Source organism: Populus trichocarpa, chromosome 1 (assembly GCF_000002775.5).
Source record: "Populus trichocarpa isolate Nisqually-1 chromosome 1, P.trichocarpa_v4.1, whole genome shotgun sequence".
NCBI classification, from domain to species: domain Eukaryota; kingdom Viridiplantae; phylum Streptophyta; class Magnoliopsida; order Malpighiales; family Salicaceae; genus Populus; species Populus trichocarpa.
The window spans coordinates 30,511,179-30,650,106 of NC_037285.2; the positions used below are offsets into that span (position 1 = coordinate 30,511,179).

The window sequence follows — 138,928 nt, forward strand, 5'->3', positions numbered from 1 at the left end:
ATGATAGCTATTTCATTCCGACCTTGTTATACTGAGCAAGTTCAATGGTTTCTTGGGCCACATGCAGAATCCTTGATAAATTATCCTTTCTTGATCTTCTGCGATGTCCCTTCGCTTCATCGAGTCGCCACATCTTCACCCATAAAAGATAATCGAAGTCGAATCCTAATGATTCACGACTTTGAGATTCCAGACATGAAAGAGAGATGGAAACGCGATTTCCTCTTCTTGGATGCTGCATCCTGAATGCTGTTTGCTTGAGAAAACTGGCATCGCCTACAAGTGTTGCTTTCGAGGAAACACTAAAATATATATCCTTGTAAAAAAAAATCAGAGTATGACCAAAATCATTCATCAAGGTGAATTATTAGTTGGGAAATTCCAATGATTTGGTGGCAAGTCAGCATCAACATTGTAATGGCAGCTTGTTTTGTTTATTTTCTGTTGTTTTTTAAAATGTTTTTTTTTATATATTAAAATAATATTTTTTATTTTTAACATCGTAACATTAAAATAATTTAAAAATATATGAAAATAATTTTAAACAAAAAAAATTATTTTTTTATGAAATGTTGATTAAAGCCGGTTATTTTAATGCATTTTAGAGCTTGATGTTATTCAGAATAGCGATATACTTTAAAAGATATTAAATTAACATGAAAGAGGAGAGAGAATAAGAAAATAATCTTAGAAATACACCAAAACTCTAATTATAACATCATCAATATTATCATAAAAATCTTGATAAAATAAATTTAATAACACCAAAAAATATCACTATAATAACCCGAGTAGATGACACCGCCATTAAAAAAAAAATATATGTACCACTATCTTGGGGCGGCAAATTGGAAACTGATTACTATTTTTTAAGGGTTCTGATTAGTCATCAGAAATAGACTACAAAGCTAATTAATAGCAACCATGACGATAGAATAATGGTTACGTGCTAGCCATGACCAGACACTCTTTTGTTTATATTATATGTTCCTTTTCTTCTTAATTAAAACAATAAGTTATGTCCGTTTGCTGGTGTAAAGCATGGTATGTGGCGATTGGTATCTGTTTAATGATGTCGGATGAGGATTTCACTACAGGTTTTCCACAAAAAGCTCTCATGGCCTCAATAATTAATATTCTTTTCTAGGGCTGACCATCCTCTTGTATTATAATATCTGTGTGTGTGTGTGTAGATCCTCCGCCAACGGTTTCTCTTCTCCGCCGTGGGCACATTGGAAGATACAAAACAGTCGCCTGGTTCCTGTCAGCACTCGGTGCTGTTTCAGATCTAACTCAGCATGGTAGTAAGCTTCTGTCTCGCTCCTAGAGAGAGAGAAACTGGACCTCTAACAGTGAAAGTGAGAGCAGCAGTTCTGTCATCAGATTTGGTGTTTTGTACTTGCTATTTAAAGAAATTAATTATGTCTAATAAAAATATTTTTGGTTGTGATTTAAAAAATAATAGGTTTACAAAAATATTAAAATTATTTTAAGATAGATTTTTACATGCAAAATAAATAAATAAATAAATTTTGAAATGCAATTATATATATTATTATACCCAATTCAAAAAATATATATAAATTATTTAACTACCGAAATAATTTTGTCGATCTAGTTGACCATGATTAAAAAGCTATCTCAGTACGAGAAAGGTCTCTTCATCCATTGGCGGATTGAGCTGATATATAGCATGACTATGTTCTGTCATCCATTGTAGCAATTGTACTCTGTTGTTTTCTTCTTATATACAGACAGCATGCCATCCAAAACTATCAAATGTGTGCTGTGCAGATTTCTCGCAACCAATGGATAAAAGGCTTTTTTATTAAATTATATATATAAAAAAGACTAATAACTGTCAGCATTTCACTGTAAAACGTAACAATAAAATGATATTTTTGCCTTTCTCAAAAAAGCTAACACAGCTTGCAAAAAGGGATAAAATTATTTTTTACAGGAATTTAATAAATATTACCACATTGATTAGGAATAAATTGGTATGAACATATTTTTTTTAGCAGTGTAAAATGACTTTACTATTCTAAGAAGTAAAAAAAAAACAAATATAGCTTTCATCCACAAGCTTTTTTATCTTTTTAATATTCTTTGCATAATGAAATTACATTGATACTCTTAAAAAAAAAACTATGAGAATTGAAAAATATAAAGCTTTTAAGTCTTTCTATTTTTTTTCACAGTGAAATGAAAAAATTGACCTTAAACTTAAAAAAATCTAACGCTGGTGTTTAGGAGTGTTTTCATCTTTTCCTTATAGTTTTTTTATTATATTCAAGTTCACTTAAAGGTTATTTGGTAATTTAACAAGTATAAAATTTATTTAAAAAAATTAGTTGATGCTTGTGATGCACGCGTCCAGGGGCGGAGCTAAGATTATTTGTTAGGGGAGGCCAAAACTAATATAATAAAATATAATATTTATTTTAATTTATTGTACATGAGTTGTAAAACAAAACCTGTATAATTTAATTTTATTCAAATAACTTACTACAAACATATAATGACCTTTGTATAAGGTAAAAGGTTTAGAGCAATATCAAATTGAGTCAAAGCAATGAAGTTAATTTTATCTTCATAATGTATCCATCACTTTAATGTTGTTGGTCTTTATACCTATCAAATATAAACATACAAAGTATATAAGAAATATTAGCTAAAGCGAAGCATTATTTATGTTTGATAAACTTTGAAATAAAGCAAAAAATAATAAAGAATCAATTCTTCTTAGTTTGTTCATCGTTCAACCTAAAATCAAAACATATATCGTAAGAAAAAATTGATAATTTTGGTGGCTCTGCTAAAAACAAAACATAAAATAAAGATCTAAGCATAATCAAAACAAACCAATAAAATATATCTAATTAATTAGAAAAAAATCACTATAACAAGAATTTAAAAAACAATTGATAGAACTAGCAGATTTGAGAAAAAAAAAGAGCAAAAATGGTAGAATTATAAAAGAACCTCATCAAATTATTAACAAACATCTCAAAATAAAACAAAAATAGATTTTAAATTTAAATTACCTTGTTTTTGTTTGATGAAAGATAAATTAATTGATAACTCTGCTTCAATTTTTTTGTAAAAAAATTTTACTCGCAATTTATGTTTTTATTTCTCTGTTTGATCGACTGCAGCCTACATAATTTATATTAAGATAAAACAAAAATAGATTTTATATTTAAATTACCTTGTTGTGTTTGATGAAAGATAAATTAATTGATAACTCTGCTTCAATTTTTTTTGTAAAAATGTTTTACTCGTAATTTATATTTTTATTTATCTATTTGATCGACTGCAGCCTATAAAATTTATATTAAGATAAATTAATGACTCTGTTTTTTATTTAACAAAGTAATGCCTTCATATTTTTTTTCTTCCCACGTAGTTCAAGAGTGAATTAGGAAATCAAAAGTAAAGTGATAATCAATTAAGACTCACTAATATAACACCCCTCCTCTTTAAAAATTAAAATGTCTTGAGGGGGGGCCCGGGCCCCTGCTTGCCCCCCCTCACTTCCGCCCATGCACGCGTCAACACGTAGGTGTCTCTCGAGCCCTTCGAGCGGCAAGTGTGGGGCCTTCTAATCACCAAACACTATTTTCTACGGCACCATTGGAATTGTCGTGGTGGCCCCTCCACTATCCGGCAGCAAGTGCGGCCAATGATGTCTCTGGTTGATGCAGGTGGCCTTTTTTATTTTATTTTCTTTTCTCTTTTCTCCTCAATTTTCATGTCTGGCTCTTCAAAATTTCAAGGCGGCCCTTCAATTGTTTTCTCCTTTAGATTTGATCCATATTCTTTTAATTATTATTTATTTTATATGAAGTAATTTATTAAACTAGAATTTAATTTTCAATTTCATCCTTTTTTTAATTTTATTTATTTATCAGATTTAGTTCTCATGCTTTTGATTACTATTTGTTTTATTTGAGATAATTATTAAAATTAAATTGTTTTTGCGATTTCATCCTCCCTCGGTTTTTTCTCCTATCAAATTTGATTCTTATTGTTATAATTGCTATTTTTTGTACTTTGGCAAAAAAAAATTCCAGTTTCATTCTTCAAAATTAAATTGAACCCAGGTCTAGGTACGTCTAAGTTTGCTTTTTTTTTCTTTTCTTTTTTTAAGCTCATGTCTTTTTAAGTTTCATCCTTCAATATTTATTTAATTAGAGACCAGACTTCATTATTATTATTTTTAATTTGTTTTCTATTTGTTTTTTCACTTATTTTTAAAATTACTTCAATTATTTCGTCCTTCAACATTAGGTTGTTTGATAGTTTGCTTGGTTTGATAATTTGTTTTCTATTTGATTTTTCATTGATTTTTTTAATGGGATTACTCATTATGACAATCAGGTCACAGGCTTTTCATGCTAATATGGGTGGACTCTGGTTGGGTTTTCTCGACCTTTATTGGATTATATTTTTGTTCTTTAATTTTTTTTTTCTTCAATATTTTGTTTGCTAGCAATTGAGCTTCGAATTTATTTTCATTTTACTTTCCATGAGGTTATCGTATTCTCATTTAGTTTTTTATTCGTTATCAGATAAAACCTCCATCATTTGATTAATTGAGAATTGGTCTCCATGCTTTTATTTTTAGGTTTTCTTTTTATGGGGCTTTTCCAATTTTATAGTCATGATCACGAGGTTAGTGGGTTGACTTAGTTTGACTCGGGGTTTTTTTTGTTGTTTTTTTTTTTAAAAAAATTCAGTTTCACCTTTAAACATTTGATTATTTGATAATTAAGTTTAATAATTTATTCAATTTGCTTTGATAAGGTTACTCTGGTATCGCAGTCAAGTCATATATTTGACGTGCTAACCTAAATGGGTTTGGGTCGGGGTTTTTAACCTTTTTCTTATTGTTAGTTTTTTTTCTTCATTTATTGTTATTGTATTTTTTATTGGTGTTTTTAGATTAGCCGAATTTATTAAAATCAATTGAGCCAATGATGAAAGTTCTATTTTTTTTAATTAAAAAAAACATGTACATCGCCGGACAGCATTGACAGGGTTGAAATGTCTTGTTGCAAAGCTTGATCCTTTTTCTTGCTAAAAACTAGCGAGCCTTCCAAACAACATTAGCGAGTTTAAATGTCTCATAGAGCTTGATCTTGGTCTTTGCAACAAGCTAGCAAGTCTTCCAAACAACATCCATGGTCTAGAATCTCTTGAAACACCTAATGTAAGGGGTTGTTGTAGGCTGAATGAATTGCCAGAGAAACCAAGGTCATTAGCATTATGCACAAATAAATTGGACTGTCTCCCATATTTGAATTTGGAGATAAGCTGTGGCTTGTTAGAAATTCCCAACTGCTTTGGCTCTTTGCTGTCATTGAGAAAATTGACATTAACGCGGAATAGTTTTGAGAAGATGCCAGCTGACATCAAGCAACTTCCTGAGCTAACTGAACTTATTCTGGAGCATTGTAAATCGCTTCGATGGTTACCAGAGCTTCCAATAACTCTACATCATTGAAATGTTAAGGGTTGCATCTCTCTTGAATCAATAGAAAGCATATTCGCACGAGCTGAGAAAGAGTATGAAGCTGCTACTGAGAATATCATCAGTTTTTCTGATAGCTATAAATTGGGTCAGAACGAACGCTTTAAAATTATGGATGACGCGTAGTTAACAATTCGTCGGATGGCGACATCAATATATATTAAGGTAAATTCCTCACTCCCGCTCTTTCTCTGTTTATAAATAAAAATCACGATGATGATTTTGTATATTTCTCTCTCTTTCTGGTGCAGGGATCTGGTGGGTTGGATAAATTTTGGTGAGCGAATTAGATTTAGATTATGTATCCATATTCCATGGGTTGGAAGTCCCGGAGTGGTTCAGCTATTAGAATATATACACAAGGGTCTTCATGAGAAAATATCAAATCACAACTAGTGCTAATCAGTTCTTGGGATTCGCTGTTTGCGCTGTCATTGTATAGAAAGAAAACTGGGAATCTTCTCCTTTTTTATATAGTAAATGTGTCTGCCATCTAATAACCGAAGGGGGATCCGGTGTGATCTCCGTTTCTACACCAAGTTCTTGTTGCTATTGGAATCAGAACATTTGTACATTTGCCATGACTCTCTTATTTTATGTACTTGAAACCCTAATATATCCTTTAAACCGGCTTGAATCTGCTTTCCATTCCTTCAGAGATGATCCTGAATTTGAGGTATCTCTGCCTGTCTAGACATACATTGGCCTCTGTATATATACTTCATTTCTGGGCTTATTTGATTTCGCTGAAAAGAATATTTATTTCATTTCCGGTGCCTAATTTATATACAAAGAGTAAAGAATAACAATTTTAAAGCTGTTGCTTAGGGTTTCAAAAAGCTGATAAGGTGAGATGCTCAAGAACTTGCGAACACAGCGTGGCTTGTGTAGGCCTCCTTTCTCACATCAACTCCAACAGCATTCAAATTACAAGCCCGCCCAGTTTGGCGCATTTTGAAAAAAGTTGTGCCTCGCTAATCATCGGTTAAGTAAATAAAATAACGAATCTTTGCAGCGGCCTCGCTCGTGGCTTGTTGATCCAGTACTGTTACCACCATGCACAGTACTCTTCAAGTCAAGGGTCCGAGGCTGGTGACAGAAATACACTCGAAGAGAAAATAGAAAAAACATTCTTTCAATAATCCAATTTGCTTTCCCACCTTTCTTTGTTTGGGAGAAATAATCAGTTTTTTTTTTGTGATATATAAAGGCATAAAGCTGTTATTGCTTTTCTTTATTTTATTTTTTAAAAAAAAAAACTATTAATCACCCAAACTCATGGCTTTCATCGTACAAAAGATGGTCCTATGAAACCTTAATCGTTAAAATAAAAAAGAATTAGTTACTGGCACATAAGAAATTCACTTGAAAGAAATTGTTAAATGTTCAGGAGAAAACACTTCCGCGACAACTGGGATTATTTTATCCGAGCCAAAGCCATGAGCTTAGAGTCTGAGACCATCTTCACAACACCATATAAATGCTAGCCCGTGACTGTTGCAGTCCATTTGACTAGACGTACTATTAGTATATATTTGTCTCAGACAACACGAGGCACAACCCAATGTAGCAGAGACCAAATGACTATTTAAGAAGATAAAATAAGAGGAAACTGAACTGGCCTCCCTTGTGGCATTGTTTTCAAGAACACATGCTTAAGTCAAGAGTTCGAGGCTGGTGAGAAAGAAAGCAGAAAGATACATAGAGAGAAAAGGAATATCAACAGAAAGTAATAAAGGGTTTAAAGAGAGACACTACCAGAAAGTTATGAGGAAATATTTTTGTTGGTAAATTGCTGACGGACATATTCCCTCGGTATTTACCGAGGGAATTACAGTAGGAAAAAAATAATTAAAACAAAGCAAAAAAAATAATGACGTGCCATTTTTACCGACGGAATAAATTCCGTCAGTAAAATCGTTGGTAAACTATCAACACTATTCATCATATTAATTACAAAGGGAATCACCGACGGAACATTCCGTCGGTATTTTATAGAGAGCTTTGGAATTCACTTCCCAATTGCACTGTTAATTATTGTTCTTTACAGACAAAATCACTGACGGATTGAAAAGTCGTCGGTGTTATTTGGCGGTTTTCTGAAAATTTTAATTTAAATTAAAAATTTAAATTAAATATTACAGACGAAATCACTAACGGATTGAAAAGTCGTCAGTGATATTTGGCGGTTTCTGAAAAATTTTTATTAAATTCAAAATTTAAATTAAATATTATAGACGAAATCACCGACGGAATGATTAAAAATATTAATATCTAATTATCCGTTCGTAAAACCGTCGGTAAACGCCCCAATAAAAAGCCTAGAATCCCTAATTTCACAACAGACCCATCTCCTTTTTTCTTCTTCTTCTTCTCTTCTCTCCTCAACTCCTTCTCTTCTTCTCCATGCTCAGGTATGTCTTTTTCTTCTTCTTTTTCTTCTCTTCTCTCCTCAACTCCTTCTCTTCTCCTCCATGCTCGGGTATATCTTCTTCTCCTTTCTTATTTTTTCTTCTCAGTTTTTTTTATTAGTATACTTTACGAATTTGTTTTTCTTTCTCTTCTTATCTTCACTTGCAACTACATTAAGGTAAAAAAAAAAAATTCTTCTTTTTTCGTGTTTTTTTCACTATATTTGTTTTTTATTTTATTTTTAATTGTTTTTGTACTTAATAATTGTATGAATGTTGTTGTAGGATTTTTTTTTCATATGAGATCAATTTTTAGTTGATTTATTTATAGGAATTTTAAATTTTTTTTCATATGAATTTTTTTAGTTGAATTTATTTTTTCATGTTATTTATTTGTTGCAAATTTTGTTGGGTAACAAGTCATAGGGCCAGATGCATAAATCAATGCGTTCTTTTGCTTTTCTTCTTGTTACTTGTGAAATGTTTAGCTAAGAAACCTCCTTACGCTGGCTAAGTAATAGGAATATCACCAGATACTCTCGGCCGGGTTCTTATTTCTTTTATATTCTATCTATTATTCATTAAATAAAAAATACATTAAAACTTAAAACAAATACCATAAAACTCTCTTCACATAATAAAATTTATTAACACCAATTTTAACTTATTTAATAATCAAAATCATCACTAACTAATAACTTTTGTTTTTATTAATTAATAATAATAAAAATCAAATACGAATTAATACACGTTCTTCTACTTTCTTTTTTTTAGATATAACTACATGGCAAACAAGCTTTTCGTAGGCATTCTACATATTTCCCAAACCAATTCCAGCTTTATTAATACATACAAATCAAAAGAAATGAAATTTTCGTCGGCCTTGCAGAGGCCAAGATGGTGGCGTTAGCTAATCGATAAATTAACTGACGAAACACCAAAAGCCTAATCAATATATTTGATATTTAGCAACTAGGGAAGTGAGCAGCTTCCACCGTTGCCATTGATACAACATTAACAAAGACGTCAGCGGCTCAGAGTCAAGACCGCCGCAGCAATAACTTTATGCCTGGAGATACCCTTTTTCCTCCAAGTAAGAAATCACCTTTCCAGCCATGTCGCATGGGGTAGAACAGTCTCCTGTGTTGCATTGCAATACTATCTGAAAAAAAGTAAACGAACATTTAAACACCAAATACATATATTGATGATATGCATGAATGTTGCGAGCAGGTAGAGGAATTAGTTAATGACAGTGAAACAAGTAACTCAGTAAGAGATGAACCGAACACATCGGTAAATATAAATACAAGCCAGCAACATAATTGTTAAGGTAACAGAATAGAGGCAATTATAGTAAAGGAAGAACCAAACCAGGAGTCCCACAATTTATAAGTAATAAACCCATATTAAATGGCACAAAATACCATCTATAAATTAAACCATCCTTTTCTTAAGCTCCGTAAAGAAAAGAATTAAACCTTTCCTGGGTTCAGTCAAGAAAAGGACCCACCTCCATTTATTGTGTAGAACATAGTATGTAAAAGTTTTGTAACAGCACACCAAATTTTCATCCATATTAATACATGTGGCAGAGACATTTCTCTTATTAATATATATGTCAGAGATATTTTTTTTTATTAATACATATGTCAGAGATATTTCTTATCAACATTAATATATATATTAGAGATGTTTTCTCTCTTTAATACTATTAAGATAATATTACACTTTATCTTCTCATCTTTATAAAAAGACTCATGGATTACAAATAAATTATGAATCATTAAAGAGTCCTCAAAAAAACTCTCGAGCCTTATGTTATCTCCATGGATGATCTTGAATCTTACACTCTCAGGTTGGGTCTCTCTCTCTCTAGAGGGGGCTCTTATGCCCCATGTTATCACTAGGAAGACCACATGCCTTCATCTCTTAAAAAAAATATAATAATTCTCTAAGAAAGGGATTGACTTGATCTCCTTAATGCAACATCATCATCCTCCTTGAGTTCCCCTCCACCTCTTAGAAAAAATTTTAAGTATGGGCGTCGACATAGGTATGTCCTCTTTGCCCCTTGAAAATTTTCTAAATATGAACGATGATAAGGATTTGCTCTCATCAACCTCTTAGAATATTTTCTAAATATAGGCTCACATTTATTGGATTTTTCTACCTATTATAAAAGTTTTCTAAATATAGATTCTTCCATGATTTCACCTCACTCTCTTCGAAAATGTTCTAAGTATTAGTTCCTCCATGGTTCACCTCTTCATACTTATAAAAAAAATTTTCAAACATGGAGCATACCTTTACACATAGGCTCCCTGGTATATTAACCGAGATTTTCACCCCACTTCTCATACAAAAAAAAATCGATAAACTCATTATACTAGATACTTTTACAAGTCTTTGCATATAAACATCACAAAGACTTAAGCGAGCTATTTATAAATCCAGATTTAAGGGCTCCAAAAAACCCCACCTCCCTTGAGATCAGCCAAAAGACAGACCCAACTTTTTTGGGCTTAGCCAAGAGAAAGACTTACCTCTTTTGAGTACAATTATATTTTGGATCTTACTCTCCCTACACTTATTAGGTGTATATATAAAAATCCTTTAAAAACCCACCATATTTCCATCAATATTAATATTAATGTGTGTAAGAGATATTGTGTAAAAGTTTTTTAAGGGCCACCATATTTCAATCAACATTAATACATATGTTAGAGATATTTTTCTTCTTTAATATGGATATCAATGATATTTTTCATAAATATTAATACATATATTAATGATATTTTTCCTATTTAATACTATCAATGTAATATATTGCACTTTAGCCTCTTCTCTTTATAAAAAGACTTATGAGTTATAAATAGACCATGAATTCTTTAAATAAAAGGTTTGAAATCTTTATTTTCTATTGCATATTTATTTTCAGAGTATCTTTATGTAATATTATTGTATTATCTCTAAAAAAAATTACTAACTTAATCATCGGAGAGTTCAAATTCATCAAATTAGATTTTTTGCAAGTATCAAGTACCCGCTTCCAGCTACCTTGGCTAGAAATAATAAATCAAATTGTCAGAACTAAAAAATTAACCAATTATCCAAGACATAAATCTTACTCCAACCTACTTGAACTTTTTGGGGGTATCAGTAATAAGGTTCCATTAAAATCGATCATCCAAATGAAAGAAAAACAAAAAGCAGATCCATAAGCATGTTTTTACTGTGCATCTGAGCATTTATGTTGACCAGAATATTCTTTTTTACTTTGCACAATTACCTCAGCATCCAATGGTGATTCATATGGGTCATCAATGCCAGTAAAACCTGCAGGATATAGATGAACATCAGAGCTCTTTACAGTTAATTCATGCAATACAACTCAGATGCATTGCAGTTCCCTAAGAATACCTTTGATCTTCCCAGCACGAGCAAGCTTATACAAGCCTTTTGGGTCTCTGTCCTCACAAACTCGGAGGGGAACATCCATAAACACCTGTTATGACAAGCCTCGTCAGAATATTTAGCAATATGAGCAACATTTCATCATCTGATCAGGCATAATTGGCAGCATGAGCAACATTTGAAGGTTGGATCCCAAACTAAGTAGCAAAGGAAAGATAACAAAGAACTGCAATAAAATCCGACTTGCTAAACTTTGCAGTTTAAATAAAGCAATCACAAACTGGAGAAGCACCAACCTCAATGAAATCTCCACTTGGTAACATTGCTCGACAGGCAGCCCGATCCCTTTTGTACGGAGAGATCAGGCAGGCGATGCAAATAAATCCAGCATCTGCAAATAGTTTCGCTACCTCCCCTAAACACAAAGGAGACATTACAAAATTCCATACTCAACCATCCAAAGGTCCATGAGTGCAGATCACTATTAATCAACCATTATTAACTGAGTAGACATCCCCACTGTCACGCGTGATGGTATAACAAGTAATACTTGTAAGGAAAAATCACAAGATGTAAGCAATTAATACAATGCTTACCAACTCTCCTTATGTTCTCAACACGGTCTTCTGCTTTAAAACTAAGGTCACGATTGAGGCCATGCCTGACATTGTCGCCATCAAGAATGTATGACAACTTTCCTCTCTGGTACAGCATTTGACTCAAGGCACATGCCACAGAGCTCTTCCCTATCAATTGAGTTTCAGAACATAAGAAGACGACGAAAGGTAGAGGACTAAATACAAAAAATATTTAGAAATCTAGAACTTTTTTCCCACAGTGGCACCAGAAACCCAAAGTCAGGCAATAAAAAACCGAAAAATAGAATCAATGCGATGCACGCTAAGCTTCATGGGTGTTTGTGCGAGAGCACTTAAAATCAGAAAAATTTAACCTGCCATCCTTGATTCAAAAAGTCAGAACAAAAACCACACTACAGGAATTTACTCAAAACTAAAAAGCTCGTCAAACAGTGTTGATTTACATCAGACAGACTTGGTCTACGATCAGTTGACAATCAACCCAATTTTTTATTTGAAAAAAAAAAACCACAAGAAGAATTCAATGGAGCCAAGTATGACAAACCTGAACCACTGAGACCGGTGATCCATATAACACAACCCTTTTGTTGGAGAAGCTTCTGCCTGTCAATTTTTTCAACTGGGCACTCATGCCACTTTATGTTTGTTGAATTCCCTATTGTAGACAAATGGCTGTGATTTTTCCCTGTATCCAAAACTCATGTGAAGAATCAAATCAAAATCCAAACTATACAAAGAAGAACAAGAATCCAATCGATAAATCCCAATCTCAATAAATACCTTAATCAAGACACTTTTCAAGAAAGAAAACGAGATCAAAAGTCAAAAACCTTGAATTCTGTACTTTTTTCACCAACTAAACTTTAATAAACTGGTCCAAATTCAATTACTAATACAAAACACAAATTAAACCCAATAAAAAAAGTTACCTGCATGCCCATTTGCCAACTTATCCACCTTGCCCTGAACATCCACTTTAAGCGTCTGTGTCTCTTCCATGGCAACCTTGATCAGGCAAACCCCTCTCGGTTTAAAATCAATGGGTTGATTGCCACCATTGAAGCTAAAAAGTCCGAGCTTTTTCGAGCCCGAAATTACAGGCAGTGCTGGCTTAAAACCGATAGTATTCATTGCTCAAAACAAAAAATAAACATACAAAAAATGGTACGAAATGTAACGAATGATTATATGTATAAATGTATGTATCAGAATATGAGTGTAATGAGGATAAAGACGGGGTTGTTGAGCATGACAAATTTACTACAACGTTTTGTAAAACGTGAATTAGGAAAGAAAGGCGACAAGAAGGAATGGAAGTGGTTGGGTATTTTAATTATTTCTTGAGGCTGATAAAATTACTGACAGTCTGACACGATTCCGTGATTTCGATGCAGAATGGTTGGTTAGTGGATTATAATCTGTCTTGCGATTGCCAAGTGATTTTGTGGAATTAATGAATGATTGAGATGTTTTTGGACTGCCCTCTTTGCAACACAGGTGTCTGTCTGACACTTGCATGTTTTCTTTCTTCTTCTTCCATCATGTCTGGACAGACTGTCGTTTTCTTCTGGGTTGTGTGGTCTGAGGTCTAGATGAAGGGAATTGAATTGCACTATGCATGCCTTTATGTATCTCTAGATTTATTTGTACTGTTTACTTAAACAATGCAACGACAATTTGGTCTATTAACCAAAAAAACACTTAACAAGAGATTGAGTTATTTTCAAATGGCATATTAATTATTATTAAGTTGATCGGGAATGAATGAAACTTTTTTTTTTTAATTATATAGTGCAATGACAAAATATTTTGTAATTATAAATTATAGATGATAATTTTGTTATTTTGATGCTCCAATGGCTCTTTAGTTATTAAAATGGATATAAAGGTAAACCTATAAATAATTAGATATTTTTTTGTTGATTTTTTTAGGATGTTAAGTGTTAGTGCGTGTATAAAGTTCAGGAGAAACCGTAATTTCTCAAACCTTAACTTGAAAACAAAAACCGGATCAAAGTATATAGAAGGTTTTTTGTAATTATTCCAAAATTTACTTTGTATTTTAATTTTAATCATCATTTTTTTAATTATTTTTTTTAATCCTTCTGTATAATTAATTTTTTTTTAATTTTATCATTCAATATTTGATTGATTGTCAAATGGATTTCATGATTTTTCCTTATAGGATGCTTCAAGTCTAATAATCTGAATCGCGAGTTTGAAAAATTAATATTGTTTTTTTAAAAGGAATTTATAATTTTCCTTATTTTTTTTATCAGGTTATTTTAGAGACCGTTTGTTTACGCGTTAAAAGTTGCGTTTAAAGTAAAACGCAGGAGCTAAGTGTTTGGTAACGGAAAAATCACTGATTACTGTTCATGGGCCCCATCAATTTTTGTGTTTGAAACGCGGGATTAAAAGAAGCAGCTGAAGGCTCTTTTCTTGCACTGTTCATGTAATTGCATTGTTCAGTGAACAATGCAATTAACATGAACAGTATGCATTAGTACACTGTTCATGTGAACAGTGCAAGAGAATTGCACTGTTCACATGCACTGCGGTTTTTTTTTTTTTTGTAAGTTTTTTAATATATATTTTTTAATTAGTTTAGAGTGAATTTTATACCTGATAATATTTTATCTAATTTTATTATACGCTAAAAAATTATGGAAACTGTAGTTCTTGTCGGATATATTTTGTACGTAATGGAATTGTAGAAGATTTTATGGAATAATAAAAAATATTTTTTATTAAATATGATTTATTTCATGATGTAATAGCAATAGTTAAATTCACAATATTTAAATTAAAAATCATCAATATTAATATATATATTTTAAAATTATTTTATCTAATTAAATTATGCTGTTATTTTCTATTTTTTTTTAATTAAAACAAAACCATCTATTCGATCCAGTCTATTCCATGACCTTATTCATATATTTTTATTTTTAAAAGAACAAACTTTCAATACTTCAACATCATTTTTCATGTAAAAAATTAGTCTAGACCCACGGCAAAGCATGGACACCAAGGCTACTTTGCAATATTATGCTATTGGCATTTGATTTTTACTATCTTTAAGATTTAATTTTTACAGTCTTTTGTATACACTCGCTCTTTAGTATGGTCTTCTCGCTAGTTTCCTGCCGACATTGCCTTTTTTTTTTTTTCTGTTTTAATAATCGTGGTATTCTTGGTCGAAATTTTGCCTATTTTGTTAGTTATTTAGAAACCGTTTGGGAACGAGTGCAAATCGTGTTCCTAAAAAATTTAATATTTTTTTTTTTACTAAAATTTAATATGATTTGTATGTTTTGGATCGTTTTGATGTGCTAATGTCAAAAATAATTTTTAAAAAATGAAAAAACATCATTAGCATGCATTTCGGCACAAAAAATTATTTGAAAAGCAAACGTTACCACCAAGTATAATCTTAGTTGCAAAGGGCAAAGATGAAACAAATTAAAAAATTATATCTACTTAAGTTTATTAGCATTTAAAAATGTAACCCATTACAAAGCACCCAACACTGGCAAACGTATAAAACATTGCATGTCACCTAACTTTTAAAAGTAGCTAAGGAAGTGCTTGGATTTTTTAGTGTATGTTTAGAAATATGGTTGAAATTGTATTTTTTAAAATTTAAATTTTTTTAATTATTTTTTTTATATTTTTAAATCATTTTGATGTGTTGATGTAAAAAAAAAATTTAAAAATATATTATTTTAATGTTTTATCGAGTACAAAATATTTTGTTTTAAAATAATCGCTACCATACTCTCAAACACTTTTTTAATCTTAATAGGGGCTTATATAAAAAAAAAAACTTGTAAATCACTTATTTACCCTGTTTAACCCATCATATTTTAGAGTATACTAGATAGCTAGATGTTAGAGTGACATAGACGTTCCTAAAAAAACAAAAACATATTTAAAAGTTGGGCTACGTAATTGATTGAGTTCAATTAGCTCATCTAATTTAAATAATACAAATAAAAAAAATATAATGATAATAAATAAATTAATAAAAAAACTTGACAATAAAAAAATATTTAAAAAAAATCTTAATTCAAACTTATTCAAATTATCATGTCAAATGTGCAACTTGATCATAATAACAGGCTAAACCCGTCGAAAACAAATACTAACTAAAACTATAAAACTTATTTTCCAATGAATAATTGAAGTTACATCTGATTTACTTTCAAAATAAAGTTCACCGAACACTGCTTTTAAATAAAAAAACAACTGATTTGATTTCTTAATTAAGTACACATAAATTTATTGAAGACGATTGGAAGTCAGTTGTTATTTTTAATTTTCAATAAAATATACACTCAAACTAATTAATGCTTTGTTTTATTGATTAAAAATCATGTACGTGCACTCTAATTAATTAATTTGTTAATCAAAACCATTCTAATCTAGTGGTTTATTGAAGATCCTATAAAGCCTAAACCATGGGTAGTAATAGGTGAGGAGGCTAGTACTGTCGAAGATACTATTTATCCCTTATCTAACAAATACAAGAAACCAAAACAATAAAAATAAAATAAAAATTAAGAATATACTAAACCCACCATAATTTAAATATTTTGGATTAAACCCACACTTAACTATCAACTTTTTATATCTTAGTTATCACATCTTATCCACGTCATCCCTCGATTAAAATATTAAAATGTCCAAAACCTATTTTAACAAGATTAAATTCCCAACCACGTAATGGTGACGATCATACAAGTTGGAATCTTTAGTTTAATTGTTAGTTGATTACGATTGCATAAGAGGTGATTAAACACCAAATTACCATATTCTCCACTGTTTATTGATTTTTTGAGAGGTAATTGACATTTTAGCTGTTCGGAAATCTTCTATTTTAAATTTTTTTTTTTTTGTAAAAAAGATATTAAGACGACATAAATATTTTTTTTTAATTTTTTTTTTGATATTCTAGTCTATTAGCAACATATATTCACCTTCCATTTATAGATTATTGTACAATTTTTAGCATATATATTTCGGCTTGATTTTTGGAATCATTAGCAGATATTCAGCAATTGTTAGCTGAGATATAGGATCGTGTTTTTCCTTTCTCATCTAATATATAGTACTGTAACTGCAGAATGAAATAAACAGTGCAAAACAATTTTCTTTTTCTTACATGGTATCAGAGCGTGGTTCTCTGCATATTTCTATAAGCATATTTCTTCAACGTTTTTTTTCTGCTAATAAGTGGGTGTTCAAAACAAAATTTTGGGCTGATGGTTCCATAGAGAGACACAAAGCTCGCTTAGTGGCCAAGGGATATGCTCAGGTAGAAGGTTTGGATTATCATGACACTTTTGCTCATGTTGCTAAACTCGTTACTGTTAGATGTGTTCTGCAGTGGCTGCAGCTTGTCATTGGCATCTTTTTCAGTTGGACGTCCACAATACATTCCTCCATGGCGACCTTGATGAAGATATTTTTATGACTCCTCCACCAGGCTATTCCAAACAGACGGATGCCCGTGTTTGTCATCTTCAGAAATCACTCTATGGCCTCAAGCAAGCTTCTCACAATTGGTTCTCTAAATTATCATCTGTTTTACTTACTGCAGGTTTCGCCCAGTCACAGGCGGATCACTCTCTCTTCACTTGCCATCGGGGACAGTCCTTCACTCTCATACTTATTTATGTTGATGACATTCTCTTGGCAGGAAATGATCTCTCTGACATTAATAACTTCAAAGCCATGCTTGCTCAACGCTTTAAGCTTAAGGACCTCGACCAACTCAAATATTTCCTTGGCCTTGAAATTGCTCGCTCTCCCACTGGCATCTTCCTCACTTAACGCAAATATGCCCTTGACATACTTGCTGATAGCGGTCACCTTGGTGCACGTCCCTCTTCTTTTCCAATGGAACAACATCTCAAGCTCAATAATACTGATGGTGATCTGCTCCATGATCCCAGTTCTTTCCGCCGCCTTGTTAGCCGTTTGATATATCTCACGATCTCTCGTCCTAACATTGTGTTCCCTGTCAACCTTTTAAGTCAGTTCATGCACCAACCCCGACAATCCCATTATAATGTTGTTGTCCGTGTTCTTCGTTACCTCAAAGCTTCTCCAGGCCAAGGCTTATATTTCCCTTCTATTAACACTCTTCAAGTGTCAGCTTATTCAGATTCGGACTGGGCTAGTTGCCCGCTCACTCGTCGTTCCACCACCAGTTTTTTTATTCAGCTTGGCACCAGTCCTATTTCCTAGCGCACTAAGAAGCAACATACGGTCTCTCGTTCATCTGCTGAAGCCGAATACCACGCTCTTGCTTCCACCACTTGTGAACTTACATGGCTCAAAACACTTTTACATGATCTTGGTGTCCACCACTCCCAGCCTATGTTTTTACATTGTGACAACCAAGCAGCTCTTCACATTGCTCAGAATCATGTCTTTCACGAACGTACCAAACACACAGAAATTGATTGTCGTGTTATTCGTGAAAAGCTCAAAGTCGGCCTTATCTCCACCCAGCACGTCCCTAGTCATAGTCAGCTGGCAGATATCTTCACAAAAGCTTTAGGCCGTGAAGCTTTCCAGGCATTATCAGCAAGTTGGGCATTACGGATCTCCATGCTCCAACTTGAGGGGGAGTATTAGCATCATATATTCACCTTCCATCTATAGATTATTCAGCAGATATTAGCAGATATTCAGCAATTGTTAGCTGAGATATAGGATCGTGTTTTCCCTTCCTCATGTAATATATACTACTGTAACTGCAGAATGAATAAACAGTGCAGAACAATTCTCTTTTTCTTACATAGTCATTGACTCGAGATAAAAAATAATAATTAAAAAACAATGAAAAAATTATCCGAGTCAAACTTGGTAAACCTGCTAAATCCATGACCTGAGATATGATATCGGGATAACTCTATAAAAAAATATTAAAAATAAAGAACACCAATTTTCAACCAACCTAGTGACGATGGATGAAAAATAAAAATAATTAACCAAAGCTAACCTAATCCATCTTTAAAAACTTCTGACACGGATCATGAGGATGGATCATAATATAAAAAGTAAAACAAAACAAATAACAATGTAAAATTCTTAACTAACCAAAATAATTAGGGATAAACTTGAAAAAAAACAAAATTTAAAAAAATAGATGAGAAATAAAAAAAAAATGTAGATTTGAAAGGAATAAGAACAAATGTTAACAAAAAAAAATCAAATTATAAGGATGAAATTGAAAAATAATTTCAATTAAGAAAATGATAAGAAAAAACTAAAATAAAAATAAAAAGAATGAGGACTAAATTTGATATAAAAATCAAATGTCAAGGGATGAAGTTGAGAAAAAAAACACTAATTCAATAAACGATTCAAGACCAAATACATTACAATTAAAAAACAAATTATAAATTTGATATAAAAATCAAATGTTAAAGGATTAAATTGAAAATAAAATTAACTTAATAAATAATTCAAGACCAGATACATTGCAATCAAAAGATTGAGGATATAATTTGACTCAACAAATAAATAACCATACTTCTTTGTTTTTTTAAAGGGCCAGCATGTTTTTCTACGAGGGGAGAGAGGAAAGAGGAAGGGAAAAAAATATGTGGGTGGAGCTCAACCGGTGATCTTACCGCACTTTCCTCACCACCGTTATGAGAGTTGTAAGGCGCAATCAACACTAACTTGGACAACGACATTGAGATATGTTCAGATCTGTTTCGCGATTCACTATGGAGTTCCACAATGAATTTTTATTGTAATATCCCATATCGGTGGGTGAGGATTTGGTAGCTGACCTTATTAGTAATGTTGGTTGCTAACTTGTCAGATGCATTTTGGGGCCGTGCGTGGTCAGCAAGAACAAATCCGTGAGAGAAGTAAGGCCCAAAGCGGACAATATCTGGCAGGTTGGGCCGGGCTGTTACATTTGGTATCAGAGCCGGCCTCACTGGCAGTCTGGTTGTGCCAACGGGGTCATCGAGCTCCTTAAGGAGGGTGAATTGTAATATCCCACATTAGCAGGTAAGGATTTGGGAGCTAGCCTTATTAGTAGTGCTAATTGCTAACTTGTCAGACGTGTTTTGGGGCCATGCGTGGTCACCAAGAACAAATCCGTATGGGTGGTAAGGTCAAAGCGGACAATATCTGGCAGGTTGGGCCGAGTTGTTACATTTTTCATCTAATTTTTTTTTTTAATTTTCCCCTTAAACCGGCAAATTGAAGGCCAATTTAGGTTATTTAGTTAATGAAAGGTGAGATTAAAAGACGTGAGATCAAAATGCAAAACATTTGGGAATTGGCGGCTTTGACAAAGTTTGGGGGAAAATGCCTATTTTAGTCCCCAAATTTTCCCACTTATAATTATGTGTTCCTTTCAATTTTGAAAATAATTATTTAGTTTAGTTGAGTTTATGATGAGGATCATGAGTTTTCAATTTGTAATTGAATTTTTTTATATTAAAAAAACATAAAAAATAATATTACATGAAAAATAATTACCCAGCCAGCATCGAAAAAACGAGTTAAATAGACAGTGTAATAAAATAACATGCTCAAAAGACAAAAAAAAGAGCTCAAGGCAATCAACGCGGCATGTTCCCTGCCGCGAACAAAGTAATCATTTTGTGGGACAGGCTTTCAAAACGACAATAATTTGTCCGAGCATCAAAATAAATAAGAGGGACCTGACAAATCATACTGGGCTTATTTTTTAAAGAATGTTAGGATTGAAAAAAGAAGAAGAAAGTACACTTCAGTAACCACCAAGCTAACTTTAAAAATATAATTAGGTCTGCTAAATTGATTTAAAAATTAATTATAACCAAGTTTAATATTAAATTAATCAATAAATTATCTCGTTAACTTACGAATTTTTTTTTTTTTTTATCTATCATTGAAAAAATATAGGTTAACCAATAATATAATAACTCAAATCCATTAAATCTAGACCACATGGTTTAAGAAAGTATTTGAAAGTGAATTTCATTTTTCTTTTGTTAAAAAATATATTTTTTTAAATTAAAATTTTTAACATTTTTATATCGTTGTTAATATTAAAAAAAAAATATTATCACATTTTTGGGGGGTGGGGGGTGGTTGTCCCGATATAACTCCGTCCAACACGTTTATCACGTACACGACATAATGACAACCTCCTAGAGAAAAAAGACAGCACGAAAATAAGTTTGATCTAGCTGTATGGAAAGAGCCAGGAGTCTCCCTGGTACTCCTCCAGAGAAATGTAATTTTGGACCCTGAACCATAATTCAACAGATATATATATATTACTTATACAAATAACTTTTGAAAATAATGAGTTAAATTAGAAGTATTTTTAACACAAAAAAAAAATGGATCAAAACAATTTTTTTAATCAAGTATATTTATATTTTTTTATTTAAATTAAAAAAAATCTAAAACTAACTTCAATCAAACAAGACATGCATACACGTGTGTTTATAAACACGATCCACTCAAATAAGTTACAAAAAGAAGTTGGATTAACCCTGACAGATATAATTTAATTGGTCAGGTTCTGGGTGTACTTTCTAGAGGTCATCAGTTTGAATTTCACAGATCTCAGGGCCGCTGAAGATTTATATGGTCGTTAACTACATGACCCGTGAGATTAGTTGAAATGCACATAAATTGATCTAGACACTCACGTTAATAAAAAAAAAAAAAAAAAAGAAGTTGGATTTGATTACGAAGAAATATAAAAGTTGGGCTCACTTACCGATATCTTTTTATGAAGGCCCGACGATGAAGAAGAGTTGAAGCTAGGCCCAAGTAATTGGGTTTCGAAACGAATGGAGGCCCACCTTCACCAATTCTTAAGCCTCGGGCCCTCAGCCTCGCCCACTCTGAATTTGGCGGCCTCTTCCTCTTCTGCTTCAGTGCTTTAAAACATAGAATAGAAGTATGAAAAGTACAGATAGAGTCAATGTAAAAGCTTTCTTCCTCTTTTTGTCGGGTCACAGGAAAAGAGGCTGCGCGCACTCACAGCACAAACACTACATAAAGTTAAAATTAATTTCACAACAATATAAATCAGGAATTTCTCCAATTTCCTTTCTCTCGTGTTCCAAAAAAATCAATTAGTTCTAACATTGAATTGAAACAAAATGTTTTTTTTTTTTTTTTTTATAAACCCTAAATTTAACGTTGTCTCTAATTGACAACAATAAATTTAACACAGTAGATCCGCAAAATAAATCAGCCAACATCAAACTAGTTTTATAAACCCAAATGTCATGAGCTTATGTAACATTTCTTGTGGGATGATGGTTTTAATTTCATCTGCATTTTTTAACAAAACATCTTGAAAATATATTCTTTTTATAAATTTTAAATTCAATCGGAATTTTAACCAAACATATATTTCAATCACATTAATTATAACAAAAATTAATTTTTTTAAACTTTTTTTTTATACCACAAAAATTATCTCAATATCAAATACATTGAAAAAAAATTAAGTATAAAAAAGACAAAGAAATGATTTTTTTCTATCACACCTCAATTGAGTTTGAGTTGGGAAATATTAAAAATAACTGTTTGTTTTTATATTTTAAAAATATTTTTAAAAAAAATTAATTTTTTTTTATTTTTTTAAATTTTTTTTAATATTTTTAAATTGTTTTGATATGTTAAAATTAAAAATTATTTTTTAAAAATAAAAATTATTATTTTAAAATTAAAAACATTTTAAAAAATAACTTCCCTACCAACTCCAAAGTAAAAAATATTTTCGAAGTAAAAATTTTCTCTAGAGTGGGCAAGATAGGGTTGTTAAGTTAGACAGGGGTGTTTTTGGAATAAAGATCTCGACAGCTTTTGTTTAATTCTGTACGAATTTGATAAATTAAATTCCATTTTTCTTAATTCAAATCAGTACAATAAAATAAAAAAATATTCCAAACACCCTGAATAATTCTCACTTTCCCTCCTCCTTCTCCAGCAAGCTTTTTCAATACCCAAAACACGAAAAGATCGCGCTCAAAAATAAGAAGAGAGAGACCGAGGGCACAGAAAGAGAGAGAGAGATGGAGAAAAACGAGACCTTGTCAGGAGATAAACCTCGTCCATGGCAATCTTACCACACAGTTTACACTAACGCTAAAGCAGGTAATAAAAATCTCTACATGGGTTGATTTATTCACAATTATTTCACCTCATACTTGCAAATTCTTGACATTTTTATTTGAGTTTCTTTGTTATTTGAGCGATGTTGGATATGTTTTATTGGAAATTAGATTAAACAATGTGCTATACAAAAATGTTTTTAGGTATGGAAGGAGTGGACAAAGAGAAAGTGCAAAGAATAGTTTATGAAACCAGTAAAGGATCAAAGTATTTTGAGAACGAGGAAAAAAAGGAGGCTTTATTGAGGCAAAAAATTGAAAACATGCGTGCCCAAAGTGCCAAGCTTAGTGCTGCTGATCTCTCTCATTATCAAACTGTAAAGCTCAAAAACTCCCTATAAATGTCCGTGGCTTTTAGTTTTGTTCCTCTTGGAAATCTATATGGTTTTTAATTTATACTATGATTTATAGGTGGCAGATAGAAGAATTTTAGAGCTAGAAGCCATGCGTGATCTTTCGAGGATTTGGTTACATGTGGATATGGATGCTTTCTATGCCGCTGTTGAAACATTGAGCAATCCTTCATTGAAAGGGAAACCGATGGCTGTTGGTGGCTTGTCTATGATCTCGACCGCTAATTATGAGGTTTAGATTGGATGTTACTGTTGTTTTAAATGTGGGTTTTGTTTGAAGGACTAATTGTCTGTGTATCTGCTTCGTTACTTTTCGTTTTTGTGAAAATGATATTTGATTACTTTGTAGGCACGGAGGTTTGGAGTTCGTGCTGCAATGCCTGGTTTCATTGCTCGTAAATTATGCCCGGAGTTAATTTTTGTTCCTACAGATTTCAAGAAGTATACTCATTACAGTGAATTAACTAGAAAAGGTTAGTCAATAGGGTTCTAATAGAGATTATGTAAAGCTTTCTCTTATCATGTGCAAATATCTGACTAATACATGCTTCTCTATAGTTTTTGAGAAATACGATCCTAATTTCATGGCTGCTAGTTTGGATGAAGCACACCTGGATATAACCGAGGTCTGCAAAGAAAGGGGCATGTCTTGTGGAGAAGTATGTTGATGGGTTTTCTACTTTTGCTTTCTATTGAATGCTGTTCTACATTATAACGTGTTGACATTCACTTTTCTGTTTATGCTGTAATTGTGAAGATTGCCGAAGAACTTAGAAAATGTGTCAACGAAGAGACTGGCCTGACATGTAGTGCTGGAGTGGCCCCAAACCGCTTACTTGCTAAGGTTCTTTTAGCTATTCCCTTATTTCGTTGCAGTTTGCGTCCAGCATGGACTTTACATTTTGCATCTTCCCATTTCTTTAAATAGTGACATAGAAAGTACTGAAAAAAGCAATTTTGATAAAATTCACAACAGAACAGATGTCTCCATGGATAAAAACTTTAAGAACTATTCACGATGAGAGATTAACTTAGTGGATGACATACAATAAATTTTTTTGATGGCAAGCTAGTTTAAAAATATTTATACTGATCAAATATAAAGGGCTTATCTATTACACAATAAGCTGCAAGTAACTATTAGAGGCATTAATGGCCTTCTGAAATGTGCAGGAAGCATGCAAAGCATAAAAAAAGGTGTCAAGACGGTTAAGTTTCAGTGAAGTCAATTTTAGAAATCTCATCAATAGCCCAATGTAAGTTGTTCAGTAATTGTAGCCTTGAGTGCATTCAATTCAAGGTGAAACTCATGTTATGATGTCTGAGTGAATGGCTTTGACATTTTATTCGCCTGAATTTTGATCACATGCATACTTGATCAGGCCTTAGAATAGGAAAATTTTGGTCAAAGAATTTCAAAGTCTGCAAAACATGACCTTTGACATTATACTGAATGAATTATCCTAAGCTTCGGTAGTAAACTCATAAAAGACTAATCTCATGCTCTTGCATTTAAATTATTGCCACCTAATCAAACCGGAATATGCTACCATAAAAAAAACAAAAAAGACAGGTAACCTAGAAAGGGGTGGAGGTTTTCATTTAGATAATGCATTTTACAGTACAAAAGTCTACCATATATATTCACTTGACATGTGCGTGTCCTCAGGTTTGCTCTGATATAAATAAACCCAATGGACAGTTTGTTTTAACAAATGATCGGATGGCTGTCATGACATTTATATCCTCACTCCCCATAAGGAAGGTATATTTTCTTTGACTTTATTTCAATGAAATATGTTTCATATTCTTCTGAGGAAAATGCAAAATATCCCTTTTCTTAAAATGTTTCTGAAGTTTTAGTATGATTTCACATCATCGAACTCTATACAGATTGGAGGCATTGGTAAGGTTACTGAACATATACTGAGGGATGCTTTTGGTATTAGTACATGTGAAGAGATGCTCCAGAAGGGCGGGCTCCTCTGTGCACTGTTTTCTCATTCCACAGCAGGTAGTCATTGTCTGGTGTTTTCCTCTTTGTCATGGTATAAACAATGTGCCTAATATATGAGGGTATAAACAATGCTAGTCTTTAGAAATAATTTGTTGGGACAATAAAATCTGCTTAACAACTTGTACGGAGCATTGAATCAATACATAATTACATTATTTTGATGTTCCCCTTACAATATCTATGTAAAATGAATCCAGGAGGCCTTTATTCAGGCTGAAAATTCTGACAGTAAGTGGAAGTGACTTCAAATTCTTTATATAAAATAAAACTTTATAGATTTGAATGCATCATGTGCACAGAGAATTGGTAGACAGTTACCATCAGAGTGATTCTTGCTGATTTATTGCAGATTTTTTTCTCTCTGTGGGTTTGGGGATTGGGAAGACAGATACCCCTCAAGTCAGGTCCCGAAAAAGTATCAGCAGTGAGAGAACTTTTTCAGCCACAGATGATGAGACACTTCTTTATCAGAAATTAGGTAAGCCTCCTTGGCATATCTAATTTTTTTTTAATCTAGTGTATGTGCAATTATGTAATGCTTTGGGATGGAGCAGTTGCTTTCTTTTGTCTTTATTACACCTCAAAACTGTCTGAAGATTTCTTATTACAGAGGGCTTAGAAATGCAGTAATAATATCATTTTTGGCTTTAATACAAAAAACACATAATCAATTTGGTTTTGCTTGACATTCAATGTCACACAATTATCTAGAATATTAATGAAATTTTTTACTTAAGTAAGCCTGTTTGAATTGTGTTGGCAGCTGATATTGCAGAGATGCTATGCGCTGACATGAAAAAAGGTGGTCTTTGCGGTCGAACATTGACTCTAAAATTGAAAACTGCATCATTTGAGGTACTTCTGATTTTTTGTTTTGTTGCCTTCTCTATGAGAACGCTTGAGGGCAAATTATAAGATGTAAATGGGTTAATGCTGTTTAAAGTTCCTTGCTTCTCTGCACCTTTTGTTGGCTTTTAATTTTCCTGTAGAAGATGTGATTAAGATTAGGAGGTATGGCATTTGATGCTTAACAAAAAAAACTAAAGAAAACTAAAAGTAAAGAAAGAAAGAAGCTAAAAATTAAAAACAGGGAAAGAAAAGTTAGGAAGAAGAGAAAATTCAGAGGAGAAATAGTATCTTATTTTATCAATTCATCAAAATTGTCTCACAAAATCAATAACTGTCTACAACGAATTGGCCTTTGACGGTGCCTGCCATTGTCATTAAAATGCGTCTTATTTGTAAAGTTTCTATGGATTCTATCCTCTCAGAAAAGTTGGTCATATTAGCTCGCATGAGCTGTAAATGCTCTTGAATATCTCTAAGAACATTACTAGAGTTCGGGTCTATGGCAACTGTGATTTCTGAATTGTGTGCTAGATGACCTCTTTGTAAATGCATGCGATACTAATCCAAGGACTGTGATTGAGATCACAAACGACAATTGCAAGTAAAACGCAATATAAAATCAAAGCTAATATATAATTATTTGTTTATTTTGGAGACTAAGCAATAATATATTAAACCAGAATAAAAATTGCAAGCAAGCAATGTTAGTCCTCTAAACACCCACAGGTAGTCCAACCACAATGTTTCAGTTTTCCCACAAATTTAGCCAAGCTCCATAATTAATTAAGAGGACTGAATATTCAATACAAGTGAATAAATAAGCCAACAAAATGAAGGTAGCTCAAATTGCAAGACGGATTATATTTTTATATGCATACACAAAAGAATAATATCAATGTTAATTCTTGGTCAACAAGTGTAAAAATATACTAGGAACAATGATATTTAATGGTTAAAAGAAGTTTGTAGAGGCTTACTGACCAGATTGTGATGGGAAGATGTTGTAAGTTACTGTTGTTGACGTGATGAAGAATGCTGACATGGTGCAGACGTGTCAATGCTGGCTGTTGTGTCATTGGCATGACAATGTTGATGCAAAAAAAAAAAAAAACAATGAATAAACAAAAAAAAACAATGATTAATTGTGAGAACAATTAAAAGCTCGTGTTCTGATCAAGGTTGTCAATTTCATTTCGGTAGGTGTTTCGTTTTTTCAATTGGAATGAAATGTTTCAGTTTTGGAGTGTTTCGGCGTGCCGTTTCGGGGTTGTACTGTTCATATATATATATATATAAATTCAACAAACATAATTCAAATTCAAGATAAATTAATTATAAATTATGCAATACAAACACAATGCCAAACAAATAAAATTTCAAAATTTAAAATATTTCTAAATAGTCAAGATTAATAGATCTTTAACTTAAAGTAATTCTTCAACTTAAACAAAATATCAAAATATTATGAAAGTAAAATGTTTTAACACAAATATTTTAAATATAAAGTTAGGTCAATGTTATCAAGGCTAATGGAATGAAACCGGAACGTTCCGGCCGAAATTTAGTCGAAAAATCCGGAACGGACCGAGATTTAAAATGAGATGAAAATTGTTCCGTTTTGTTTCGTTTTTTGAATTGGTATGGAACGTTTCGGTCATTTCGGGCGAAACGGAACGGAATTGACAACCTTGGTTTTGATACCAAAGTTGATGCAAAAAAAAAAAAAAAAAACAACAACTAAAAGTAGAGAAAGAAAGAAGGAAGCCAAGAATTAAAAGCTAGGAAGCAGAAAAAATTCAGAGGAGAAATAGTCTATTATTTTATCAATTCAACAAAACTATTTGACAAAATGAAAAAGAACCATATAAATAGCATAATATTAAAACATCCAACTACTGGGTTTGGCCCATCAATTAAAACTGTCTGACATAAATAACCCAAATAAATAAATAAAAAAACAATGAAATAAGACTAGATGAGCCCAGTCTCCCATTCTAAGAGTGACAGACTGAGCTATTCTTCATTGTCTTTGTCCATATACTCATGTAATCCGTTGTGGGTCTGGTGTCCCCACCCACATTACTCACCCGCATTACTTTGCATTTGTCCTGGCAAAGCAGTGTCCAGGAGGGATGCACTGGACAGTAGATAGAATCTTAACCCCCTGCAATTGTGCAAGAAATGGCTGGCTTTGAACAAGAAGAAGCAGGCTCTTTTGCTTTTGCTTATAATGACGACAATAGAATTTTACCATTTCATTGCTGATTGTCTTTGCAATAGATTCTCTAATTGAAATTTAAGATTTGTGATTTGTTTGTCTTTATTGCTTTCCTTATTCTTACGCCACCTGGCCTCTCTTTGTACTTATTACTATGTTTGTCATTATGCTCTGAAGTCTACTGACCATCATGAATCTACAGGTTCGAAGCAGAGCTGTGACTTCGGAAAAATATATTTGCTCAAGTGAAGACATCTTGAAGTATGCTTCAAAGCTGCTAAAGGCTGAACTTCCTATTTCTTTAAGGTTGATGGGTAAGAATTCGCATTATGGTTTATACAGCCTTTTGTCTGAAGGTGAAAACGAATTGTTTTGTGTTTTGATACATGTGTCTCTCTCCGGGAGTTTTCTTACATGCTGGGAAATGTATTTGGATGGAGAAGGAATCTTTTATGAGCATAATCTAATGCCTTGTAGGACTTATAAAATGACAAATCATTTTATCTGCTTTCAGGCCTACGCTTGTCTCATTTCAATGAAGACAAGATTGGTGCCCCATCTGATCCAACACAAAAAACTCTCAACAACTTCATCGTGTCAGGAGATTTATCTAGGAAAAATTTGGATGATCCAAAATCCTTGGGATTGGATATTAATGATCAACACTTAATGAACAATATGGAAGGTTCCTTTTCTATTGAGAGTCATGAGTTACAACATTATGGAATTAGAGATCCACTGGCCAGCAATAATCTAGAGGATCTGAATGTTCACCACTGCACTTCCACTGATAGTGTTGAAGCTGAGAAAATCCATGAACCTTCAAGCAACAAAATTGCGGACAAGGTATGTGGCAAGGAGAAAGAGTTGTCCATGACTTGACTAGAAATAAATTCAAATTAGCGGGCTCCCCAGTTCTTGTTGTCTGGTTACTTATGTCAATCTCTAAAATGACTATGCAGTCATTTTAGAGTGGCAACTTAGATTGAATTCTGATTTTCTTGATTCTTAGTTTTTCTCTTTAGCTTTATTCTTCTCTTTTGTCATTTTCAAGGTGATTACCAAGGATATGGCAGGGGAAGTGTCACAGTGGAAGGAATCAGGCTTGTCCTTGCCTGGACAGCTTGAGGGGGGAAGCCCTGACAGAATGAACCAGGTCATCATGCACAATGAGGCAGTCTTTTCATCTGAACAGAAAGATGAGTTAGTTTGGGTGGATGACTACAAGTGCTCGCTGTGCGGGATTGAAATGCCGCCATATTTTGATGAAGAGAGACAAGAGCACTCCGACTTCCATCTTGCAGAGAGGCTTCAAAAGGATGAGTCCAGAATTGACTCAAGAACTTCCGCACTGAGGCAGAGGTTGTTTTTCATATACGTGTGTGTGTGCACGTGTGCGCGCCTATAATTTTATTTTATTTTTCCTGATTAGTGATCACTGGACTACACAATGACCCTCTCCCTCTTCAACCTTAACGCAACTTATGAAGTCTTGGATTGGACTTGGATCACGCACACTGCTTTACTCTTTTTCCTAGGGGTTCTACTAAACTAAGTGATCATTGATGTTATCTGTATGTATTGGGTGTCAGTAATTTTTACTTTCCTTTTCTTGTCCAAACACCATATCAATCGTCTTAGCTTCCTTGTATGAGATATAGGAGATTAGGTTAGGCGCTAGAGCATGGGGTTGATTTTATGCTTACCAAATACGAAAGAAACTGCATTTCCTAGGATAGCTTCCGCATTTCCTGTAATGATCTTCGTTTGATCTGACAAGTTTGAAACTCTTTCAGGTCTGTCCAGAAGGACCACATCTCAAGCCAAAGCAAACGTAAGAAGCGCAAGCCATCTCCAAAAGAAGGCGGGCATCTTTCAATTGACATGTTCTTTGCTAAGAGCAATTTGAATTTCTAGCGTTGTATTTTGCAGCCTCCCAATCCTGTATATGCAGTTGCATAATTCTCTGTATTACAGAAAAACGATACTTGTACAGTCGTTTATACCAATCTTAGCAATTGCCGACGGCAATTCCTTGTAATGATACAATCTATCAGTTTAACTCATTTGATGTAAGAAATCCAATACCGAGTTTAGACCTTTGGAAACAATTTTAATTGTGTTTCATGATTAAAACACATGTTTATATTCTAATTTTATCCCTATCCTGCGGAAATGACACAACGACTACAACAACAAGAAAATTATAAGAGTGATAATATACAAATAATCAAATAATTGAATATGTATTATCCCTGGGGCAAGCAAAAAGTACTAATTCTTAGAGCTCGAGATAGGAGTCAAATGGTGATCCAATTTGTGCCACGCTTTACCTCGTTCTGGAGATCTACATGATCAGAACATCTACCAATCAAAACCTCTGACCACTCCCCGGACCCTTGTGCGCTGCCTGTCTCAAAGTTACCATTCAGTTTCCTCTTTCATTCTGCTCCATTTCTAAACGACTGAGAAAAAATGGAACTGACATCCATGACTCCTACCTTCAAAATCTCTTTGCTAAATCCAGGAAGACAAGCAAGATCATATGTCTCTTACTTAATCACACCACTTTCCTGTTTATCATCTCCAGACCAAATGACACCAGCCAAAACCCTCTTCAGTTCTCTCAAAAAGAGCAACATTCTATACGGGGATAATGCTAACACCATAAAAAATATACCTATACCAACCATGACTGAAATATTGGCAGCATCGAAGGCCCAGAACCTTGACATTAAGCTACAAACTCTAGGACCCTTTTTTAGAATCACAGCCAAGAGTCTTGAAACTCAAAATGAGCTTGGGAGAGCTGAAGGGCTTATAAGGTTATGGTTAAAAGACAAGATTCTTCATTTAGATTCAATAAGATTGAAAAGAGAGACGCTTGTCATGGAAAAATCCATCTTTGGCATTGGTTTGTTCATTGGAGCTGTTGCTATTCGGTATGGTTATGACTTTGGTTGTAAGACCGCTGAGTTGCTTGCTATTAACGACTCTGATCTTTACCATTTCAAGGTTATTTGCCTTCACTTTCACTTTCTCTTATCAGCTTACCAAATCAAATCAGCTCTCTTATGTCTTTGTAAAGTTATGATTTGAAAACAACTCTCAATTATTTATTTAAAACTCAAGGACCCCTTCCCTTCTCTGCTTTAGGTCTTTTGGATGAAGTTATCTTCTTCCGTTACCTTTTATTGAAGAATTAAAGTTGTTTCAATCTGATTATTTAGGCAGAAACCCTACAATTTTGTGGGTTACTGTCAACTATTATAACCCTTTAGGTACCCACATGGTTCAAAAAAGATGATTATGGTTACTGGAAACTGGAAAGAATACATTCTTGGATCTTTTATGGAGCAGATATAAAATCTTACCTAAATGGTTGAATCTGTTATAACTGTTTTGCCTTGTTTCTTTTTTTACTAGCTTCTCAGGTTCTATAAAAGAATTGGGTTCAAGACTGTATATGAAGTAACAGGCTCAACTGTAGGAGACCTTCCTCACATGTTGGTCTGGGGTGGCATAGGAACAAGAATGGATGTTGATGTTGAAGATCTTCTAATAAATTGGTGTGCCAGGTTTAAGAGTCGAGAATGAATGTTGAGATCCATTGCTCATGCAGTTTATCCTGCAATCATGAGGTTCAAAGGCTGGAATTCTGAACTGAAATGAATTATGTTTGGTTGAAGGCATTGGCCTAAATTATTGCCCTGACCTATTAGCTTGGAGAAATAGAATGATTTTCCCGGAAAATGCTCATACTTTTCGGTTGGTACCAAGATGCAAATACATTTTATTGCAGGTTTGATGGGGCCAAAAGGAAGGAAAAGGTACTGCTCTTTCTATATGATGGCAAATTTCACTGGGAAGACTCGAAGTATAAGTGAATGCTACTTAAACTTGCAAGTCATTACATTTCCCTCATAACAATGATGCTCAAGCACAGAGCTTACATGAAGAAACATCATTGATTACATATTTATCTACAGTTTTCTGATACTGGTTAAATACTCTGTTCAAGATTTTGTAGGTGTTCAAGCAGTTTTTGAATTGATTTTTTTTTCTGGGAATAATTTGCTAGCAACTGCTTTCATGATTTCGCAACCCAGTTCATATTTGAGCAGGTAGAATTTAGTTTCCACTAAAAATGAATTGCAACTACTATTCGTTTTGCAAATGACGAGGCTCTTGTATTGCAGTATGGCTTGAATGAAAGCTGTTTCAACATCTAGAACGTTCCATATCATTTTTTCTGTCTCGTTAAAAAGAAAAAAATACAATAGAAATGGTTACCTGCCATATTCTAGGAATAACTAATCACCAAAGTTTCTACATGATAATAAACTATAGAAAATTTGGAAACTTGCGTGTGGGTTTGTGTGTTATTGAAGTGATCAAACTAATTGATCATGATGGATTGCATAATCTATGATCAGAACAGTGAATTGCATCCAAAGATAAAAATGTAGGATCTGTCAGACAACATGACAATCTAAGAAACAACAAAAACATGATGGCTTGAAAAAGTGTACTTGCGCACTTTTATGGTGCGCACTAAACAGTTGATACGGTTAAAGCAGTGAATCTTTGTTTGCCTTTCTTGCAGAGCATCAAAAGAAGGGAATGAGGAATCAGAATTGCATCAGCTGAACCACATAACTGAAAAATGAAGGAACTTTCAGAACGTTAGAGAGAGACCGAATCCAATTGCAGGAATAGTGCCAAGGGCTCTGGTGTCAAATTCACTAGAAACTGTTATCTTTGACTTGGATTTGATTTTATGCTGCAGGAGAGCGACCAGCATTCCACGACTGTCATACCTTGCCTTAATTGTTGTTGGATAGTTAATAGTACATGATCCTCCAACTATCAGACCATTCTACTTTGTTGAAAACACCCGATGCATCGTTGCTGCTGCTGCAACTTTCCGCTCATGATCAAAGTAGTGGACACACGATGCCCTTAGCAAGCCAGCCTTGTCTCTCCTGAAAATTTTAGGCGCAGATAATTGTCTTAATGTCTCCTTCCCTTTTGGGGCAGTTATGCATATTGACAGCAGCCACAAGCAGTAATCATGCTGTCTATTGGAAGTTCTTTGTCTTGGAATATGTTGAGAGTTTAACTAGGAATTTTCGTTCAAAGTTTTCTCTAATGCAGGTAAATAACTTACAAAGTAATTGATACATCACAATTCGGCTTTGTGATGCAAAAGCCTGCGTCATACATGCTAAATTGTCTAGAAGTAGTATGGTACTTTGTTCCCATTGCAAATGCAACGTGTGGAGTACCAACAGTTGTGGAAAACTCAGTTTCAGTTGCTGCATCGTTGATCGAAGGAACAGATGTGGCTAAAGTTGCATATTCGTGGAAGGATCGAAGATGATACTGGAATAGAAACAAGGATGGTTTGTTATTGCATATGCAATGTATCAGAAGCAAAGGTGATTAAATCTCACCAAAAATGTATCTGAAGAAAATGAAATTAGCAAAACAGAAAGCCTTGGTTCAGCTATAAAAGAAAAAAAGTATAAAACAAAAACTACAAAAATGCATTTGAATTGTATTTCATTCCTATTCTAATTGTAGATCTTGCAGATTGTTCTGCATTGGGGATAAAGCAGCTACATCCAAAATTTATCCCCAAAGGCAAGAACTTGACATTAGATCATACATGATTTCACTGGAGATTCATTGGATATGCATGGATGCTGTTATCTTCTTACATGGATGCCAAAATTGGCAGACTCGTGACTGTTTATCTACCTGCATTTCCTTTCATCTTTTTATAAAACATGAGATTTAATGCCATGTGTTCGTTTAATTTTCAATGTGTCATCTCATTGCATATGATCATTCCAGTAAGAAGTAGACAATTCATGCATGGAAACAGAAATTTAACATTTCTTTCCATGATCACAAAGTATTCAATGTGGTTTAATCTTGGCGAGCGAAAGGGGTCCATACCATGCTAGTGTTCTCATGTGGCAATCTCAACTCAATTGTATTCTTCGTGAATGGCGATGTTCTCTCACATGCGAGGGTTGTTGAGAACTGCCATTACATGAAAGACGTCAGATAGTGTAATACTTAAGTAAAAGAGCATAATTTGAGTTTGCAAGAGCGAGCTGAGAACTAAGCACAGGAATCCACCCGCGAAACCGTATCCACTTTGGCTTCAATGGCAGTATGGGTCTCCCCGAAATCTAATTCTGTGACAATACCTTCTTTAAGGCGATCTCCAAGTTTGGAAAAATATGCAGCAAGGGTCTGCACAATCCAACACGTATTCAAGTTTTGCTCGATACATCAGGAGGATTAGTATACTAAAAACAAATAAGAAACCATTACAGTGAAGGAGAATTCATAACATACCACTCCAGTATTTGGAGAAGTTGAAATGCTAAAGACTTGGTGATTATTGTAGAGCAGCACATCTGAAAAATAGTGACAATTTGAAGAGAAATTATAAGATTTGTAGAGCAGCACATTATAAGATTTGAAGAGAAATTCCTGAGTATTCAATTGAATTTTAAGAGCCCGCATTATCAAGAAGACTAGTCTTCATGATTGTTTGGAATTGTAGTAAAAATTATTTTATTATCAAAACATACACATCACAATGCTACATAATAATATTACATAATAAAAATACAATTTCAAATACATCAAATGGAATACAAATACTACTTATGATCTTCTACTCTTGGTCTGACTCATCAGACAAATATTAACCTTCAAAGGCTACCCTAACTCTCCTAGGCAGTGTTTTTAAACCTAACTTGGTGGCCGACCCGGCCCAAGGCCCAGATCACCTAGGTCAACCTCATTTTTTTATAAATTAAAACGACGTTGTTTTGGTAAAAAATAGCCAATGGGTTGCAACCGGGTCACCGGGTCAACCCGTCGGGTCCACTGAGTTTTTAACTGCCTTTATTTTTTTATAAACCTGGACCAGTTCCAGTCCTGGGTTAGCCGGGTTTTAAAACTATGCTCCTAGGTTGAATCTCATTAAAAGAAGGCACATTGCCATGAAACAAGTGGGAGAAGTCTACATTAATGCTTCAAGAACTGTTGTAGAAGTGAATGTCTCCTATCATGTCAACCAATTTATCCTCCATTACTATTTTTAGTGCAAGATTGTTGTTGCAAGTAGTTTCAAAATCAGAAGGATTTTCTCATAGTGTTTGCAAATGTGAACATTATTAGGTTTTCAAAATTCATACACGCAGCGAAAATGATAAATTTAAGGTAATATTCGAGAGTTTTTAGGATCTCGTTAGACAAATCTAAAGTTATTTAGGAATTTATTACCTGAAGATCTGATCTTCTCCGGCTTGGAATAATTTTTGAAAGGCTGAGTTGTTGCAAACCACAAGTCGTTCAATTTTTTGATCTCCAACGGTAATCCACAAGAACTACTAGTGAGAAATCTTCTAAATCTCTATTTAGGAGAGAGGGATTGTTATACCTAGAATGTTAGCTCTTTATTCTATGACTTGCGAAGTTTTTCTATCTAACAGATAACCTATTTAAAATAAGAGGTATAACTTTATATTTATAGGGAATCTAAAAAACCCTATAGATGACAAAATATCTATTTACCCCTTAAATAATATCCGTATATTTTTTAAAAATAATTTTGGAAATTTAATCAATCAAGTCCCTACTTAATTATTTGAAGACAAAAATTATAATTTCTGAATTAAATACATTCTAGTGCTTCATTTCTAAAATTATTTTCAATCAAGCCATACTTGATTAAATATCTCAATTTAATTTCTAACTAATGGTTCTTAATGTGTGTGACACATTAGGTTCCTAATATGTTGGTCCAAATATAAATTATAATTCTAAATAAATAGAATTAAATAAATCAAATAATTTAATTTACTATCAATTCAATAATTGATTAATTTATATTTAAAGATTAAGTACCACCATCTAGTAACGTGTCATGATCTCCCAAATATTAAGAAAGTCATAAGTGGTTTGACTTCATCTTTAAATGACTGGTTTAGTGTAATTATTATCCCTTCATCAATAATGTTTTGATTAAGATATTTTAGCATGGAGTGTTTCTGCCATGTCAAATCATATTTGTTCACAATATTATAGTCATTGATATTTTAAATAAGATTTGAAACTATTTTCAAATCTCATTTCACCTTACGCAAGGATTTCACAATCAATACTATTTGAGATCATGTGGAACATTTTTCCTAATTCATCTAGGGTAATGAATCCTTTTTTGATCACTCAAATACCTTCATATAGTTTATGTTATATCCAATGTCTACCTATTTGTTACATTTACCAAGATAACGTGTAACAAGATCAAAGTATAACATTTTTTATATAAGATAATTTAGTGATCTCAAGTCTAAGGATCACTTACACGACTGTCACGTGAGTCTTTCCATAGACATAAGTAATATCTTCATATGAAATTCTCATGCGGGTCAGTTCAATGTACATGTCTTATGATAAACACCTATATTAGTTCTAGGTATCCCTTATAACTTAGCTTATGAGAACATTTGTTTTTTTTTCATAAAAGAAAAGTTCATAATATGTACCAGTCTTTACGACTCTAATAAATGTCCAGTATTAAAAGAGCATTGACCAAGAACATTTAGGAACAATATTTTGATACAATAGGAATCTCATAATTATAACATCTTTATAATTTTCTAACAAAGTGTTTTTGTTCTATGAACTTTATCTTTACTTTAGATTCATTTATCAAATATTAAATTCATAAATTAAATATAAATAAATATTAAAGATAAATGATACTTTTATTTAATAAAATTAAGTATGTTCTACATAAATAAAATAGTGTCATGGCTACAGGGCATATAAACTAACAAACATTTTCCTTGTAACTGAGTTACCTTACCTTGTGTTTGGACTAGTTTATTTTGCATACCAATTAGTGCACTCTGAGCATCAAAAGATATATTTTCAAGTTCTTTAATTCTTTTTCTTACAACTAGTCACTTCTCGTTTAGACTCCACTATGACAACACAAAGGGATGCAACCTTTGTATGAAAAATATCTTTTTCTACACTTAGAGAGCAATACGTTGACTGTAGTTCATGAAGACTCTTATCTATCCAAAGTTGTTTCTCTTTGTAAGTTGTAATTTCCTTATGAGCTAATATACAAAATTTAGTTATTTTCTCATATTCTCCTTCTCATCGCCAAAGAGCTAATAATTATATTTGAGAACTCTGAAAAAAAAAAACTTATATTAGTAGTAGAAAAAATAATAAATAATAATAATAATGAGATCAAATAGCCTCATGCTCATATGGAAAGCTTTATACATGTTGTTAGTCAACTGATATGACAAACTATCTTCTTCAAATTATTGTATATCGCTAAGAAACTAAGACATTTTGGCAAAAAATATCTATATTTTAGCAATTGCTATATGTAGATGAAGGATTATCCTCAATTATGAAAGTCATAAAGTCCCCCTCTCTATAAGTATAGATTACCTCTTTAGGAGGTTGAAATCATACCAAGGAAGGTTCCTCAAGCTAGGGACCACAACCACTAGTAGTTATATAGTTTACAAAATTCAATGTGGAAGGACAATGAAACCAAAGATGAGAATAAGAAGAGCTACTAAAAACGGTACTACCACTTAAATTTACATCATTAAGAATGTTAATAGGAATTGTTGCAATATGCACAAGACTTGATGTAGTAGTGTTTGGGGTAACTATATGTGTAGGGTTTAGTACTTGACTTGGCGTGGGTGTTATTGTCATAGGAGAATCAGGAATGATAGGCTGTGAACTACGTTTTTTCTTACTCCTCTAGTGTAAAACATACCCGCTCCCAACTGTTTTCATATCAATATTGGTGTCTATCTCACCACTCTCTTGCTGAGTTTCTTTTATTACCTCTATTTTAGGTTCTTTTGTTGTTGTCTCTTTCTTCTCCCGAGATTATTACCTCTTCTTCTTTTGTGTTTTTTTAAACGACGATAAGAAATTTAAAGCTTATTGTTTGTAATATCCCACATCGGCGGGTGAAGGAGTGGTAGCTGACCTTATTAAGAGTGCTGGTTGCCAACTTGTCATACGTGTTTTGGGGTGTCAGGCTCAGAAGTGGGCTCGCGTCACCAGGAACAAAACCATAAGGGTGGTAAGGCCCAAAGCGGACAATATATGGCAAGTTGGGTTGAGCTGTTACATTTGGTATCAGAGCCGACCTCACTGGCTGTCCGATTGTGCCGACAGGGTCGTCGGGCTCCTTAAGGGGGGTGGATTGTAATATCCTATATTGGCGGGTGAGGGAGTGGTAGCTAGCCTTATTAAGAGTGCTGGTTGTCAACTTGTCATATGCGTTTTGGAGCGTCAGGCTCAGAAGTGGGCTCGCGTCACCAGGAACAAAACCGTGAGGACGGTAAGGCCCAAAGCGGAAAATATATGACAGGTTGGATCGGCCTGTTACATTGTTCCTTCTTATTCAATTGTCTCAAAGAGGGGCCCACATATAAACAACATAAACAAACATCAATATAATAGTTATGCTGCCAAAAAGCAAGGAAGATGACAAATATCTCTTGTACCATAAATATTATACTCAAGAGAATAACTTTTGGCCAATCGAAGAAGGTAGTATTAACAATTATCAGCAAGATTTCTGAATACATTCTCCTCGTTTGGGCTTAAAGGAGCGACATTATCCATGATAGACACTCTTTAAATTGGAGAACATCCACACACTTTTTTAGTAAGGGGTTATAGAACTACTATGACCCACTATAAACCAATCATTTCTTTACTGACAATAATTTACCTTGAAAAATATCTTTCAATGGATTTTGTGTCTTTTTAGAAAAAGATTAAAACCATGCCATATTTTTGTTAGACTCAAAAGAACTAGACAAGCTATCAATAATGAGAACTTGACCTTTAAATCTCAAATACTTGTCAAAAGCTACCACGATTATCCATCCATTTAAGTGCAACTGACTAATTAACAGGTTATAGTAGAAAAACACATTTATAACAAAACCTAACAATGGAAAGTAATACCCAACTTAAACATACTTATACGGGCTATAATCTTAAAATTCTAAGTTATTGCCTCTAGTGTCTTACTTATTCTTTCATAGGAAAGTGAAGTCCTAACCTCATACCCTACTTTCATGTTTAAGGCTAATTGAGTAATAACACCAATAATTATAGTGCTCCTATATGAATCATGGGTTAAGGTTGGATAGATGAGGGCATGGAAGAAAAATATCTTTTATGAGAAGATCTAGCACCTCTACTTCCACCAGTGTGATGGGAATGAAAATGCTTAGCTCCTCTATTTCTATTGGTAGAGGTACCACCTTTATATTCTCCTCTACTATTTTTTTTTTATCTAGATAAACGTATTTAAAAGCAAGTAGAAAATCACGAAAAGAAGAATAAGGTTCTTCACCTTTGTTTCTGCACTAAAGGTTCACCTATAAATAATATGAAAGAAGAATGTGATGTTGAGTAAGAGGGGAGGTACTAGCTATTTATATAGTAGTGATTCTGCCGACAACCATTATTAAAGTAAAGTGATTCTAGCATAACAATGTGAAACAGTGAATGAGTGGAAAAAAAAATTCCTAATATACTTGTTATTATCACAGTGGACCAAGATTCTCCATCATTGCCATGTGCATAACCATGCAAAAAATGTCTCAAGATTCCTGACATAGCTATAGACTTTTACTCCCACAACTATTAACAACCATGATATCACCAGCATTCATAGTAAATTCATGCTTTCCATGGATATATTTGAATATGTCATCTATTATTTGTATTTCCCCACTAAATTTGGTTTTCCGATAAAGTATTTTTTAATAATGTAACCGTTAAAAATTTACCTGGAGAAAAATGATAATACAAAATTTTTTTTTGGCTCGGTTGGGTCGAAACCCAACCAAGCCTCACTAGGTTCAGTCTTCGCCCCATTCATCATATTTTTTTCTCTTTTCTCTCTCCTATTGTTTTATCATCCATCTCTTATCTTTCTTGGCATGTCAAGCTATACATGCTAGCTCGGTAGGGCCTGGGCCCAACCAAACCTAACTAGGTTCGATTTTCGCCCGACTCGTCACCTTTTCTCTCTTTTATTGTTTTATCATCCATCTCTTATCTTTTTTAGGCATGTCAAGCTATACATGCTAAAACTTCATTTATACTTTAACTATAATTGCCACGGTGACATGGGCAAGCTATCTTATTACAAGAGAAGTTATTCAATAGAATTGCCACTTTCAAGATAAATGCTTTAAAGTTTTTCTAAAATAAGCTTTATATTCCTAAGTTTAAAAGAGAGGAGGGGATTTTTCTCACATAAAAATAGAATAAAATATCTAATTCTTTCTCTGCCTACTTTTCTTACATAATATCTATCTGAAAAACCCTAAACTAATTTCAATATCAGAGGGTTTTTTTAGCAGGTAACACCCACTACCCAGCCTGTTATTGTCCGCAAAGAAAGCCCATATCTAATGAAGTTTTTTTCAAGCTCCATCAGGTACCTTGTGTGTGGTTATGTGCGTCGGACTGATCTAACTAACTGAATCATAATGGACTGAATAATCAATGATCAGAACAGTGATTCAAATCCAAAGAAGAACAATGTAGGATCTTTTAGAGAACATGGCAATATAAGGAATAACGAAAGTGTTTCATGTACTCTTATGGCGCAAACTAACTGCACAACCGAATCAGGTTTAGGCAACTACTGGTCAGTAGTTGAATTTCTAAACATAAGGCAATGACAAGGCTAGTTTTGGCCTTCATTGCCAGTAATTGTGTACGTTTTGGATATGGTAAAAGCAATGAATCTTTATGCGTTTTTTTTTGGCAGAGCACCATTAACAGAAGGTAACGAGGGATCAGAATTGCATCAACTGGACAACATAACTGAAGAATAGAGAAACCTTCAGAGCACCAGAGAAAGAGTCAATCCAATCGCAGGTCTATTGTCAAGGGCTCTGGCGTCAAATTCAGTAGAAATTAAGTTTGACTTGGTTTTGATTTCGTTCTGCAGAAGAATGACTATCATTCCATGATTATCAAACCTTGCCTTAATTGCAGTTAGATTGTCCAAAGTCCATGATCCTCCAACGATCAGAAAGTTCTTCTTTATCGAAAACCACCTAAAGACTAATGCTGCTGCTGAACTTTCTTCTCATGACCAAAGTAGTGGACGTATGATGCCCTTAGAAAGTCACCCTTTTGTTTCCTGAAAAAATTAGGGAGTTTGAATTATGTTATAATTTTTCTTCACTGTTGAGGCAGCAACGCATAACAACAACAGCCACAAGCAGTGATCATGTTTACTTTTAGCAAGGTTTTTATCGTACAGTATGCTAGGAGTTTAACTAGGAATGACTGCACATATTCTTAACTAGTAGAGGTAAAGTTACTTGCAGGACAATCGATGCATCACAATTCAGCGTTGTCATGTTAATGCATGCATTAAACAGGATAAATTGTCCGAATATTTTCTCCATACCAAATGCAAGATGAGCTTCAGGGGATGATCAAAGGAAGATAGCGGATCAAAGCAAGAGAGAGGGGACCCAAGGAACACAAAAGACTGAAGCAGCATATTTCAAGAAGTAATGAACTTGATGCCGAAAGAGGAACTACACATGCAATGGAGCAGAAAGAAAATTAAGTTGGGTAAATACTTGTTTGTTGAGAGTTTCTTATCAAAATAATAAAAGCTAGCAAGAGAGAACCTTGGTAAAATAAAGGATTATGCGTTTTTCAAGAACAGAAAAACAATACAGAAAATCCTCCTCTTGTCGCTTCGACATTGTTACATAACATATAACGAAAGTTGGAGTTTGTTAATTCTAAAAAAAACCAAGAACAATAAACACAACAAGGTTTTGGGGAAACTCAAGCCTGAATCTCATTGATAGATAATAACTGATTCCAATATCTCACAAAAATAATTTAAATGGTTGTCCAAGTCAAATATCGGCTAAATAGAAAATGAAATAACTAGAAAGGTAAAATCTCTGGAACATAAGCAATTTTAAGACGTTTTTGAAGGCTCGAATCAGGCATAAAAACAGGTCTTTCGAGCGGATGTTGACCTTGAAAATGACCTCGAATGGCCTATGAACCTCTCCTCTAAATATGCTTTCTGGATTGGCATGATCTGCACCAGTTAGTCATTTGATGATCCAATGTGCACTTACCCTTTTAAGTTATCTTTTTAGACCTACGTCTCTCAATCTGATCTATAAACACAACAGCTAGACATCCCACGTAACATTGATCATTCACTTCTAAGCATTTTACAAGTAAAAACAAAGAATCTATGTAGAGTGTTAGCATGTATGTATATGTTTCCATTGAAGGATTTCCCTTCCAAGAAAGGGAAAACACACAGAGAAATCTCTCTTGAAGTCTTTTAAGGAAAATATAAAGCATATAAGAAATTTTCTGGCAGAATCATGTAACTCAAGAGAAACAAGATACAAAATAAGGAAACAGAGAACGATATGATATACAGCAAGAAGGTTTCTAAAAGATACTTCAAATGGATAAAAAAACCTCTTAAAGACTTCCCAAAGTCGGCAAAGAATCTAAGACCTTGGGGTCCTTTGTTTCTCTCGCTTTCTTGATGATCAAAGTCATTCATTTTTCTATGAGAGTCAGTAAGGGAGGAGAGTGTCCATGAAATGGAAGGTTGTTCTGTACAAGTTTCTTGCTAACCTGTTCAAAGTGCTTAAAGGAACAGACGAAATGCTAGACTGTTGTGAATTAAGCTTACTTGAAAAACTAAAAATAAAATACAAGGATAAATAAAAACTATAAATTACTATAAGGACTAATTGCAAAACCTTTATTACTATAAGGACTAAACTATAAATTTTATAAAATACAAGGATAAAAAGTTTTCAAACAAAAATAAAATATAGGTACTATATTTTAAAGTCACAGGAATTAAAATGAAACTTTATCAAAGCTTGCATTTAACTTATATTACATCTCATCATATAGAATAAATATAATTAAATTTTGCCGGTTCATTAAATAACAGGGGCATTTGAAAAAATAATTATTTTTTAAAATATTTTTTACTTTAAAATATATTAAAATAATATATTTTTTATTTTTTAATAATTATTTTTAGTACCCCATATCAAAACAATAAAAAAATTATAAAAATTTAATTTAAAATAAAAAAATCAAATTTTCACCGAACATAAAGCTCCGAGAATTTCGGCATCTGCGAATGTTAAATGTTAAACATTGCCTCAATCATTTGGTCCTTTTTCCTGATTGAAAACTTCCGAGAGATGAATTGTTAGTTAGTTAGTTAGTTAGTTAGTTAGTTAGTTAATGAAGTTATAATAGGATGGGTCCTCCATGGATTTTCAGGCTTCTGTATATTTCCAATGATTTGAGTTTGAGGATTTAAATAGAAGAGGACAACTGGATTGCATGGAAAGTGAGAATAGCAATAAAGGCTACTGTTTAAATAATCAAAGCAAAAGGTAACTCGAAGCGCCCAACGACGCCGTTCAGCCCTACTGGGAATATTATTTTATAATATCCGGATGGTTAAAAATCAAGATTACCGTGAGGAATCCAACAGCGAGAAGGAAGTCGGCTGTCACCGTATCGGCCTTCCTTTTAAACGCCTTAGAGGACGGTTTTTCTACCTTCCCTCGAACGCTCCCCTCCCTGCTCTGCTCCTGCTGCGAATCAAAGTATCTTTCTATCAAAACCCTAAAAACAATCCCTGTCACTCTCTCCATGGCACCAAAACGCCCTCCTCCTGTTGAAGACCCGCCCTCTGCTTCTATCTCTGAAGAAGAAGAGGAGGAAGATTCTTCCAGCGCTGAGGAAGAAGAAGAGCAACAACAATCTGATGGTGAACAAAGACAACCCTCTCCTCCACAACCACAAAACAAAACCCAAAACCCACCTCACAAGATAACCGAAACCACCACTCAACAATCTGAATCTGATTCGGAGTCGGAATCCGCATCCGAGTCCGAACCCGACCAGATTGTCAAGCCTATAACGTCTAAGCCCATGGAGGAGACCCCACCAAAGGCGGCATCAGCAGCATCCAAGAAACCCAGATCGAAACCTGCTACAGCTGCTACCCCGGAGAAAACAACTGCTTTGAAGAGAGGTAACGAGACTGATCGCGAAGACTCGAAACGGGCTAAGAACAAGGAACCCGATCCTGAGAAGCCCGAGGATTCCAAAAAACAACTCTTTCAAAGGTTGTGGACCGAGGATGATGAGATTGCACTGTTGCGAGGTATAATTGATTTTACTGCAAAGAAGGGTTATGACCCATCAAAGGATATGAATGCTTTTTATGATTTTATCAAGAAGTCTTTGCATTTTGATGTGTCTATGACTCAATTGAAGGATAAGATTTCTAGGTTAAAGAAGAAATTTGAGAATCACGTGAAAGGTAAAAAAGGTGAAAATAAGACTTTCAGTAAACCACATGATCAAAAGGGGTTTGATTTGTCTAAAAGTATTTGGGGCAGCGATGGGAGTATTAAAGATAATGGGAGGAAAAATGATAGTGGTAATACTAGTAATAATAATAAGACAGGGAATGCGAAGAAACCAGAAGCATCTAAGCCTGAGTTGGGTATGGATGTGGGAGAAGAGGACAGAGTGGAAGTCGAGATGGCGAGAGGTTCAAGTGTCAAAAGTGTTTTGAAGTTTGACAGCAATGTGAGTGTTGAAAGAATGGAGGATTATGTTGTGAGGATGGGACTGAATTTTGTGCATGGAACCGAGAAGGAGAAAATGGAAGAGGAGTGGAGGAAGTTGCATGTGGCTGAGTTAGAGCTGTTTTTGAAGCGGAACGAACTAATACGAGAACAGGCGAAGTTAATGCTGACAGCTTTTAAAGCTGAAAAGGATTAGGGAGGCCGAGAAGGAACATGTTGGGGGGGGGGGGGGGGGGGTTGTTTATTGTACGTAAATGGTCTTGTTAGTAGTTACTTTTTGTTTAGGTTTCGTAATTAGCTTTGAAACTGCAATGTGTAGTTTCTTAGATAGTGTTATCCTTGGTGCTTTTGTTTCGCTGAATTTTGTTTTCAAGGTTTAACCCTCATTTAGTGGATATACTATGTTATATTTCTCATTTCAGTACTTCCTTTGTTTATTTCTTATTTCTTAGTTATTTGTGTTTGATTAGTGGAATGTTTCTAATTTTTGGAATCATAGTATGATTAACATCAATAATTTGATTATTTGATGTTCATCCTTCATGATTTGGTGTGTTGTTCTGCACTAGTTTTTTAACATCCTTATTTGTATAGTTTATTGGGAAATAATTTGTGTTGTCACTATATAGTTTGGTGGTTATGTGAAAATCATTTCACATTTTGAATTATAACTTATGAACGTACCTTGTATTTGCATCAAGAAATTGCACAAAAGTTTAACGTTTAAATTTATAAATTCAAGGAAACATTCTGATGAAGTCAATCTATCCTTGTTCCAATCGCCGTCTAATAGGTATGATTGGAATTAGATAGTTGACTTAGTTGTTTGATGCATATTTGGTGCAGTATGGTTGTCAATGGTAAAAAAAAAAAAAACTAAATTTCAAGTTGGGTTTTTTAGTTACAATACTGGGACAATGAGAGCAGAGAGAACATGTGCTGGTGTATTTCCAGTTTTGAAATTTACTCCAAGACTATATCAGAATCAAATTTATTTTATTTCTTGCTATCCCTCCAATTAAAACACTTTTATCTTTTCACTGACTACATCTTTTTGAAACAATAACCAAACGATTACCTAATAAAACTGGATAACAACAATGTGTATATGGGATTACCCCCCCTGAAAAAAATTGGCACACTTTCAATACTTCAAATTTCAGGTTGCAGTCAATTTTTTTGGGCTAAAAACCGTTGGCATTCTCTTGACTCTAATCCAGGGTAGTTCGGTAGGATATAAACTTGGAAGTTTTTGTTTTTAGTTTTTGACGTGGCTGCCTCGGTCTGATTCTGGGTTGTGTACCCGGAAGACTTGCTAATTTCTTCAATGTCTATTATTTGCTTATGGAGTTGCTTTCAGATTCGAAAACTTCATGAATATGTTAGTTCAAATATCAATATTGATAACACACTGATAGGAATGTTATCACCCTCGAGTACTCTGGAACTTGAAAACAAGCTTGGCAGATGATGGAAACTATTGGCGCCAGGGCAATCGGTGCGTCACATCTGAGTATTTTTGGCATATCAAAACTTATGCTGGATAATGTCCACTCCACACGGGATATGTTATCTATGATATATAATTCGTAGGTTTGCTTCACTATAGTTCTGCTGTTGTATTAATATGTTGTCTTGTTGAATTCTATCTTCACTTGTTTGCTTGCTGGAAAGTTTTTTGAGTTATATGAAAAAAATGCTGCTGTAGCAAGTCGTGGGAAGCAGCTCCATGTAGAATCAATGGCATGCTTTATCAGGAAACCACTATGCCTAAAAGTAATCCGCAAAGCAGCAAATGCACTTGTTAAGAGTTTCTTGAAGGTCAAAATAACCAGAATTTGTGTTGGCAAAACAAAGCATGCAGAAAATTCCACCACTTCTTTATTTGTCAATCCCTTCAATGCATGCCCTTTTGCAAGCGAAAACAAAGAACTTCATGCAATATGCAGTTCCATTGAACCAGGAAAGGGGACGGGCTCAGAAATCTTTGGTTTTTCATCTAGATGATATTACAGTTGGCACAATTTCTACTTAAGATAGAACAAGCAGAAAAACCACTATAGTTGATTTTCTGAAGTACCAAGTCAAAAAAAAAAAAAAAAGCCAGATGATTTTCTTCTCCAAAGTGATGAATAAACGTTGTCTTGTTGAGAATGGGATGGTGTCGATTCTGAAAGGAAATAGGTTTGATTGGTGTATGAAATGAAATGAATTTTCTTCCTTGAATCATACTTATTAAGATCTTCTGTTTATAGTTTCTTGTGAGCAGTTGATATTCTAAAAGCAAGACAATGAAAAGGTCCGCTTATGCCGCCAGCATTAGTAGCTGTATATGGTCTCGATATGGTAAAAGCAGCGAATCTTCATCGCCGTTCTTGCAGAGCACCAATTAATGATGGATCAGAATCCTGGATAACCCAACTAAAAAATGGACAAACCTTTCAGAGCACGAGAGAGAGACCTAATCTGATTTCTGGAGTCTTGTCAAGGGCTTTGGGTTCAAATTCACCAGAAATTGTAAAGTATGACTTGGGTTTGATTTTATGATGGAGGACAGTAACCAGCTTCCCATGACTATCAAACCTCGCCTTAATCGTAGTTAGGTCATCCATAATCCATGATGCTCCAACTGCAAAAGCGTTCTCCTTTCTTGATAACGTCCGGCCGATCACTGCTACTGCTGCGACTTTCCTCTCATGATCAAAATAATGGATATAAGATGCCCTTAGAGAATCACCCTTGTTCTCCCTGAAAAGTTCCAAAGAAGAGTGAGTTGTTTTAAGTCTCTTCCTTCACAACTGACTGTTGAGGAAACAAAGCATAATACTGAAGCCATAAGCATGCAGTCACAAAATTAGCAGGTGTTTATCTACAATATGTAGGGAGTTTAACTAGGAATGTCCATTCATGTTTTTCATAAGTGCAGGTAAATTAACTTACAATATAATTGACCCCTCACAATTCAGGCTTGTCATGCTAATGCCTGCGTCGAACATGAGAAATTGTCTAGAGCTAGTATTGTATATTGTTTCCATACCAAATGCAAGGTGTGCAGTACCAACTGTTGCAGAAAGCTGAATTAGAGGGGAGCGAAGCAAAGGGAGTGTCATGGCTAAAGCAGCTCGTTTGTGGAAGTATTGAACCTCATGCAGAATTTGAAACTGCACACGCAATGAACCAGAAGAGAAGACGACTAAATTTCTCACTGAAAATGCGTTTGAACAATATGAGATTAGCAAAGAGGGCTTGATTAAATTGATTAAAGACAAAAGGAGAAAGTATAAAATGCAGATTGTTTGTTGGGATCTGAGGTTTATCTTATTTCTACCATAATTGAAGGAATTGCAGACTGTAAGCTGCATATCATGTTAAGAATAGCTTCATTTGAATTGCAAGATTTTGAGATTAGATCATGGTTTAACAAGTGACCAGAGATGTTTCAATGCTCTTATCATCTTCTATGGTTCTCATAAAAATGTGAACTCGTGATTAGTCATTTATCTGCAGGTTTTCATTTATCTTGATTGAATCTGAGTAACCTTAACATGAGAACCAAACTCTAGGTAAAGCCCAAAAACTGTCCTTACCTCTCTAGAGTTGTAATCTGGAAATTTCACCAAAACTGTGTTCTTCATGAATGGCCATGTTCTGCTCATTGTGAGAGTTGTTGAAATCTGCCATTATGCAAAAGACATCAGATAGGTAATGCATAATATAAAGCATAAAAGAACAGCTAGCTGAGTACCAATCCACAAACTCACCGGTAATTCCGGATTAACATCCACCTTAATAGTAGCATGAGTATCCTCAAGATTGTATTCTGCTGTAACACCTGCTTTCGATAGTTTCTTGCGTCTGGCAGCATACGGGGTAAGAGTCTGAAGAAATGCGAACATATTCAACTTTTCATCAACAACATTACAAGGATTAAAATCATAGCGTGCCATCTAGAATAACAAGTGATTTCTTTCTTTCTTTCTGACAGTTTGAAAAAATGTAAAGGATTTGATAATAAAAAATTAAAAAAAAAAAAAACACAGAGCAAAGAAATTGAATATTGTTACTATGGTGGCAAACTACGCTTAAGACAATCCACAACATACCAATCCAATATCACTACTGGTCGAGATGTTAAAAGACTGATTAATTTTGTAGCGTAGGAGGTCTGCAAAAAAATAAAACAAATCATTAAGAAGTTTGCAGAAAAAGTACCCTTAAAGTCTCTACTTGCACAGAATTCATAGAACGAAGAATAAAAAAATGGTTGGACGTAACAGAACCCTGCAAGACAAAGGGATGATATGTTCAAGAGAAGAAACAGATAAAGAAACTTTTTTGTTCGTTGCTTCTTGATTCAACATGCAGCTCCATTGGAGATTTTCAAGAAAGGAGAAACACACAGAAAATCTTTGTTTAAAGTTGGCACTGAATATCTTTAATCAGAATGCAAACGAGTTTGACTTGAGAGAAAACAAGATACAGATCAAGAAAGCTTGCAAACAAGATGATGCATGAGATTAAAAAGTACCATATGCAAGCTTTCCAAAGTCAGAGAAGAGTCTAGGACCTCCGGTTTCTTTGCTTCTTGCGCTTTCTTGATGATCAGAGCTGTTCATTTTATGTTTCGGTTTAGAGTGAAGGTAAGAGAATGAAGAAGGATTCTCTATGAACTTCTCGCTAAACAAGAAGTTCCTCGAGAAACAAATGTAACTAAAGTTTTGGTCAAAAAAGAAAAAAAGAATGTTGCATTAGTTTGAATATTTATTACTTTATACCCAAAGAAATTATTTTTTTAAAATAAAACTTCCTAAAATGTTCAAGAAATAAATAAAAAATATATTAAAATCTTTAACAACAGTCAGCCATTAAATGTGAAGGTGTCTTGCATTGAGAAAGCGACCGCTTCGTCAGTTCCTTTCACCCTCCTCTTTTTTGTGCATCAGGTAGATTCGGGAATCGTTTTATTGTTTCTTTTTCTGGAAATAATATGCTATCACATTGCAATGTGACTACTTCATGTTTAGAGCAACTACATATCACCCAAGTTTCTGTAGGATATTAAAAATTTTATTTCTCTGTTGAATTAGAAAGCTTCAACCGTCAGGCTCCCTGCTTGTATTGTGAAGAAGTAGCTTGTGTGTCTCTGTGTGTGTTAAAAATACGATTACTTGACAAGGCAAACTGACTGCTCAAGTGAATCAAGGTTTAGGTAAATGGTCATAGGGACTTTTCAGCTCTTGGATTTCTAAACAAAAGACAATGGAAAGGCTAGTTTTAGCCTCCATTACCAGTAACTATATATCTTCTGCGCATGATAAAAGCAGTGTATCTTTGTTTGACTTTCTTTCAAAGCCCCAGCAGAAGGTAATGAAAGGTCAGAATTCCATCATCTGGACACACAGCTGAGAAATGGATAAACCTTTCAGAGCACGAGAGAGAGAGAGAGATCAAATTTGATGACAGGAATGCTGTCAAGGGCTTTGGGGTCAAACTCACTAGAAATTGTTACGTATCTCCTGGGCTTGATTTAATGCTGCAGGTGAGTAGCCAGCTTCCCACGACTGTCAAACCTTGCCTTAATCATCATTAGATCATCCATGATCCATGATCCTCCAACTTACAAATGATAGATAATAGTAAAGTAACAGAAACATCAACCTTAACAGAAGCATGAATGTCCTCGTGATTTTATTCTGCTGCAACACCTGCTATTAAGCCTAGCGCTTTCTTGCCAGCATCTGAAGCATCAGTCTGAAAAATGAAAGCCATTCATTTCTCATCAATACATGGCATTACATGGAAGGATTAATCATAATGTGGGAGTGGTATGTCAAATTTCATCTTAGAATATATAACAAGAAATTCTTTCTTTTCTAGTAGAGAATCTGAGACAAACAGTAGGAAAAAGAAAAAAGGCATCAGAAAAAATTGAATTCTATTACTTTTGTGGTAAACTAGAGTAAGGGGAGATTATTACAACATATCAATCCAGTACCATTAATAGTTGAGATGCTGAAGTAGAGATTAATTTTGTAGCTTAGAATGTCTACAAAAGTTGAAAAATAACAAACCATTACTATAGAGTATTTAAATGAAATTTGATAGAGATCCCATTATCAAGATCGGTGAGCAGCAAAGAAGTCAAGTACATTGTACTCGTTGAGAGTTTCTCGAATAAAGCGTTGAAAAAGTGAAAGAAAGTAAAGAAAAAGCCCCGGCAAGACAAAGGGGTGACTCTGTTGCAAGCAACACTATAATAGAACCAACCTGCATATAATCCTATTCTCTCCAGAACCAAGTATGGACCTTTGATGCCAATTTTTGGGAAATTATGTGTGCTATAGTTTTTTGTTGATATGGTTGCAATTTGAGATAGACAAGGTCTCCTATTTCAAATATTCTTTCACTCCTCTTTTTGTTTGCCATGCGAACTATCCTGTGCTCAGCAGATTGTAAATTGTCCCTCATTGTCCTTGGCATTTCTTCTCTAGGAGTCAAGTAATTATCAACAACCTCCACCATAGAATCTTTAGGGAAATAGGGTATATGAATAGGTGGAGTGAGCCCATATAATACCTCATAGGAGTAGCTTTAGTCGAGGTATAAAAATTGGTGTTATACCACCACTCAATTAGAGATAACCATTTGATCCAGTTTGTTGGCGATTCATCTGTCATGCATCATAAATAATTCTCTAGGTAGTTGTTAACTATCTCAGTTTGTCTATAAGATAGTTGCACCCACTAGTTCTTCTAATAATTCATCAATAAAAAATATATGATATTTGTTTTTTATTGTAAGTTTATTTAGTACCTTGTAATCCACACAAAGTCTCCAATGAGTTGTCTTTCTTCTTCACTAAAACAACTAGGGAAGCAAAAGGCTCGTGACTTGGCTATATAAACCTAGATTTTAATATTTCAGAGACCATCTTCTCTACCATATCTTTATAGAGTTCAAAGTGTATATAAGATATCATATATCAGACTTATAGGTTGAGCTCTATTATTCACAGAAATTGAATGATCTTGTAGCCTTGATGGTGGCAAGCCTCTAGATTATCTAAATAGGTCCTGATATTTTTCTAGTAGTAGTTCCAGAGCAGGGTTCCCATTTATGTTAGGTGAGAGGGTAGAAGACATCAAATGCAACTCACCATCCACTTCTAAAATTAGCTTTAGACTGTATAAGTTGACCTCTGCTATCTGAGTAGAATTGTCCATTAGATTATTGAACTATTCAAATATGATAGTTTGTAACTTGATAAGACTATCCCCTCTAATCATCACTTCTTGCCCTTTCCAATTAAAAGACATACACATCTCATTATAATATGATACAATATCTCCTAAAATTGCCAACCATTGTATACTTAATACCATGTCTTAACTATTCGGTTCAATAATGAATACATAAGCTATGAAAATGTTCCCAATTCTTACAAACAGTTGTAAACAACATTGTTTCCTAATTAGTTGCCTCCATTACTAATGGCTTGATTGTTGTAAGGTCACATTGCAACTTAATGGCTATGTTGGAGTCAATGAAGTTATAAGTACTTCCTGAGTCCACCATAATAAAAATCGGGTGTTTATCCACCTTATTAGTGATCATGAGAGTGTGGAAACCAATAACTCCTTCCAATGCATTGATTGATATAATAGGGGTCACTTTTTCAGGGTTAGGTTTTTTCTTAACAATATTATGACCATCCTCTACCTCCTTACCATCATCATCCACTATATATAAGGAATATAATTTTTTATTTTTACATTTATGGTCTAGCACAAACCTTTCATCACACCAAAAACATAATCCATTGGCTTTCCTCTCATCTAACTCTTTATTCCTTATAGACTTAGTGGGTCTCATAGTAGGTTTGCATTGGAAATGTGGATTAGGAGTGGGTAATAGGTTGTTTTGTGGCTGTTTAAGATTGCTAGTGTTCAATGTGGGTGAGATTTTGTAAGGTGTTTGATTATTGCTAGGTTTAGATTAAGTTGTTTGACTGGTGTTTAATAAGACAAATTTGTTGTAGTTCTGGTGGGATCTTTTATAGGCTAGAGTGTTGTCTTGTAAACGTGTCATGTTATAGGCTTGATTTAAGGCTTTAGGTTCGAACATCTTAACTAAGTTCTTGATTTCCACTCTCAATCCTCCTGAGAAAAATACCAAGGCTTGGTTATCACTGATTTTAGCATTGTTCCATAGTATGTCAAAGTCCTTAATGTAACTTTTCAAATCTTCAATTTGTCTAAGGCCCCGTTTGTTTGCTAGAAAGTTGTTTCCTTTTGGAAAGTTAATTCCGGGAAAGTGAATTATTTTTCGATGTTTGGTAGTGTAATAGAAAATAAGTTGGAAAACACTTTCCAGTGTTTGGTTATGTCATGGAAAATGAGTTAGAAAATAACTTATTAATGTTTTATTTTTTTCAAGTTTGTTAAAATAATGAGGAACAAATCTTACAAATTAAAAAGTTGAATGAGAATGAAATTGAAAAAAAATATAGTTTCATAAATTATCTCAAATAAAATAAATAATAATCAAAATAATAGAGATCAAATCTAAAAAATAAAAAAAAATTGAAAGATGAAGAAATTAAAATAATAATAATTAACATTTCATAAATTATTTCAAATAAAACAAGTAACAATCAAAAGAATGAGAACCAAATTTGATAGATAAAAAATTTCAATTAAAAAATAAAAAGGGAAAAGCAAATAATAATTATAAAAATGAGGACCAAAATTAATATAAAAATTAAATTATAATGGATGAAATTGAAAAATAAATATTCAAATATATATATATATATATATATATATATATATATCAATCAAAAGTTTGAGGATCAAATTTGATATAATCAGCAAATAATATGATATTTTTAAATTTTTCACAACTTCCGGAAAGTGTTTTCCGCCCAAAATAAAAGGAAAACACTTTCCTGAAAACCAAACTAAATTTTTCTTTAACTGGAAGGTGTTTTCCGTTGACCAACTTTCCTAATAGCAAACAAACACAGGAAAGTTTGGAAACTGGTTTTCTGGAAATCACTTTCCAAAAAACAAACGTAGCCTAAAATCCTTAAGCTCTTCTAGTGGATCTTTCTCACTTCTAAACCGATTACATATTGCGTTTACATATTCATACTAAGTCACCTCTTGATCACCTTTTTTTTTCATGAAGTTTTAGTGTCAAAACAAGGTTATTACACGTCTAGATAATAGAAAACTAACTTAAATTTTTTAGAGAACTTGTGGCAAAATCTTATTAGCTGAATGCTTAATAGTGACTCTTGGTGTTAGGCTCATTAGGAGTATGTTGCAACTTCTATAAAAGAGAGTTTTGCTGGTGAGGTAACCCACTAATAAATTCTTTGAGCTTCTCGGACTCAGCTTCATGAACAAACTTGATAACTTTTAATAATTTCATAACTTGATGATTGTTTCTTGTTCATAGCTTCCAATGATTCCTCCAACCTCATGAGATCTTGAGACATAATGTCAGGAGTCATAGCTTGTGTTTGAAGATTAGTGGCTCTGCACCACTTGTTGCAAGCAGCGCTATATTAGAACCAATTTGAATATAGTTCAGAAGTACTCCCAAAATGAAAGTTGTATTTGGTAGTGTCCTGCAATGGTGGTTGTACTGAAATCATGTAAAAGAAGGAGAAGAAGGAGGGAGAGGGAGAGGGAGAGGGAGAGAAAAGGGGATTGCTCTGATTAATTTATCATTAATTCTTTCATCATTTCATAATCATGCATTCTGTTGCAATTTGTTGCATTTATAACATCTTAGCATTCTAGTAGAAAGAAAGAAAATCAGCCTTCTTTCCACACACGTGGCATTACTAAAAAACCGAAACATTAAACATAACGCCGCGTAGTAAGTGAGTGAGGTGCACCGTTTTACTAAGGCTAAACGATGCGTTTTTAGACAAAACGATTCGTTGTTATTTAGCAGAGAATAATAACGTTTGTCTTCTTCTTCACTTCCACAATTTCACTACATTTCCCTCTTCGAGAATAATAACTTTTTGACCTTTGTTTTTCAAGAACAGAAGATTCCACGTTCATTTCAAGTACAAATGATGAAGAACTTCCATTGAAGCATTTTCAAGAAAGAGAAAAAACACAGAAATCTGTCTTGAAGTTGTCATTCAATCTCTTTCGTTAAGTATCAAACAAATGGAAAAGAATACACGGGAAATTCATTGCCATAAATATGACTTGAGAGAGAGAGAGAGAAAGATACTAATTAGGAAAGCAAAGAACAATATGGTATACAACCAGAAAGCTTGCAAATAGGAAGGATGAGAATCTAGATAAAACAAAAGACTTGAATTTTGTTAAAAAATACATGAAAGTATGTATTTTTTATCTTTTAAAAATTATTTTTGATATTAACATATTAAAATAATCTTAAAATATATATAAAAAAAAATTTTAAGAATTTTTTTTTTAATTTTTAACCACCCTGGAACAAAATTCCAAATGAAAGCTTACTTTCTTGCGGTTTCTTGATGTTAGAGCCACCCATATTTTTTATTTAGAGTTTTGTTAGTCGGAGGGGAAGGTTAGAGGCGGCAGAATGGAAGGTTTCGCTATAAAATTCTTGCAAGCCTAGAAGCTCCTCACTAAACAAATGTTTATACGATCACTTTGACACACGATCGTGCATTATGAAAGTTTGAGGTGAGCTAATAGGATACGCGGTAAATTAGATGTGTGCTTACCAAAAAGGAAAATAAAGAAGTTTTAATCTCTTGAGAGAGTAATGTTTGATTATTTTCAGTTGAAATATTGGCTTTTATTATATAAAAAAAAAATATTGAAAGAAGGAACATTGACGTCAAGGTTCGACACTTTCAAGGTTTGTTTTAAGCTTGTGTTGCTGTAACACTGAGTTCTGGTGAAAAAAAATCCTGGTTGTCTGCAGACACCTTGAAGAGTCTACAGTTTGTTTGTACTTTTGGAACGATCTGACTTGATGAATTGCATAATCAAGTAACTAAAGCAGTGACTTGCATCCGAAAGCATTGACAAATGACCCGTCAAACGACACAAAAAAAAGATACTTCATAGTTCAGACTGACAGCTGAAGTGATTCTGTATGTGGATACATGATCGGTGGAACTAATCAGCAATTAAGTATGTTTTGAATGGGGTGATTAAGTGATAAAAACAGTATATCTTTAGTTCATTCTTACAGAGAACCATGAGAAGGTAACGATGGATCATAGTTGTATCAATTTTGGGAACCATTCAGAGCACAAGAGAAAAGGCTAATCCAATTCCAGGAATCTTGTTAAGGGATTTGGTGTCAAATTCACTAGCAATTGTTAAGCATGACTTTGATTTGATTCCATATTGCAGAAGCATCATAATCTTTCCACGATCATCAACCCTTGCCTTAACTGTAGTTATATTGTCCACAATCCATGATCCTCCAACTGTCAAAGCATTCTCCTTTTTCGAAAACCTATGAGAGATCACTGCCGCAGCTGCAACCTTTTTCTTGTGATCGAAGTAATGGATGTATGATGCCCTTAGGAAGTCACCCTTGTTTCCCCTGAATAGTTTAGAGAACAGATTGTCTTAAAATCACCTCCAATACATGGCGGGAAGGAATGCATAATGATGAATGACAGCAGCCACAAGCAGTAATCATGCTGATTATTAGCATTGTTTATCTTACCATGTGCTGTGAGTTTAACTAGGAATTTTGTTGTCATAATTTTCACCAATGCAGGTAAAATGACTTACATAGTAATTGACGCATCATAATTCGGCTTGGTCATGCTAAAGCCTGCATCAATCTCACGAAATTGCCTAGAAGCAATCTCATACTTTGTCTGTATACCAAATGCAAGGCTTGAAGTACCCACAGATGCAGAAAGCTGAATTTTAGGGGTGTGGTGCAAAGAAAAAGACGTGGCTAAAGCAGCATATTTGTGGAAGTATTGAGCTTGTAGCTGAAATAGAAACAAGAAAGTATAGTTTTGTTTTTGTGGTAATAAGGAAGATTTATTTTGCAAATGCATTCAATCAAAAAAGAAATTAACATAAAGAAAAAACTTTGGTTGAGCATTGAAAACATAAAAGGAACTAAAAATCATTTTGTTGTATTTTACCTTTTTACTATCATCTTAATTGCTGATATTCCAGGTTGTCTCTGCATTTGGGGATAAAGTTGATCCATCCCAAATGCAAGATCTTGATAGATATTATATCCTAAATGAAGTATAAATGTTATCATCCTCTTATTTGTGTTCTGAAACTTGCCTATAAATTAGTTCTGAGTTAGCCATTTAACTGCATAGCCTATTTTCTTGGGCAAAACAGGAGGTAAAGCATGAATTATTTGTTTAATTGGCATTAATGATCTCAACATAGAACAATCCATGCATGGAAACTAGGCAACCTACAATCAGGGAGAGGGGGAGGTGGGGATCATATTGTATTTAAAATGATAAAAACTTAACAGGAGAACCTTACTTAAGTATAGAACGAAACAGTCCATACCTTGCTGGAATCGTATTTTGGCAATTTCAGTGAAGCAGAAGTATTCAGGGATGGAAGGAACTTTCTGCTTAATGTTAGAGTTGTTGAAATCTGCCATGATTACAGAGGACATCATCAGATGCTTAAGTTTGAAGCTTACAAGTAACAGTTGACAACCTAGTAAATGTTCTCACAGGGTTTTATTTAAAATGATAAAAACTTTACAGGAGAACCTTACTTAAGTATAGAACGAAACAGTCCATACCGTGCTATAATCGTATTTTGGCAATTTCAATGAAGCAGAAATATTCAGGGATGGAAGGAACTTTCTGCTTAATGTTAGAGTTGTTGAAATCTGCCATGATTACAAAGGACATCATCAGATGTTTAAGTTTGAAGCATACAAGTAACAGCTGACAACCTAGTAAATGTTCTCACAGGGTTTTATTTTCCACTCAAAACGGAAAAATCTACTCACTGGTGATTTTGAATCAACTATGACATTAATGGTAGCATCCTTGTATTTGTATTGTGCTGCAACACTTGCAGTTGAGAGCTGTCCGCGTTTGACAGCACGTGAAGTAAGTTTCTGACGAATGCAACACGACCAATTTAGGGCTCGATAACATTACCGGATTAGGATCAAAATGACAGAAAATATATGCCAAGTTTCACACGAAATAAGAATGGAGTTCTTTCCTTTTCTTTTAGCCATTGAGAAAGAATGAAAAAAATCTGATAAAAAGAGAAACAGCAGGACTCTGCTGTAGCAAAATTCAATAAAGGAAATCTCACAGCATACCGCCCCTGTAGTACTACATGTGGAGATGCTAAATTTATGATCCTTACTGTAGCCTGCTTCTACCAAGTCTGCATGGAAAATGCATCAAAAATTTGTAAAAGAATAGAATAGTTTTCAATAGAAAACTGACATCAGCCCCCAGTACCAAGAAATCAGATTAAATCAGAAAGCAAGAAATCATCCTTGTAGAGAGTTTCTTGAATTAAGTGAAAGTGACAAAGGAAAGTTGCATGATTCTTGGTCAACTGACCTCGAGTTGTGAGAGAGAAAAAAAGCAATCAAGCAGAAAAAACAGCACAGGGCAGCATCCAAAATTAACAAGAGGCATAAGATTAAATAAACCTAGTGGTTTCTTGCCGAAGTTGGAGAAAAGTAGAGGGGCTTGAGGTACTTTGCTGGTTTTGCTGCTGCCGGCGCTTCTTTTTCTTTGTTTCCTATGTTTCGAGTTGCTCATCTTTGTATGCAGTGAATGCTAAGGAGTCGCTGAGGGAGTCAATGAGGTGCATATTTTATATGCATGATTCATACTATAAAAACACCATCTCAATATTAAAATATTTAATTCCACTAATTTCTTTTTTAATTCTTTTTTCGTAATACCTGCAATACCATGTTTTATTCCTTTCACTTTTCTAAAATTAGCCTCCATTAAATATCCTCTTACAATTTCAATGAATTCTAATTATCAATAGCAGGGGTGCGTCTTCTAAACGGAATGCCTCTAATAGCTCTGCTCTCCTCCGCTTGCTTCAAAAGCGCAGAAAACCCCACTGCACAAAGAGGGAAAAGACACGACGAAAGAGGATCATCCTGCCGATGCCACCGTGTGGGCCGAAAGAAACCGTGTTCCTTGCCATTAAAAGCACCGCATATGGCACTGTATACCACTGGCCTCATTTTTGCTTGCTGTATGAAATCGGAGAGATGAGGAGGCGGAAGAGTATATATAAGCCCAATGAGCCTATCAACGACTTTATAGAGCCCAGTTTAAAATATATCGACCCATTTGTTAGCCCAGGCCCATTCCGACTATTTAACTAGATCGTTTTAAATATTAAAAAAAACAAAATCAAGAGAGAATCCGAAAACAGAACGGATTTTTCCATGGCTAAAATTACAAATCCACAGGGACTTTCCCCCTTTCTATACACTAACACGCACTAACAAACTAAGTACAAATTAACTGAATTAAAAAAAAAAAAAAAAACAGGAATATAACACTCATCACAATTAAACGTCAGATTTTTTTTTCATTATCAGTCAGATCTCTCTCCCTCCCTTAAGCCATTTAACAAATTCGAGCTCCCTCGTTAAAATCCCCAGCTCTCTGCAATGGTGGTCTGCAAATGTCGTAAGGTACACTCTCTCTCTCTCTCTCTCTCTCTTTCATTGAATTGTTTCTGATTAGTCGATTGATCGATCGAGATTTGTATTTAGATCTGTAACTCACATCAATCGCTTAATTTTGGAATCAAATTTCTGATCTAGAGTATATGATTTTGCGCTTCGTTATTTCTTAGGCGTTTTTTATTGATAGAATTAAATTGAGGATTTTTTTTTTTTTGGTGTTTCAGGCTACCAAGTTATATTGTTTCGTGCACAAAGTTCCCGTTTGTGGGGAATGTATCTGCTTTCCAGAGCATCAAATCTGTGTGGTAATTATATCGGACTTTGTGATAAAAAAAACTTATTCCTGCATTACGGTTTCTACTTGATGACGAAGAAATATCTTAGTGTAACGAGACTGTTTTCACGAGAAAGGTTTTATTCTTTTATATCTTAGTCTGATATGATAACGAATAAGGAGATAGAAGGCGAAGAAAGGGTGTGAAGAAGTAAAAGTTATTGGAGTTCAGCAGGCAGTACTAGCTAAAAGAGAGGAACTATAGGAGAGATGATGCGATTAGGGCAGAAGAGGAATCATTGTTGGCAGCTACCAAAGTGAATGCCTACCCAGTACCCATTCATTAAGCATGAAATTATGGATGAGATGACAAATCGTCCATCCAAAAAGAAAAAAGAATAAAGAATAAAAGAGCTATAAAATATCAACGTGTCTTCTGAAACTTTTGGCATCAATTTCTTGGTTGAAAACTGTCTGAGGTTTGGTTTTATTAGAATTAGATGTTTTTGATTGGTTAAAGTCAAAAACATATCATGAAATCAACTTTTTTCAGGACTATAGATGTGTGCCTGTTTGTATTTGCATATATAATTTAAAAAGAAAAATTCTGTAAAGCTCACTGTACGGCTTACTGGCTTACACTATGCTAATGTTGTCACTGTTTTCAGGTTCGTACATACTCTGAATGGGTGATAGATGGAGAGTATGACTGGCCTCCAAAATGCTACTCCTGCCAAGCTGTGCTTGAAGAGGGGGATGGTCCTCAAACCACTCGATTGGGTTGCTTGCGTACGTGACATTGCTGATATAGTTACACTCTTAGTTGCAAAATTTTCTGAAACACACGATAATATTTTATTTATTTTGGTGTTATTGTAGATGTTATACACACAAATTGTTTGGTTTCACATATCAAAAGCTTTCCTCCACACACAGCACCAGCTGGATATGTGTGCCCTTCGTGTTCAACACCGGTAGAGCAATATCAATTCATCACCAGCATTTAATTACGTTTACAGTTTTTAAGCTATTGCTGTTTAAAAGTTCTTTGTAGCAGTGTTTTCTGTATGCCTTGGTTTATTTCCATATGGTGTTTTGTTGGTGCAGATATGGCCTCCCAAAAGTGTGAAAGACTCGGGATCCCGTTTTCATTCAAAGCTGAAAGAAGCTATAATGCAGGTAATGTTTTAGCTTGGTTTCTGGATTACTGTATTCCATCATTAATGCTTCAATAGTTACAACCTATCAGTTTCCTCTCCTTCTCCTTTTTTCTTTTTTCTTTTTCTTATGGTACTGCACTACTGCTTTACTTCATTAACTATCATATCATCTAACTACAGAACTTCATTTATGAATGTGACTTTTGTACGTTTTAGTTTTCATGTCAAATACTTGTTATTTATATATTATGTGACTGAACCCTCAGTTTTCTTCTACCTATTGGGTTTTTTTTTTGTTCAATGGCTTGTCTGGAATTATCCTCCTCTTTCCTTGCCACATTCTGCGAACTTATGACAGGGTAAAATGAAAAATACACACCATATGGTCTGGGTCATTTTCATGTGACAAAGGCTTAAATTTTGGTGGCTCAGTGTATTGTATTTTTTTTCATCAGCATTGACTTTAATGCTTTTAGTTTAGTAATAGCGTGGAAAAAATTAGAAGGCAAAGAATTTTATAGCATATTTTTTGCCTCGTTATCACTAAACTGATGAAGTTAAGGTCAATGTTAATGGAGCAAACAATATTACACTGAATGCCAAAATCTGAAACAGTCACCCAAATGCAAATAGCCCAAACCCAATGTACTTTCTTGCAAGTATCCTATGATATATGTGCTATTTGTTGATTTGTTTTCTGTAGCGAATGCATAAATGTGATCTAGATTAAATAGCTTGTTCTTATAAAAAGTTAAGATCCCTGGGGGTAAAGCAATACTAATAATGCAAAGGTAATCAGTTTGCAAATTTCCTTCCTTTTCTAGATAGTTTTAAGCCAACTTGACTTCTACGCTGTCTCTGTCTCACACAAACATGCATACCCACACACCACATGCACAGATGGAGGATTGTGATATACAGGTTCTGATGTGGTGGACTATAGTTAGAGGTTGCTGGTATGATGGCTGTCAGTTTAGTGTGTGTTTCTTATTGTGGTACAAAGTGTTTTCACTTGAAAATGCATCAAAATGATTTTTTTTTTCCAGATTTTGTTTTTCAGTTTTGATATCAGCACATGAAAACCATCGAAAAACACTAAAAAAAGCATTAATTTAATGCTTTTTCAAGCCAAATGCACTTTTAAAACACACCCAAACACAGTTTGAAACGCAAAAACAAACAACCTCTTGTATAGGTGCTGGATTGCTCATAGACTTTGCAATCAGACAGAATCCCCATATGAAAGATCTTTGCAGTTGTCTTGATATATGAACCATGTTTTTCTGCACTGCAGGAATAAAGGTTTTGGTTGAACATGGGTGCTGGTAGAAATCTCCTGTTTATTCCTGTATTCTCGTGTTTTATCTTTATCATGAGAGTTGTTATTTGGTTAGAAAAGGAAGCTTCACCTTTTGCATTTTAAAGGGGAAAAATTTGGCATCCATTTTCTGTTAAATCGTAACTATCTTAAGGATCCTTGAAACAGGGGCTGAAGTTATATGGTCTTCTTCCTTGTGTTAAGTAGGATTTTACTTACTTTTCTTTGCAAACATGCAGACGGGTTTGGAAAAGAACTTGTTTGGAAATCATCCAGTTTCATTGCTGGCACCACCTCCCACATTCACTTCAGATCCTTTGGTTGCCATTTCTTCATCATTCTCGGTGACAAAAGATGAAACTGGAACAGGGTCTTCTAAAATTTCAGTGTCGGATATTGTGGAGATTGATAGCCCCAATTCTGCAGGGAATTATATGAAAAACTCAAGTCCTGGCATTGTAAGAGTTTTTTTCTTCCTTCCCCCAGTTTTTTTCTCCCATTTAAAAAAAAATGTTTGCCAACTTCAATTTCTTGTATTGTTTTGTAATGCAAACCAGCCTGGTGCTGCAACACGGAAGGTTGGCGTACATGTTGAGCGGCAAAATTCTGAACTTTCATACTATGCAGATGATGAAGATGGGAATCATAAGAAGTACAGTCGAAGGGGTGAGTATAAATTTGCATACATGTGAAGTTCATTTCAAATCATATGATGAAACTTGCTGAGCTTTTTACGAAACCAATATTTGCGAACCTACCCTCACCTTTTATAATCTTATCCTATTCACCATTCATTTCCAATAGTTTGTTTATTCTGTGAGCAGTTCATTAGAAGTTCTTAAACTAGAAACACAGCCATACTCAGCGAATCCCGACTCTTTGTCTTTGATATGGTGATATCAATTTTTTTTTTAAATCAATTTTCTTCTCTAATTTTCTCTGGTTTCATACACCATCTGAGTTTCAACTCATTTCACCCAGGTTCATTTCGTCACAAGTTCCTCAGAGCTTTGCTTCCTTTCTGGTCCAGTGCATTACCAATTTTACCAGTTACCGCACCTCCACGTAAAGATGCATCAAATGCAGATGATCCCTCAGAAGGTCGTACAAGGCAAAAACGTTCAAGGACAGATCCAAGAAAAATCCTCCTCTTTATAGCAATCATGTAATTTCTGTGCTCCTTTTCTGGACCATCATATTATGTTTGGCTGACAGGATAACAAAATATTGTTGATTTGGTACTTGTGGAATGGCTATAATGGCCCCACATAAAGGCTTCCAAACTTGAACAGTGGTTTTTGTTTTCTGTATAGACAGTTTTTCTGTGGATTGATTTACTTCTAACTGAAAAAATGAACCCACACTTCAGAACAAGACACAAAAGACTATTTAATAAAGTGCAAGCGCCCTATAATAACTGTTTTCACTAATTCAAGCGTGGTGTGATCTCTTGCAGGGCTTGTATGGCAACTATGGGCATACTATATTACAGAATTGCACAACGGGGTTTTGGGGAGGAGCAGCAGTGATTTATGTAAGGTTGTGATGGAATAGGACAATGATACATTGTACCCTTAGATGCATGCCTGCTAGTCAATGGTGCTTCTGCTGCTTCTCGTTTTGTATGTCTGCTTTGATGCACGCCCCCGTTACTAGTGATTGAGTGAAATGTAAAAATTCTTTCTTGTCCACCTTTTCTGCCTTTTTTTTCTTTGGTTTATTCATAATTGAATTGGAGAATCAGGTTAAAGGATAGATGTTTTTTTTTAATTAAATTGGCCTGTTTTTGTAATTATACACTCCTATTTAGTTAATAAAACTTGGGGAAAATACCATTTGAAAGGTTCATGAGCTAGATCCTCCTTTTTAACCTGCCTAGTCGTCTTCTGGTCTTCCCGCAGGGCTGGTTGGATTTGGGAAGGAGCTCTGCTATTAACTCCAGGGGCAAGGAACATTGTCATTTTCATGTATGTTTTGCTGTCTAAAATAGCTTTTGAGTTAAAGCATGGGCACTAATTTATGTCAAGTTGCTACTAAGTTGCTTTTGTGCTCTTCAAAACAGCTTCCTGTTATTTGCCTAGGCAAAAACCTGATTAGACTCTACCCTGAAATTTCGGAGGCCCTATTTGTTTGGTAGAATTGAGGGTATTGATCTTTCCTTTAGTGCGTGACTTCTCTTCTGTCATGTAAATTCCTCTGCTTCCTACTGGAAGGTGGTGCATAATCTGATCCTTGTAAGAGGTGGAACCAAGAAGATCAGATTTAGGTGCTCCTCTGCATTGAACAGCTGATAGTCAACTTTATAGATATAAATATAATCCACATGACAGATAAAAATACAATTATACTAAAAAAAATCAAAATATTTTTTTTAAGTGTAGAAATGATAATATGTTAGATTAAATCTCACTCAAATTCATGAGTGAGTTCCTAATAATTTTATAAAAGATAAATGAAAAAATTATTAAATCTAATTTTCAATTAATCAAATTTTAAAATATAAAATTAAAAATAAAATTCAATTAAAAAATAAAAGAGTCAATTTATTTTAACCTGTCAAATATGGATCATAAGATTAAAATAACCCTATAAAAAGCAAATCGAAATAAATTATTAAACTCAATTAACAATTAATTCAATGTTGAAGGATGAAATTAAAAAAAGACATAAAACTACCCGAGTCAACTAAACAAATTCATGACACGAGTCATAAAATCAGAATAATTTCATTAAAAAACAAACCATGAAACTCAATTCCTAATCAACCCAATTTTAAAAGGGATTAAAAAAAACCAAATAAGAAAAAAAAATGACTCGAGTCAACCGAGGTTAATCTGTTAAACCCGGGTGAGGAGATTATGATAACTCCATAGAAACCAAATATATATATATATATATATATATATATATATATATATATATGAAGTCTAATTTTCATTTCAACTAATGTTGAAGGATGAAATTGAAAAAAAAATCAATTAAAAAAAAAACCTTAATCAACCAAGCTAACCTGTAAAACTCACAATCCTGGTCAAAAGATCATGATAACCCCATAAAAATTAATTATGATTATGAATCTCAATTCTTAATCAACCTAATATTAAAAAATGAAGTTGAGAAAAAAGATAACTCAAGTCAACATGACTAACTCACAAAACACTCAGTTATAAAATTAGAATATCTTCATAAAAAATAAAATTATAAAGTTAAATACTTGGATGATAAAATAAAAAAAAATAAATTAAAAAACAAATCTCATTTTTTTAAGAGTAAAGTGTGGAATGTCTTGGAATTTCACAGTTAATTGCTAATTTGAAAAAATCATGTTAAAATTCTTGTCGCATAAAGAATCGATATCGACAAAGTCAATTAAGAACGGCTTTCATTTCCGGGCGTCTGGAAGGAGGCAGCTAGCTATTACGGGTTTATAGTAGGGGTGTTCACGGTTCGGTTCGGTTCGGTTTAGACTCAAAAAACCAACCGAACCGAATTTCTGTATTTTTGATAAATATTAACCGGACCGGACCGGAAACCGGTTCAAACCAAACCGGTCCGGTTCGGTTAAATCCGGTTTTTTTTGGAAAAAACCGGGAAACCTAATCCCTTCTTATATGGATTTTTTTTTGGTTTTTTTTTTAAATTAGCTTAGCTTTACATTAAAATTCACAGCAACCTGATGTTCAATTAATTCACAGCAACCTGATGTTCGGTTAAAATCTGGACATGAATTAAATCAGATGCAAATTGACTGACTTTTAGTTTTAATATGCTTCCCAGAGTGATAAATCAATGCAAAATGCATGATCAAATTTAAACATCTCAAATTAAAAGTTTGTTCGCACTAGAAAAGTAAAAATTAACAAGCGAATACATTAGCAACCAGCAATAAATTATCATAAACATCCGGCATAGTTTGAAGAAAAAAACCCAGCAACACCAGCATCCAAAAATTCCAGCAATGGCAGCATCCAAAAATTCCAGCAACGATAATGCTATAAAAAAACACTAGCAAATTAGCAACATATTAGAGTTCAACTATTGAAAGAATTAAGTATGCAAAATGTTAAGGGGAATTAACAAGGTATTGCTGCTCATCCCTTCTCTTATTTTCTTGTTCTAGTTTTTATCATTGGTTTCTGTTTGAACTTCTGGTTTTGTTTTCTATACTATATTTTTGTCAGAAGAGGACTAAACTGTAGAATCTTGATTATGATTGGTAGCTTTAAGAACAAAGGAAAAACTCATAACATGGAAACGCAATCAAATTCGAACAGGAAACGTATATTTACATACATATTTATATATATGCAATCAAATTAATAATTTATATACATATTTTATCAAATTTGCAATCAAATTAATTAGAAGCAATACATACTTATTTTTTTTATCAACAATAAACAAAAGACAAATAATTTAGCATGAAACGTATATTTACATCTGCAAAAGGAAATGCAATTTGTAATATTATTAGGTTGTCTAATAGTATTGCACAATAGAAGTCATATAATACTTGCTGCTAGAGAACAAGATAAAATCACCTTAAACACTGCACTTCAACAACCCAAGCTCACAAATCTTAGATGATCTAAGATCCATGCCTGAAAAACAAAGAAACAAAAACAACCCACTTTACACAATTCATAAAACTAAAAAAAAAAATCAACAAAACTCATTATCTAAAAAAAACATCAACAAAACAGAACAAAGATATGAATTTAAGCTTAAAATCACAGGGGTAGCAGTAGGGACTAGCCATTACAGTCTCTCAACAATTAATCAATAGAATCTTACTATATCGCTATGACAGAAACAACAGAATCAACTAAAGCTTAACAACCCATGATATTTAATTATTTTTCAGGTTATCCAGACTAAAGCAACAGAAGCATGAAACGTATCAGTCAACAGAAGCAAGTATGCAACAGATTACTTGAAATCTAAAGCAATACATACGGAATAAAAGAAGTATACAACAGATTACTTGAAATCCAAAGCAACAAAATTTACCTTGTTGTCGTTTCTCTAATGAAGATGGTTTGTGCAGAAGTAAAGAGAGGAGAAAGATGGAGACAAACGCTGAAGCCTGCAAGATGGAAACAAAGATGAAGACGGTTTATGCAACGGATTACTTCTAAGAAATCTCGTTTTGTTCTGTTAGATGTTAGAACTTAGAATAGACTTTCAAACCCACTAGGCATGCACAATCAATTTACCTTGTTGTCGCCTGTCGTTGCTTAAATGAAGACGATTTCTGGGAAAGGAAGATTGAGAGGAAGATTTTCTCTGGGAAGTGGGAAGGAGGCGACTCTTTTGTGAGATGAGAATAAGATGCATAGGAGGGAGGCCGATTAGGTTAAGTTAGGCTAGAGAAGAGACAGATGCAAGGGGCAAGAGGTAGAAAGGATGAAGATTGAAGGAAGGAAGAATTTGGTCTGGTGTGGGTGGCGGTTTCAGAAGTAAAAATTGTAATGTCATTTTTAGTTTTAGGTTTACTGTGCTTACTGCTATTTATATACTAGGTCGTTTTTAACTTTAGTTTATGGGTGGCTGGTTCGGTTCACCGGTTTCGGTGGTAAAACCGAAACCGAACCGAACCGGAAAGATTTCTGGTTTTAGTAATCGGTTTAATCGGTTTTTTATTTCGGTTCGGTTTTCTCGGTTAATTTTCCATCGGTTTTTTTGGTTATTCGGTTTTTTTGAACACCCTAGTTTATAGTTTCAGTCAACTATGAGGCAATAGTTTATGGGTTGACCTTTTTACTCGGACAATAATAGTTTAAGCTTTAAAGGGTTGACTCGAGCACCAAATTGAATGTCACAAAGATCTTGAAGGATTCAAAAGCGGAGAACCACACAAGGAGAGTAGATTGAGCTGGAACGAGTCCACTACACATAAACTCACTCTGAAAGAGTTGGATCGTGCAGTTTGTCATTATATAGCTGTCTAATTAAACTTTAAATAATGTCCATCTGCCAAGGTCAAAGCATCCAGGTTCATGCTTAAATCTATATAGTAAAATTATAGTATTCTTTGCAAGTGTGTGATTTTACACCCTCCTATGTAAAATTGTTTTTTTAATAAGACACTGAAATAAAATGATGCAATAGTATTTTTAAAAAATTGAGAACAATTAAAAATACAAATTCAATGTACATTAATCAAATAAAATTAGTGTCACTTTTTCAACTCTAACGCGGCAAGCAGTACTTTCTGAATAATCACCATCACTTTCTTCTATAAAAAAATTGTTTTCCTAACTTGTAGTTGATGTGACCATTTTAATGGCCATCTCATTTACAGTCATGAGAAGTAATGGAGAGTTGGTGGCCATCTCATATCAATGCTTCTTCTTTCTTCAACTCCCTCAATTTCGATGCATCGATCGGGAAATTATGCCCTTTCCATCCATCCATTTATGTAGAAAGATCACAATAGAACACTGTTTTCGTTTCTTAAATACCATGGAATTCAATTTCTTATTACATGAGATATTCTTTTTTTTTTTTTTTTAGTTTAACGCGGGTGTCCGGGCCAGCTTGCGCGCACCTCGACTAATCCCACGGGCCTTGAAGTTAACGATCATGTAAGCCTCCAGTGGCCATCATATGAGCAACCACATGGCTCGAACCTGAGACCACAGAGGGAGTAAACCTCTTGATCCCAGACTCTTACCACTGGGCCACCACCTAGATGGTTGAGATATTCTATTTTTAATCCTTCATGATGGGACGATGACGAATGAAAATTATTATATTTGCGCGATTCTATAAAAATATGTTATTTTTTTATTAATCTTTTCAAGATTCATAGCTTCCAGATTATGAATCTCAGTATCAATAACTCATGACAAATAATTAGTCTTGGAGATATCAAAAGTGGTAAATTCAAGTTTCATTAGATTCGGTATTATATATCTATATATAAAAAAAGTTATTTATTAAATAAAATGATGAATATAAAAAGAAAAAAAAAACAAAATTTTAAGAATGTTATTTATTTAGTTCTCTAGAGATACTAGTTCTTTAGTAACTATATTTAATTTATTTAATTTTCAGGAATTTACAAAAAAATCTAAATCTTGATGAATAAAATATATTCCATAAAATATAAATATTAATGAAAAAAATAAAATATTAAAATTGATATAAACCATATAGAAGTTTATGCGTGTCAAGCTTTTAATATAAACTATAGTGATCAATGGTGGTACAATGACCAAAGATTAGTATTGTAGCAATGGCCGAGAAACAAAGAAAAAGATAAGTTTTTGTGTGCATATATACTTTATCTTTCTTTCTTTCTTATTATGAAAAAAAAAAAACAATAATGTGTTTTGTATAATAATATGTTAAAAATAAAAAACAAATAAAAACATAAATATTCAAAATAAATCTTAAAAGAGAAATTCATACTTTTATTATTATGAATTGTTTTCAAATAATCAGAATATAAAATAAATAATCTATTTATAAGAAAATAAAATAAAAACATTAAAAAATATTAGAAAACTCGAGTGTTATGAATATTCAAGAGTCTAAACTTAAGAATCATGAAAGTCCAAGAGACTCTAATGAATATTTAATATATATAATTATAGATTTTATAATATGAAGGGTATTGTACTCTTTAATGATATTTTCTTTTTTGGTGAGAATTTAAGAAAATGATTGACAAACAAAATTTTCATAATATAATTTTATATAAATTGATGTTTGAAGTGGTAAATGATTGGTTTGCATGAAAATAAATATAAAAATTGATCAACTTTTTATATAATAATAATAATAAAGATAGTATTTTCCTAATAAGAAAAATTAAGCTAATAGAATGTTGTTTCTTAATCAAGTCTCTAATTAGGTCCTGTAATTTGTTTTTACGTTTCAAAAGAAAAAATTTAAAAAATTTTTATTTTTTTATTTTTTTTAAATTAATATTTTTTAGTGTTTTCATATAATTTTAATGCGCGGACATCAAAAATAATTTTTAAAAAATAAAAAAAATCAATTTGATACATTTTCAAGTCTTTTGCTAATGATATTTGATAAATTAGAATTTCCATGAAGGAAATATTCAAAATACCCCTAGCCTACATTAATGATAAAAATGCCCATAAAACTTGAATAAAAATTAAAAAATCCTAAACTAAATACTAAAACAATAAAACGATCCTACAAAAATTTTGAAAAAAATATAAAAGTTCTGAAAAAAATGAAAAGTTGTTTAAGAACTCTTTGAATCTCATCCAAACTTAAATAGAAAAAATAAAAGAACGCAAAGGAATAAAAAAAATTAAAATATTAGGGCCTTTTTATCATTAATATGAGTTAAGAAAATCTGGGATATTTTATTTTTAAAAAATAGATTTAAAAATATCACTAAAAGGAAGGATATATATACTCGTGGACTTTAATAAATTAAACACATGGTTCTATTGGTTTGATTTTTCTTATTATAAATAATTGGAAGCTGCCCCCTACTATATAAAGCTATAGTATTATATATTTGTATAATATATATTTGCATGAAGACTTTGTTTGTAATTGTACAGTATTAATTATATATATTCAAAGAGTACAATATCTTCTATCAACAATATTCGTCTCTCCAATAGGATTCTTTTATATTCAAAGAGTACAAAGTGGCTCATCCGTGGAGGGCAACAATATCCGATAATTTCCCTCTAATTTAATGGGGAAGAAATTAACCAGCGAGGCTGAGATGATGAATTCGTGGTGGATGGGATTCTTTTATTTTCCTGCGGGGGCCGTGGACCAGTTCACCGGCCACCAAAAAGAAGCTGCATTTCTCGTCCTGAAAGGGTCGTGCAGGCCTGCCAAGAATCATCAGATCAGGATTTTAAATGTTAACTTTCTCATTTCTGTGATGATAAGAACAGTTTAAAATGTAGTAATATTCTCATTCTGACAGTAGAACAATATCACAGTACTCACAATTCTAAATGTTCACAATATTCTCATTTCCATTATTATTGAAATACAAAGATTTTATTCCTTTCCCATCAGCTCGATGACGGGCAGATCTTTCCGTTTTGATAAGTTCTTATTGTTCATCTTCCATCAAGAAAAAAAAAGAGAGAGAGACTCTTCTTGTGTTAATTGCTATAAATATTGTCAAATTCTGATATACTTTACAGTAAAAATGTAAAATAAAGTTACAGAAACTCAAAACAGTTGGTTAGAAGATTTATACAAGCACAAACACTAAGATTTTCATCATCTCATCAATGAACTATGATCCCTTGTGAAGCTATAAAACAATATCAAAGTAGGGCATTAAATTAAACAGAGCACAAACGTGTCTGGGGTTCTAATTTAGTTGAAAGGGGACATGCACCATCTGCCAGCCAGCAAAGAAATGCGGCCTTCTCATTCCGAATGGGTCGGGGTCGTGCAGGCTGGCTAAGAATCAAGAAACCATAATTTTAAACCCTTACACCCTCGTTCTTGCAATATTTTTAATGTAATGTTCTCCTCCTGCTGAGTAGATCAATATCAGATTTACAAGAGTTTTTCTAATATTGTTGCAATGCAAGGATTTTATTCCTGTACAGTTAATACGTCAGCAAAAGCAAGTTACAAGAGATCGTGCAATGGCCGGCGACAAATCTCAAAAATATTGAGCAAGTAGTATGGAAATACTCATCATGAACCTTCCTCTGATATTCTTCTAAGAGTGCTTGATTTTCCGTGTGCAATAAAGCGTAAAGATCGCCGGATTCTGAGGTGGCTAGAACTTTGGGATAGGACATTAATGACTTTGGTTTTTCCTCATTGCTCACACGGTGATCATAATCAGTTTCAAGTTAAATATATTGACCACTACAATACAATATAGTAATGTTTTATAAGTTCTTGTAGGAGAAAATGGAGATCTTTTCGTTTTGGAAAAATATGCAGAGACGACATAAATCATAACACACCAAGGCAGAATTACATTTTGATCCATAATTTCTTACAATTGAGTGAACTTCTGTTAGTATTTTTTTTTTTTCCCACCTCGTGGCTCTGCAATATGCATAGTGTGGTTGTAAAAGTAAATTTGTTGGAAACTTTGGAAACTACAAACATGATGCTATCATTAATGTCTGACTTGGAAACTATGCAGAACCATACTGGTTAACAATTACTCAGCTGCTTATATGGAGGAAATAGTTACTCTATACCTAACTAGCAGATCTCTGTGAGTTCAAGTCCTGAGAACAGGCAACTTAGAAGACAGAAGGTTAAAACTGCATCACCAATCCCAATTCAGTGTTACAGTCTGCAGGATCAGCAGCACCATGTATATTCCCTTTAGCAGTCCATAGATCGCATGACGTAAAGTTAGAACATTCAAACAAGCTCCCTGGAAATCAAACTGTATATCAAGGAAATCTTGTTTGTATTTGTTGACAGATTGATATGATGGTTAAGAGTTGATTAAGATTAGGTTCTCACAAAATAGTTCTGAGTTCAAGGGACACTTGGTAAGTTTTGAGGACTGATGGAGGAGACAAAGAATCCAGTAAACTGATATATTGTCTGGTTCCAGGTAGTTTTGAGGATGTCAAGTCTCATCTCTTCACGACCTTTTGGTGCCGTCCTTATATCCATGTCCTTTTCATTCTGTTCAACAATTTTTTTTTAATTTTTTTTGTGTTATCATATTCAACAAGAACCTCCCACGTCTATCTATTTCCAGGTGTGATTCTCTTTATTATTCTCTTTATTCACCCTCTACCACATCTCATTTCTCTCAACCTGCAGCCTAAAATAATTGAACAGTTATCCTAAACATAAACACAGTTAAGTCCCTTAAACTAAATTATTTCTTTAGAGGCTTACAATCATTCCCTTCATGTGTCTTTTAAGTTTAAGACTAAGGCGTTAATGAAAGGTTGCTGAATAAATTTAGTTCCATAATTGCTTGATTTAGGTCCTATAGGTGAGTTGTACTTGGCCCCCATTACGAACTGGTCCCAATTGGTTACAAGGAATTGAGACCCTTTCATATGTTAATAATTGCAAATAATAATAAATTCAGATGTTGTTACACAAGTGAAGTCAATGTTTGTCTCAACATTCTTCATTGCTGCTGGGTATAAATATGCCTTTTTAATCCCTGTTTCCTTTCAAGCATCGTCTAATCGAGCTTCTGCCAGCAGTTAACTCACAAAAACACTAGAGATTTCTCTGATAGGTTACAGAAAATAAACGAGAAAAAAAGATGGAGCCTATTGGAGCCACTGCGGAGGGAGAGTGGAGTTCTCTTAGTGGAATGTACACAAGTGAGGAGGCTGATTTCATGGAACAGTTGCTTGTCAACTGTCCTCCTAATCAGGTTGATTCAAGTTCAAGCTTTGGAGTTCCATCTAGTTTTTGGCCTAACCATGAATCAACAATGAACATGGAAGGGGCCAATGAATGTTTATTGTATTCTTTGGATATTGCTGATACTAATCTGTACCATTTTTCACAAGTGAGCAGTGGTTATAGTGGTGGTAGTAGCATTCTTTTTCCCAACTCAAGTGGAGAAAGCTACTACCTGAGTGATTCCCACCCAGTTTTGGCAAACACTAATAGTTCCATGTCAATGGATTTTTGCATGGGAGACTCGTATGTTGTTGATGGCGATGACTTCTCAAACCAAGAATTGAGCAATGGAAATGTGGAAGAGTCTGGTGGAAACCAGACTGTAGCTGCTCTTCCTGAACCTGAAAGCAATTTGCAACCCAAGAGAGAATCAAAGATGCCAGCATCTGAACTACCCCTGGAAGATAAAAGCAGAAAGCCACCTGAGAATTCCAAGAAAAGATCACGACGTACGGGAGATGTAAGTACAATAACCAGCATTTTCACCTCCTTAGAATTTGCTACAGACTCAATGGATGGAGTTCTATTTCCTGTTGTAGAGGGTATAGCAACCAGTTTTACTTTTTCAAGGCACTGTCTAATTATGATTCTAATGAGTAGGCCCAAAAGAACAAGAGGAATGTAAGGTCAAAGAAGAGCCAGAAGGTTGCCTCGACTGGCAACAATGATGAAGAAAGCAATGGTGGCCTTAATGGTCCTGTCTCAAGCGGTTGCTGCTCAGAGGATGAATCCAATGCCTCCCAGGAGCTCAATGGAGGAGCGAGTTCAAGTTTGAGCTCAAAAGGGACAACAACTCTCAACTCAAGTGGCAAAACAAGAGCCAGTAAGGGGGCAGCCACTGATCCCCAGAGCCTCTATGCAAGGGTAACTACCCTTTTCAAAGTTTTTGCACAGTATATCAATAAACCAGATTTGATGAAACATTTTTCTTCCACCCACCCACAATGTAACAGGAATTGATAGGTCTTTTTATTTTCTTATTGCAGAAAAGAAGAGAAAGAATAAATGAGAGGCTGAGAATTCTACAAAACCTTGTCCCCAATGGAACAAAGGTATATATGGAGTATATTTCACGATACCATCTCTGATTCTATCAGCTATAAATTCTGTGATTCGCAAAATTCTCAAGATTGATTTATTGATATGGAAGGTTGACATTAGCACAATGCTTGAAGAGGCTGTCCAGTATGTGAAGTTTTTGCAACTCCAAATTAAGGTAAGAGCAAATTAAATTCCTTCTTTATACTACAAAAGAATTTAACGTTGCCTGTTTTAAACTTAGCAGTATCTTGACATGAAACAAATTTTTTGATACATTTTTTTTCCCATTTTCTTGTTTTAAATTCTGCAGCTGCTAAGCTCTGAAGACCTGTGGATGTATGCTCCTATCGCGTACAATGGTATGGACATCGGTCTTGATCATCTGAAGCTTACCACACCAAGACGATTGTAGATGTTAAGAGGAGGGTGGTGATTTTTTTATTATTTCTGTTAATAGCATATGTGATGAGATTAAAATATAGTCATTGCCACTTTGTAATGGTTTTATACTGTACGAGTATAGATAGGGTTTCGCTTATAAAATTAATTCACGAGGAGTAATCATCGTGAGAAATTCTTTCATGTAGACACCTTGACATGGTGAACACTATCCGAGCAGAGTTTTTATTCTTGAATATAAAAAAGTGTCCATAACAACATACATGAACTTGTCCATAGAACAGTCATTCTCAGTTGGTGGCTTAACTTTTCAATATTAAAATCTAAGAATTTGCTGATCTGTACTGGCATATGATTTTTACCGATATCAACTGATGTTTTTTTCTACCTTGAGGATGACATTTTTTACATATTAATGCCCTAAGGATTGCATATAATGAAGGAGGAAGGTGCATTCTTTTCCATACAACCAAAATGAATTTCCTAAGAAAATCTGCTGGGAAGAATATCAATGATCAACTTTCGACCAAAAGAATTTTCAAATTCTCTGAGATTTATCCAACTTAATGCGAGGGAGTTTTGATGAAGTACCCACACCAAAGTCCATAGGCTTATGGCTACCTCTTTCAGGCCGAATTAAGAAGCTGTAGAGCAGACCAGTCACGGCGTGCCCGCTGAGGCTTCCAACGAACAGAAACGGAGAAATCTTGCACTTCATTGACCATCCATAACAGATCTCGCGACTTACAAACCACTGCTTATTTTTCATGGTTTCTTCTTATGCATATGATTTCCTACTTGCACCATGCCTTTGAATTTGTGAAGTCCTGGACGATGCTGGGTTATCCTTTGGGATGATCAGAAAGTATGCAAAAAGAAAGGGAAGGAGAGAAGATAATGAACAGACAGAGAACATCAAGGGGCTATGGCAGCAATTTTGGAACAAGGCAAGAGTATTTCCAATACAAATCTGATCATCCGTACAAACGAAAACATCAACTCTCCTTGAATTAGTATATAACGGCAAAAAGAAGGTCAACCTGTCTAAAAGGGATGGCTCAGTTACAGAATTAAAATAGATTAAGTGACAAATTTAGGGATGGGAACGAATATTCTTGGACGTTACAGCCAAATCCCTTCCTGTCTACCCCAAATCCAATCTCTACTTCAAGTGTAAGATTTTACAGTCCTAATAAACGAAGTACAATTTCTAATCTGCACTCTTATCGTCCATGTACATAAATTCACGCCGAAAAATGGATAAAGAAGAGCAACAGTAGAACCGCATCAACACTGCTGTTACCAGCAACAAAAGAGTGTTAATGATTGGGCGTTTTTTTCTTCATGCCCGCTCCTCATGGACATGGTTTGGAACTTCTGCTTGACTGTCCAGAGGCATGTACTGTGCCATGATAGCTCTTATCTCTGAGTCCATGTATGACTGCAAAAAAAACAAGAAGAACAATGAAAGAAAAAAACATCAACTGAATATGCATTAACTGCAACACAAGTATAACAATGACATGCATAAGAGTTTCAAGATGACATGTTGCGAAGAGCAATCCAGATACTCAGTTTGATGCCCAACTCTCATTGATCCGGCTACTTGAAGTTTTCTAACCAACACGTAAACCCGAAACCTGGCCAGCCCATATGCAGCTCTCTAGCCCCAATGTAATGGCAATTAATATTAAATTCACAAGTGGTTAACATAGTTACCATACTGTACTTTCAGCCATTTTTTAAAGGCTGGATGACCAAAAACTACCTGAACTTAGCCTCTGAATTATTATTTTTTTTATTTGAGTACCATGCACTATTTTTGGTAAAAAATAGCCTCTGTCTAGGTTTTATGTCCCTCCATTATTTCAAAAAAAAAAAAATCAAACACATGTTTTCACGACACATCATTTTTTTAAGCTATCACCTAGGGTCAAAATTGATGAAATGGCCTATTTTTACCAAAAAACTGGCTCAAAGTACTCGAATAAAAAAAAAATTAAAGTTCAAGAGCTAAGTTTAGTTTGACCCCAAGTTCAGGGTAATTTTTGGTCATATAGCCTTTTTAAAATGTTCCAGCTACGCAAACATTGATGCAAGTTCTACACAAATGAGGTATAAACTGCTTAACAAAAGATACTAAAAGTAGTAATAGATGGCCCAAGTTCAGGGTAAGAAACTTTGCGGATAATCATATTCTTCATCTTTGCATTAATAGATATCCCTCAAAAGTTGCAAAGAGATTTTTACTATAGAGATAACTCTTCATCTTTGCATTAATAGATATCCCTCAAAAGTTTCAAAGAGATTTTTACTATAGAGATAACTCTTCATCTTTGCATTAATAGATATCCCTCAAAAGTTGCAAAGAGATTTTTAATCTCTATCACGGCTATTCCAAATGTTCATATAACAGACAGGTGTCTGGAGTGAGCAAGAAAACATGGCAAAACTTAACCAAAGGTATGGTTTTAAAAGGGAAAAAATGCTGGGCACCATGCTTACCCTCAATTTATGTTTGTAGACAAGATATCCTCCACCAGCAGCCATCGCCAGGCCTATAAATATGACCCAAACCACAGTCCATGCTGATTTCACTTCAGTGCCGCTCTTACCTGGTATTGATCATGGGGAGGACAGACATCAAAACAAGGACCATATTATTGCAAGTTTCTAAACAAACAAACAAGGAGGTACGATTTCTAACTCACTTATGCAGGTATCATGGTCTCTCATATAAAGAAGATCCCCACTACAAGAGCATTCATAGCTTCCCCAAGTATCTTTACAACTACATGCAGGGCACTGACAGGCTTTTCTCTCTTTGCACTCATCAACATCTGCACAGTCAAAGATAAGTAGATAGGACAAAATATTAATCAGGAGCATCGAAGAACATGCAGATTTCTCTGGCAGGATTTTGTTTTCAACAAAGTCAAGGAGAAAACCCAAAACTATTTTGACTTGGCAAGATTTGGATACTCAGAAAATTGTTATGCAATTCACTATAATCGGAGCATCTTGGTGGCCCAAGCATAAATAAGTTTAAAATTTAAACATTTGCTTTATCCTACAACGGTGATTCATAAGCATTACCCCCTGGTTGGGGTAGCATAGAAGAAATAACTTAATACAAGGGATTTAGACTACTGCTGTTAGATTTGAACTGAGTGGAATGGTGCCTGAGAAATCATGCATGAATACAAGAAGCACCTAGTGAGGACGAGTACTGGGAAGAGTAAAAAGCCCCCCCCCCCCCCCCCCCCCCCCGGTGGAAATTATTTAAAACATTCAATAAAAACCTCTAACTTCAAAGCAGTGCAATGAGAGTCAACAGGCATAACCCAAGTGCCTGTTGAAGGATGAGACAATGACTTGGTCTTTTTGTACATGGCTGTACGTTCTCAAAACCTAACAATTATGCAATATTTCAACCAAACATTGCCTCTTGTTCTGTTTGCAACTTACACCTCAGGCACCATAACATTCTCAGAAGACTCAATTTGCATGCATAATCCTTAAATTTCCTTTCAGAATGAATCAAGCTCCCCATCCTGATAAAACCACAATACTAAGGATGACAATGGAGGAATCTCTTACCTAAACAACTTTTCACACCATCACCTTTAAATCCTGGAGGACACTGGCATTTACCACCATCAACATCCTGTCCACAGTAAAATTAGAAACTGGAACTCAATATATTTACTGGAGAATAACAAGTTGGGAAACATGATGTTCACTAACCAAACAAGCAGAGAAGGTATGTCCGTCCTGGGATTCATGCCAACAGCCCCCATTGTTAATTTTGCACCTCCCAGATCCACTCACTGTAAAACAATACAACCACTTTAAAGCATAGCACACTTTAAGATTGGTAAGCGAGCATATCAAACAGATTTAATTAGAAAATAACACAAGTTGCCCCTTATGACGTGTGCAAACACATCTAATACTAACATCTGAGAGTCAAACATCAAACATGAACCTCAAAACATATAGTTAATATTGAGCACATGCTTAACAGAGCATGATCCATCGAACCTTGGGACAGAATACACCAAGTGTAATGCTAGTTAGCTTAGGTAGTAAATCTATTGGTGTTGGGTCCAGAACCTAGGCTCAAATCCTACTCACAGAGTTATTTGCGAGGGAAGGCTAGAACAGCTATTTGAAACCATGATCCCCCCACCCACCCCACTACTCCTCAAAAAAATGAAATAGAAGAAAACCAGTCACTATTATTTGATTCCAGTTGACTAGGATTGGAACTTTCCTGCCTAGTCTACCCAACTTTCACCCAAAAACCCTCAAACAAAATAGGCTGTCTCTCAAGTATACATCAGATCTATGTATCATCAATGGAACTAGATTTTCATTATGGTAATCTTGCAATTCTACTGAATATGAATATAGTCAGTACTGCGAATATTTTTTTCTAATAAAAGCCCATAATTGTCCATAAATAACTTTTTTCAGACATTTATTTATCATCATCAGCAGGACATCCAAGCTTTACTGAATGAATGAACAGCTATATTATTACATTTTACATGTTTATGCTGATTTATAAAAGGGAAAAAAAAAACATAGAGCTTACCTTCACAGTTCTTGTAACCATCACCTTTGAACTGCACGCCATCAACAAGAGGACACTCACATACTCTCCCACGAAACGTGTCCTGCACAGATAAAAACAGTTGTCAAACGGAGCTAAATATATCAAAAGCCAGAGTGATGCCTTGCAGCAAGTTTTAATTCATACCCTGCAGGCTGTAATGTTGGCTATTTTATCTTGCCAGCAACCCCCGTTATTGTCCAAGCACTCATTTGTCTCCACATCTGTATCAAAGGAATTCCCCAATCAGGAACTATTGTTGAGAGTACGCAAATCACCCAAGGCAGCTGGCACTAGATGTTAGTCTCAACAACAAGGGTATTGGACTCGTGATCTAAAATGAAATATGGTTCTAGGTCTAGCATGCTTGCAGTGACTACTCACAATACCAAGCACTCAAATCCTCTTAGTCAGGGTCATTCATCAAATGATGACCTCAATATCAAGGCAATCAGGACAAATAGCTTAAGAAAACCTACCACCACTCAAACAAACAGCAGGCTCTGTTGTTTCCTCGAAACCAGAGCATAGAGCCTTTAGAACAGCACCTTTCTCCAACTTTCCTGAAAGTGCAAGTTTTTTTTTTCCAAAAATAAATAAATAGCCAAATGTAACGTTCATCCAGGAATACAAGTAGGCAATAACAGACCTCGATATTGACGATTGTTGACAACAAGGGTGGGCAAAATGGTTACATCACCCCTTGTTCCTTTTCCAACCTACATAAAGGTCTTTGTAAAGCAGTGATATATGGTTTAAATGGTATCAGAGATTAAAACAATTGCAAGCAGGCACAAGTATCCAAACTTATGGACTTGGGTGTGTCTGGAAGTGTGGTTGCGGTTGCTTTTCAAAGTGATTTTCACTCAAAATTGCATCAAAATAATGTTTTTTTCATTTTTAAAAAAATTATTTTTGATATAACGCATCAAAATGATCCAAAAACACTAAAAAAATATTAATTTTAAGCAAAAAAAAAAATCATATTTTTTGGGAACGCTGGTTGGACCGCGTTCCCAAACGGTCCCATAAAAAGTCATGCTAAGCTGAAGAATAAAAAATAACACGACAATTACCTGGGCATCTTGCTCTTCTTTCAAAACTGGGTTGTCAGAGTTAGCTTTTGGGTCTCCCATACACTTATCAATCTTTTTACCATCGAGCCCTAATGATTGACAAATGAACAGCATAAGAAATTTAGCACACTAAAAACTCTTGGTTTTCCCACTTTCTAGTGTGATCAATAGTATCCTTAAAATATGAGAAAGCAGTTATGAAATATTTACCAAGAGATTTGATTACAGCATCAGCACATTCTTTGTTGTACTTCTTCTCCTTCATGGGACATCTAATTTGAAAATCAGTCACGTAATCCCACCACACCCAAGGTTTTTTGGTCTCATTTGCCACTTTAAAAACACATAGTTGTCTTAAATTTTCAAGAACAACATCTTTCCCATCATAACCTGAGCTAAAGTCTTGTTCAGGATCAGGAGCACAATATCTTCCATGATTTATACACTGAGACTTGCACTGCCTGCTCAAGGTGAATGCTTGTGGGCAATACCAAGTAATGTAATGGGGTGTAAACTGAGTGTAACCACCTTTCTCAAGTATCTGTGCTGCACCCCTAAAGTCCTTCACAAATTCCATCAACATGTCACACTTAACCCCACATTCATCATTGCTGTTGGTCCATAGCTCATACTCCACACGATCATCTGGGTGCGGAACAGCTTCTCTCCAATCAAGATTCACATTTACCATATCCCCATTGCTAAGTGCCTTCTTTAACGTTTCACTAAAGCTTTTCTCGATAAGAGCAGAAGGTATTGTTATGTTCTCAATGTATTGTGCAGATGAAGCGTCCTCTGCAGGTGTGTCCATGGTTATTAATGGTTCCTCCATGTCATCTGCAACAAGAACTGCAGAAGCCCCAGCCTTCTGGGCATTCCAGACCTTCAAAGCGAAGAAGCAATCTGAAAAGCAATATAAAGAACTAATTATAGATTTAGCATTACAGCTATGTAGGTAGTCTTAGAGGAATGTAGTTTAACAGAAGAAAGTCCTGAATCCAACAAAACCCATATCTAGATGGATAATAATTCCTTAACAGCATATGCAACATACCAAACAATGTGATCCTGGTTAAGCATAAAGGGACCAAAGATCAAGGGGGAAAAAAGTAAAAGAAAGAAAAATAGCTTAAATACTATGGGAAAATCAAGTTGCAACGTGTTCAGACTTTCATAAGCTTGTTCCAACAAAACAAGTAAAGAATTGGCATATTCAGGACAGTAAAGTAGTTTCCAACGCAATGGAACCAGGAAACAGTTGGTATGCTGTGCAAAATGCCTAAAAGGAGCTAAAATAACTTGGTGCACTGATGATTCATCTAGCATACAAAGCAAACCAATCAAATAAGAATTTTCTTAGAACAGCAGCATAGGTGCCTCTCACACAGTCACACTGTCTAAAAAGAACTAAAATTTCAGGAAGTTAATCTGAAACAACAAATGGAAACCTCCTTAAACATCTATACTGACTGAAAGTAGCTAAAATAAGTAAATGATCCCAATTAAACAAGGGTGCCTTCTCAACAACCTAAACTTGAAAACCATTAATAAACCATAAGCAAAAGGAGAGTTGCTTCCCAACAGGATACCTCAAAACATCATAACAACAATCAAATTAAGCCAAAAAAAAAAACATTAAGCAAAATTAAAATGTGCAACTTAATAAAATTAACAAAAGGGCACCTCACAATCAACCAAACCCAAAAAAAAAAAAAAACCACAAATCTTACAAAAACTAACCTCAAAAGCAAAAAGGGTACGTATCCAATCAAGCAAACCTGGACCAATCACTCACACACGAAAAAAAAAACAACTAACTGACCAAAAATATCAAAAGGGTAAATACCTCCACGATCCACCAAGACAAAAGTGGGTAAAGCACCAGGCTTCGACTGAAACGAAATCCCAAATCCATCAAACTCTTTGCAACCCTTTTTATTATCTTTTGGATACACAACAGCACCTGCCATACTACCTCCATATTGGGGTATCCCAAAATTCCCAATTGCACTATCATAAGTACCCTTTATTTTATCTGGTGATGTAACCCTCAAACTGTTTTTTTCAACAACAAATCTAGCTATAGATCTTGGTGCTATCAAAGAAATCACCAAAAACCCTAAAAAGAGATTCAAAGACGATCTCTTTAGCGCCATTTTCTAGTAAAATGGGTAAGAGATGGGATTTTTTTGTGGGCTTTGCTTGTTTTGATCTATAAATGGTGCTGAATGAAGAAAGTTTGTTTCTTTGAAAGCATAATCAAAAGATCAAACAGTGGGTATTTCTTTCTTCTTCTTTTTTCTTTTTTGAGTTTTGTAAGAAATAAAAAACAAGTCTGGAAAGGAAGTTTGGGTTTCTTTTAGTGTTGGTTTTGTTGTTGACAAAAGAGAGGAAGCATCATAGAAATACCAGTGATGCGTGCGAACGAGTAAGGCACAGATTTATTTTCGATTTTTTGTGTGACTGTGAGACTCTCTGTGCATGCATGTGTTTTGTTTTTTGTAGCAAAACTCATCTGTCTATAGAACACAAGAGTAATTAACATCTACATTCTACACGTCCATTTGATAAGATATGATAATGTTTTTTTATTGTCGAACAAAAACAAGTCAAGACATTTCTGCAAATATTTTTTAATGATGATATATTTATTCCAGTAAAACTGTTCTAGTCTGTGTATGTGAAGACTGCTTTCTTTTTCATTCATTCATTATTGGAGAGATGTGTCTATTTTTTTATAAATAAATGTATTTTTTAAATTAGTTTATTTTAATGTATTTAAAAATATAAATTAATTTAAACATCAACTCCCATATTTCAAACCAGAATATTTGAGTAAACAATCAAGTACCTTATTATTTAATTTTAAAAATCTATATCACAAAATCCGAGTCTAAGTTTTTCAAACTAGTCAAAACTTCACATGGTCTAACAGGCACCATGCATTGTTTTGAAACCCGGACCGGCCCAGCGGGTCGACCCGGGACCCGGCCGACCCGGGCATGGGACCAGTCCGGGTCTAAGCAAAAACCCGCCTGGAAGTTGGCCCGGCGAAACCCGGTCGACCCGCTGGGTCGACCCGGGCAAACCCGGCTGCGACCCGGCCTATTTTTTTTTTATATGCATAGAGGTTAAACAATGTCGTTTTGGCTGACGAAAATGAACAATGCACTGAAGATGCAAGCCTGCAATTGCAAACAGAGAAAACCTAATAAAGAAAAACAATTTCAATCTCGAATTGCAGAGGAGCAGAAGACTCTTGATCCCTTCAATAAGGTTAGACTTTTGCTTCTCTTCACGAATCTCCTTCTTTCACTCTCTCTTTTCTTTGTTCTTTGCCTTTTTTTAAACCCGCAGTTCTTGATTGGGCATCGATTAACAGTTCTTGATTCAATCATCAAGATTCAAAACTCCCTTCATCTCCCACCGATCAGCTTAAATAGCGGTTCACTATGAAATACCTGTTGATCTTTGGCTATTGTTGTGTCACCTCTGAGTTCACTTGTGAGCCACCATAAATCTCTGCCAGGGGATTCACAATCAAGCCACCACCACCCTGAAGCCGTAACCTTTGGTTCCCCAAATTAATTGTTTCAGAATGGCCATTCCTATCAGCTCTATGGCGCACAGCAGTCGATAATGGAGTACCCCTGGATGAATAAATCCTTGAGTTTGAATACCAGCCTTCTGTTTTCTTCAAAAACCTGGAGCTCAAGAAGTCCGTACCAGGTAGTAAACAACATGTGGTTTTGTTGGAATCTGTGTTGGTCATCCTTCCACTAGATAAAGCCAAATCATATGATATCTCATCCAGCGCCAACTCTAGGCCACGCACTGGATGAATAAATATTATAATTATATAAGAATGAATTAAAAATATTTTTTTTGGGTTGACCCGGGTTAACCCGGGTCAACCCATCTGACCCGTGACCCGATCACTGAACCGGGTCAATGACCGGGTCGGGTTTCAAAACTATGGCACCATGTGATTATCTTAGGTTCCATTCCATTTAGAAAAGAGATTATGATCATAATCACACACAAAAAGGTATTATCTTGTACGGATTCGGGAAAAAAAATTGTTGGATAAAGAAATTTCCTCTTTTTGGACATGCAAAAAATAGTTGGGTTATTTCTTGTGCTAAACATCAACTGGATCTTTCAAGAGCTTGTCTTTAAAAGTTTCATCAACCAAGATTTATTGATATTTTTTAATATTTAATATAAAAATATTTATTTTTAGCATAAGCCTATAATAATTACAAGTTTAATTATTAAATTCATATCCAATACTTTCGTCCTCGAGTTCAAGAGTTGGGCAAGCACCTAGCACCTTACAAGCTCTCCGAGCCCAGCCCCGAGGGGCGTACCCAATCCCATTGGGCCTTAGCCTTCTTTTAAAGCTCAATCATATCTTTTCTCATTAATATATATGTAAGAGATATTTTTTTCTTATTAATACATGCATAGGAGATATTTTCTCTCGTTGATACATGTATAAAGGATTTTTATCTCATTAATGTTATAGAGTAAAATAACTCTCCAACCTCTCTACTCAAGAAAAAAATAAGGTTCATCTCTCCCTATACTTCTAAGTAGTGTTTGGGCAAATTTTGGGCTCCAATCAGGCTCAACCATGTGACCAGAGCCCAACCCTCGAGGCCTAATTTTTTAGGACCCCAAACGGGTCTCTTGATATTTTTAACAACCCTATATATTTTGGATCCTACTCTCCCTGTACTTTTAAGTGTAGAAAAAAATCTCTTAAGCCTACAAAACTCTTCATCTCTCTAATATATTTAAGTGGAATATAGTTCATAACTAACAAAATTAATTTTCAACGGTGAAATGACTCTTTAGCCCCTCAACTCCACAAAGACAAGACTAATGGACTATAAATTCATCATGAATCATCCAAATAAAGGGTTCACAATCTCTCCATTCTTTTCATAAAATATTCTTGCAGAGTCTTTGTCTCTAAAATATCATTATACATTCTCTCTATAAATATACTTATTTAAGTATCTAATAGTCTACAAATCTATAAAAGGGAACCTTTTGGAGGCACTTGGCTTCCCACATCAAGTTACCACCCGCCTTGGCTAAGGAGAATGAATCAGATTGCAAGAACTAAGTAATTAAGCTATTATCAACCCACATAAACCTTATTCCTAAGCACATTGGATTTGAAACATCATTAATTAGAGTCATTTATGGAAAACTGATTAAAAAGCTATCAGTTTCTTTCTAAAACTTGTTTTTTAATATTTCAAGGCCATTCCATGGCAAATAACCAAGACAACCTAGGCCAGGATGTATGACGAATCTACTTGTTACCTCGAGCACTACTACCCAGCCAGACTTTCAATAACTCATTAATCAAGTACAACTCCTCACTAAGGTTGTGATGGTAATTTTTTGGGAAACTCAGGTCTTATTATCTTCACTAACACACAACACTTAAGTGCCACCTCCACTGACCACTCCCAACACCTGTAGACAATTACACTACTTTAAGGAGCTTAGGAAGAATGATATTCAGTAGAGTGTTTTACCTTGGTGTTCATTAAGTCCCTTAATGGGTCATTCACGTTGTTGCAATACTCATGCATAGATTCGGTACTCCAGATGTGCTCCCCTTGGCTACCACAAGATGGACATCAGTTACCGATTCCACCATTCCACACTAAACTCTCCAAGCTCTTTAAAGCTTAACAAACAAATGACCGGGAGACGATATACATTTAAGCATAACCAATAGCATGTCTATAACCTCTATTAGGTGAAGGGTTCTCCTTTGTCCAAACGAGTATTGAACACTCGATTCCCTATGGACTATATTTTCATAAAAATAAGATTGGACAACTATAATGGCCTAACCAACCTAAGGGATCATGTGTAAAATATACAAAATAGGTTAGAGTTGGTTATTTAGGATATTGACTTGATATGCAAAATCCTTCCTACAACCTTCTGGTGGTTTGCGCACACTTGATATAACAATTTAGAGTCATACTCTATTGAAGAGTTTAATGATCTTTATGCTAAACTAGTGGCATATTTTAGCATCGGCATACATGTTAAGAGAAGCTCCATAAAGCTATTTGGGGTTCCTAGTCAAAGGGTGAATCAATACAAACATACTTAAAGATGCTCAAGATGAAAGAGTTGCTTGATTCAGTGGCCTTAATAAGAGGGGTAAATGAGCATGATATATGGAGAAAGCTTTATGCCCTACCATATAAAAACTTGCTCGAGGTGAAGTAAGTCATAGAAAATCATATACGAGTGAAGAGGCAAGTGTGTTATGACATATGCCTTAATATTTTTATAAGGATAATCAACATGAAAAACCTTCTAAGTAGAGTCATTCTCCTAGTAAGAATGAAAGCTCAAGGAAGAACTATGAGGAACCAACCTATGGATGTTTGGTGTATCCTAAAAGCTTATCACACCCTTGAATTAAACTATGATAACTCATTCAAAGTTATCAGGGTAATTAAAACAAACACCTACCACCTCTAAGATATGGTTTGAAGAATTTTTCTCATATTTGACACTCAGATAACGTCAAGATGCATTATCCTTAATAAGAATGTAAGTTTCTTTTTGAAATAAAAATATTGTATCTCTTATATACATTTTCTATTTACAGTTTTCCAGTGTAGTCTTGGATTAATATGACTCTCTAGTATAACTCTTGGGCCTTACATAATCTTCAGAGTTTGATCTTGGATCTCTTGCTGTCCAATCCAGTCTTGAATGACATGACTCTCTAGTGGGGTTCTCGAGCCCCACGCAATCTCTAGGAATTGATCTTGAATCTCTTGTTCTTTAGTGCAATCTCAAATTGACATGACTCTCCAATAGAGTTTTTAGGCCTCACATAATCTCTAGGAATTGATCTCAAATCTCTCTTTCTAATACAACATCAGACCAACATGACTCTCTAATAAGGCTTACAAGCCTCACGATATCTTCAAGTATGATATCAGATCTTTTTTTTTAGTGGGTGGCTCACAAGCCCCACATCATTATTGGGGAGGTCACAAACTTGTGACCTCCCACTCTTTAGTGATATTTTTCTTTAGTGGTGGGATTTTGAGCCCCACATCATCGTTAGGAAGGCCACATACCTTCTACTTTTTAGTGTGGTCTCTCTATAATGGGGGGCTTCCAATCCCAAAACCATCACCCAAGAAACCACAAACCTCTCACTCTCCAATATAATCTCGAATTAGCACAACTTTCTAGGGGGTTTCTAGGCCTCACGCTATCATCATAGATAACCCTTCATGGCATAGATTCCCTTCAGCTTCTTCGAAAACTTTCTAAGCATGGGTTTCTTCATGGATTCCCTTCAGCCTCCTAGAAATGTTTTCTAAGTATGGGCTCCCATCAACTTCTTATATAAGATTTTCTAAGTATGAGTTCCTTTATAGGTTCTCCTCAACCTCCTAGAAAATTGTTTTAATTATAGGTCCTTTAACGGGTTCATTTGAGCTTCCTAAATTTTTTTTCTATGAATGAATTCTCTCCATGTATTCTCACATGACATAAGCACTTTTTTTTTTTTAATTATGATGCACAACGCTACATATAGGTTCTCTAGTAAATTACCTTTGGGTTTCCACCCTCTTCTTATATGAAAAAAATTCAACAAATTAGTCATGGTAATTGGACATTTTTATGAGTCTTTATGTATCAATATCATAAAGACTTAAAATGCTACTGATGAATCAAGATTAATTAGTAGTTTTCAAAACAAAGTTTTTGTTGACCCGAACCAAATTTGACGAGCCTAAAAGACCCTTAAAAACCCAAAAAACCATGGGCCCAAGCAAATACCTGGGGCCAACCGCTCATAGGCTCGGGTGTGGCACCTAAGCCTAACACTCATAGGTTTAGGCAATATATCGAGGCCTATTTTGAGAGCTAATCAGGATCAACAGTGCAACCAGAACCCAACCCTTCAAGCCCTATTTTTTGGAACCCATACGGGCCCCTCGAGATTTTTACTGACCCAATACATTTTGAATTCTACTCTTTTTACACCCCTAAGCATATAGAAAAAAATCTATAGTGCCTGCCACCTCTTCATCTCTTTAATACATTTGAGTAAAATAAAACTCATAACCAACAAATTTAATTTATAAGGATGTTTTTTATATATTTGAAAAGATAATTTAGTTATTTTATGAGTTTTTTTTGTTAAACTAGAATATAAAATTTAATTTTTGTGTAATCATTGTTTAACCCCAAATTATAAGATGCTAATATAGTTTTTCCTAACTTTTATATAAACATGAAAGATATAGTAATATATTTTCATGTATGATCCACTATTTATGCACCCATCTATTTATTTTCATGAAAAAAATATTATTAATTAATCTTGTCCTCGTGTCTTTTTAGAGAACTTTTAAGAATTGATTTTTTTTAAAAAAATTAGCATGTTATTTTTAATTTTTTTAGAAAAATAATATAATTTTAAAAAATAATAAAATAATACATTTTATACATGAAAAAATTCAAACTTATAATTATTTAAATGAGTAATATTTTTAAAATATCATGTTTTGAATAACAAGAAGCTAAAATATCAGGTGCTGACATTTACAAACTATACACTTTTACCCATTATTATTCAAAATATATTATTGTACCAAAAATCTGTTTTTTAAAAAGCATGGTAATAAGAAAAATAGCCGAAGAATTTTGGGTGTTCAAGTGCTTCTAGACCACTCAATTCATGGGTCAATCATTACAAGTTGATCATATGAGATTTTTCTACCCAGTTGGCCAATTACGAGTTAGGATGACAAAGCACAACCAATCTTAGAAGGACAAGTCACTTATTGTGACATTTTTTATAATTTTGTAATAAAAAGAAAGAAAAGAAAGTCGAAGCCGACAATAAAGTATTGGATTCTTATCGTGTGAGTACTGACACCATAATTAATCTCTCTCACGTATTGATGGTGGTTCGCCACAGCGAATATCTGGCCCTTCAATAAAAACCTGATTTTTACACGTGGTGGGGCCAAGTTTTTGTGTCCCTTCATCTTTCAATTGCGTCACGCAATTACGCATTTGCCTATAATTAAACAATTTATTTTTAATTCTGTACACTTAAATTATTAAATTATCAAGTATTAAAAAAATAAATTGAGAAAAATTACTATTAAAGAATAAAGAATCCAACAATATTATATTCCAAGGAGTCACGGGGGGCAATTTTGAACTCATAAGACTATTAAGGACTATTGTGAATTTAATGAAAACAATAAGGAGGAACCGCCCCTCTTCTCTTGCCTGCCATGGCCACAACACCGTACATTAGTGGCAGAATAGCACTTCTGTAACTGGGAAAATCTCAGTACATGTTCTAACTGTTGCGTACAAGCTAACCTTGTCGCTAATGTCTCTCGCCGGGATCAACCATTGGATTCTTGACAGGTTCTCTCAACATGCTTCAACAGTATCTCATATATTTTGTTCCTCACCCTCCCGCAAGCTTCTAATTCAGAATCCTTCAATGTGGAACCGTCTTTGCGTCTTACATTATCTACCCAGTCATTCACTCTCTTGATCATGAACATCATTTCAGCTACCTGGCTATCAGACTTTCTGGAATTTGTTTTGCTACTGACCCAATCTAAATATTCCTCAAGATTACTCAAAAACCATGTTCTACTTTCATCGTTCAAGGAATTTGCTAGTTCAGCACATACAGGTGAAGCACTCCCTTTCACCCAATCTGGTTGCTTGTCCATGTCAAGTGCCAACCCAGCATACAATTCATCATTGCTTACCTGTTTCCTAGCCATCAAGCCCCCTTTACGTTTGCCACGAATGGATTTAGTTGATGATTTTTCTGCACACGTAGCCTCTAGAAAAAGAGTTTTGGTTTTGCTGTGATCAGAAATAGGGTTGAGATCTGATGCCACGGCAGCTTTAGTCCATGAAGTGGCGTTTTGCTTTCTGTCTAATGCGAGTCTTAGTGCTTCCCCAACAGCATCAGGGGCATTTGGATCGGTATCAGCTGTTCTTCGTTGACCAATACTCGTTAGTGAATGCAAAATTAACCTGGTATTATTCAAGTCATCTTGAAGAGTAAAGAATTTGTCAACTGATAGTTGCTGATCATTCCCCTTCGCCTTCAGAAGCTGGGAGTATGTGCTGAGAAAAGTGGGAGAAGGAAGGTTAGTCTAGTGACTATTGAAGTCGTAACTGATTCAATCACAGCTTATACTTGCTCATCTCTGTCATTAGTAAATGGAAAAGAGAACGAAACAGACTGCCAGACGGGGAAATAAGTTCATTCCTGTCATGCAGAAACCTTCATGCATGAAGCTGGCAAGTTGCAAGGATAAGGTAATCAAGTGCTCGTAGGGATCACACATACTCTTACCAAAAGAAAGGGTAAAGCTCACATATTAGGAAGAAATTTTAACCGAGTAAAAGAATTAAATTATATACATGATCTGAATGATGTGCAACAAAATGTTGGCAGCTCATAAAATTACACTCCAGAAGCATAAATATGCAGACCTTAGGCATTTGAGCAATCTCTCAGCAGCAGAAGCCTCTTGCAAAGCTTCAACAGCAGCAAGCACAGCAATGTCTCTTTGTCTTGACACCTCCTGCAGAACATATCAACCCATTTATCAGACAGATAGTCAAGGCAAGTGCTCATAAAGTTTAGCTAAGTACAGCGCATGCAATACCTGGCCAAGTTTCACCAGAGTTGAGGGAAGGAAATCGCATGATATGGTAGTGCCTGTCGAGTTTTTATTGTTTAACGAACTGAAATTCACTTTTCTATCAACAGAATCTTCACTTATTTTTCCTGGCACTGAGATACGACTACCCTTGCTGGAAATCTTGGATGATTTTGTAGATAAGCTAACAACTGTTCTTTTCGATCTGGAGCTTGAATTGTCATCAGAGCTATCATACTTTAACGAATTAATTGGCGAAATCTGTCCATAAAGAGACAGCATGGAGTTATACTAAAATATTAGCGTAATGAAGAGATTAAAGAACTTCTTGAGCAGCACGCGTTACTAGAGCAAAGCAACCATTTCATATGACAAAAACAAGATTTTAAATCATTGAATCGCAAGTTGATTCAGTAATTACTCCTTAAACATGAATTATTTAGTTGGCGAAAAATCTTTTGTGAATTTGGAAAATAGGAAGAATTCCATTGTTTCCCTAGTATATTTGATAATTGGGCTAAAAACATTTTGAATTTCTACTTTTTTAAGTTTGAAATATGCAGCCAAGTTTGTTACACAGCTTTGTGCTCCAGTTTGTTTAATGATAACTATCCGTAATCCATGATTCATTCTTCTTGAGAAGTCACTGAATCTTGAGACCACAACCTTCACCAGTTATATGACAAAGGTGCAAAGGAAGAAGTTCAAGAACTCACAGAAAGTCTGCTGCTTCTAGTATCCATCCCCAAATCATTCTTGTCAATAGGGGTGTCAGAAATATCAACCGCTGGAGCTTCCCTACCATGCCAGCTTCTTCTCTTGAATGTTGACGATGTAGAGGTGAATGACATTGTACTTTCCATATCACTATCTTCATAAGCATTCGTGGATTTATGTCTCGCAAGTCCCTTATAATTGCTTCCAGCACCACTCTTTTTAGGCCTGTGACTCAAGGCACTCTCAACTTCCATCTTGTGAGGCCTGTAATTCGGTGCCCTTCCAGGCATTCCTTCACGTGAGCTCATTATTGAAGCACTAATGGAGCGAGATCCTACGCCTGGTTTCTTTACCATATCATTACCACCTTGATCAGTAATGCAACTAAGGCCCCCGGTTTTATAACCTGTCCCTTCATATGCACTTACTTTCGGAACACTTAAAGATCGAGGCTTTTCTGTTTCTGTCTTCTTCGGTACCTCAATGCAATCCTCAACCATAGTCTCCAAACTAGATACACCAAGAAAGTTTTTCAAATTATCAATCGAGAGAAGTTCTTTAGGATTCCCATAACATGGATGCCTTCCTGGAAGAGGCTTAATGCCTCTGAGCATTGGAACTGGATATGCAGCCTCCAATTTCTCCACATACATGAATTGCCCAAGATGCAATTTGTCATATAGAATCAATTCATCTTGTTCTTGAGGCAATGAAACATACAATGCATGTGTCAAATCCGAGATCTTCAAAAAGAATCCTTGATTAGGCCAAAGATTACCTTCTCTTAACACAGGAATTATACTTCTAATCTGTAACAACACAGGTTTACAATCGCGTATTGTGTTTCCATCAACATCCATTTCTTGAAGAAACTTCACAAGAACCCCAGATTTCAACTCTGCCATCTTCTTGAAAAAAATAGTGATCAGAGAAACTCAAGATCTTGAAACATAAAGAATGCTATATAGTGTACAAGTCAACAGACTGGCTCTATGAAACATCAAATAAGTTTCTTGGATCAATGAAACTGCAATCCTGATTTTGTTCATGAAGAAGATTGAAGAATGAGTGATTATAGGCTATGAAACAGCAGGAGAGGTCCAAAAGAGGGAATTATCTGAATTTGTTGTTTTTGGTTTGTTTGATGATTTCAGATAGGAGATTTTTAGATCGTTATCTTCAAATAGACAGAGTTAGAAATAGTCAAAAGGGAAAGATTGTAGGCCCTTTGCATTGGATTATGGAATATGAAATCCTTACAACTTCGTTGTCCCAATTACAACGATAAAAATTGCAATTAGAACTCAAAAATAACAAAATAATAAACCGGGCCTGGCCTATACGTTTTGTGAAAGCACAAATCAGGTTTGGGCTGGCTTAAGAAACCGGAACTTCAAAACAATAACTCCTTCAGGGTTCAGAAAATCTTTCCTAGCGAACCATCAGCAAGTGCAAGTCAGTCTTGTAATTCTCCAAAGAACGGTTCTTTTTATTAAATCAACTTGATCCCTTTTTTGTTGCAAATTACTGATTTGGTGGGCTGCTCTATGGAAAGTAGAGTGCTGTGCTTGCAATTCCTTAGAAGGCACTCTTGCATGACTGCACATAAGTAAGATCCTTTTGCTTATATTATACCAAGCCAAGATGAAGCTGCTTCCTTACTGCAGAGTTAAAATAACAAAAAATCATGATGTCTGTCATCATACTGCCTCCCTGGCTTGATTATTTTGAGAAGTGAATAAAGTATGTTGAGATGTGGTCCAATTTGATTGGTTGAGGTCAGAGTTACATTAGTGAAAACCTCTAATTTCAATACGGATTGCATTTGGGAAAGTGATCCCGCGAAAGAATGTGTCAGCATAGAACAGCCGAATCCCAAAACACAACGTAGGCCTCGAAAAGACAGCTGATAATTTTCATGGCCAGGCTTCTCTAATGCTTTGCTTAAAAGACTCTCCACGCTAACAAAATCGAAATAAGAAAATAAAAGAAAAGGATAGATTAAAGAATGACAGTCTGCTTTTCGTGCTCTGTAATAACTCGAAAAAACTGATGCTGGAGGTATATGTAAGTTTATACTGTCCCCGACATAAATTTGGGACCATATGATTGTCCACAAACTAGCTTTTGTTGTTCCTAAGCATCCTAACATTATCACATCTCAAACTAGGAAGGAATCAGTCAAATTAATGGCCCATCCTATCTGTATACCTCAATCAACAAGCAAACCACCTAATTGGCATAGAAACGATGTTGGTGACATCAAGGCTAAGCTTCAGCTATACAACCTCAGCCAATTGCTAATAATGCAAAGAAATAAACAAAACGAACTGTAAAAAAAACCATGAAAATCCAACTTTTCCTAGCACTTCTTCTCTCGTCGCTCCTAATAGTCCCTTGTTTCGCTCAGAATTTTGCTTGTGACAAGAACATTCCTGAAACGAGTCAGTTTCCCTTCTGTAACACATCCCTATCATATGAGAACAGAGCCAAGGATCTTATCTCGCGCTTGACGTTACAAGAAAAGGCGCAACAACTAGGAAATCATGCTGCTGGGATTTCCCGTCTAGGCGTCCCTGCTTACGAGTGGTGGTCTGAGGCACTTCATGGCGTGGCAAGTGTCGGTTATGGTGTACATTTTAATGCTACAGTACCAGGTGCCACTAGCTTCCCAGCTGTGATTTTGTCCGCTGCTAGTTTTAATACAACATTATGGTTTAAGATGGGACAAGTGGTGTCAACTGAGGCCCGGGCCATGTATAATGTCGGTTTAGCCGGGTTAACATATTGGAGCCCCACCATTAATGTGTTTCGAGACCCAAGGTGGGGCCGGGGCCAAGAGACACCAGGGGAGGATCCTCTGGTGGTGTCAAAATATGCTGTGAATTATGTTAGGGGCTTGCAAGAAGTTGGCGAGGAAGGAAATTCCACTGGTAATAGACTTAAGGTATCAAGTTGTTGCAAGCATTATACTGCATATGACATTGACAAATGGAAAGGTGTCGATCGATTTCACTTTGATGCCAAGGTATGTGTGAATCTTGGATATGAACTACTATTTTCAGCATCAATGTGTTAATATGGCCAGCAGATAACTTTCTTGATGAATTCTTTCTTTCAACTATGGTATAATTTCCCAATGACAATATTGAGAACAAGGCTATTTTTGCTTTGAAGGTGACAAAGCAGGACCTAGAGGACACATTTCAACCGCCATTTAAGAGCTGTGTGGAGGAGGGTCGTGTGAGTAGTGTGATGTGTTCATATAACAGGGTTAATGGCATTCCTACTTGTGCTGATCCAGACCTGCTTAAAGGGGTTATCAGAGAACAATGGAATCTTGACGGGTTTGTTGACATCTACTTCTTTCCTAGGCATATATGAGTACTGAATCAAGTAACAGGACAATAGAAACTTTTTTCTTTTGATTTATATATTTCATGTTTTAACTTCTGTTTTGTGCGTTTTTGGGCAGATATATTGTATCAGATTGTGATTCCATTGAGGTTTATTATGACAGAATCAAATATGCAGCCACACCTGAAGATGCAGTAACCCTGGCCTTAAAAGCAGGTATCCATACAATGCACTTGCAAGAATCCTTGATGACTGTCTGAAAATTGAAGATTCCAACTCTTCTTCGGTATTGATACCTTATAATGATCATGTAATACAGGTTTAAACATGAACTGCGGAGATTTTTTGCCGAGGTATACAGAAAATGCAGTCAAGTTAAACAAAATTGAAGAATCTATTGTAGACCAAGCCTTAATCTACAATTATATAGTCCTAATGAGACTTGGTTTCTTTGACGGGGACCCAAAATTGCACCCATTTGGAAATCTTGGACCATCAGATGTATGTACTGAAGAACATCAAGAGCTAGCGCTTGATGCTGCAAAGCAAGGGATAGTCTTGCTAGACAATAAGGGAGCTCTTCCTTTGTCTAAAAACGCCACAAAAAACTTGGCTGTTATAGGACCAAATGGTAATGCTACCGTGGCTATGATAAGCATCTATGCTGGTATACCTTGTGAATACACTACGCCTTTACAAGGACTGCAGAAATACATCTCATCTGTCACCTATGCAGCCGGGTGTCCATTCGTGAATTGCACTGATGAATCGCTTGCCGGGCCAGCAACTAAGGCTGCTGCTACAGCAGATGTGGTGGTGTTGGTGATGGGGCTTGATCAATCTATAGAGCAAGAGGACTTGGATAGGGAGAACCTGATATTGCCAGGATATCAAGAAAAACTTGTGAAGGATGTGGCTAATGCTACAAATGGAACAATGATTCTTGTTATAATGTCTGCTAGTCCTGTCGATATCTCTTTTGCCAAGAATGAGAGCAAGGTTGGAGGGATTTTGTGGGTTGGCTACCCTGGTCAAGCTGGAGGAGATGCCATAGCTCAGGTCATATTTGGAGACCACAATCCTGGTAATCTTTCTATTTCAATTTCCAAACCACATAATTTTCTGCATCTCATGTTTGAGCATTCTATTACCAATTTATATCTGTTTCTAGCCAAGACAAAGGTTACAAATTACCACCTTCATACTGACAATCTCTTCATCTTATCAGCCGGGAGGTCTCCTTTTACATGGTATCCAAAAGAGTACTCCGATCAAGTGCCAATGACAAACATGAACCTAAGAGCCAATGCAACTGATAACTTCCCTGGAAGAACCTACAGGTTCTACACTGGAAAACCTTTATATGAGTTTGGCCATGGACTAAGCTACTCAACTTTCTCCAAGTTTGTTATTTCTGCTCCTTCTACCTTACTAGTTCCATTGAAATCTTCTCTTAATCCAAGTGGCATTCCCTCTGTTTATTCCTCCAAACAAGACCCTTATCCTAATGGCCAAGCCATTGATGTTTCTAGTGTAAACTGCACCAATTTGCAACATGTTCTAGTCATTGGTGTGAGAAACAATGGGCCAATGAATGGAGATCATGTGGTGCTAATATTTTGGAAGCCACCTAAATCAGCAGAGATAACAGGTCCACCAAATATGCAACTGGCTGCATTTGACAGGGTGCATGTGAAAAAGGGCAACACAAATAATATAACCTTGGCTGTGGATGTGTGCAAGGGACTAAGTCTTGTGGATAGCGAAGGACAGAGGAAGCTGGTAACAGGACAACATACATTTATAATTGGATCTTCGAGTGAGCATCAAGTGAGGTACCATCTCATCGTTAGGCTGGCTCAAAATGGACGCATGGGAGGATTCACATTTATGTAATAGAAAGAGGATTAATTTCCCATGAGTGTCCTCATCCTGGAGTGGATGTCATGACTCCTGACCCGAGAATACCAGGCGACCCCGCGACCTTAAGCTTAAGATAGCTAGTATTTATGCTATTTGTACTCGAAATTAGTTAAAAGAAAAGGAAAAATAAATAGAATAATGGAAAATGCTAGAGCTAGAGCTAGAGGAAGGGTTTGAACTTTCAAGCTTATGATTAACAGCCACACGGACTAACTAGCTGAGCTACTCCAACCTGGTCTTTTTTTTTTTGTGACGCCGGAGTTTGTTCTATGATAAGTGGATTTTCACGACTTGATGAGGTTCCGACTCAAATATAGCAGCGTGTAGTTATGGCATTTTAACTTTAGAAGGTGGCTAGTTCAGGAAGATTCTCATCTATTTTCTCTCCCTTCACCATAAACCACAGTAAACAGCACACACCACTAAAAACAAAAATGAAAAAGATCTAAAGACCCTGAAATGTTTTAACTTCCCAGTCCTTCTTTTAGAACACCACATGATTTTACCCTTGCAAATCGCACTCATGGTGCTGGAGTACAAAATCATACTAAAACACAACAAAGTGAAAATTTGTCGACTTCATTGATGACTGCTGGAAGAAACATCTATTCTTCTTAAAACCACTTGAATCTCATCATCCACCAGGAAAGGACGGATGTTGTCCTCCAACAAATGAACAATTATTTTGATACAGAAAGTGTTGGCCATTAACAGTAAAGGAGAGTTGGCCTCCAACTGAAGTTTGGTGCTGTCTTTTCTTTTCACAGAAATAATAATATAATAAAACAAAACAGACTTGTTGCTACCAACTGTTGATGGCTGAGGAGTTTACAATGAGCAGTTAGTTCTAAATATTTTCAATTTTAACTTACAAGTGGCGATGGATTAAATATTCGTTATATATCCTCAATACTACCATCACAAAAGTCAATCCAAGATGCACACAGATAATCTCAGTTTCATGAAGAAACTACACAAAACAACGTGCCATACAGACACCATACTTCAATCCTCCAAATAAACTAGCACTCCCTTATAAATAAAAGATATAAATATAATTATCTCCATTAATTAATCTTCTTTTAAGTCTTGGTCTTCTCATTCACATGTCCCCTGTCATGAAAAAATCTAGGCATGATATTCACAAGAGGACAACAATCCCAACTCTTGCGTATGATTCCCACAAAGTAAAAAAGTCTTTACTTTATCATGAAATATTACACACTCACCTCATCAACTATAGTGTCACTTTTATAACTAAATTAAATAATTATAATGGCTTTACAAATCCTGGAAAGCACTTATAAAATGTTAGAAGTATCCTAAAGCTAGTAACAACAAAAAATAAAGTCATGTGTAAAATCTTCCCTACAGCTTTTTGTGGGAATAATGAGGTGTGGTATCATAGCCTCTAGTTTCATCCTAGATCCCCACAATCTCTGTGTGAAGCCTTTCTCTCATTTTAGCACCAGCATTCCTAGCAAAAAGAACACTACAAAGCTCTTTTCAATCGCACAACAAAATGATAAAAACACAAGGGCATAACTTTAGAGATTTAACGAGGAAAAGCTAAGCATGGAGGATTTGCTTGCACCCATCACCATTAATGCCCTAGTCAATGAAGTTTATAACTATTTTTTTTATAAGAAAGTGATGAGGTTATAAAAATCACAGGGAATATTTTAGAATGATTTATTCCTAGAAATTCCCTGACATCATTTATGGTGAATTCAATGACCTCCACTTCAAGACCACACAGGCTTTTTCTCGGGCAAATCCTTCTCTAGGTGGAAAAGATACCTGCACAAAGTCCCCCGAAGGGTGTGGATGGGGGACCCTCAGAAGATTAAGTCAGTACGTATCAGGAATATTTATGTGAAGAACGACATTAATGGAGACATTTATGGAGATGTTGAAGAGCATTCATCATTGTTAGAAAGGGTTGGAGAAGAAGATCTGAAGGTGAGGAAAGGAGAAAAGTCCCCTTTCCTCTCCTTTTTCCCTTCTTTTATATCACCTGGTTTCCACTGTCTTATGCAACGTAAGAGGGGTAGAAAAGTAATCTTGTACGAGTAAGATAATATTATCTTACTGATTATACCTTCACATCTAATTAAAATAAGTATGGAGGGCTTATTCATATTTAATGGGATCGTGATGTGCATAATGATTATTAATTCAAGCTCAGGGTATGGGAGGCTCAATGCAGAGTGACCCTTCAGTTCCATACTCAATCTGAGGAATGTTGGGCTCAATTCGCGAAGCCTAGGAGAAAACGGGGTGCGGACATACCCAAGCCCAATATGAGTTGGGCGTGGTGGCATTCGGACCCAACGTGGGACTGGGCGTGGACGTGACCGAGCCCAACGTGGGGCGCATCCACACCCATCGTAGAGCTAGGAGTGGTCGTGCCCGTCCACGCCTGGGCCCAACGCAGGGCTGGGCGTGGACGTGTCCACGCCCACCGTAAAGTTGGGCGTGGTTGCGCCCGGGCCCAAAGTGTGGCCGAGCATGGACGCCTCCATGCCCAACATAATGTTGGGCGTGGGTGTACCCCAACCCAACTTAAGGTTGGACACCCGAAAAGATATAGCCCTATTTTGGGTTATGACTTTCGCGCATTATCTCTTAAACGAGGTTGATTTGAGAAACCATGACCCATCAGAAAGGTTATACACACTCTTTGATAAAAATCTCTTTAGCATCAAACACATTACGGAAAAATAGATCATGGTGGAAGAAGCTAGTGTGACCAGAAAAGGTCACTCACACTTCCATGCACAAGAAAAGTCTTCATCACACCATCAATATCCAACTAGAGCTTCTAAAAGAAGCACTAAGATGCACATTCATGATCGTCTGACATTTCTTAAGCTCGTGACCACACCTCTCACAATGACATGTGTTGATGTGTTGGCTGTCATAAAGGGAAAATACTTCATGCAATACCCACCTCCAATAAAAAGTGTTCAAATACAAAGAACCCCAACAAGTTCTATCTTTTTCATCATGATCATGGACACGATACAGAAAAGTGTCATGCACTCATAAAAGAGATAGAAAGATTGATCTCTAATGATACCTTTAAGAATTTACGAATGAGGAGATACAATGTGAACAAACAGTAAACAATTCTTGTGATGTACTACCTCGAATAAAATAAATCTAATAAATTATATCTCTATCATCTTTTGAATTAAAAAAATAGTGCATCTCCATGTCTCCAAACCCAAAAAGTCTCCATGAAATTTCCATGAAGAAGCCTCCATTAATCTCTGTTATGTTGCCAGGTCCCTGCGACCAATTTTCTTCAGGTCTCCGTTGACTATGACGAACTTTCTCCACATCCTTGCAACTATTGCCTCCAAAACATCATGGATCTTTTTTCATAAAACATTGGCAATATCTCTCACAAATTCAAAAAACAAGCAAACATTCAAAGGCAAGCACAAGTACCGTTTATATACAAGCATACAAGGTAAGTATTTTATCCCCTTCTGTAGCTAGTTGAAGTCTTCTAAACATGTATGTTTAAAAGACTTAAAGGGAAATAATAATACAAAAAAAATATAGGTATGTTGAAATTTGGTTAGGCTATGGTCCAACTTGGCTATTTTAGCTTAGTTGGGCCAGGGTCCAACCAAGCTATTTTGGCTCGGTTGGGCTACCCTTCCTCTCTAACACATGTTTTTCTTTTCTCTTTCTTTCTTTGATTATGCCCAACCAAGCTTAAGCTTCGGCCTGACTAAACTGGCTTACCTCGGATTACTTTCCAATATTAGTAATATTCATGAATAGTATTTTTTTCATTGTATTTCCCATATATATATATATATATATATATATATATATTACAGATTTTTTTCAAGACTATATATTCTTAGATTTGGAAAAAAAAAATATGATTATTCATCAAAACATGTAACACATATCTCTTCTCTACAAACAAAAAAATATCATTTTTATCTTTTTAAATTTTTAACTGCTTATCACTTAAAAAAAATTTAAATATCAACTTAACCATTAAAATGTCTCTTATTCTAAAAAAAAAAAAAAACTTGTGTTCTAGAGATAACACAAGCTCATAACTCATCATCTCAATATTTTTATTAGAAGTTTTTCCACTTACTTGTTTAGTAATGTTAAGGACAGCGACAAAGTATCCACCAACCCCATTGTTTATTGCTAAAGCAAACTTTCAAAGTCGATTTCTTTCCACATGCGTTTATGGTAATTATCTATCGACCATGGGTTCTTTTAAATCGGATTTGTTTTTATTAAATAAATAGTCAATTGCATGTCCGGTCTTCTTAATGACCAAAATGCAACTTCGATGGTTCGATTTGTTATCATATTAATGAAGTATTTTTTAATATATTTATTTAAATCAATTTTATCCTTTCATGCATGTTAATTAAGTTTCTAATCTATCATTTAGGTAAGGTTCTTAAACTAATTTATCAAAATCAATCACGTAATTTACACACAATAACAAGTTTATATTTGAATATATGTTAATTTTATTTGTTTAGAAATATGATTATCCATACTATCAAAACTAATGCTGAGATTGACTTTGACCATACCATATCTAAACGAGAAAAACAATAACAACTCGCTCTTGTAAACCAAAGGAAAGAGAGTGACTGTTTATAGAGGGAATTGTTGGAGTTGATAACAATTCATCCACTGTACAATTCAAATATTATTTATTTTAAATTATTCAGATTCTGAATTTGTTTTTTAAAAATTATCAATTCGAGTCCCACAAATCTTAAGGTTACTGGAGGTTTACATGGTTATTAACTTTAGAATCCGTGAGATTAATCGAAGTGCACGCAAACTAGTTCGGACACTGTCACACACACACACATATATATATATATATATATATATATATATATATATATATATATATATATATTCGTAAATGGTGTCAATGTATCAGAACTTACAACGTATACCTCAGTCCACTTACAAATTGATTGCATTAACCAAAAAGGAAGAAGGAGGAGGAGGAGGGGGAGGAGGGGGAATTGCATCTCGATTGAATGCATGCCGGGATTCAATCTTTTTATTTAGATTTTCTTGAGTCTCTGTTGTTTTACACCTAAACCGGTGGCAGGTGATCGAGGGAGAAACGTCTCACCTGCTACTCCCATTTGCTAAGGATGATCGCATGCTCGAGGAGCCGCACACATTGAATAAGACACAGACACGCTATTAATTTTGACTTCTCAATTGGCAAGCCACCAAACCAAAATCAAAACTATAACATCCTTTCCAACTTGTGATTTGCCTACCTTTCACGATTAGGGTCGGCTAATTCATCCTCGATTAATGAACCGAGTCTATTGTTTAATGTTTAATTTGTTGACACCGTGTTTGTTTCATAGACTTCTTCAGTTTATTGACCTTACGATTCTCAAATCAAAAATGGTAAACGTTTCTTGCACTAATGACAGATGAGCTCCAGTTCGGTCGATTTCCCTTTAGCACAGAGTTGTTTACTGTATAACATATCATTTGCTAGCTGTCAGCATTTCAATGAAGAATTTTCAAAGGCCCGACGTTTATCTAACAAAACTTCATTGACCAGAACATTTATCCTCCTACCGTTATCCACTAGTGCCAATTATATGGTCGCTATAAATATAGGTTGTTCGGTGACATTTCAAGCATCATCAAATCGCACTTTCATATCTACGACGTTTTATCCGAGATAGTTGAGTAGAGCACTGCAAGGAGAGAAGAAAAAAGTGATGGAAGGTTTGATTCCATTTCTTCTCCATTCAATCAAGAAACAGAAGCCTCATAACAGCTACAGGTCTCTCTCCATGGGGTCGAGCCGTAGCTACCGTTTGTTGATGGGAGGTGAAGGGGAGTCGGTTAATGGTTCATCTCATCGGCGAACCAGGTCAGACTACCAGCCACCACCCATGGAGTCTTTGGAGCTGCGGGCCAATTTAGATTTTCTCCGATCTGGGAGCTTGAGGAAACGTTCTGTGAACTCTCCCCCGATGACTGGCGGCTCGAAGTTTGATGCATATCCTCATCAAATGGGCAAGCAAGTGAACAACAAAGCTAATATTCGACAATAAGAGATTCGAAGTATTGAAGATGACTCGACAGTATTGTTCTTGATTCTTTTGTATTATTACTTTATATCATGTTCTTCTGTACTTTGTTGCAAGATAATTGTGTATCCGAAAGGAAAAAATAGGAAATTGTAAATTAATTTCATAATAATAATATACTTTGATTCCAAAACCGAGTTAACTAGGTGTTTATTAGGAACATATACGCAGCTTTGGAATTGCGTTCTAAATAAGGATTGAGTAAAATTTAAAATTTTTTATTTAAAATTAATTTTTTTATGTTTTAGATTAATTTGATAGGTTGATATTAAAAATATTTTATATTTTTATAAAAAAACAATTTGAAAAATAATCATTATCACTTTCTCAAACACCCTCTAATATACAGTGCGACATAATACTACAATGTTATTTTTATATAATCCCATGTCTGTACTTCATAAATTAATATATCTATTTTTTTGTTCTTTAAGGATGTAAATGATACGTATTAAAATAAATAAACAAAATGTTACCTACTGGAAAACTACAAATTAGTATTTTTAATTGAGATTTTTAAGAAAGTATTTGGAAGTATGGTAGTAGTTGCTTTTAAAGTGTTTTTCATTCTAAAACACATTAAAATAATATTTTTTTTATTTTTTAAAAATTATTTTTGATATTAGTACATCAAAATGATCTAAAAACATAAAAAAAAATATTAATTTAAAACAAAAATAAAAAATAAATTTTTTATAAATTTTTTCAAAAGTATTTCTGAAATGTACTACCTAATAGCGTTAAAATCACTTTTCATTTCAGGATGTTAATTGATTATTACCATCTATATCATATGACATTACATTAAACAATATTATTCTAAAGCATATTAAAAAATATTTTTTATTTTTAAAAAAATTATTTTGAACGACACATCAAAAATATATTAATTTAAAGCAAAAAAAAAATTTATATTTTTTCAAAAGCGTTTCTAAAACGCAGTATCAAACACTATTTAATAGCGTTAAAATCACTTTTCATTTCCTTTAAGATGCTAATTGATTATTACCATTTATATCATATGACATTAATTAATTCTATATCACATGTTAAAATATGCAGAAACTATTGTAAGAACATAACGACGCTATACAATAGGAATAGTCAAAATTATACTATGAAACATCCTTGAGTGTCGGATATGGCTCTAAAAATTGATGATGCTCCGAAGAAATTTTCTTGGACCTTAATTGGTTTTCTAAGCTATAGACATTGGTGTTTCTTGTAAATCAACACTTTAATATATAGTTAAATCAGTCAGTATAATGTTTCAAAAATGTTTTTTTATATCATAAAATATAAAAAGAGTAATTATAAATATGTTGTTGTGAATGAAAAACCTCATCTCTTCTTTGTTTTACGAGTTTAAAAATATCAAGAGGTGACGTATGCATCAAGCCATCACAGCTGTATGGCGTAGGTTAAGACATCTCTTCGATATGAGTGTAGTCAACATGGATAGTAAAAGAGAGAGAGAGAGAGGGGGGGAAGAAAAGAGAATGACGGGACTGAAAAGTGCATTCATACCAAGCGGAGCAAACCGTTGGTGGACTCAGTAGTCAAAACTAACCTTGGGCTTGGTTGGGCTCGGTTTGCCTGTAATCAAACCAAGTTTAGCTTGAAAAGATCAAATCAAACAACAAGATGGGCTTGGTTGAGCTTGATTTGACCGGAGTCAAATTGAGCTTAGAATGGTTGAAACCGAGCTCAAAATAGATTTGATTAAGCTTGATTTGATCATGTTCAGGAGAAGTCAAATCAAAACTAAAAAGTTCAAAACCAGCTCATGAGCTTAACTCAAACTCAAACTCAAAAGACACTTTTTTCTTTCTATTAAACTTGTATCATCAAAAATATTTTTAAAATATCCACTATTTCATTCTTTATTATTTTTATATATGTTTGAGCAATATCTATTATTATTTTTATATATGTTTGAGCAATATCTAATTTATCTTTTTTATATATTTTTTTTTATCATGTACATGATATCAAAATTATTAAAAATCATCTGGTCTAAAGCTTGCATTATGGATTAAATAGATTAAACCAAATCAATTTAAAATTACATTGTTTTAAGATTTTTTTAAAAAAGTCAAATAAAGTTTTTTGATCGAGTTAAATAAATTATCTACTATCTAATTTAATTCAAAACCTAATCCAATTAAGTTCTAAATGAATAAATGACCGGGTTGATACATATATGGAGCCATGTTTTAATAACAGTGCGAATGAATAAGACACCGTTTAGGAACGTGGTGCAAACCGCGTTCCAAAAAAATTTAATTTTTTTTGCTAAAAATTAATTTTTTTATATATTTTAGATTATTTTAAAAAAATAAAAAAACATCATTTTAATACATTTCAGCATGAAAACTAACCATACTTCCACCGTCATTTTACCATTTTAATTTTTTGAAGCATATGGTTGCTTCGGAGGTGGGCTGCGATGGTTGGCCCATGCGTCCATTACCCAAAGTGCATCACGGTTCACAATACACGTCGTTTAAAGAAGGGAATATGATTAATTTCATTTAACTACCAGATAGAAACGACATCGTGTTGAAGCTGGAAGCATGTTTTGTGTCGAAGTCATCACCAGAACCAGGATGCGAGACAGAGCTGACAGAGAGAGAAGAAAGAAAGAAAGAAAGAAAGAAACCCCCAACAGACAACAGAGAAAATCGAAGGGCTAAACTGTTACTAATATGGGCGTTGGATCGATTTTCGACGGTCCTGATGTAAGGGCAGAGTTTGAGAAAGCAGGCATCAACACTCACTTCATTCCCTTTATTTGGAAGTAAGTAATTACAAGAACGCTGTTTTTTTCCTTCTTTTTTTGAAATTAATGTCACTTTTTTTTTTTTTTTGGATTGTTTAAGGTATGTGATTAAGAACCCTAATTGTGAATGGGATGATATACCCGATTTACCCTCAGCTGCATACTCACTTTTGCGTTCCAAGTTCAAAACTTCTACTTCAAGTGTTGACTCTGTTATTAACTCTAATGATGGGGTCACCACCAAACTCCTCGTTAAGCTTCAGGTACTGCTCTACTTACTTCTTTAGTTTCATTGTAACTCTGATGATATTTTGTTTTACTGAAAAGATAAATTAAGATCAGTTTTAGGGTTGAAATTGTGTGCTAGTGTGTGTTTTTATTGGCGCTGTTATTGGTCTTTCTTGATCTGGGTTTACATTATGATGATTAATCATTAGAATGGAGCATTTGTGGAGGCGGTGATTATGAGGTATGACACCCGGTTGGGGAAATATTGTGGGAAACCCCGTCCTGGTGGTCCAAGATCGACTTTGTGCATATCATCTCAGGTATGAATGTTGTATCCGTGTTTTATATATATATATATATGTAGCCTTGCAAAGCTGTAGCATTATATGTGTGACTTGAGCCGATTTCAAAACTTTATTGACCAGACAAGTTTTGAATAGCCTTGCACAACATTGCTTTCTTTTTTTACGGGAAAGCAGAAAATTTGAGTCATTGTTCATTTTTAATTCAGTGCATTGATTGCAACTTAAGATGAAGCTTGGCTTGTGTTTGAAAAATGATATTTTTGGCCATCTCTTGTCCCTTATTTTAATCTGCAGGAAGTTTTCCTTCACCTTTGATTTCTTGTGTCTCCTTGCTTTTGTTGGTTTATGCATATAGGTGCTGCTCATGCACAATGTTTGTTTTAACCTCTTCTCTTTCTATTGCAGGTTGGATGTAAGATGGGTTGCAAATTTTGTGCAACTGGAAGTATGGGATTCAAAAACAATCTGTCGTCGGGAGAAATTGTCGAGCAATTAGTTCATGCCTCTTGTTTATCACAAATACGGAATGTTGTTTTCATGGTCAGCACCCCCCCCCCCCCCTCTCCCCAATTGCAATTTCCGAGCCTTTATATTGGTTCAAAATGAGGTTTGAAATTGAGCTAAATTCTTGATTTTCTGTTATGTGGCTAGGGCATGGGGGAACCACTGAATAACTACTCTGCCTTGGTGGAAGCAGTACGTGCTATGTCAGGAGTTCCGTTTCAGCTATCTCCAAAGAGAATAACTGTATCAACAGTAAGTGCACTGACGTTGTTTTGCCCTGCTCTCTCCTAGATGAATTTCTTGTCACATCTACTTCCAGTAGAATTTGAAAGATTGGGCCCTTGTTGCCCACACTTTCTGGATATCATCCTCAATTATCACATATCATCAAGCCTGTAACGTTTACAATGTTCTAGGTTTTGAGATTTGATGAAATCCATAATTTCTTAACTAAATCTACTACAACTGTTTCTTTTACCTTATCATTGTTGTTTTGTCATCTTCATCTTTGTTGTTTCCTTCTCTTGGCCTGCTCATAACTTGCAATTGAAGAATCTTGGGTGGTTAAGCTTTGTGATTTACCTTACTTTAACATATAAATATATGAAAACACAATTTTGTGCATATGAGTTTATTTTTAATTTAGTAAATGGGATCTTTTAATGGTCCCGTTAAGCACACAATTTGGAATTTTGGAAATGGAATGTTGTGAGGACATCATATGTAGTAGTCGAGACAAGATTCCTTATACTGTCATTTTTTACTGTGTTTTTATCTCTTCCACTTTTATTTGATATATTTGACATGGATTTCATAATCTATTAAACTCGAACTGTTCCTAAGGAGAAGTATGTAGTTAGGTTGAAATTTTTAAATTGGTTTATTGAATGACTTACAAGCATACCGGTTCAATCTTATCTTCTGTAGGTTGGAATAATTCACGCTATCAACAAGCTTCATAAAGATTTACCTGGATTGAACCTGGCAGTGTCCCTACATGCACCAGTTCAAGATGTTCGCTGTCAGATAATGCCTGCAGCTCGGGCTTTCCCTTTGGAAAAACTCATGGATGCTCTGCAAGTATATCAAAAGAACAGGTAAAACTTTGCTAGTCTTATGTTTCTGTAATTCATTTCCAAATTACATGTCTTTGCAACTTGTTTATCTCACGGCTGGTCTTTTAATTTTCAGTATGCAGAAGATTTTTATTGAGTATATAATGCTTGATGGGGTGAATGATGAAGAGCAGCATGCCCACCAGCTAGGCAAATTGCTTGAGACATTTGATGTGGTGAGCTCTTAAATTTGAGTTTAAGCACAAAATTTTTATATGTAATGGTGCTATGCGTGGAACTCTATAACAAGGCTTGAGATCTGGTTTTGTTGCTTGCTGAGTGTCAAAATCTTTAAGGCATTGAAAAACTGTACTTGCAGAATAGGGAGCGAGTCCTAATTATCTAAGAACAGCTTTTCATCTTGCAAACCAATTTAATTTTGAGTATTATCTCTAAAGAAATTTCTACTGACTTACACCCAATGAGCATCTGCATATTCTTCTATTTGCTCATAACTACTCATCTTTTTTTGTCATTCATGAATCGTGATAGTTTCGATGTCACTTCACAGAACCTACTTTTCTATTGGTTACAGATTCACATCCCTTTTTTTTATTCATTGACTGGGAGTTTACTATGAGTTAGAAAAACATATTTTGATGATGGAGAACCAAAACACCTGGAACCAGTCAGAATCATAAGTACTTTCCAGATCACTAGATTGAGGAATTTAAGCAAACCCCAGTTTATAATTGTTAACTCAAATCATAGTATTTGAATTTCTCTCTTGAAGAAAAGAAACTCTCACAGGATGGAACACGCCAAAAAATTTGTTTTAACTTTCTAATTTTGCTCTGGTGATACTGACTGGCAGGGTTAGTGGATGAGCTTCATTATGATGTTTATGAACCTAAATTCCCAACTGTGGACATACCTTAATGATTTTAAGGTGTGATGAATGACAATGAAAGATTTGGTAGGCTGAACTCTTCTGAAGGAATTTAATTACACTTATTTCGTAATTTTCATCCAGCGTACACTTTGAATGCTCTGTGGCCCATTGTGTCTTTTATGAGTTGTCCTTTTGCATTATTGTTGTCACTTTCAGTTATCTTTGCTCATGTTTTCAGTTGTGATTTCATAACTATCATTAGCTGCAGGCTATTTGAATATACAATTTCATTCTTATTCAACTTTTTTACTTTCCAAGCAGGTCGTGAATTTGATACCTTTCAATCCAATTGGTAGTCTGAGTCAATTCAGAACTAGTAGCGAAGAGAAAGTGTTGAGATTCCAGAAAATTCTTAGAGGTGTAAATAACATTCGGACAACAGTTCGTAAGCAAATGGGTCAGGATATAAGTGGTGCTTGTGGTCAGCTGGTGGTCAACTTGCCTGATGAGAAGAAGCCTCCAAATTTGGGTGTAACTGATATTGAAGACCTTGTTTCACGCAGATGAATGAATTAGTCGAGGTTATATAGTCCCACATTGTTTGTGGAATTTTGTTTTCAAAAGTAGGCCATGCATGGATAAAGTTCTAGTTGCACTGTTGAGGTTCTTGATGATTTTTCTTGGTATTATTGAAAATATGATCAAATCACTAGCATACTGTGTGTGAGAAAACTTGTAATACATCTACAGAGACATCTCAAGTCCGAATATCTGAACCTCCACAAGTCCATGGAAACGAGCATGTTGATTCCATTCATGAACCCCGCGGTCCACGATTCAAAACCTGCACATGAGTCTTGAGGGGTCATGGTCGGGTCAAGATCAATGTTTTCGGACTGAAATTATAGCCTGGCCTCACTTTTGCCGAATCGTATCACACTGCCACTTCAAAATCAAGACAAGAAATTACCAAATGTTTTTTACCACAATTTTAATAAATGACCGTGTACAAGTGAAATGCTTGCCGCGCCACCAGCGGTTGTGTACCTTTTCCAAGGATCTCGAGTTCAAATCCCCCTTAAGGCCAGGAAAAAAAAATGAGAAGGTACAGTAAACGTCTCCAAAATGCGCTCAAAACTATATGAGCCATAAGCAGGGCGTTCGCACAACATTTAAATCTTGATAGGGGGAAACGCCAACACAAAAAAAGAAAAGAAAAATTAACGTCTTGATCTGATTAAGAAACACAACGGGCACTAACATTATGCAGATCAAAAACTTCACGCCATCCTCTGTATTCCTATGAAGCCAAGAGTCTTTCGATTTTCGCAATTTGATCCTCTTCGTTCTTGGTGGTCGGACTCTTGTTAGCATCATCAAACAAATCATGCTTCCATTTCTCTCCTTGCATACCACTTGGGCGATGACCTTGCCTCTCACTGAATCTCCCTCTTCCCCTATAATTTCCACCACCATATCTTTCTCTTGATGGAAGGCCACCCCTCAGCATGTCTCCTCTATTTCCAGCAGCTGGCCTTTCAGACCTGTCTATATGGCGAGGGTTATGGTCTCTTTCCTCCCTACTTTCACTGATGTACACAGGACGACCAGAATGGCTTGACGTTGGAGGTTCCACAGCTGCTTTGTCAGGATTGTCAGTCGTCACTGGAATCTTCTTCTCCCTAAACGCAGGTCTGTTCCTCACATGTGGTGGCGGCTCAGCCTCCATTTTCAAGTAACCATCATGGTCCCATACACTGTGGTCATCTCCCTTACCTCGTGGTTTCTCCTCTCGTTGCCGGAATCATAAGTTGCTGGCCTGTTCGCTTCCCTTTCGTCCCGACCATCCTTTGAATCCCTAAATCGGCTTTCTTCAAAAGAAAAGAACATTGGAACAGTGAGTGAATATGTTTGAAGAGAGAGAGGGAAAGAAAAACTAAACATAACAAGTTTATTTGTAATTATTTTTTTCTTTCTATTTTGAAATTATAAAACAAAATGTGTTTGATTCAGACAAATTCTGGATTAAGATCTTGTTTTACTCTATTCCAATCTAGCTTTTAATTAATATTGGATTCCAATGCTCTGACAATTCTACAGAAAATTCAAAACTTACAAATTTTATTTTTAATTTATTTCAAATGTTATTTTTATTTATTTATTTCCTTGAAACTAGAGACAGTTTTAAGGTATTAAGTGTGTGTTTGATATTTAGTAGTTTTTGCTATTGTATTTTTTAAAAAACATGTTTAGTTAAAACTATAAAGTGATGAATTTTTGTATAAATAAATGAAAATTAAGTTTTTATAAATAAAAAATATATTATTTTAAATTATATAAAATTTAAATTTAAAACACAATTATAAATAAAATCCAGTATAAATAGAAGCTATTCAACACTGTAATAACAAATAACCTCTGAAAAGGCATTTTAGGCTTTAAATGAGTGTTAGAAAACAATTAATTACTACTATCAAAGAAAAAAACAAAGAGTTACAAGGTAAAAAGAAAAAACTGAAAAATAAATAAGAATTATAATTTAATTTAAATTTGATGGATATTAACCCAATTCAAATAACATATTTTTTTATAAATAATACATGATTAATATTTAAAAGTATATTTTTATCAAGGTTTTATATCATCATTTTGCACTTGAAGTATCAATAACTCCTTAACTAAAGCATGTTTTATAATAACATGTCTAATATTATAAGATTCCTTTAATTTATGGTAAATGTTCATTTTAAATGCAGGCTTATCACATAAATCAAAGGATTGATTGATGAGTTTAACTACTGAAATTAAGAAGACAAAGAGAGGGCTAAGCTTAAAAAAGAGATGCTGGTTCAGTCCAAACTGAAACACCATTCGGTTATTGGATCATAACTGGAGCTGTAGAACTTGGATTTAGGTCTGGTTTATATGTATGAAAAGCTAAGACATAGACCTAAAACTTTCATGAAGAGTCCAAGATTTAAAGTGCCATTTTCGAGTTCAAATGGTAGCAATAACGGAAAAGTCAGAATTTGTCCTACAGCCCAGACACTGTTCAGTGTTCAGCCCATATCTCAAGTTCTAGAAGTCCAAATGCATCGATTTTTGTTTTGTTGGAAAGCTCAGACAATTTCCTAGAACTTTCATGTGGACAATCTGTTCAAATTCTGATGTTAGCAATGATATTTTGTTCAGACAAGAAGATAAAGATTGTCACCAAGTTAAGATGTGATCACTCACTCAACAATTAGTCATCAAATCAATAGTTCTAAAATTTGGCCAAGGAGGCATTTGCATGCATTTAGACATCTTGGTTTTCAGATCAAGATCATGTTCTTGCTTTCTTTCTTTATATTTTTGTAATGCTTAAGTTTTGCTTTCATCAATCTCTTGTTTATGCCTTTCATTTCCTTTATTATACTTATATAATCATGTTCTCCTTTTGTTTATTTATGTTTCTCTTTTTCATTATGTTTAGCTAAGTTTGTTATGTCAAGGTGAAAAGGTTACACTAATGGTGTAAGAATAAGTATAGTATAAACTCAATATGGACTTTAATGTTTGATACTAACATGTTTTGTATTTGCTATCTTGTTCACTTTTAATACTCTGCTTGTTAAATGATTAATCTAGATTTATGTTGTATAACCCTTGGTACAACAAATACTTGGCACTTTCATAGCCCAACCGTATGGTATAACCGACATCTGTGCTATGAAAGGAACTTGATTTGTTGTTAACATAAGTTATAATCATGAATACCTGACAATATTTACAAGTATTAGCATAATTCGAATAAGATAACTAATGTAATCATGTTAACAATTTATAATTCGATTGGAACCTTCTTTGTGTGTGGTTTCTAGTTGGGTAATAAAAAGAGTTTATACTATATTTGTTTGAAATACCATTAGTGGATCCTCTAACATTGATAATTATTTTATCATTGTTTAATCCTTATATCAATATCACATCTCAAAGCTCTCTTCAACTCCTTTTCTGTTATTATCTATTTCTTTATTTGTAGTTTATACAGTTAACCTCCATGTGGTTCGGATACGGTCTTGCTGGGTTATTTATTATTTCGACACTCCTACACTTGAGAGAAGACATCAACTCTTTGATCGTGTCAATAGATATGATATAAATATTATAAAATTCATTCTGAAACTAACAATTTTTTTTTTGTTGAATATTAAATAATAATTGAATAACAAACAGTATAAATTCAATGAATAAAATATAAATATTTAAAAAATTTATTTAATAAATAATAAATAAAATATAAAATATAAAAACTTAAAAAATCAAATTGAGTTAGATTTATTTTTCCCGACTTAGATATGTTTTTTCCAGATAATATTGAAGCTCTGAAGCACCACCATCAAGCTTATTTTATCACTTAAATGGTTGAAAATGACTCAAATTGTGACTTTATCTTTTATCATTGGAATCCGGTGACCTCTCTCTCTAACTAGAGACTGAGAAATAATACAAATAAATTTTTGTATCAAAAATGATTTTTAAAAAAATTTAAAGGGATTTAAATTGCATAGTTTTTGTTATTTTTAAAGATGAAGGGATTTTTCATGAAATCCCTAGCATGTTTGACGCGTTTTTTAATTTAGTCTATATTCTTTCATTTCTACCCTCATATAAAAAATTAAAAACAATTGTTTTTCAATTAAGATTAAATTGTCCATAATAAAACTTTGAGAAGGAAAATAAATTATTAAAAAATAAACAATAACTTGTGAGCACACATGAACAATGTTTATCTGCCCTAATTATACCACACCTTTTAATGTTTTCCATGAAGATAACTAACGGATCAAAAACCAATCTAATCTTCTTTTAATCTGATCTAGATCTTCAGCCTCTTGTTTTTTTTTTAACAATCCTTCTGTCCATGTCACCTTCCAGTATATCAAATTTGATTATTCATGCATTTGAATTACAATCCAAAACAAAAAAAATTGATTAAAATCAACAAGTCGGATATAGGGATGACATTACAGAAAAAAGAAAGATTGAAGATCTAAATAAGATTAAACAAAAGGGCTAGGGACTAAGGTCATGTTATAAACTAAGGCCTTATTTATTTGCTAGAAAGTATTTTTTTTTTAAAGTGAATTTCAGAAAAATAAATTATTTTCTGATGTTTGGTAGTGTAATGAAAAATAAGTTGAAAAACACTTTCCAGTGTTTGGTTATGTCATGGAAAATGAGTTGGAAAATAACTTATTAATGTTTTATTTTCTCAAATTTATTAAAATAATGAGGAACAAATCTTACAAATTAAAAAGTTGAATGAGAATAAAATTAAAAAAAAAATATAATTTCATAAATTATTTCAAATAAAATAAATAATAGAGATCAAATCTAAAAAAAAAAATGAAAGATGAAGAAATTAAAATAATAACAATTAACATTTCATAAATTATTTCAAAAAAAATAATTAACAATCAAAAGAATGAGGACCAAATTTGATAGATAAAAAATTTCAATAAAAAAATGATAAGAGAAAAGCAAATAACAATTATAAAAATAAAAAACAAAGTTAATATAAAAATTAAATTTTAAGAGATGAAATTGAAAAATAAATATTTGAATTAAAATAATTATAGCAATTAAAAGTTTGAGGAACAAATTTGATATAATCAGTAAATAATATGACATTTTTAATTTTTTTATAATTTTTAAAAAGTATTTTCCATCTAAATTTTTTAAAAAATTATTTTTCTAAAAACCAAACTAAATATTTCTTTATACAGCGTTGTAGAAGCTGCGTACTGAACTGTAGTTATCTCGAAGTTATAAAATGGAATCAAACTCCGAAACAAAACAAAAGAAGCGGAAAAACATGGAAGATTGAAAACCGTGACGATCACTATTGATCAATCCATCTGTAAGTAGATCACCGTTGCCTGCCCCAATCTTATTTTGAATTTAAAAATTCAAATCCCCCTCTCTCCTCCTCAAAATAATCCAAAAAAAAAAAAACAACGGGTGAAACTTAAGGTTTACGCTCCTCGCATTTTCAAATCTCCTTCCCCCTTTACTCTCTCTCAAAACCCTAACACTCAGAACACCCGCTTTCTCACGCTCTTTTGAATATCCCTCCGTACAATCACGCGATGACAGCTGTCATCCCGCCACCGTTCTCCGGCCGCGAACTCTCGAATCCACCAACAGACGGTATCTCGAACCTTCGATTCTCCAATCACAGCGATCTCCTACTCGTCTCCTCGTGGGACAAGGTACGCCCTCACCAATCAAGTCACTCCCAATCTTCAAATTTTACTGAATAACTCAATATCTGATTTTTTTTTGTTTATTTATTGTAGACTGTGAGATTATACGACGCCAGTGCTAATGCTTTGAGAGGAGAGTTTTTGCACGGTGGTGCCGTGCTTGATTGCTGCTTCCACGACGATTCCTCTGGGTTCAGTGCCAGCGGGGACAATACCGTGCGACGGTTAGTTAGTTGATTTTCACTATTTTTTTGGTTCTCGAGAAGGTATATTGAAGCAGATTTTATACTAAACTGCAAAATGTATGGATTTAGGAATTGACTTTGAGTAGTATATTATGGCAAGACTGTGTCTAGAGATTTTCTTTTTTAAATTGGTTTAGATTTTTTAATTTTGATGATTTAGGTTGGTTTTTAACCATGGAAAGGAGGATATTCTGGGAAGGCACGATGCACCTGTTCGCTGCATCGAGTACTCTTATGCAGCAGGTAGGTGTGCTTGAATTATGATTGTCTGACAAGCTGTGTAATTTTGAAAGCGAGGTACTTCTGGTGTGTATAACTTGTTAGTGTTTGGTCTCATTGACACTCTCTCGTATGTCCAACTTGTCAGACAATCTGCCTCTAATTACCACTTGGTAGTGTTTGATCTTGTTGATGCATGTTTATATGTCCAGCTTGATCTGCTGTGCTTTAATGTTGTCTATTTGCATGGACTTAATGGTTTGCTTATTTGATTATTGCTTTTTACTTGGATATCTTTGTCAGTAATGGTAAAGGTATATTTAGTAACAGGCCCTAGGGTTGCAAATGTGCAATCCCAAGTACGGCAATGCACAAATGAGACCCTGAAACAGAAAAAACAGAATAATATTTGAAAATGCTAAAACCAGTCAATCAAAAGAAAAATAGGTTAGGAAGGTAAAAGATAAATAGTCAACACATGGGCAAAGCTTAAAATTTTTTAAGCTTTAAAGACAAACAAACATGCACGACTACAAGAAAAAGCTGCAGAAAATGACTTGTATTTACTGGCTCTCTTGTGCTCATTGAACTTTTATTTTTCAGATGTTCAGCTATGTTAGTTGATTTGTTTATAGATATCATGCTGCTCATGAGCTTGCCTTCGCTCTCTTGAATTGTAATGAGGTTGTAAAGAATTCCATCACTGAAATAATTATATAGAATACCGGGGAACAATTTCTCCTTATAAAAAGATTATGGCACATTCCTCTCTTTAATTATTTTTTACCCATCTTTCCTCGACTACAGGGCAAGTAATCACTGGTAGCTGGGACAAAACACTGAAGTGCTGGGATCCCAGAGGAGCTAGTGGGCAAGAGCGCACTCTTGTTGGCACATATCCACAACCTGAGCGTGTTTACTCCCTGTCTCTTGTTGGAAATCGTTTAGTTGTAGCTACTGCAGGAAGACATGTTAATGTCTATGATCTGCGAAATATGTCTCTACCTGAGCAAAGGAGAGAATCCTCTCTGAAATATCAAACTCGATGTGTGCGGTGCTATCCCAATGGCACAGGTATTGATCATGACACTGAACTGACATCATTTTCACTGTCTTTGTTGCTACATTTTATGGTGGGTGAAATCATATGCTAGTTCTGCTGCCTCCCAATCACAAGCCATTCTGTTTGCACTGTATTTAAGTTTGTTGGTGCAATGACTTGCTTGAATTGCTTTATCATGAGGCTATTTTTATTTGCTTGTGTTTTGCTTTAGATCTCGAAAAATTCACTAAAACTGAAAGGTGTTCAAAGGAATCTTCTATATACTTGTTTAGTTTAGTTTTATGTTCTGCTCTTCCATGAATAGCATCCTCTTGCTTCAAAAAGTTCAATTAGGTATATTATTGGCAGGGAAAGTGCCTTATACATGCAGTGATGATTTTCATCTATGTCATGAATTTTTGTTGCGTTGGAGTTCTCTCATGGATGACTCTTCTTCACCTGAATTACATGATGCAGGATATGCTCTCAGTTCTGTTGAAGGACGAGTTGCAATGGAATTTTTTGATCCTTCAGAGGCCAGTCAAGCAAAAAAGTATGGTTCCTTTTCCTCTATACCATGCAGCATAGTGCAAATTTGATTTGTCTTTTCCCTGTTTACATTTTTTTGTGATTTTTCATGTCTTTAGGTTAGATGACTATGTAAATATCTGGTTGGAACACTTTTAATGTTGCATGATAGATGTTTAATTTACTCCTTTTGCATACCAATTTCAGGCACTAATGGGTGTTTTCAAAGAAATTCATACGATACAATACAATTAAACTTTTGGTTGTCCCCTGTAGCTCCTCCTCTGTGGGAGAAACTGTGAGGTAGATTGTAGTTTATCAACTTATCCGAGACTAGGTCAATAACGATATGAAATGTGTATAAAAGTGAATGTACCCTTCATTACAGAGTAAGAATCAATCCATGTGTCATGTCACGATTGACTTGGTATATGGAAAAGTTGGTAGACTAAGCACCAAATTCACCTTTTGTGGGGTGAGCTTTTTGTACTTTGAGGTGGAGTGTACTCTATATTCTCAAAAAATGCTGTGGTTTTCATGGTATCATTTTCAATGTGATTTCTCCATAATCTGGTGATGGTAGTATGCATGTGTGATTTGTATCAAGTTACCTAGTCATTAAATGAATGCACTTAGGGTATAAGTTATAACTGTGCAAAAATGAAGGCAGCCCATGTATACTAACAAATAATATCCTTTATCTTTCATTCAATGTATTTGATAGAGTTGAAACTTTGTGCAGATATGCTTTCAAGTGTCATCGAAAATCTGAGGCTGGAAGGGACATTGTCTATCCTGTAAATGCCATTGCTTTTCATCCTGTGTAAGTTTCTGAATACTCTTCATGCATTGAATTTATGGACTTTTGACAAAATAGAAAGGATAAACAAAGTTTAGATATTCGCCAAAGGTTGATTTTTATCATGTAATGCATGCTTTGTTTATTGTGCAGCATCTTAATTTATATTCTGTCTCTGTTCATGTTATGCTATTGTAACTTGCTCATGATAAATGTCGTATCTTGCACTTGCTGTTTATGGGCAGGGTTGACTAAGCAAAAGGTTACTCTACCTTAAAATTGTGTGAATAGATGGACTTGGAACCCAAACCACAATATGATCATAAGACAGAAGCAAAATGAACATCAAAATCCATTCCATGTGCATTTTGAAGCTCTAGTGTATGTTTAGCTGACATTCACAACTTTTTCCTAGCTGACAAGTTCTCATGTTGAGTAATTAGATGAATTTTTTTATTTAGAGAGGAACATTCATTCTGTTTGTAGGATTCAGAAGCCCATAACTAATATTTTTGCCTAACATAATCTCATTGAAACATCCAAGTAATTATGTCTTGATCAAGATGAAAGCTGGATTCTTTTCTCCATTTTTGAGCTTACAATGACTGAAGTTGATGTCTTGTTTGGCATGTAGTCATACTACTAGCCTGTTTCTCTTCTACTATTTTTTGGTCACTTATCTTACATCCAAACTCAACTTGCAGCTATGGTACATTTGCAACTGGAGGTTGTGATGGTTTTGTGAACGTATGGGATGGGAACAACAAAAAGAGACTATATCAGGTGCATGTTTACAGAACATTTGACAGTATTAATTTACTTGTGGAAAGCTTATAGCTTGTTACAATTTTGCTCTTTTCAGTACTCAAAGTATCCATCGAGTGTCGCCGCACTTTCATTTAGCAGAGATGGTCGTCTGTTGGCTGTGGCATCAAGTTACACTTATGAAGAGGGAGATAAACCGTAAGAGTCATTCTAAATTCTAATCTTACCTCGCCATTTCTCTTTCATTGTTTTCTCTGATTGTTGCATGTTCATCTTTCCAGCCATGAGCCAGATGCTATCTTTGTACGAAGTGTAAATGAAATAGAAGTGAAGCCAAAGCCGAAAGCTTACCCCAACCCCCCAGCATAAGTGAGCCTTTTGAAAACCACTGGTCACTAGAATCTTGGATGTGCACTATCTCATGGTTTTCTAGGCGTTTTTGTTTCCTATGAAGCTTTCAAATCTTGATGTGTGCTAATGCTTGAATCAAGGTGGAACGCCTTTTAGTGACCCTGTAGTTTCATTTCTTTTTAAGTGATCGTGTAGGTCTGTGCTTAGAACTTTGGATTCTGTAATTATTCATCTATCTAGTCTCCTAGATATAACAATTGAATGCGACCATGCAACGCATTCTTATCATTATGCAAGAGTAGCAGCCAAGGAACAAGTTTTGTATGATTATGTTGGATGTAATGTCTAGACAGCTCAGTTTCAATGAAATGATAATCCGAAGGTATTACCGGTAGTTAAGTGACTGTTTATTTTTTTTGTTTTAAAAATATTTTTTAAATTTTTTTTTTTAAAATTAATATTTTTTTGATGTGTTCAGATTATTTTGATTTTGATGTAATGATGTAAAAAATAATTTTAAAAAAATAAAAAATAATTATTATTGCATTCACTTTAAATTAACCAGGGTTGCAATCTTTGGATACAATTTAAATGGGTTTTTGGTTGTGGAATGGGTTATATAAAAATGGGTTATATAAAAATATTTTTAATTTGAAAATAGCAGTATAATAGTGCTGGCTCCTAAACATGATAAAATATATTTGATAAATGTTTTTTGAATAAACCTTTTTCAAAATGATTGGCAATGCTAGTTATTTGTTATATTATTAATATTGCATCTATTATAGTCGGTTCATTATATAAAACTTATTAGAGTTAACTAGAATTATTTGTCTATATATTTATATATTAAATAAATATATAAATGAAACAAATGTTTTGTGTATAATAACAATGAAGATTTTATCGATCATTAATTTCTAGTATTTTAATTTCACTTCTTATTCTTCTGATTTTTTATTTTTTTTTGATAATTTTATAAAAATTTTGTTTGTTTTCAATTTAGTCCTTCAATTATAATTTGTCATATATTATTTTTTCTAGTTCAGTCCTTATCATTTCTGATTTTTTTCCTTGGTTTTTTCAAGTTTTATTAGTTTTTAATTTTATCATTTGATCAAATTTTATATTGTTTTATTTTTTTTCAATTTAGCCCTCATTCTTTTGATTTTATTTTTTCTTGTGTTAAAATTATTTTTCTTTTCAATTTAACCCTCCAATAGAAAAAAAAAATTGGTTGCCTTCGAATTTATTTTTTATTTTGATTCACTCTTATTCTTTTAATTTCTATTTTTTTTATTTTATATGCTTTTGTGCAATTGATTTTTTTTTTCGATTTTATCATTCGATATTTGATTTGTTGGGGATTGGACTTCATATTTTTATTTTTATTTTTGGTGCTTTAGATTTAATGACCCGGGTCACATGTTTAAAATGTTAATGAAGATCGACATTCAATTTTTTTTCATTTTCTTTTATTTTTATCATTCTATATTATTTTTTTAAAAAAAAAACATTGGTTTGTGGTTATCTTCAATTTCTTTTTTACTGGTTTATTCTGGTCACATGACCTAAGCCACAGGTTTTGCATATCTTTTTTTAATTGAGTTTTTTTAAAAAAACATTTTTTGTATTTAGTTTTTCAAAATATTATTCTGATTCATTTATAATTTTTTTGTTTTATATAAATGGGTTTTATTTTTAAATATAATAATAAATACTTATTTTTAAATAATATTTCTAATATGTTCGATCTTCCATGATAATTGTTTTTATTTTATTTTATTCAATCAGGTTATGTGTGTTTATATTTCTATTATGTTGTATTGATTTTAATAAATAAAATCAAGTGAATATTTTATTTTGTAAGATCAAACAACTTAAACTACGTTCATCTCTTAATTTTTTAAGTTTTTTTATTTTTTATTTACTATTTATTTATTTATTTATTTATTTATATTGATGGTTGTCAATTTATCTAATTAAATACTTATATAAACTTTTTTATTTACATTTTAAATATTTTTATGTAAAAAAACATTAAAATACCTTCTATACTTATTTTTTTATTTAAAATATATTTTACAACCCACGGCGGAACACATGTCAAATACCCAATTTTAAGTATGACGGATAATATTCATAAGTGTAAATTGTATATCAATAATTATATATAAAAATCAAAACTAAAAAAAAACATATAATTGATTATTATACACTTCATAACTTCTAAATTACTGCATACTTAAGCACACTAATTTATAAATTCAACCTCACCTCTAATTAAAGAAAATGATCAATATTAATAAATTCTTTGTACAATTTTATTAATTCCTAAAAATTCCTCAATTTATGTTTCCATTATTTTCTTATGTATACACAACTATAACCTTAAATGATATAAAACATCCTTCTTAAATTACTCGTAATGTATATCATACAATATTGGTATTTTTTTTAATTATCATTATTTTTGAAATTATAAAAACAAGAAAATAAAAATGAATAATATTAAAATAAAAATAAAAATAAAAATAAAGCATATAAATATCTAAATTATTTATCCTAAATGAAATATAAATATAAAGAAACCCGGAACATAGATAGATACTATTTTCATTCGTACATATCGTGCTTATATTTTAATATTTGATGATTTTTATTTTCGCAACGACCTGTAGTTCGGACCCCTTCAAAATATCCTTCTCGGAGAAGCCTACTCGTCGTCTGCTTTTTCCTTAAACTAGCCTTCGCGTCATCTGTTATCTTCGTCCCCATCTCGTTCTTCCCACGCCTACACACACCTCGTTAGCTGATCATGGCGTTCGCCGGAGTTACAGTGACTTGTCATTCCAGTTATCTACTCCCTCGATTCTCTTCTTTCAACTATTCTTCTATTCCCCTTTTAAGTTTAGGAAGATTCCCATTATTTATTTCTAAGGAATGCTTAAGAGTTAGTGCTTATGCGGCCGGGTCAAAACGGGCATCATCACCATCATATCTGGAGACAAAACACGGAGTTTGGGAAGATCCTGATGATGGAAGCGGCAGTGATTATGACCAAGAAGATGAAGAAGAAGCGAAAGAAAATGACTTGGATTTTGATAGTAATTGGGAGGAAGAAAAGAATTCTGTCACAGCTACTTCCACTGTCACTAACTCCACTACAGAAAATAACTACGGGGAGGATCTTGTCAAAGGTGGCGTTCACTGTTCCCTTCCCCCCTATTTTAATAGTGCTATGTTATCATTTTCTCAAGTGGAACATTCCTATTCCTTTAGGGATGAAATTTTTTTTTACCCTATGAATGAATTTGACGTTGTTCTGTAACCACTGCAGAGGTTGAACAACTTTTGGGACCAGAAGAGAGAGCAATTTTCCAACAGAATGCATCTCCTAATCTCCGCAAAATATCAACTGTAACCTATGCTGATAACGTTTTAGAGCTATTTTCCTGCTGAAATATGTGTTTTTCTTTTTTTCATTCAGAAGTAGCGTTTATATATATTGACTTGCTGCCATTTGCTAGAGCATATGGGCTATGAGAAAAATAGTAGTAAACATGCAAAATATCCTTTCAGGCAAAATGGAATCCACTCCAGACCCTTGCTCTATCAGGACAGATAAAATTTATGGACAAGTTGCTTGATGATGGATTAGATATTGATGACCAGGATAATGTGAGTTCTTTCCTTTATTGTATTCTGTTTATAGCTTATACTTTGAGCATAAATCTTAAGTTGAAATTGTTGACATAGGATGGGTTCACGGCATTGCATAAGGCAATTATTGGCAAAAAGGAGGCTGTTATTAGTCATCTTTTAAGAAAAGGTGCTAGTCCACATATCAGAGATCGGGTGAGGTTAATATTTTGATTGTAGCAAGTGTTTTTTGCCCCTGTTTAATTTTGTTTGCATCTCTAAGGAACATTTGTTGCCATTTATTTATCCCTGTAATAGGATGGTGCTAGCCCACTGCATTATGCAGTTCAAGTTGGTGCAATGCAAACTGTAAAGTTGCTGATAAAATACGAGGTTGATGTCAATGCTGCGGATAATGTCAGTACAAGTTTCCAAATTTTTTCTGAACCCTTTGCTCAATTGATCATATTCTGGTCCCCAGAAATTTTATAACATTTCTTGCAGGAAGGATGGACTCCATTGCACATTGCAGTCCAAAGCAGAAATAGAGATATAGCTAAAGTTTTGTTGGTCAATGGTGCAGATAAGACCAGAAGAACTAAGGTAAATGTTTTCAATTTTATATTTAAAGGAAAAATTGTTCCAAGGAATGCTGAATTGCTTCCTTGTTTTTTCAGGATGGAATGACACCCCTGGATCTTAGCTTATGCTTTGGCAAAGACTTTAAGTCATTTGATATTGCGAAGTTACTGAAGGTTTTACCAGCTAACAGGGAATTATAATGGATGCAACAGCCTTGACAGTAAATACAAGCAGAAGACTATATGAAGCTGTTGTGCATTACAAGGGCATCGCCTATTTTTGTGTATGCCGATTCTGAATGGGTTTGTTCATCTATCGTGTATGGGTTTTATTGGGGTTCAAAACTCCTCTGTGTTGTCCAAGAATGAACGGTGCTTAGTAAACCGTGTGACTTGCACGGTGAAGCCCAATCAATCTTTGGGCAAAGTAGTTTTGCACCGAGGTGAAGAAGCCTGCTGAACAGGCTACAGCAAACAATCGATCTTTGGATGAATGTGTCCAGCACAGGTAATAATGCAAATGGATTTGCAAATGTCATGTCTCCCGGGGAAAAAATGCATAACAATAGCTTTCAGTACAATCTATTCATCATCATGATGGTTATGAGATGCATTGCATTCAGATCAACAAGAAGAACGTTGAAGCCATTGGCTAGCCTAATTGTGAGGCATCAGTAACTTCTAAGAAATCTATATTCTGTGGATTTATTCTGTCGGCTATTGCCAAGTTTAAACTAGTTGCTCTATATAGTATTTTTCCTTGATGTCTTCTCCACCTTCAATAGCAGCAAAAGTAGTCATGTTCTTCAAAAGACATGGCATTTTGGTTATATTTCTGGAATTAGCAGAAGTGCAAATAAACAAGTGAATTCAAAGCTATCAATGACACAAACAGGTGTCAGCCTTCCTTTTGATTTCTTAAAGCTCAAACGGAGACATTGAAATATCAACCGATGAATTCAGTTGCTGTCAATGGATTAAAAGAGAGGAAATCTTACTAAAGATGGTGATGCCTTACCCTGAGCACTTCATCAAGAGCAATCATAATGAAGTCCAAGCTCTCAAATCTCAACCAATCATGAGATGAAATGCAACCGTCACAAACTTGCCCTATGTAGTATTTGTAACCAGTTTTCCTGACAAACTATCAGATATGGGATCTGCAGTTCAACACCAACTTAATTACAGTGTCCTTGGAAAGTTTGTGCCCTAAAACAGCTCCAGGTCTGGGTGTGAAGAATATTTCGCTCACACCCTGCACAAAAGAGAACTCATCTCTAGTTGAAAAGGCATAAATTCTCTCCTGGAGTTCAATAAGATCAAAACACAAATATGGAGTTGTTTGTATTACATTACTGTTACGAACCAGTGGTCTATTGCTATACATGTAACTTTAACATAGCCCTAGCCCAAGATACACATTGTATACAGCACTTTGAGATTAGCATACGGATCCAGAGCTATCTGGCCACACGGACCAGCACTGCCATCAACAAAAGCGTATCCTACCTTGGCAGTTTCCTCTGTATAATCAGCTATACTATATTTTGTCATCATCTAAAACCAGAGCGAGCTGCTCTTGGCCCAGCAGCTTGTGCCTTCATGGCTTTTGTTTGAGCAAGTAATGCATCATAGTCCTGAACATTGAAGGCTTATTGTCACTCAAATGCACATGAAATCAAACACAAAACAAAAGCCAAATGCAATGAAAAAATTACCCTTTTCTCAAATGCATCATCACTTGAGCTAAGTAGTTTGTCGGCAATCCCATAATCTATGGCTTCCTGAGCTTTGAGATATTTTGGTCGCTGGATGTCTTTAACAAGTTCTTCCTTCGGCTTCCCAGTTCCTTTTGCTAACAGCTCAATATAATACTCAGTATTTGCATCCAATTCCTTGGCCTGAGAAAAAAGTTAGTTGCGAAAATTGATGAAGGAAGAAAAAGGAAGGGAGAGTGGAGGGGAGAACCTTGATCCACATATCTACTGCAGCTCCGCTTGATCTGTTGACTTTAGGCAAATATAATTTTGCTACAATCCAGAATCAAATTATTAGAACCTCATGCTCAAAACCCTTTACATTACTTGAAAGATGTGCCAAACCTATGGCCACATTGTTTGATCGAGCAATCAACAGGCTAGTGGCTCATGCCAAGGCTATCAAAATAGATCAGCAAAGCAAACAGGCACAGTTTTTTCACAGGTTCTTTTATAAGAAATTAAGTTTATAAGGCTACGAGAAGTTAGGAGATGGATTTGCTGGGTGGAAAACAGATTGTGCGCCTTCCTGTAGGACCAGAAATTGTCAAATTGGTGATTAGGTCAAGCCACAAATGACCAGTGATAAACACTCTCCCATAACTATCATACCACTTTCCTGACATCTGGCAAAATTTTTGGTGATAGAACTTCACCCGATCAGTCATTCACTTGTTCTGACACGTTTTCTTTTTCTCAAGAATGGTACTTAAGCAGCCATATAGTCCCACACAGTTAGAAGACATGATGGTGAATAGAATAGTTTTAAACCATTCAAGTACAAATAGGTTCTCTAGTTATAAATAATTTTAAACACATTACTGTTCCCATAGCTCCAAATAGCAATTGCATTTTCCAAAACAAGTCGTGATAATCCTTTTAAACTTAAAGAGAAGTTTGGAGCATACTGGATGAGTTTGGCTGTAAGGCGCGATAACCCTTGGCTCCAAGAGATAGAAGCATTGCTGCTTGACCATATGCCATGCCACAATTCACAGTATAGATAGTTGATTTGCAGTACTTCAGGCATATAGAAAGAGATGCACAGGATAAGTTTCAATCACATTAAACAATTGATGAAAGAATTAACAAATAATTGAAAATATTGCATGCAGACAGGCAACAAACACCCACATTTAATATTGCTCCATAGCATAAACTTAATGGTGAAAAAATAACTGAAAATCTTGTGTGCAGACACACAACAAACAGACGCGCGCACACAGATATTGGTGCATGAACTAAAGAGATATTATAATAACCTCTGTTCAGAGAAAATCCTAGATTATGATACTTACAGACATGGTGTCTGCAATGGCATACGCTTCAGTTTCGGATCCGACAGTCTCCATCTTCTCATTCTAAACAGTAAGAAAATAAATTAGGGAAGATGATTACACATATTCAACCACATGAATGTGATTTCAGGCATAATTAGAGCACAAGTTGATGGCTTATCTAGGGCGACACAAACAGGTTAACAGAAAATGAAAAGAAAAGAGGGGGGAATTCAAGTGCAAACCTGTGTCCCGGATGAGTTTATATATAGATAAATAGGCTTTGAAGGATCATCATAATCCAAATACATGAATTAAGCAACAAGAAGCTCTGTGACAGCTGGCACAATCTATCAAGATGTTACAAGTCAGACAACCTGGCAAGATAGACCAACAATTCTAGTTGATATTGAGGATAGCAATGAGATATAAAAATAGTTGCTTACTGGCATTCCCAGGTAGCATATTCGAGCATCTAAGAGCAAAGAAGGTAAATCCGGTGGAGCAAATTCAGGTCTTCCATATCCTCTACCCCCTCCATGGTACATGGTTACACTCATACTATATTTTGGAGGACCCCGATCCATCATGCCTGATAGACTATACATCCCTCCATGGTCCAGATAGTTCTTTCTAGATGAGATGCTTTCCTGTCAACAAAGGTAAAGAAAAAAATGCTCTCTCAGGACTACCACTATATGATTTAGTTTCTTAGATAAACTCGACTTCCAGCAAGCAATAAGAAAAACTACTGTTATGCAATTAATCAATACAAGATCATCTTGAAGCTAGAGAGGTGATCTCAAGGAGTGATTAAGAAGAAAGAACCTCTGTGACACTTCCTGACTGACGACGAACGGGATTATCCTCAGTCATGAACATGTCCATTTGTGAAGGAGTAAGACCATAAAGAGATGGAGGTAAATTTTTATAATTTTCCATCACTGCAGAGGATAAGATAAAAGAGAAATGGAAGTTAGAATTTGAAAATTCGAAGTATCAAATTCGGAGCTGCTGGGAAATTAACAAGTCAAAGACACTAGAACCATTGCAGCTCTCAAATTCTAATACAAAAGGCCACTTTGTATTCCATAAAACCAAAGAAAGATAAGTGTCCCGATAAGAACAGCGACTGCAGTTAAATGGCAGGAACCTGAAGGTCTCAACTTGAATAATTAGGAGTCGTCTCATTCAAAATAAGTGATCTGTATACTGCCGGCATAACCTTAAAATCATTGAATCTCATCTCATCTCATAGTAATGCAATTATGACTTATCGAGCTCATGGATGAGGGAAGATTAAAAGGCAGTCTCCGAATTATCAAGCAAATAAATGGCCAATGTTGCTGTCTTTTCCATTAAAGACTCTAAAACACAAACAATTCCATAAACAAGAAAAACCAAAAAGCTAATAATGATTCAAAAATATAAACAAGGGCATATTCCCATAGTTTAAAAAATAATCAATAAAGCTGACAATAACAAACTAAATAAACAGAGCAGAGAGAGAGAGACTGACGTCCATCTTTGAGGTTTTATTGTCTAAACTGGCTGGGAATATGATTCAGTGACCTCCCAGATGCAGTAGGGGACTTGCAAGAGCAGTAGCATCTTCGTTTTCTTGGAGTGCTTAATAAAAAGAGTTTGGAGCATGGGAGAAAGGAGGACTTGTTTAACCCAGCAGAGGAACTGACCATTTCTGGGTTTGGAGCTGAGAGTGGAGATAGCAGAGAAGTCGCCATACTATATGTGCACTGCAGACTGGAGCGAGTGATTGCTGATTTCTCTTTGCTTGGAGAGAGCGGTGATAGTGAAGCTTGAGGTTTTGGTGCGTTTGGGTCTCGTTCTCTTTCTCTGTGTTTTTGTTCTTTTTTACTGGTTGGTTCTGGAGAGTGAAGAGTGAGAACGTATCTGAATTTGGGTTTGGGCCTAACCTCATGAATTTGGGTTTGGGCCTAACCTCATGTAAAGAGACTTGTCTAATTCAAAACAGACTTGGGTAGAAGAGCCTCTGCACTTTAGGAAGAACAACAACAGGGCTGTTTTAGGCCCATCCTTCCCACATACTTTGAATTATTAGAATTATTACAGTAACATTGTTTTCCAAAATATTTTTTTTAATAGAATTATTTAAAAAATATTTTTTAAATATTTTTTAAAATTTATATTTGATATCGACGCATTTAAACGATCTAAAAAAACAAAAAAAATAACTTGAAGCAAAAAAAAATTCAACTTTTCTTTTAAGCACAATGCCACTCCGAAAAAAAACAACTTAGAACCCATTTATTTTTGTGTTTGAAAAACATTTTTGAAAAAAAAAATAATTTTCTTTTGTTTCAAATAATTTTTTTATTTTCAAATCGTTTTGATATATTAATATTAAAAATATTTTAAAATAATAATAATAATAAAATATTATTTTAATATATTTTTAATTAAAAAATACTACTACAGTACGAAACACTCCTCTTACATCACAAAAATAAAAAAAGGAAGAAGAAGAAGTTATTGCAACAATTTGTAAGAGGATGGATGTGGGCTTTTACAGAACAATTCGTTGCTTTTATTTTCTTTTTATATGACAGTGAATAATTCTTTACTTTCAAAGAAAGGAGTTAAAGGAGGTCAAGTAGGAGATACGTAGCATTTAATACTTAAGATTTCTATTTAATTTAAAGATCTCATGTTCGAAAAATGAGAATTGTGGAGCGCAATTTAAGGATTTCCATTTAAAAAAGAACAATTTTTTTTTTTTATATTATTGGATAATTTTGATATAAAAAATTATTGGTTATTAAATTAAATTTGGTTCGCTTATAAAAAATGGACTTAGTTCAAAACTTAAAGGAGTTACTAAATAAAATAACTGTTTTTTTTACTTATATAAATAAAGACGTAACCCATATTAAAAAGATAGTTTTTCATTTGATTAAAAGGATATAGTTTTTTTTTTATATTAGACTCTTGTATTATTTTGACAAGATCTATAAAAATATTTGTACTATAAAATATTATTTTAGTTTTAGTAATTGAAGTGATATTAAAGTGATTAGATTCAAGAATAAAAGAATAAAACGAATTCTTACAAATAAATTTTCCTTTAAATACTACAAATATAAATTTAAAAATTTTAAAAAATATATTATTTTAATATATTTTTAAATAAAAATTAATTTAAAAAACAATATTTATCACCATCTAACAAACATGTCGAAATTGAAAAACGTTTAAAAAACGGAGGAAAGCACAACTTGACCCTTTTTTTTTCTTTTTCTTTTTTTGACCAGAAACCAGGTCAGCTTTCAATTTCTGCTGCTGCTTCGTTGTAGTTGAGGGCTCAAATTTCGATCATCTTAGAAAAAATAGCTACAAGTCAATAATGTACAACTAACTGTTCCAGGCTTCTGGTTTTGGTTGTGGACAGTACTGGAGAGTACAATGGGTGCTTTCAACAAGTTTTGTTGGTTCAGAAAAAAGAAGAAGAAAAGATTGATAGACAGGGGACTCGGGCTCTGTGGAAAACAAGCAGGCTAGTTCTTGAGCAAAGTAGCAAAACCTAGTTTTAGTAGGCTGTTGTGAGCTCATGAAGGGCTGGATTCCTTTTCTTTCCAGGGAAATGCTCGGCTGGATTTAGTTCTTGTTGTTCAGCCATCCTCCAGGTCCAGGCAGCTACAGGCGTTAGTTCCATTTGCAGCGCCTCCTCAGCAGTCAACAAGACCCCCATTCCCTCCCTGTGAATTGGAAAAGTCGACGTAACTCAAGATCTACCACCATAAAGGAAGATAAGTTCCCATATAAAAATATATATATATATATATATATAGTCTGCTGGTCTTTGTATTTGACTTCCACTAATTCAAGTTTGGCATGGAAAAACTATACACGGTTCTGGGGCAGATAGATCGGCCTCCCCCCATTTAGCACAATATCGAGACAAGTGGTCCCATGCAGCATGCTATAAGATTTTAGGTATGACGAGGATATTCGCCATTTTTTTTATGGCTTTAAATCCTCAGGCAGGCAAGAGTAACAGGACGCACTAGATCTCTGAAACCAAAGGCCGCCCCCATTGTTTTGACTATTAAAAGCTAGCTCTTTGAAGTCAGCAGGTTACTTGGCAAAATGGTTAGCTCTCCACGTCATGAAATTCCAACGCTGGCTTGGGCCTTATCCAAGTCTTCATTCGGATTAGAAAACGATGGAAAACACAACTTCGCCAATCAGTTTGTTCAAGTACACACTCAGTACAGGTATTATTATACATGTACGGTGTTTTACTATACAAATTACACAATTTAATTTTTTTAGTGGTGATATATCTGTAATTTTTTGTTTTTTTATTAGAAAACAAGTTTTTCTAAAAAAAATTAAATTTTTATTATTTTACTTTTGATCTATTTATCATTTTTTTATCTTTATTTTTTGTAATATCTTTTTAGTTATTTTTTTCTTTACATTTTTTTTAAAAAAATATTATTTATACTTGAAATATTTATCACTCTACACTTAGTCTATTTATATATTTTTTTTATCTTATCTTCATTCTTTTTAATTTTTTTTAATCTTTTTTTTTTGAAAAATTACTATACAAAGACTAAACAAATGATGTGTCAATATAGCAATTGCAACACTATTCTATTTTTATACTATGTTAAAAATGAGCTTGAGATATATTATGAGTTTTTATTAAAGTATATGATATTCATTATATTTTATTATATATAAGTATCGGCTTATTGATTCACAATTATATTTTTTACTTATTATAAAAAAAACACATTAATAAAACCTACATATTAATTCATGTGCGTTAAAAAATAAATTATTCAACTTGCAGCTAGGCTAGTTGAATAGATACGCTTGTATTTACTGGCACAAATAATTCACTATTTATTTAATGAAATGCATGCAAAAAAAATTTAATTTATAATTAGTATTTTTGTTGTAAAAACACATTTTAAAAACTTATATATATATATATATATATATATATTTTTTTTTTTTTGCTAAAAAAAATTATCCGACCTACTAAGAAGTTCACGTGAAATAACTAGTTAATTCCTACAAAGGAAATTCAACAGAAAACAACGAGATAATCCAATAAAAAAAAGAGCAGTTACTTGACTAATTCATCATTCAATAGGTCAACATATATCCCATTTCTTCCTCGCCTTCTTGAAGTTTCCAGCCTGTTTCCATGAAGCAGCGGGGTATGAAGAGATAATTTGACCATTACATGATTATCAGCCAAGAAAAAACCCTTTAATTCGTTGGTGCATGAAATTCCAGGTTTGTAAATTACATATTTAAAAGTGATTATGTTTGTTTTTTATTAAAAAAAACTAACCAAACCGAATTTTTTTTTAAAAAACGAAACCGGTTCAAACCGACCGGTTTCGGTTTTTTTTGGATAAAAACCGGTTTGACTCAGTTTTTTCTGGTTTGGCTCGGTTTTTTTTGTTTCAGGCTTATAAAACCGAAACCGAACCGGTTGGTTTTTTGAAAATTTTAATCGGTTTTTTTCACGGTTTGGTTTTTTCAGTATTTTTTTCAGGTTTTTTCGGTTTAATCGGTTTTTCGGTTTTTTTGCTCACCCCTAATTTAGGTGCGGTTTGTTTTTTCATTCCAGTCCTGATTCTAAAATATTTTGATCTTTTTGTTGATTTAATTTTTTTTTGTATTTTTGAATTGTTTTGATATACGTATATAAAAAGTAAATTTAAAAAAATAAAAAATATATATTTTAATATATTTCTAAAAAAAAAAAAACTTTCAAAAAACAACAACTATCAAAATAAAAAACAAACAATATATTGTTAGACTCGTGTTGTACATATGTTATGTTAAAAAAACGAGAGAGAAAAAGGGGTTTAATTTTATGTACAAGATAGAATCTGACCCGTCAGTATAGACTTTTAATTAAGTTGGAAATAATGTCCGTCATTATATGAAAATTCTTATATGTCCGTACATGCTCAATTCACGGATACAGAATCTATGAAGGTTCATGCATCTCTCAACTGATAAAAACAAAAAACTGCAAAACTGATTAAATAAAAAAAAATTGAAAAAATTAAATCGTAAAAGAAAACCAATTAAAATTTAAAAAAACTAATGCTCAATTCACGGATACAGAATCTATGAAGGTTCATGCATCTCTCAACTCATAAAAACAAAAAACTGAAAAACTAATTAAATAAAAAAAAATTTGAAAAAATTAAATTGTAAAAAAATACCGATTAAAATTTTAAAAAACTAACCGGTTCGGTTCGGTTTCAATTTTATAAGTCTGAAACCGAAAAAATCAAACCGAACCGAAACCGAAAAAACCCGGAAAAAAACTGAGCCAAACCGGAAAAAAACCGAACCAAACCAGTTTGAACATGTTTTTATCCTAAAAAACCGAACCAAAACCTGTCGGTTTGAACCGGTTTCTATTCGGTTTCGGTTTTTTTTAAAATTTAATTTAGTTATTTTTTTAAAATAAAAATCAAACCAACGCCTATCTAATAATATGGTAAAAAGTAATTGCTCTACTCAAGGCTGTGGCTTCAAGCCTTCAACAACATTAATTAATTAATTGGGTGGGGGTTTTTTCCTTCTATCTGCCTTCGCTGCTAAGAATCATAGCTGTTCAGGGAAAAGAAAAACAGCAACGACACGACATCGAAGTATAGTACTTCGTTGAAAACTGTGGTGGTGCTTCTGGTGTTTGATTTTTAAAATGTTTTATGTTTTGAGAATATAATTATTTTTTATATTAAGATATTAAAACGATGTAAGAACATAAAAAATAATTAATTTTAAGTGAATATATTTAAAAAAAAAAAAAAAAGAAGAGGAAACATGGTTCCGAAAACAAACAGCCCTTGACATTTAACTCCAGCTAATGTGAGTTGGATCGCAAAGCAATACATGAATGTGTACACTCCTTGATTTCCTCCTAATCTACTGGATATATAAAACCTGAAGAAGTGACGTCTGGAACGTGTAATGGCTTGACGAATAAAAAACAATAAAGCTACGTATCTTCTACTTTGTTGTTTCTGACACGGCATGGGTTTAGAACGAGTAGTGCCTGGCAGCATAAAAGAAGAAGAAGAAGAAGAAGAACCCTTGTTCATTTCTGTCCTCTCTGAAGATGCATGAACCTTGACTAGGGCAAAGCATAAAAGCCTGAGAATTCACATTCTTATGAACTCCCTCGTTTAATCTTATCCCCTTCCTTAACGATGGAGAGTTCTTCAGACTTACTGTTCATATAATTCTTTTGTTTTTTCTTTGTTGGGTGATTAATAAAATACAAGATTCAGCTTGAGTGAGATATACACATGCCTCTCGATTTCCAGGTGTTTTTGGCATTTGATTAGCCGTCTAGGGCCTCTCTACCTCGGGGAAAGGAGCACCATGGGCGAACCTAGAATGCATCTAATCTTCGCTGCATGCACTGGCAATTACTCTGTATATCCCTCTGAAATACATCTAATCTTTTACGCCTTCTTGAACGATAATCCCCAAACCCATGGCATGCTCTTTTCCAAAAATAAAAAATAAACATTTGTAGACTAGATATGAATCGTGCTTTAATTCAATAAACTTGAAGATTTTACTCACAACGACCGCACGACCCTAGTTAAGTTGTTTGTTGTACCCATCCACTCATGTCTTTATCGATCTTACAATTTCCCAGCTAATCACTCGTGCAAACAGTAATTATTGAAATGGAAGTAAATAAAATACCAAAGCACTCTAAGTGAATATGTTTATGAAAAGGGTGTTTTAAAAGTGTGATAACGGTTTTTTTTTAAAGTATTTTTTGCTCAGAAATATATTAAAATATTATATTTTTATCTTTTAAAAAATTATTTTCAATATCAGCAAATCAAAACAATCTAAAAACATAAAAGAAAATTATTTTTAAACAAAGAAAATTATTTTTTTAGGAAGTGTGGTTTCAACCGCGTTCCCAGACGAGTCCTTCAACATAATTCTAACATCCCATTAATTGGCCTAGTTTTCGAGTCAATGATAACATCACTCAGCAAGCCCTTACCCAGGTGTTTTACTTCAACCCCGTAGTGACCAGAAGGATTATGAATGATAACATCACTATACGTTGTGCTTTTTTTGTGTTAAAAATGATGTTCAGGCAGTGCAAACACGTTTTAAAAAAGTGAAAAAAATATGTGATTCGAATCATAAATTAGAATGGTTCAAAAAAGTTAGTTTTATTTGAATCAGATAATAAATAAAAATAGATAATGACACCAAATGGACCAAATAAAAAAATAGTGATAATGATAACATAAGGAACTTTTTTGTAAGTAGGGATAAATAATGTAGCTTAATTCTTCATCCATTAAATATGGAAGGAAAAAAAAACTCGTCTCGGGTCAATCCGAGTCAGTATGACAAATCTATAACTCATGGAATAAGGGGCGAGCCTAGGGTTAATCTACCAAACCTGTGCCCTAGGTCATGAGATACGGATAACCTGGTAGAAAAAAAAACATAAAAAATCACAAAGCTAGAAAGAAAATAAAATATTTTTTTTTATAAAAAACGATGTAAACTCGCGTTTACTTTTCAAACTCATGATCTAGGATATTAGACCAAAAACACCCTATATCGAAAAAACACGAAACTCAATTCTCAACCAATTAAATGTTTAAGGATTAACTTGGAAAATAATATCAACTACACCAAAGGATCCATAACAAAAAAAAAATGATAATTAAAAGTAATGGGATCAAAATTAAAATACAAAATAAAATTTATTTTTGATTGAAATGTGAAATTGAGAAGAAAAAGTAATTGAGTAAAAGGACTAAAAAAATCAAAATAATGAGGATCAAAATTAAAATAAAAACAAAAACAAATTATTAATTGAATAGAAAAATTAATTTAACAAAAGAGCCCAAAAATCATAAAAAAAAATGAAGATTAAATTGAAAAAATAATATATAGCGAAATGGGATGGAAGGATGAGATTGAAAACAAATAAAACTTTTATAAAATGGTCAAAAATAAAAATAAAAAATAAAAAATCAAATGAATAAGGATTGAGATTGAAATATTAATAGCAAAGAGGGTCAAACTATAATTTTTGAAGGAGGAGAGAGAGAAAAAAAGCGCTCATCGATGACAAACTAGACCACTATTATCGACACGTGCCATTCCACTAGAAAGAAACCGTGATGGTGCTTCCTTTAACATGGTGGATGAGTGTTTTTGGACGCGGTAGGGACACACTCATCGTCCAAAGAGCGTGGGCATCTCTCACGCGTCCAAAAAAGTGCTTTATAATTACTCATTTTTTTATTTTTTATTTAGTGAAATATCAAACTATCCCTAGACTAATTTAATAATAATGAAAAACCATTGTGAAATGATAAAAAATCAATTTGAGTCCATATTTAAAATGGCATGCTCTTTTCCAAAAATAAAAAATAAACATTTGTAGACTAGATATGAATCGTGCTTTAATTCAATAAACTTGAGATTTTACTCACAACGACCGCACGACCCTAATTAAGTTGTTTGATGTACCCATCCACTCATGTCTTTATCGATCTTACAATTTCCCAGCTAATCACTCGTGCAAACAGTAATTATTGAAATGGAAGTAAATAAAATACCAAAGCACTCCATGTGAATATGTTTATGAAAAACTCAAGTTTTTGGATGAGTTCATTCTTATGAACTCCATGTAAATAAAATACCAAAGCACTCATCCTTTAACATGGTGGATGAGTGTTTTTGGACGCGGGAGGGACACACTCATCGTCCAAAGAGCGTGGGCATCTCTCACGCATCCAGAAAAGTGCTTTATAGTTACTCATTTTTTTATTTTTTATTTAATGAAATATCAAACTATCCCTAGACTAATTTAATAATAATGAAAAACCATTCTGAAATGATAAAAAATCCCTTTGAGTCCATATTTAAAAATTTTACTTTTAAGAGTGTTTTGGTACTTTTAATTATACTTTTTAATTGTGTAATATTTTTTTATATTTTATCAAATATTAAATTGCAGCTCAATTTACATTATAATAATAATAAAATTATCATGAAAAACAAAAATACCTCTTAATGTTATTTTTAAATTTTTAGCTTCCAGTGATATTTTAATTATTTTATCGTGTAATTAAATTGTCTTCAGTTAATTTGAATACTTAATCGCTAAGTTATTTTTTTTAATGAAAAAACAAAATTATCATTATACTGTTACTGTGAAGAGTAGCTTTTGTTAGTTTACAAAATTGTAGTTTATGCTCTACGGCCTAAAGTTTGAGTACGTCAGAAACTTGGAAGAATTGCTGCGAAGTAGTGTTGTCCTTTTTTTCTTGGCTTTTATACTATTGTTTCTCCATCTCTTCCTCAACAATTTTCATGTCTTATATTTCTCTCCGGGTTTAATAATCAATTAAATATATCTTTTATAAGTTTACGAGAATTTTTTTAAATCATATTTTAAATGTTAAAGAATTATTAATTATATATTTATGGGTCGGTTTTTCCAGTGTCATAATTTAATTTTGAAGAGGTACTAAGGAAAGAGAGGCCACTGGGCTTGTCAAGAGCGGCAAGGGATGCTCAGCAGAAAGAGGGTTATACGTGGCAAAAACATACATAAAAGTTCCACGTGGCGATTTGCTAGAGATCCCTAGCCAATGGACGGGTAATGTTGGTCGTTAAAAATATATAGTCGGTTTATCTCTATTTGTTTGCTAGCATGTGAAAACCAGCAAAAAGGAGGTGACACGTGTTTACTTTAGAAGATTGGCGCGTTGCTTGCCGTATGCCCTGACGATTGCGCGTCGGTGAAGCTTTCAGAAGTCCACTATCCCTCTCTAGCTACTACCAGACTGTACTAGCTAACTGTCATGTTATTTGACATCAATAACCCTTCTATGCCCCCCTTTTTATGATTTTAAAAAATTAAGGTATTTTTTAAAATATTTTTTATTTAAAAATATATTTAATATAAAAAAAATAAAAATTAATTTTCGACATCTCAATAATGGAATGGAAAGTTACCATGGAAGACCATAAAACCATAACAATTTATTTATTTTGATTTTCGTAAGAACAAAAATACACGTTGAATTGTCATGTAATGGAATGGAAGTGAGAAAGCGCAAGATTCATTGTCTTGTCCGTACATCACTCTCTATTCGTATTATCAAACGCATGCTTTCTTCTAGCATTCAGAATAATAACCACTACATTTGGGTTCCAGGATAAGTGTGTGTTTGGTATTTTAGCTAACTTTATTTTTAAAATTATTTTTTATTTAAAAAATATAAATTTAATATTTAATAATTATTAAAAAAACACCGTAACCTCGTTATTAAAACATAACTAGAATTAATTATCTTATGCTTTGCGTCGAGATTAAAATCTCCAACGGAAGATTGAGGGGCTAGGAGCAGGGGTAACCTAGACCGTGTTTATTTTTTTTACTTTTTTTTATAATTTGGGTTCGTTTTAATAGCTATATCAAAAATAAATCTTAATATATATATATAATTTTGAAAAACAGTAGCTGACACGGACACAGACACTGCCTAACAACTGATAGGAGTGATTCGAGGGGAGTGACTTGAATTTTCTA

The 138,928-nt window shown here is 34.2% G+C and overlaps 18 protein-coding genes and 1 long non-coding RNA gene across 21 annotated transcripts; 10 read left to right on the top strand and 9 right to left on the bottom strand.

Annotated features, from left to right (window-relative positions):
• Positions 1–8,728: 8,728 nt before the first annotated feature.
• On the bottom strand, positions 8,729–13,332 carry LOC7465080 (adenylyl-sulfate kinase 3). Its single transcript, XM_024600654.2, has 7 exons — positions 12,893–13,332; positions 12,508–12,648; positions 11,961–12,110; positions 11,661–11,779; positions 11,371–11,455; positions 11,240–11,286; positions 8,729–9,109 (listed from the first exon to the last, which is right to left on the bottom strand). Exons 1-7 carry the CDS (start codon positions 13,092–13,094, stop codon positions 9,011–9,013), a joined length of 843 nt encoding a protein of 280 aa, XP_024456422.1. The 5' UTR covers positions 13,095–13,332; the 3' UTR covers positions 8,729–9,010.
• Positions 13,333–22,875: 9,543 nt separating this feature from the next.
• Positions 22,876–30,679, top strand: LOC7465079 (DNA polymerase kappa). The gene is made up of 14 exons (XM_002300237.4): positions 22,876–23,108; positions 23,270–23,442; positions 23,537–23,710; positions 23,828–23,951; positions 24,037–24,137; positions 24,236–24,322; positions 25,148–25,243; positions 25,372–25,492; positions 25,845–25,973; positions 26,259–26,350; positions 28,765–28,876; positions 29,077–29,408; positions 29,617–29,924; positions 30,359–30,679. Exons 1-14 carry the CDS (start codon positions 23,027–23,029, stop codon positions 30,477–30,479), a joined length of 2,052 nt encoding a protein of 683 aa, XP_002300273.2. The 5' UTR covers positions 22,876–23,026; the 3' UTR covers positions 30,480–30,679.
• A 215-nt stretch (positions 30,680–30,894) lies between these two features.
• Positions 30,895–32,597, top strand: LOC127905123 (uncharacterized). The gene is made up of 2 exons (XM_052451632.1): positions 30,895–31,577; positions 31,989–32,597. The coding sequence occupies exons 1-2, from the start codon at positions 31,038–31,040 to the stop codon at positions 32,157–32,159; spliced, it is 711 nt and encodes a 236-aa protein (XP_052307592.1). The 5' UTR covers positions 30,895–31,037; the 3' UTR covers positions 32,160–32,597.
• Positions 32,598–33,728: 1,131 nt separating this feature from the next.
• Positions 33,729–44,359, bottom strand: LOC7465077 (mitochondrial outer membrane protein porin 2). Its single transcript, XM_024584359.1, has 4 exons — positions 44,180–44,359; positions 34,722–34,829; positions 34,527–34,613; positions 33,729–33,947 (listed from the first exon to the last, which is right to left on the bottom strand). The coding sequence occupies exons 1-4, from the start codon at positions 44,357–44,359 to the stop codon at positions 33,729–33,731; spliced, it is 594 nt and encodes a 197-aa protein (XP_024440127.1).
• LOC7478657 (GLABROUS1 enhancer-binding protein-like) lies at positions 44,178–45,728 on the top strand. The gene has a single exon (XM_002300234.4). The coding sequence runs from the start codon at positions 44,358–44,360 to the stop codon at positions 45,498–45,500; it is 1,143 nt and encodes a 380-aa protein (XP_002300270.1). The 5' UTR covers positions 44,178–44,357; the 3' UTR covers positions 45,501–45,728.
• A 1,561-nt stretch (positions 45,729–47,289) lies between these two features.
• LOC7478656 (mitochondrial outer membrane protein porin 2) lies at positions 47,290–50,052 on the bottom strand. The gene is made up of 6 exons (XM_024581525.2): positions 49,833–50,052; positions 49,408–49,469; positions 49,066–49,182; positions 48,892–48,978; positions 48,245–48,465; positions 47,290–48,052 (listed from the first exon to the last, which is right to left on the bottom strand). The coding sequence occupies exons 1-6, from the start codon at positions 49,918–49,920 to the stop codon at positions 47,746–47,748; spliced, it is 882 nt and encodes a 293-aa protein (XP_024437293.1). The 5' UTR covers positions 49,921–50,052; the 3' UTR covers positions 47,290–47,745.
• Positions 50,053–56,366: 6,314 nt separating this feature from the next.
• Positions 56,367–59,119, bottom strand: LOC7465076 (mitochondrial outer membrane protein porin 2). 2 transcript variants are annotated; one of them, XM_002298737.4, is made up of 7 exons: positions 58,955–59,119; positions 58,613–58,680; positions 58,289–58,399; positions 58,076–58,165; positions 57,832–57,921; positions 57,073–57,281; positions 56,367–56,878 (listed from the first exon to the last, which is right to left on the bottom strand). In XM_002298737.4, the coding sequence occupies exons 1-7, from the start codon at positions 59,064–59,066 to the stop codon at positions 56,572–56,574; spliced, it is 987 nt and encodes a 328-aa protein (XP_002298773.1). In that variant the 5' UTR covers positions 59,067–59,119; the 3' UTR covers positions 56,367–56,571. The 2 variants fall into 2 exon arrangements, with proteins under 2 accessions (XP_002298773.1, XP_024436918.1); XM_024581150.2 differs by lacking the exon at positions 58,076–58,165.
• A 578-nt stretch (positions 59,120–59,697) lies between these two features.
• Positions 59,698–64,877, top strand: LOC7465075 (uncharacterized). Of its 2 annotated transcripts, XR_002981021.2 has the most exons (10): positions 59,698–59,968; positions 60,187–60,267; positions 60,905–61,025; positions 61,116–61,210; positions 61,344–61,415; positions 62,954–63,172; positions 63,272–63,380; positions 63,696–63,879; positions 64,171–64,384; positions 64,616–64,877. XR_002981021.2 is itself a non-coding variant. In XM_002300233.4 (9 exons), exons 1-9 carry the CDS (start codon positions 59,945–59,947, stop codon positions 64,241–64,243), a joined length of 978 nt encoding a protein of 325 aa, XP_002300269.1. In that variant the 5' UTR covers positions 59,698–59,944; the 3' UTR covers positions 64,244–64,556. The 2 variants fall into 2 exon arrangements, 1 of the variants encoding a protein (XP_002300269.1); XM_002300233.4 differs by lacking the exon at positions 64,616–64,877 and having other exon boundaries at positions 64,171–64,556.
• A 1,565-nt stretch (positions 64,878–66,442) lies between these two features.
• LOC112327292 (uncharacterized) lies at positions 66,443–68,196 on the bottom strand. Its single transcript, XR_002981445.2, has 4 exons — positions 67,931–68,196; positions 67,725–67,800; positions 67,256–67,315; positions 66,443–66,706 (listed from the first exon to the last, which is right to left on the bottom strand). It is a non-coding gene; the product is annotated as an uncharacterized LOC112327292 (long non-coding RNA).
• Positions 68,197–72,898: 4,702 nt separating this feature from the next.
• On the top strand, positions 72,899–75,895 carry LOC7478655 (transcription factor RSL2). The gene is made up of 5 exons (XM_024583386.2): positions 72,899–74,550; positions 74,691–74,954; positions 75,077–75,142; positions 75,241–75,306; positions 75,442–75,895. Exons 1-5 carry the CDS (start codon positions 73,945–73,947, stop codon positions 75,541–75,543), a joined length of 1,104 nt encoding a protein of 367 aa, XP_024439154.1. The 5' UTR covers positions 72,899–73,944; the 3' UTR covers positions 75,544–75,895.
• A 697-nt stretch (positions 75,896–76,592) lies between these two features.
• Positions 76,593–83,787, bottom strand: LOC7478654 (vacuolar-sorting receptor 3). Its single transcript, XM_002298736.4, has 12 exons — positions 83,071–83,787; positions 81,435–82,127; positions 81,225–81,313; positions 80,798–80,867; positions 80,628–80,711; positions 80,296–80,372; positions 80,131–80,212; positions 79,278–79,360; positions 79,131–79,197; positions 78,242–78,370; positions 78,036–78,145; positions 76,593–76,971 (listed from the first exon to the last, which is right to left on the bottom strand). Exons 1-12 carry the CDS (start codon positions 83,378–83,380, stop codon positions 76,873–76,875), a joined length of 1,893 nt encoding a protein of 630 aa, XP_002298772.1. The 5' UTR covers positions 83,381–83,787; the 3' UTR covers positions 76,593–76,872.
• Positions 83,788–90,431: 6,644 nt separating this feature from the next.
• On the bottom strand, positions 90,432–93,896 carry LOC7465074 (uncharacterized). Its single transcript, XM_002298735.4, has 4 exons — positions 92,665–93,896; positions 91,955–92,209; positions 91,779–91,870; positions 90,432–91,406 (listed from the first exon to the last, which is right to left on the bottom strand). The coding sequence occupies exons 1-4, from the start codon at positions 93,568–93,570 to the stop codon at positions 90,662–90,664; spliced, it is 1,998 nt and encodes a 665-aa protein (XP_002298771.2). The 5' UTR covers positions 93,571–93,896; the 3' UTR covers positions 90,432–90,661.
• A 1,051-nt stretch (positions 93,897–94,947) lies between these two features.
• On the top strand, positions 94,948–98,243 carry LOC18095176 (probable beta-D-xylosidase 5). The gene is made up of 5 exons (XM_024607929.2): positions 94,948–95,693; positions 95,843–96,012; positions 96,141–96,238; positions 96,342–97,106; positions 97,251–98,243. The coding sequence occupies exons 1-5, from the start codon at positions 95,010–95,012 to the stop codon at positions 97,916–97,918; spliced, it is 2,385 nt and encodes a 794-aa protein (XP_024463697.2). The 5' UTR covers positions 94,948–95,009; the 3' UTR covers positions 97,919–98,243.
• A 5,347-nt stretch (positions 98,244–103,590) lies between these two features.
• On the top strand, positions 103,591–104,215 carry LOC7465072 (uncharacterized). The gene has a single exon (XM_002300231.4). The coding sequence runs from the start codon at positions 103,708–103,710 to the stop codon at positions 104,044–104,046; it is 339 nt and encodes a 112-aa protein (XP_002300267.1). The 5' UTR covers positions 103,591–103,707; the 3' UTR covers positions 104,047–104,215.
• A 2,439-nt stretch (positions 104,216–106,654) lies between these two features.
• LOC7478653 (uncharacterized) lies at positions 106,655–110,563 on the top strand. The gene is made up of 8 exons (XM_002300230.4): positions 106,655–106,882; positions 106,965–107,127; positions 107,302–107,412; positions 107,803–107,937; positions 108,049–108,153; positions 108,829–108,998; positions 109,093–109,192; positions 110,170–110,563. Exons 1-8 carry the CDS (start codon positions 106,791–106,793, stop codon positions 110,413–110,415), a joined length of 1,122 nt encoding a protein of 373 aa, XP_002300266.1. The 5' UTR covers positions 106,655–106,790; the 3' UTR covers positions 110,416–110,563.
• Positions 110,564–110,814: 251 nt separating this feature from the next.
• LOC7465071 (uncharacterized) lies at positions 110,815–111,865 on the bottom strand. The gene has a single exon (XM_024600116.2). It carries the CDS (start codon positions 111,575–111,577, stop codon positions 111,149–111,151), a length of 429 nt encoding a protein of 142 aa, XP_024455884.1. The 5' UTR covers positions 111,578–111,865; the 3' UTR covers positions 110,815–111,148.
• A 3,791-nt stretch (positions 111,866–115,656) lies between these two features.
• Positions 115,657–120,442, top strand: LOC7465070 (mitotic checkpoint protein BUB3.2). Its single transcript, XM_002300229.4, has 9 exons — positions 115,657–116,105; positions 116,193–116,323; positions 116,505–116,587; positions 117,371–117,637; positions 118,083–118,158; positions 118,876–118,956; positions 119,637–119,715; positions 119,795–119,895; positions 119,979–120,442. Exons 1-9 carry the CDS (start codon positions 115,983–115,985, stop codon positions 120,064–120,066), a joined length of 1,029 nt encoding a protein of 342 aa, XP_002300265.2. The 5' UTR covers positions 115,657–115,982; the 3' UTR covers positions 120,067–120,442.
• A 2,340-nt stretch (positions 120,443–122,782) lies between these two features.
• On the top strand, positions 122,783–125,035 carry LOC7478652 (ankyrin repeat domain-containing protein EMB506, chloroplastic). Its single transcript, XM_002300228.4, has 7 exons — positions 122,783–123,248; positions 123,389–123,468; positions 123,631–123,729; positions 123,808–123,906; positions 124,009–124,107; positions 124,195–124,293; positions 124,368–125,035. The coding sequence occupies exons 1-7, from the start codon at positions 122,867–122,869 to the stop codon at positions 124,470–124,472; spliced, it is 963 nt and encodes a 320-aa protein (XP_002300264.4). The 5' UTR covers positions 122,783–122,866; the 3' UTR covers positions 124,473–125,035.
• A 514-nt stretch (positions 125,036–125,549) lies between these two features.
• LOC18095177 (ATP-dependent Clp protease proteolytic subunit-related protein 1, chloroplastic-like) lies at positions 125,550–129,190 on the bottom strand. The gene is given in 9 exon segments (XM_052446259.1): positions 125,550–125,908; positions 125,990–126,172; positions 126,240–126,301; positions 126,937–127,048; positions 127,327–127,389; positions 127,551–127,655; positions 127,752–127,955; positions 128,134–128,249; positions 128,825–129,190. Coding segments are annotated over 8 exon segments (927 nt in total). The 5' UTR covers positions 128,248–128,249; positions 128,825–129,190; the 3' UTR covers positions 125,550–125,824.
• Between the last annotated feature and the right edge of the window lie 9,738 nt (positions 129,191–138,928).

What these genes read in the sequence shown, in the direction of transcription:
- LOC7478653 (XM_002300230.4), top strand. Translation starts at nt 106,791, where the DNA reads ATGGGCGTTGGATCGATTTTCGACGGTCCTGATGTAAGGGCAGAGTTT. An exon ending in AACTCCTCGTTAAGCTTCAG is followed by an intron (nt 107,128 to 107,301) that starts GTACTGCTCTAC and finishes ATTAATCATTAG; the next exon opens with AATGGAGCATTTGTGGAGGC. An exon ending in CAAGTATATCAAAAGAACAG is followed by an intron (nt 108,999 to 109,092) that starts GTAAAACTTTGC and finishes TTTAATTTTCAG; the next exon opens with TATGCAGAAGATTTTTATTG.
- LOC18095176 (XM_024607929.2), top strand. Translation starts at nt 95,010, where the DNA reads ATGAAAATCCAACTTTTCCTAGCACTTCTTCTCTCGTCGCTCCTAATA. An exon ending in GAACAATGGAATCTTGACGG is followed by an intron (nt 96,013 to 96,140) that starts GTTTGTTGACAT and finishes GTTTTTGGGCAG; the next exon opens with ATATATTGTATCAGATTGTG. An exon ending in ATTTGGAGACCACAATCCTG is followed by an intron (nt 97,107 to 97,250) that starts GTAATCTTTCTA and finishes TCATCTTATCAG; the next exon opens with CCGGGAGGTCTCCTTTTACA.
- LOC7465076 (XM_002298737.4), bottom strand. Translation starts at nt 59,066, where the DNA reads ATGAGCAACTCGAAACATAGGAAACAAAGAAAAAGAAGCGCCGGCAGC. An exon ending in CTTCGGCAAGAAACCACTAG is followed by an intron (nt 58,681 to 58,954) that starts GTTTATTTAATC and finishes TTTTCCATGCAG; the next exon opens with ACTTGGTAGAAGCAGGCTAC. An exon ending in CAAAATACGATTCCAGCAAG is followed by an intron (nt 57,282 to 57,831) that starts GTATGGACTGTT and finishes TTTCTATTTCAG; the next exon opens with CTACAAGCTCAATACTTCCA.
- LOC7478655 (XM_024583386.2), top strand. Translation starts at nt 73,945, where the DNA reads ATGGAGCCTATTGGAGCCACTGCGGAGGGAGAGTGGAGTTCTCTTAGT. An exon ending in GATCACGACGTACGGGAGAT is followed by an intron (nt 74,551 to 74,690) that starts GTAAGTACAATA and finishes TCTAATGAGTAG; the next exon opens with GCCCAAAAGAACAAGAGGAA. An exon ending in TTTTGCAACTCCAAATTAAG is followed by an intron (nt 75,307 to 75,441) that starts GTAAGAGCAAAT and finishes TAAATTCTGCAG; the next exon opens with CTGCTAAGCTCTGAAGACCT.
- LOC7465077 (XM_024584359.1), bottom strand. Translation starts at nt 44,359, where the DNA reads ATGGAGAGAGTGACAGGGATTGTTTTTAGGGTTTTGATAGAAAGATAC. An exon ending in TCGCTGTTGGATTCCTCACG is followed by an intron (nt 34,830 to 44,179) that starts GTAATCTTGATT and finishes TGGATTGTGCAG; the next exon opens with ACCCTTGCTGCATATTTTTC. An exon ending in TTGAAGCCAAAGTGGATACG is followed by an intron (nt 34,614 to 34,721) that starts GTTTCGCGGGTG and finishes ATGTAATGGCAG; the next exon opens with TTCTCAACAACCCTCGCATG.
- LOC7465070 (XM_002300229.4), top strand. Translation starts at nt 115,983, where the DNA reads ATGACAGCTGTCATCCCGCCACCGTTCTCCGGCCGCGAACTCTCGAAT. An exon ending in TCGTCTCCTCGTGGGACAAG is followed by an intron (nt 116,106 to 116,192) that starts GTACGCCCTCAC and finishes TATTTATTGTAG; the next exon opens with ACTGTGAGATTATACGACGC. An exon ending in CGAGTACTCTTATGCAGCAG is followed by an intron (nt 116,588 to 117,370) that starts GTAGGTGTGCTT and finishes CCTCGACTACAG; the next exon opens with GGCAAGTAATCACTGGTAGC.
- LOC7478654 (XM_002298736.4), bottom strand. Translation starts at nt 83,380, where the DNA reads ATGGCGCTAAAGAGATCGTCTTTGAATCTCTTTTTAGGGTTTTTGGTG. An exon ending in TGGTGTGAAAAGTTGTTTAG is followed by an intron (nt 78,371 to 79,130) that starts GTAAGAGATTCC and finishes TTGACTGTGCAG; the next exon opens with ATGTTGATGAGTGCAAAGAG. An exon ending in TCTACAAACATAAATTGAGG is followed by an intron (nt 76,972 to 78,035) that starts GTAAGCATGGTG and finishes TTTTTTTTGCAG; the next exon opens with TCATACATGGACTCAGAGAT.
- LOC7465079 (XM_002300237.4), top strand. Translation starts at nt 23,027, where the DNA reads ATGGAGAAAAACGAGACCTTGTCAGGAGATAAACCTCGTCCATGGCAA. An exon ending in CAGTGAATTAACTAGAAAAG is followed by an intron (nt 23,952 to 24,036) that starts GTTAGTCAATAG and finishes GCTTCTCTATAG; the next exon opens with TTTTTGAGAAATACGATCCT. An exon ending in GCAACAAAATTGCGGACAAG is followed by an intron (nt 29,409 to 29,616) that starts GTATGTGGCAAG and finishes GTCATTTTCAAG; the next exon opens with GTGATTACCAAGGATATGGC.
- LOC7478656 (XM_024581525.2), bottom strand. Translation starts at nt 49,920, where the DNA reads ATGAACAGCTCTGATCATCAAGAAAGCGCAAGAAGCAAAGAAACCGGA. An exon ending in CTTTGGAAAGCTTGCATATG is followed by an intron (nt 49,470 to 49,832) that starts GTACTTTTTAAT and finishes ATTTTTTTGCAG; the next exon opens with ACCTCCTACGCTACAAAATT. An exon ending in CCAGTAGTGATATTGGATTG is followed by an intron (nt 49,183 to 49,407) that starts GTATGTTGTGGA and finishes GCATTTCTTCAG; the next exon opens with ACTCTTACCCCGTATGCTGC.
- LOC127905123 (XM_052451632.1), top strand. Translation starts at nt 31,038, where the DNA reads ATGGAACTGACATCCATGACTCCTACCTTCAAAATCTCTTTGCTAAAT. An exon ending in CTGATCTTTACCATTTCAAG is followed by an intron (nt 31,578 to 31,988) that starts GTTATTTGCCTT and finishes TTTTTTTACTAG; the next exon opens with CTTCTCAGGTTCTATAAAAG.
- LOC7465075 (XM_002300233.4), top strand. Translation starts at nt 59,945, where the DNA reads ATGGTGGTCTGCAAATGTCGTAAG. An exon ending in CAGAGCATCAAATCTGTGTG is followed by an intron (nt 60,268 to 60,904) that starts GTAATTATATCG and finishes CACTGTTTTCAG; the next exon opens with GTTCGTACATACTCTGAATG. An exon ending in CTCCTCTTTATAGCAATCAT is followed by an intron (nt 63,880 to 64,170) that starts GTAATTTCTGTG and finishes GATCTCTTGCAG; the next exon opens with GGCTTGTATGGCAACTATGG.
- LOC7465074 (XM_002298735.4), bottom strand. Translation starts at nt 93,570, where the DNA reads ATGGCAGAGTTGAAATCTGGGGTTCTTGTGAAGTTTCTTCAAGAAATG. An exon ending in CTCTGGTGAAACTTGGCCAG is followed by an intron (nt 91,871 to 91,954) that starts GTATTGCATGCG and finishes TATGTTCTGCAG; the next exon opens with GAGGTGTCAAGACAAAGAGA. An exon ending in AGATTGCTCAAATGCCTAAG is followed by an intron (nt 91,407 to 91,778) that starts GTCTGCATATTT and finishes CACTTTTCTCAG; the next exon opens with CACATACTCCCAGCTTCTGA.
- LOC7478652 (XM_002300228.4), top strand. Translation starts at nt 122,867, where the DNA reads ATGGCGTTCGCCGGAGTTACAGTGACTTGTCATTCCAGTTATCTACTC. An exon ending in CGGGGAGGATCTTGTCAAAG is followed by an intron (nt 123,249 to 123,388) that starts GTGGCGTTCACT and finishes TAACCACTGCAG; the next exon opens with AGGTTGAACAACTTTTGGGA. An exon ending in GTCCACATATCAGAGATCGG is followed by an intron (nt 123,907 to 124,008) that starts GTGAGGTTAATA and finishes TCCCTGTAATAG; the next exon opens with GATGGTGCTAGCCCACTGCA.
- LOC7478657 (XM_002300234.4), top strand. Translation starts at nt 44,358, where the DNA reads ATGGCACCAAAACGCCCTCCTCCTGTTGAAGACCCGCCCTCTGCTTCT.
- LOC7465072 (XM_002300231.4), top strand. Translation starts at nt 103,708, where the DNA reads ATGGAAGGTTTGATTCCATTTCTTCTCCATTCAATCAAGAAACAGAAG.
- LOC7465071 (XM_024600116.2), bottom strand. Translation starts at nt 111,577, where the DNA reads ATGGAGGCTGAGCCGCCACCACATGTGAGGAACAGACCTGCGTTTAGG.
- LOC7465080 (XM_024600654.2), bottom strand. Translation starts at nt 13,094, where the DNA reads ATGAATACTATCGGTTTTAAGCCAGCACTGCCTGTAATTTCGGGCTCG. An exon ending in CACCGGTCTCAGTGGTTCAG is followed by an intron (nt 12,111 to 12,507) that starts GTTTGTCATACT and finishes CTCAATTGATAG; the next exon opens with GGAAGAGCTCTGTGGCATGT. An exon ending in TCGTGCTGGGAAGATCAAAG is followed by an intron (nt 11,287 to 11,370) that starts GTATTCTTAGGG and finishes TATATCCTGCAG; the next exon opens with GTTTTACTGGCATTGATGAC.